The 118,105-nt window shown below is 52.8% G+C and overlaps 9 protein-coding genes and 1 long non-coding RNA gene across 19 annotated transcripts in view; 8 read left to right on the top strand and 2 right to left on the bottom strand.

Annotated features, from left to right (window-relative positions):
• The first annotated feature begins 1,073 nt into the window (after positions 1 to 1,073).
• Positions 1,074 to 7,824, top strand: LRRC23 (leucine rich repeat containing 23). 2 transcript variants are annotated; one of them, XM_082635554.1, is made up of 8 exons: positions 1,074 to 1,116; positions 1,617 to 1,789; positions 1,867 to 1,976; positions 2,429 to 2,682; positions 3,991 to 4,121; positions 4,769 to 4,905; positions 6,802 to 7,087; positions 7,638 to 7,824. In XM_082635554.1, exons 2-7 carry the CDS (start codon positions 1,667 to 1,669, stop codon positions 7,061 to 7,063), a joined length of 1,017 nt encoding a protein of 338 aa, XP_082491680.1. In that variant the 5' UTR covers positions 1,074 to 1,116; positions 1,617 to 1,666; the 3' UTR covers positions 7,064 to 7,087; positions 7,638 to 7,824. The 2 variants fall into 2 exon arrangements, with proteins under 2 accessions (XP_082491680.1, XP_082491681.1); XM_082635555.1 differs by lacking the exon at positions 1,074 to 1,116 and having other exon boundaries at positions 1,500 to 1,789; positions 7,736 to 7,824.
• A 443-nt stretch (positions 7,825 to 8,267) lies between these two features.
• Positions 8,268 to 16,285, top strand: ENO2 (enolase 2). The gene is made up of 12 exons (XM_082635548.1): positions 8,268 to 8,370; positions 9,513 to 9,609; positions 10,128 to 10,223; positions 10,374 to 10,432; positions 10,721 to 10,790; positions 11,377 to 11,510; positions 11,732 to 11,954; positions 12,982 to 13,179; positions 14,274 to 14,475; positions 14,738 to 14,846; positions 15,004 to 15,062; positions 15,368 to 16,285. Exons 2-12 carry the CDS (start codon positions 9,525 to 9,527, stop codon positions 15,435 to 15,437), a joined length of 1,305 nt encoding a protein of 434 aa, XP_082491674.1. The 5' UTR covers positions 8,268 to 8,370; positions 9,513 to 9,524; the 3' UTR covers positions 15,438 to 16,285.
• Positions 16,286 to 20,479: 4,194 nt separating this feature from the next.
• ATN1 (atrophin 1) lies at positions 20,480 to 32,266 on the top strand. Of its 4 annotated transcripts, none has more exons than XM_082635480.1 (10): positions 20,480 to 20,642; positions 24,840 to 25,026; positions 25,301 to 25,489; positions 25,584 to 25,697; positions 26,394 to 28,351; positions 28,499 to 28,721; positions 29,107 to 29,803; positions 30,908 to 31,051; positions 31,368 to 31,548; positions 31,717 to 32,266. In XM_082635480.1, the coding sequence occupies exons 2-10, from the start codon at positions 25,000 to 25,002 to the stop codon at positions 31,748 to 31,750; spliced, it is 3,567 nt and encodes a 1,188-aa protein (XP_082491606.1). In that variant the 5' UTR covers positions 20,480 to 20,642; positions 24,840 to 24,999; the 3' UTR covers positions 31,751 to 32,266. The 4 variants fall into 4 exon arrangements, with proteins under 4 accessions (XP_082491606.1, XP_082491605.1, XP_082491608.1 ...); XM_082635479.1 differs by having other exon boundaries at positions 26,391 to 28,351; XM_082635482.1 differs by having other exon boundaries at positions 20,481 to 20,642; positions 25,301 to 25,438.
• A 1,042-nt stretch (positions 32,267 to 33,308) lies between these two features.
• Positions 33,309 to 34,977, top strand: LOC309812074 (protein C10). Its single transcript, XM_082635574.1, has 3 exons — positions 33,309 to 33,500; positions 33,800 to 33,976; positions 34,749 to 34,977. The coding sequence occupies exons 1-3, from the start codon at positions 33,449 to 33,451 to the stop codon at positions 34,898 to 34,900; spliced, it is 381 nt and encodes a 126-aa protein (XP_082491700.1). The 5' UTR covers positions 33,309 to 33,448; the 3' UTR covers positions 34,901 to 34,977.
• Positions 34,978 to 35,372: 395 nt separating this feature from the next.
• On the top strand, positions 35,373 to 50,695 carry PTPN6 (protein tyrosine phosphatase non-receptor type 6). 3 transcript variants are annotated; one of them, XM_082635534.1, is made up of 16 exons: positions 35,373 to 35,667; positions 40,724 to 40,846; positions 41,046 to 41,240; positions 43,715 to 43,904; positions 44,061 to 44,177; positions 44,264 to 44,377; positions 44,535 to 44,631; positions 45,015 to 45,094; positions 45,269 to 45,418; positions 46,837 to 46,968; positions 47,086 to 47,240; positions 49,338 to 49,405; positions 49,505 to 49,656; positions 49,755 to 49,846; positions 50,203 to 50,343; positions 50,512 to 50,695. In XM_082635534.1, the coding sequence occupies exons 1-15, from the start codon at positions 35,654 to 35,656 to the stop codon at positions 50,315 to 50,317; spliced, it is 1,794 nt and encodes a 597-aa protein (XP_082491660.1). In that variant the 5' UTR covers positions 35,373 to 35,653; the 3' UTR covers positions 50,318 to 50,343; positions 50,512 to 50,695. The 3 variants fall into 3 exon arrangements, with proteins under 3 accessions (XP_082491660.1, XP_082491661.1, XP_082491662.1); XM_082635535.1 differs by having other exon boundaries at positions 50,472 to 50,695; XM_082635536.1 differs by lacking the exon at positions 35,373 to 35,667 and adding an exon at positions 40,304 to 40,645.
• Positions 50,696 to 52,545: 1,850 nt separating this feature from the next.
• On the top strand, positions 52,546 to 54,607 carry LOC309812078. Its single transcript, XR_014295284.1, has 3 exons — positions 52,546 to 52,670; positions 54,193 to 54,300; positions 54,421 to 54,607. It is a non-coding gene; the product is annotated as an uncharacterized lncRNA (long non-coding RNA).
• On the bottom strand, positions 54,577 to 59,242 carry PHB2 (prohibitin 2). The gene is made up of 8 exons (XM_082635556.1): positions 58,979 to 59,242; positions 58,731 to 58,815; positions 58,339 to 58,418; positions 57,280 to 57,464; positions 56,740 to 56,869; positions 56,534 to 56,637; positions 56,043 to 56,120; positions 54,577 to 55,681 (listed from the first exon to the last, which is right to left on the bottom strand). Exons 1-8 carry the CDS (start codon positions 59,103 to 59,105, stop codon positions 55,601 to 55,603), a joined length of 870 nt encoding a protein of 289 aa, XP_082491682.1. The 5' UTR covers positions 59,106 to 59,242; the 3' UTR covers positions 54,577 to 55,600.
• Positions 59,243 to 59,386: 144 nt separating this feature from the next.
• EMG1 (EMG1 N1-specific pseudouridine methyltransferase) lies at positions 59,387 to 65,099 on the top strand. Its single transcript, XM_082635552.1, has 6 exons — positions 59,387 to 59,661; positions 63,515 to 63,616; positions 63,726 to 63,867; positions 64,229 to 64,287; positions 64,365 to 64,514; positions 64,824 to 65,099. The coding sequence occupies exons 1-6, from the start codon at positions 59,494 to 59,496 to the stop codon at positions 64,935 to 64,937; spliced, it is 735 nt and encodes a 244-aa protein (XP_082491678.1). The 5' UTR covers positions 59,387 to 59,493; the 3' UTR covers positions 64,938 to 65,099.
• A 221-nt stretch (positions 65,100 to 65,320) lies between these two features.
• LPCAT3 (lysophosphatidylcholine acyltransferase 3) lies at positions 65,321 to 104,031 on the bottom strand. The gene is made up of 13 exons (XM_082635547.1): positions 103,777 to 104,031; positions 71,566 to 71,673; positions 70,946 to 71,052; positions 70,355 to 70,448; positions 70,171 to 70,208; positions 69,608 to 69,786; positions 68,786 to 68,894; positions 68,053 to 68,139; positions 67,794 to 67,960; positions 66,424 to 66,571; positions 66,190 to 66,348; positions 65,954 to 66,082; positions 65,321 to 65,722 (listed from the first exon to the last, which is right to left on the bottom strand). Exons 1-12 carry the CDS (start codon positions 103,925 to 103,927, stop codon positions 65,966 to 65,968), a joined length of 1,464 nt encoding a protein of 487 aa, XP_082491673.1. The 5' UTR covers positions 103,928 to 104,031; the 3' UTR covers positions 65,321 to 65,722; positions 65,954 to 65,965.
• Positions 104,032 to 115,454: 11,423 nt separating this feature from the next.
• Positions 115,455 to 118,105, top strand: part of C1S (complement C1s) — a 9,709-nt gene continuing 7,058 nt past the window's right edge. Inside the window, exons 1-4 of one of the 4 annotated variants that reach the window (XM_082635514.1) lie at positions 115,455 to 115,615; positions 116,551 to 116,629; positions 116,866 to 117,073; positions 117,271 to 117,448. In XM_082635514.1, the coding sequence (XP_082491640.1) occupies positions 116,589 to 116,629; positions 116,866 to 117,073; positions 117,271 to 117,448 (427 nt within the window). In that variant the 5' untranslated portion in view covers positions 115,455 to 115,615; positions 116,551 to 116,588. Of the gene's footprint in view, positions 115,616 to 116,471; positions 116,630 to 116,865; positions 117,074 to 117,270; positions 117,449 to 118,105 lie in introns of all 4 variants that reach the window. The other 3 variants (XM_082635512.1, XM_082635511.1, XM_082635513.1) reach the window with 3 other exon arrangements.

Genomic DNA, 118,105 nt, shown 5'->3' with positions numbered 1-118,105 from the left:
TAAACTTATTTTATAGATGAGAAAGTGGGGTCTTAGGTAACTTGCTAGTGAATTACAGATCTGTCAGGACTCCAAAACAGGCTTTCTTTTTTTTTTTTTTTTTTTTTTTTTTTCCGGCCTCGCTGCGCAGCTAGTGGGATCTTATTTCCCTGACCAGGGATCGAACCCAGACCATGGCAGTGAAAGCACTGAGTCCTAACCACTGGACTGCCAGGGGATTCCCAACAATCCAGGTCTTAAGATACATCGGGCCTGGGCTCCTTCTACTCCAGGAAGCCACCTGCCAGAGGTCTACCTGAAAATAATTATTGGTGGGGGAACCAGACCAAATACTTCATAAGTTTATTTATTTACTTATTTTGGCTGCATTGGGTCTTCATTGCTGCGCATGGGCTTTCTCTAGTTGTGGTGAGGGGGGCTACTCTTGTTGTGGTGCGTGGGCTTCTCATTGCGGTGGCTTGTCTTGTTGGGAACACAGGCTCTGGGCGCGCAGGCTTCAGTAGTTGTGGTACTTGGGCTTCAGTAGTTGTGGCTCGCGGTCTCTAGAGCGCAGGCTCAGTAGTTGTGGCGCACGGACTTAGTTGCTCCGCGGCACGTAGGATTTTCCTGGACCGGGGCTCGAACCCCTGCCCCCTGCATTGGCAGGTGGATTCTAAACCACTGCGCCACCCACCACTTGGTATTTCTTGCCCTTCTTGCCCACCTTTTACTTCAGGGAATGAGTTTCTTTTGAATTCACAGTACTTCTGCATTGAGGTTGTCCGTTTCCTTTAAGGTCTCGCATGGTGCAATGGCTAGCCCCGCCCCTCAGCTCTACTAAGCCACGCCCACTGGCCTTTTTAGCGGGCCAATTACCGCCCCTCATCCGGGTTCCTAGGACTGGGAAATTGGGCTCCTAACCAGGCAACTACCGGTCCGCTTGCTTCGCGGCGGATTTTCAGTTCGGTTATTCGCAGCTCTTCTCTCAACGGCTGCCAGCTGCGGAAGGCCAGTGCCCGGCCTCCCCGTTGCCATAACAGCAGGACACAACTCCTTCTCCCTTGCCCTCTACCAAACAGTCCTTCCCTCTCGGGGCCAAGCCTTCTCCAGTAGAGCTTCTAGTTGAGCAGAACCAGGGTCTGCGCCCCTTTGCAGAGGAGGATTGACTGAGTGGGAGGGTTGGAGGCTGCGTGTCAGGCTGGTGTCCCAGAGGGGACAGGGAAATGGGTCTACGCGGCGTGGGAGAGTTAGAAGAAAGGAGTAGTGCGGGGGTTATAGAGGTGGGAGGGGATGGGAGGGGGCGGCAGGGAGGTTTGGAGGAGAACGTGGCTTAAGGCAGAAGTGGGAAGAACTAAGGAGAGGGAAGTCCAGGAAGCTGGACACCGAGCTGCTGGAGGAGTGGGAGCCCCTGAGAAGGGCAGGAAATGCCTTGGGGGTCTGGGAAGGCATCCAAGTGAGAGAGGTCCTTGGTGGGAAGTATGAAGTGGAGGTTGGGAGTCCAAATGAGATGTTCACAGGGATGAGGAAAGACGCATCGCTGGCAGGAGGTCTGGGGTGATAGGGTGATGAGAGGGGTACCCGTTCATGGAGGTGAGGGAGGGAGCCTTGGCAGACGCTGAGGAGACCTTCTTTCTCAGGGCCGGGACCTAACTGGATTTGACTCCAGAGCCTTCAGCAGGGAAGAAAAATGTCAGATGAAGATGATCTGGAAGACTTTGAGCCAGACCTGGATGGTCTGGAAAGGGAAGACGACGAGAAGGAGACAGAGGAGTGGGAGGACCACAGGAAAGAGGGAGAAGACCCTGAGGAAGTGAGAGCTTGGAAACAGAGGGGGCCGGGCTTAAGGGCTGGGGTGGAAGGGATGCCTGAGTCCGCTTCCTCCTGCAGTGGATGTCCACGCCCCTCACAGAGGACATGATGAAGGAAGGGCTTTCTGCGCTCTGCAAGACGGGTAATGGACTGGCCCATGCTTACGTCAAGCTGGAGGTTAAAGACAGGTGTGTTCATGGGGGACCAGAAGAGGTCTGAGGATGTGGGACCCAGTGTCCTTTCTCAGCCTCCACCCTGGGTGTTTCGGCTGAGGTTGGATCTCTGGCATCCTGGACCAGTGAGGAGGGAAGGTTAGAGTCTACTTTTCAGGACGCTGTGACTCCCTGTGTCAGAGCTGGCCTGGGCAATTGGAGGCTGTGAGGGTATGGGATGGAGGTGGGGATTCCCGTTGGACTCCCTCACTTGTCTTTCAGAGTGTCGCTTCTCAGCCCTTCACAGACACAAGGTCCCTGCCCACCGTTGAGAACCCACCTACCTTCTCTTCCCCCTCCCCAGCCCTCCCTTCTGTCAGCCACTCTCCTCTCCACTCTAAGCCATCTTCATACTGCCCTCTGCTTTAGTACCTCTGACAGTCCTTGCTGGATTCTTAACCCTGACCCTGGCCTCTACCGTCTCCTAGGGATCTGACAGACATCTACTTGCTGCGTTCCTACATCCATCTGCGCTATGTGGATGTTTCCGAAAACCACTTGACAGACTTGTCCCCACTCAATCACCTCACCCACCTGCTCTGGCTCAGGGCTGATGGCAACCGGCTGCGGAGTGCCCGCTTGAACGAACTGCCCTACCTGCAGATCGCCAGCTTTGCCTATAACCAGATCACCGACACTGAGGGCATCTCTCATCCTCGTCTGGCCAGCCTGGATCTCAAAGGTGGGGCCTTAGGGTGGCCCTCACAAGATTCCTTCCTCGTCTGGGGCCAACAGAAGTGGGCAGTGTGGTCCTTGGCTGTGCCACACAGCAATCTGCATTCGTTCATTCACTCATTCAGACACTCATGATGGTTCACGATGACAGTTCTGTGTGCTGGAGATGTAGCAGTGAACAAAACAAAGAAAACCCCTATTTTCCTGTAGCTTACACTGTAGTCAAGGGAGGCAGGCAATCATCAGTGATCAGTATTTTATTTTTAATCTTTGGCTGCACTGCGTGGCATGCGGTATCTTAGTTCCCCAAGCAGGGATCAAACCCGTATCCCCTGCAGTGGAAGCATGGAGTCTTAGCCACTGGACCACCAGGGAAGTCCCAATGATCACAGTATATAAGTAAATTTAGGGACTTCCCTGGTGGCGCAGTGGTTAAGAATCTGCCTGCCAATGCAGGGGACACAGGTTTGAGCCCTGGTCCAGGAAGATCCCACATGCTGTGGAGCAACTTAGCCCACGAGCCACAACTACTGAGCCCGTGCGCCGCAACTACTGATGCCCGCGCACCTAGAGCCTGTAGTCCGCAACAAGAGAAGCCACCGCAGTGAGAAGCCCATGCACTGCAACTAGAGAAAGCCCGTGAGCAGTATCAAAAGACCCAACACGGCCAAAAATAAATTAAAAATTTAAAAAATAAGTAAATTTATAAAGCATGTTAAAAGGAGATAAGTGCGGGCTTCCCTGGTGGCGCAGTGGTTGAGAGTCCGCATGCCGATGCAGGGAACATGGGTTCGTGTCCCGGTCTGGGAAGATCCCACATGCTGCGGAGCAGCTGGGCCCGTGAGCCATGGCCACTGAGCCTGCATGTCCGGAGCCTGTGCTCCACAACGGGAGAGGCCACAGTAGTGAGAGGCCCGCGTACTGCAAAAAAAAAAAAAAAAAAAGGAGATAAGTGCTATGGAAAAAATCAGGGTAAAGAAAAGGTGGGGGAGCAGGGGTGGCGATTTCAAACAGGTTGGTTAGGACAAGTGTCATTGGGAAGTTGACATTTGAGCAAAGACTTGAAGGAGGAGAGGGAGTTAGCCATACAGATTGCTGGGCACCCCTCATTCACTCCTCAAAGACTTAGGTGGGCACATCCATAGGCCCTTGGACTGCCAGACCACTGTCCAGGGCTCCGCAGCTCTTAAGTCTGGAGCTGTGCCTCCTCGTATCACCTGGCATTAGAGAAGATGACACAGAGGCTCCCCAGATTCAGGCTCTACTGCTGAACATTTGAAGTGGCCCTTTGAACTCTTGACACCCTCCTTCTCAGGGAACAACATCCACATGGTGACAGGTCTGGACCCCCAAAAGCTGATCAGCCTGCACACACTGGAGCTTCGGGGGAACCAGCTGAACAGCACCCTGGGAATCAACCTTCCTAAGCTGAAGAACCTCTTCCTGGTAGCTACTGGGTCAGAGGGTGGTTGGTGCTGGGAAGGGGGCACTGTCCTGGGGGCCAGGATGCCTGGTTCTAGTAGACTTACCTACTAACTTCATCATCATCATAATAGGTATCATTTTCTGAGTGCTTACTTGGTGCCAGATGCTGTGTGGATTCAGAGTCAAAACAGACAAGGTGCTCACCACCTAGCAGGGCTGATAATACACAATGTGTGGATAATATAAAGACAGTTTGCTTTGATACAGGTAGCAGCACCATGTGCATAACTGAGGTTCAGGTCAGGCTAAGGAGGCCCCTTACGTGCCTAGGCTTTTAGACTCTTGAGTTGCCTCATTCCAGGATGGAGCTGAAGCCATTTCTCCTCAGTGGAGCAGTGAGGCTCTTGGCCCGGGCGGTGGGTTGAAGAATCTCCTCCTTAATCAGAGGTGGCTGTGCTGGGATGGGCAGTGAGAGTTACTGCTGAGTTTTCTCTGGGTTGGCAGCTTCTTCTGGATTCTTTACTCTCTACACGGGTCTCTACCCACCTCCACTCCCCTCCTGTACCCTCTCTACCTCTTAGATTTGCTCTTTCGCTGCATCTCTTTCTGATTTCCTTCCCCCTCCCTGCTCCCCTCTCCCAATCTATCTACTGTATCCTGGGGTCTAGGCCCAGAACCTGTTGAAGAAGGTGGAAGGCTTGGAAAACCTATGCAATCTCACTACCTTGCATCTTCGAGACAACCAGATTGAAACTCTGAGTGGCTTCTCCAAGGAAATGAAATCACTGCAGTACCTCAACCTAAGGTATGAACCCCCTCCAGGCCCACCTTGCCTCTACCCCTGACCAGGAGCCACCTTTGACCCTATGTTTCTCCCTGGTCCCAATCCCCCAATTCTAGACCACCCCCAGATTCTCACCTCATCCTCTGTCCTGATCCTCACCCCTCCTGTCCTTACTTTCTTCTGCATCAGTCCTAATTACAGCACTGAGACCTTTGTAGCCTGAGACCCCTGAATCCTATTCATTCAACCCACATATGGAGAACGTACTATGTGCCAGGCCTTGTGCTGTGTTTTGGGAACCATCTGAAGGAATCAGAGATGGTCCCTGTTCTCAGGGACTCACAGTCTGGATCCATCCCGTATAAGTTTCCACTGCCCTTCTCCATCTCCTGGGCCCCAATTCCCCTTCCAGTTTCCTGCCTCTCTTCTCCTGAGCCCCACCTGTAAGGGATGGCCCCATACTGCTATAAAACACAAGACATGCTCAGATTTGTTTTTGTTTTTTTTTCCCATAAATTTATTTATTGATTTATTTATTTTTGGCTGCGTTGGGTCTTCGTTGCTGCACGTGGGCTTTCTCTAGTTGCGGCGAGCGGGGGCTACTCTTCATTGCGGTGCACGGGTTTCTCATTGCGGTGGCTTCTCTTGTTGCGGAGCACAGGCTCTAGGCACGCTGGCTTCAGTAGTTGTGGCACATGGGCTCAGTAGTTGTGGCGCACCGGCTTAGTTGCTCCGCGGCACGTGGGATCTTCCCGGACCAGGGCTCGAACCCGTGTCCCCTGAATTGGCAGACAGATTCTTAACCAGTGCGCCACCAGGGAAGTCCCCGTGTTCAGATTTGAGGTGAGAAGAGTATTTAAAAGAAAATCTCTAGATGGAAAGGCACTGAGGATCAGGGGCAATTTTCTTGCAGCAGCTCTTGTCGGATGGAGGATTTTATGTGTGTATCTTTAAGCAAAGATGTAAGGAAATTGCCTCCTTCGTCAACAAAGACAAATCCTCGAGGCTGGCAGTGGAAAAAGAGTCTCCAAGTAGGGAGTGGTGGTTGTACCTTGAGGCCCGAAGTCCTGCTTTGACTGCTGGAGCGATCTCTTGCTGATTAGCTCTGACCCCTTGGTCTGGTAGGGTGCAGGGGGTATTGTGTTCCTGTTAATGGTCTAGACAGGGATAATGGACCTTCCTCAGTGGCTATTTACCAGGGATGTTTGGAAGTAAGTGTGGGGCGGAGGGGTTGTCTCAGTGACTGGGAGGTGCCCCTGGGGCCAAAGACCTGCAAGCAAGGACAGTCCAGCCCCTAAGAAACACCAGCGTGGTTCAGTGCCTCTCTTGAGATAAGGCTGAAACATTTAAGCCTGATGTCACAAAGGTGTGAGGCAAGAGCCTGAAACCAATACACAGTATCCTACAATGAGGTACTTGAGAGGAGAAAGCTTATTCTTCAGGCTGGGAGGCCCTGACCCATCCCCAGCTCCAGGCTCCTTCCTGTGGGAGCACCAAGACAGCACCGTCTCCATGACCCTAGAGCCCATTTCCTTCTCCACTGGCTCGGGTCCTACCTTCTAACCTTTGATTAGGTGTGATGACACAGAAATCTGTCCCTACAAAGGAGACTCCCCCCGACTCCCCAACTACAAGACAGGGCTGAGACCTAGCTCTGCTGCTCCGAAAAGATAAATATGACACATTACAGAATAGACTGTGGCACCTAGGGATTCCCTGAAGGGCAGAACAGGACAGGAGTAGGGTTACACAGCGTCTCTGCAGCACATCTGGCAGTGCGTGGCAGGCCAATCCACAGAGGCCATGTTTCTAGAGAAACCGGAGCCTGGTGGGAGACTCCCCCTGAGGGCCCAAACCTGGTAGCTGGCCTCCGAAGCCCATTGTTCTCTCGTGAACACCTCCCCACCACACCGGCAGGGGCAACATGGTGGCTGACCTGGGGGAGCTCGCCAAGCTGCGGGACCTGCCCAAGCTGCGAGCCTTGGTGCTGCTGGACAACCCGTGTACGGAGGAGAACAACTACCGCCAGGAGGCCCTGGTGCAGATGGCGCATCTCGAGCGCCTGGACAAGGACTTCTATGAGGAGGAGGAGCGGGCTGAGGCTGATGAGATCCGGCAGAGGGTGAAGGAGGAGGCTGAGCCCGAGCCCGAATGGGAACTGGACCAGTCATCGATCTAGCAGTTCCCCTAGCCTCCAAGGACAGTAAGGAAGGGGGGCAGCGAGGCCACAAGAGGAGGCCAAGGGCCTGGCAGATGGGAAGGGAAGTTGCTGTAGGAGGAGGTGGGTGAGGAAGGCAGAGGCAAGGAAACCCCTTGGGGAGACCTGGGTTAGGTGGGGAGAAAGAACCAGAAGAGCCTGGGAGGAGCTGAGAGGCTTAGGAGATACATGAGGAGGCCTGAGGAGTAAGCAGTATGAATGGGGTGGCAGGCAGAGATGTGGCTGTGGGCTGGGCAGCCACACCTGATGGGAAATGCTGGGTCTGGGGCATGTGGGGGTGCGGGGTTGGGGGCCGTGGTGTATGAGGATGGCAGCTGGGCCTAGAGAAGAAGGCAGGAGAGGAAGATCCTGCACTAAAGAGCCAAAGCTAAAAATAACAGGACACTGGCAGGAGGAAGAAAGGAGGGCAGGATGAGGCAGAAAGAGACTGAGGCTGAGACCAGGGAAGCGTGGCAGCTGGCACTTCAGGTGGGGCAGAGGCGGCCGTGGGAGTGCAGTGGGGCCCAGAGGACTGGCTTCTGTCCTCTTCCTCCAGGAGACCAAAGATGCTGGCCCCAAGACTGAGGAGACTCCCAGCTGGGGGGGCCCACGCCCCCTCTTCCGGAGACAGAGGACACCTTTCTCTTGCCCCAGGCCTAGGAATTCATCACAGCCTGCCTCCCAGACTCTGTGACGGGCACCTGGGCAGCGGTGACTGGGCGGGAGCAGCCCTCAGGCAGGCCTGGTGGGAACCAGGCCTGGGTGGGCCAGGGGATGCTTGAAGAATTGGCTGCGGAGGAGCTGCGGAGGCGGCGGCCTGGAGTGTTAGGAACAGTTGTTCGTTTTTCCAATAAAGAGACATTTTGATACTCTTGTGTCTGACCGGGTTTGTGAGACACTGAGGCTGTCACGGGCTTCACTGGCGTGAGGCTGAGATTGTTACTTTCCACGGGGTCGGGGTGTGGGTATGAGCGCGCGTGGGCGGCGGGGGGCTAGGTCCTGGGTGGCCCCCGGCCCCTCTCACATCGCTCTCCTCCTGCCCTCCCTGCCCCATCCCATCGGTCCCCCCCACCCCCCGCGCTCCTATGTGCGCCTCCGCTGGCGGCTCCTGAATCATCGGGGGCTCCGGGTCACATGCGCCCGCCCGGCCCTATCCGCGCCTCCCCCGCCCGCCGCCCGGGCTCCGCAGCCGCCGCCACCGCCACTCCCGCTCTCTCTGCGCCGCCACCGCCACCACTGCCAGCGCCACCGACAGCGCCACCGCCACAGGCTGGGTCTGCAGCCCCGAGGTGAAGCCCCGGCCGAGCCCCGCGCCCCTCCGGCCCCCTCCCCTCGCCGCCGCGCCCCCGCCCCTCTCCCCGGGCCTCGCGCATCCCTCGCCGCGCGGCGCTGCGCACCTGCTCCGCCACCCGCGCCCCCCAGGCACCTCCTTCCCCAGCCTTCCCGGACCGCTCGTCTCGGCTTCAGGCTGTCGCCCCCTCCTCGTTCGCGCGCCAGGCCTCTCCGCACCTGTGTCTAACTGCGCCTTTCTCCACCCTTGTCTGCCCCCTCCCCATGCCCCTTTTCGCCTCCGGTTCTGTCGACGATAAGGTTTCGCGGTCTCCCCGGGCTGTGCATTTTTCCCCTGGCACGTCCTTTGGCTTTGCATCGGGGAAATGTCTTTCTCACCCTCCCTCGGCATCCGCAGACTTCCTCTAGACGCCCCTCTCCCACTCCTCTCCCGCATCGCCCACTCCGGTTACAGTGTTTCCACTGCACCGGGGAGGGATGGGAAGAAGGGAGAATTTGTCTAGGGGCCGGCGGAGGACCGGCCCAGCTGTGCCTCTCCCCACGGGTCTCTCCTCCTCCCTCCCCACGGCAACCCCCAGAGACTGAGGACCCTCTCGCAGACTTCTCTACTGTACATCTCTCGGGAAGAGGAGGGACATACATTTGGAGGGAGATTGGGACCTTGGAGTGGGGGTTGGAGCGTTAGATTGGGGGGGATGGGGGCTCGGGAGGAGAGGCCTCCCGCTGCCCATACGACCCATGCTCTTCTGGTCTCCAAGGAGAAATGCAAACCTAGCAGTCGGACCGCCCTGAGGAGATCTGGGGGAACCCCACCAGCCGGCTGCTGAGGGGATGAGAGAACCACTGCCGTGCCCCTCCCCTCCTCACTGCGGAGTCCTCCCATCTCGGTTTTGATCCTACCCCGCCCCCCACTGCAGTGACCTCCCCTTCCTCACTGCATTGACCTTCTCCTCTCCCCACGGGCGGGGGGATCCCTTCTACAGCCGACGACTGCAGCCAGCTCCTCGTCACCCCCCCACCCAGTGCAGTAACCTCTTTCCCATCCCTCCCAGCCTCCCAGCCTTTGGCCCCTCCCACTGGTCTCAGGCTCCACCCCTCTGAGCCTCTTACCTTTCTCCTTCCTTCCCTTCCACCCAAGCAGATCCCAGCCATCATGTCCATTGAGAAGATCTGGGCCCGGGAGATCCTGGACTCCCGTGGGAATCCCACGGTGGAGGTGGATGTCTACACTGCCAAAGGTAATGGGCAGGGCCTTCCCACAGCCCCCATGCTGGCTTTGCCCTCGCCTGGCATGGGCGGCTCCCCTGGAATTCCCAGTGGGGATGGGGTGCTGGGCCAGGCTCAGGAGCCTGGAGCGGGGCGGGGTGGATCCTCCTTGTCCAGGGGAACCAGGATAGGCTGGTCTCTGTGTGCTAGTTTAGTGTGTGATACACAGCCTGCCTCTGCCCTCTGTGTTCACCGTGTGTGCATGTGTGTACCGTGTGTGCGTGCTCCACGTGTGCTGCCTGCGTAGCTTCGTTCCTGTGGGTTCCCACTTGCGCACGTGGGACCTCAGTTGGGTGGATGAGGAGGCCACTGCTTGTGCATCCGCCTCCGTGCGTGTGTCCGGGTCGCGGGGCGGGGGGCGGTGGTTTGTTAAGGAGCGCTGTTGGAAGAAGGCTGGATGCGGCTGCAGGGGCGTAGAGCTGGAAGGTGAAGAATCCCTGGTCCCTGTGGTGTCCTCTCTCTCCATCCTCATTCCACGTTCCCCTCCCAGGGCTTTTCCGGGCTGCGGTGCCCAGTGGAGCCTCCACTGGTATCTATGAGGCCCTGGAGCTAAGGGATGGGGACAAACAGCGTTACTTAGGCAAAGGTGAGGCCCTTTGTCTTTTCCCGGCTCTCCCGTCCCTCCACTGGGGACCTCACACCAGTCCCCAGCCCTCTTCCTGCATGCCTTCCCCCCACCTTTTCTCTTCTGGCCCCTCCTGGCCTGAGCCGGCCTGACCTCTCCACCTCTCCCTAGGTGTCCTGAAGGCAGTGGACCACATCAACACCACCATCGCCCCGGCCCTCATCAGCTCAGTGAGGCCCGCTCTTTGCTGGGGGTGGGGACCAGGGTCCTGGAAGGAACCCTGGATTAGGGGAGGATGAAGAAGAGGGAGAAAGGCCCACCTCCTGGGAACCATGGTTACCGGGGAAGGATGCCCCCTGCTCCCATGGAGCTTCAGGTCCCCTAATCCAGACAGGCCGCTGTTGCAGGAACCTGGTTGGACCCTGGCTAGATGTGAGCCTGTGTGTGGATATAGGGGGCCCTCTGGCTTAGGGTCCAGCCTTCATCCTGGCTTTGGGTGATGGAGGCTCTGCTCACAGGGTCTTTCTGTGGTGGAACAAGAGAAGCTGGACAACCTGATGTTGGACTTGGATGGGACTGAGAACAAGTGTAAGCAGGGGCTGGGAGAGAGTGGGGGTGGGGAGGGAACTCATGGAGCAGATGGAGAACTGAGGGGCCAGCGCTGTGGGGGGCTTCTTAGGAAGGATGACCTGGGACTTCCCCGGAGGTCCAGTGGTTAGGACTCCACGCATGAGCTTCCACTGCAGGGGGCACGGGTAGGATCCCTGGTTGGATCCTGCATGCCACGAGGTGTGGCCAAAAAAAAAAAAAAAAAAAAAGAGAAGGATGACCCGAGGAGGACTAGCCCTTCAAGAAACCATGAGTTTAACGCCAGTGGGAGGGGAATGACATTAGACAGAAGGGAGAACTTTGCAGCATAAGGAGGGGGGAGTTGGTGGCAGATAGTCTGTGGTCTCGGGGATGTTTAGCAATAGTGCCGCTCTCTGCCCTTTCCAGTCATCTCCCGTTGCTGCCCCCCCACTATTTTCAGGAGAGGATGGATGAGGTGTTGCAGGAGTGGAGAGGGAGGAGGGGGGTCCCCTTTACTGGCTCCTTTTGGGGAGTATAGGTGGAGGCGAGGCCTGGAAGGGGAAGGGGACGTGCTTGCTCAGTGCCTTCCTCTGTAATCTCCCAGCCAAGTTTGGGGCCAATGCCATCCTGGGTGTGTCCCTGGCCGTGTGTAAGGCAGGGGCAGCCGAGCAGGAATTGCCCCTCTACCGCCACATTGCTCAGCTGGCTGGGAACTCAGACCTCATCCTGCCTGTGCCGGTGAGACTACGACCTGCCCCTCCCAGGGGTGGGTGGGGAGGGAGTATGAAGCCTTGTGAGGACCGATGGGAGGAAAGTGATGGGGCGCAGCTAAAGAGAAAGGATGGGGACGGGGGACTCCGAGTCCAGGAAGCTGGAGGAAGTTTGGGATTTGGGGTTGACGCTCCCAGGGGCGGAGAGGGAAGTGCTCTATGACCTTTCTGTCCTCCTGTGGCTCCCAGGCCTTCAACGTGATCAATGGGGGCTCCCATGCTGGGAACAAGCTGGCCATGCAGGAGTTTATGATCCTCCCAGTGGGCGCTGAGAGCTTTCGGGATGCCATGCGGCTTGGGGCAGAGGTCTATCACACACTCAAGGGCGTCATCAAGGACAAGTATGGCAAGGATGCCACCAACGTGGGAGATGAAGGTGGCTTTGCCCCCAATATCCTGGAGAACAGTGAAGGTGAGGCCAGGATCCCCACTCCTAGCTCTAAGTCTCACTCCATCCCAGGACATCAGGAAGGGCCACACATTTCACCAAGTCCCGAGGAGGCTGCGTGAGGGTCCCTGAGCTAATTCCAAGAGGTTCCATTCCTCGGAGTGGGTGCCAGAGGGCCTAACAAATTCACATGCAGGCCTAAGAGGATATTCTTTATCCACCCAGCCAGATCTGTTAGCATCTGCAAGTTCCCACTGGAGCCCCTGGGGATGCTGGGAGATGGTCTAGGTGACCTGTGGGATCCATCCCCACCTTTAACTCCGATGGATCCTCAGTGTGATGAGATACACCATACTCCAGGGAATCCACTCCAAATCTATCCCATTCCCACTCCAACCTCTTAGACTTCTAGGATTTCTAGTCTTCCTTTGCCCTGGGAGAAACCTTATAGTGAAGAGAAACTATACAGACAGGTAGTGGCTAAGAGTTAACTTTCTGGGGCCAAATTGCCTGGATTTGAACCTTGACTTGAAGAGTTAACTGGCTGGTGATCTTGCTCACTTAACTTCTCTGTGCTTGTCTTTCTCATCTGTAAAATGGGAATAACAACAGTCTCTACCTCTTAGCATAATTGTGACGATTAAATGAGATCATATGTGTAAGTGTTTAGGTGACATAGCCCTCAATCAATTATAGCTATTTAAAACAAAACAAACAAACAAAAAAACAAAACTATGGGACTTCCCTGGTGGTCCAGTGGTTAAGAGTCCACGCTTCCAATGCAGGGGCTGTGGTTCAATCCCTGGTCGGGGAACCAAGATCCCACACACCGTGTGGCGTGGCCAAAACAAAAACAAAAACAAAAAAACTATTATTAACACAGTTCCATTCCTCTGCCTTCCTAAAAGGTGGCCTGCTCGTTGCAGACCTGGGAATAACCCCAAAACAACCTTAACCAGACCCAGACCTCTCCCTAGCAACAACCCTCCACTTCTGTTCTGAATTTCTTTCTTTCCCTCATTCCTCCTTGCCCATTGTATTCCATCCCCAGCCTTGGAGCTGGTGAAGGAAGCCATTGACAAGGCTGGCTACACAGAAAAGATCGTCATTGGCATGGATGTCGCCGCCTCGGAGTTTTATCGTGATGGCAAATACGACTTGGACTTCAAGTCTCCCGCTAATCCTTCCCGATACATCACTGGGGACCAGCTGGGGGCCCTCTACCAGGACTTTGTCAGGGACTATCCTGGTGAGAGCAAGGGCTGTGGCAGGGGGAGGGCAGGGGGCAGGCAGGGATGTGTTGGGGACAACTCTGGACCTTACGGGGGTGCTGACCCTGGTGCCAGGGAGAGATGTCCTGAGAAGAGCCTGAGAACCAGGGGTGGGGTGAAGGAGCCTCCTGCAGAGGTTGGGCTTTGGATGTCGTGTAATTGTGCAGGTGCCTGTGGTGAATCTGTTCCATCTGCTTTGGATCCTGATTAAAATCCTGAACTCTGAAGCTGCTGGGATCAGGGGGCGGGTTTGGGAGGAACCAGGCATGGTGAGAGGGTGACTGGAACTAGCACAGTTCAGGATCTTGGGTTGATAAAACTGGATGCTGGGGAATTCCCTGGCGGTCCAGTAGTTAGGACTCCACACTTTCACTGCCGAGGGCACGGGTTCAATCCCTGGTCAGGGAACTAAGATCCCATAAGCCACCAGTGTGGTGGCTGGATGCTGGATGCTGAATGGAGCTGGACGTCACGTGGATGAGGAGGTGCTGAATCACCCTCTCTAGGTCCCCCAATGGCTTTTACCCCTGGATGGAGGCAATTGGTTTCCAGTTCCTGAGACAGCGAGAGAAAATAGACCTAAATTGCAGAATGACGTTTTTAGAACAGCAACGAGGAAGGGCTTCCTGGTAGAAAATGGGAAAATACAAAGATAGGTTGTGAGGGCTTCCCTGGTGGTGCAGTGGTTGAGAGTCCGCCTGCCGATGCAGGGGGACGTGGGTTCGTGCCCCGGTCCGGGAGGATCCCACATGTCGTGGAGCAGCTGGGCCCGTGAACTATGGCCGCTGAGCCAGCGCGTCCGGAGCCTGCGCTCTGCAACGGGAGAGGCCACGATAGCAAGAGGCCCGCGTACTGCAAAAAAAAAAAAAAAAGATAGGTTGTGTGAAAGTTTCTAAACTCTTGTTTTTTGAAAGGTTTTCTGAAAGAATCAAGAAGCAATCAGGGCAGGCTTGTTTCTGGGGAAGGAGGGGTGAGGAGGCTGAATTGGCCAGGGGGTCTGACCTGTCTATTCAGGGAATCTCAGCGGCGTGTTCCTGCCTGACTCAGAGCCTCCGCATCGCTCTCCCAACAGTGGTCTCCATTGAGGACCCCTTTGACCAGGACGACTGGGCTGCCTGGTCCAAGTTCACAGCCAACGTGGGGATCCAGATTGTGGGTGATGACCTGACAGTGACCAACCCAAAGCGAATCGAGCGGGCCGTGGAGGAGAAGGCCTGCAACTGTCTGCTGCTGAAGGTCAACCAGATCGGTTCGGTCACCGAAGCCATCCAAGCGTGAGTGCCTGCCGTCCCTGACTCAGCCCATTTCTGCAGGATGCCTCTCACCAGTGCTCCCAGCCCAGTCTTGCCCACAAGTGCTGAAGGGGGCAGGGAACCTGGAGTCACTGTCACGGCTCTCCTGGTTCTGCTCCCCCGACCCAGGTTCCCTGCTCCCCTTCCAGACAGCTTCCCTCCAGATGTTTCTTGACCAATACAGGGGATGAGAAGAGGGTGCGGGCGTGAGGGGCTGGGGCTCAGTGCTGCTGTACCGATGCAGGTGCAAGCTGGCCCAGGAGAATGGCTGGGGGGTCATGGTGAGTCACCGCTCGGGAGAGACTGAGGACACGTTCATTGCAGACCTGGTGGTAGGGCTGTGCACAGGCCAGGTGAGCGCCAGGGAGCCCTTTGTGCAATTGGTGGGTTCTGCTCAGGTGGCTCTCTCCCAGGGGTTTGCGGGTGTTGGGGGAATTTCAAGGGAGTATAAGTTTTCTTTCACGGGGAAAAGGGCGGCCACTGAGCTGCTTATGTTTTGTGGTGTTTTAGATCAAGACTGGTGCCCCATGCCGTTCTGAGCGTCTGGCTAAGTACAACCAGCTCATGAGGTGAGGGAACCCGGGGAATAGAAGCCCAGGGCCCAGGGGGTTATAAGCTGTGTTTCTCCACCATTTCATCTCCAGTGCCTGGGGCCTGGAGAACAAACAGTAGGCATCCAGAAAATACTTGTTTTTGATGGATGGGTTTACAGATGGCCTGATTGACAGCCCATGGAAAGCCAGGGAATGCCCTCAGCTCAGGCCAGGACCTGGGAGCAGGTGGTGCGAGGGGCTTGGAGGATGGCAGCCCCATGGGAAGTGGGGGCGGTCCTCCTGCTTCCCTGACTGTTTCCTTTCTGACTCCCCTCTCTCAGAATCGAAGAGGAGCTGGGGGACGAAGCTCGCTTCGCCGGACATAATTTCCGCAATCCCAGCGTGCTGTGATCCCTCTACCTGCCTGGAGACTTGGAGCCCCTTGCCGTCCGCCTGGAACCTCTTCTTTCCGGTCCTGCTCGAAATTTCACCCCAGACACCCCGGCTGACCTGCTGCGCTGCTCCTTGGCTGGTCCAGCCCCTGCTGTCTCCGCTCTCGCCCACTCTGGGTTCCACTCTCCACTCCTTCCTTTCTCTTCTCCCTCCTCAAAAACTGGCCATGGACTGAGGACGTCAGGGCATCCACGGAAGACCGATCAGGGTCTGTGCTGGAGCGTCAGGGTTGGTTGTTGCGGTGTGTAGAGGGGCCATGTGTAGAGGGGCCATGTGTCATGTGTGCTTTGCGCTGGGTCTGTTCGTTTCCAGATTGCATATGAGGCAGGAACTGCGCACTGCTGAGTGGAGGGCAGTGCTGGCTGCATGCTCAGGCCTGGCCTAAGGCACTGATGTATTATTTATTCATTTATTTATTTTTCATTCATCCTGTTAATGATTCACTTCCTCATAACTCCAGGGCCAGAAACTGGCCTGACTGGACGGGACCATGTGTCTGTATTTCACGTGACTATAGATTCTGAGATGGCCTGGGGTGGGGGTCTTGCTGGAACGGGAAGGGTCACAGAAAGGGGCCTCGATGAGGGTTCCTGTGTGTGTGCCAAGCCTTAACCGCAGCCTGGCTCGGTCCAGAGGTGGGGCTGTGTGCCCGGGGCTCCTCCCCTGTCCCTCTCTCCCCAGCCCGCCTCCCCCTCGTTCGTTCTTCCTGCAGCTGCACCTGAGCACCTTCTCACTCCCCCGTGCCGTGTTCCACAGCTGCCAGCACCTCTGTGGCGTTGAAATGAGCACCACCATTAAAGTCTGAGTCACCGTGCATTACTGTGTCTGAGGAGTCTTACTCTCATCCACACGAGGGGAGAGAAGATGGAGCTCCTGGAAGCCGGTGAAACTGGATAGCAGAGCTGGGGAGGGCACAGAAAGAGGAAGAAACCCAGCAAATAGGCCAGGAGGATGGCATTGCCTACCTCACCCTGGCCAGGTAGGGAGCACATTGCCCTGCCTTGTCAGCAGCAAGCCTGGCCCCAGGACCCAGGTGAATTAGGGCTTCTTAACCTGGGGTCCCAGAATTCCTAAAAGTATCAAAAATTGTGTGTGTATATGCGTTTTTGGAGAAAGGGATCCCAAGGGTTTGCAGATTCACCAAAGGTCTTGACCAGAGAAGGGATAAAGCTGTGGGCTAGAGCAGCTCCGGTACTGGGCCTCTCCCAGACCAAGTCCTGGCTGCTTCTGGGATGGACCAGCACTGCCTGGGCAGCACCCCTTGCAAGGTGGGGCCCCGGGGAGGAAAGGATGGTACTTGGGAAGAATGGTACCATGGAGCGAGGGAAGAATGGTACTGGGGGTACAGAAGCCTGAAGAAACAGCCTTCCTGGAGATTCAGGACCTGGGGTGCTCAACGGGCCCCTCCCTGGGTCAGCCTGCGAGAAGGGTGCCAGTGTGTGGCTGGGGAGACGCACTATCACTCTTCAGCTCCAGCGGAGCCCCAGCATTGAGATGGGAACCCAGGAACCACCGGGGAGGAGGGGAAGGGGGGAGGGGGAGGGGGGAGGGGGGAGGGGGCCGGAGGAAGGGGGCGGGGGAGCCACCTCCAGGGCTCGGATACCCGGGCGGAGCCGGCAGGGGCTGTGGAAAGCTGTGGCCACTAGAGCGAATTGCAAGGCTGCTCCCTCTGTGGGCCTCCCACTCTGTTTCTTCTCTGAGTTCTGGTCCTGGGCCCCCTCTGCCATTCCGCCCAGCTCCAGGACTGGAAGAGGATTCCCGTTCTGTATGGGCAGGACCCGTTTCTCTGCTTTTCTCCTCCTGTGTCGCTGACAACTCAGCCCTTTTCAGTCGAAGAGTTTCTCGCCCCGTCCTCTGTGCCTCTTCATTACAGCGCGGGCATCTCAGCTTTCCCTTCTCTGCTGTCTCCTGGTGCCCCTTTCTGTTTCCCTTGGGGGCAAACCGTACTTTTCTCTAGGGTCCATTATATCCATCTTTCTTCAGTAACTCCTGGTCGGAGCCATATTTCCTAACCTCTGCCCTTTCCTCCTTGCTAGGTCGCCTTCTCATGCCCCCCACACCCCAACCCCTCAGGTACTGGCTTGGATTGGGTTACAGCTAGCTCTGCCTGGGCCTCCCAGGCCCCTCTCTCCACTTTCCTTTTGTGTCGTTGCCTGGAGACGGGTGGGTCGTGGGGGACTGGGGCCAGAGAGGGAGCTGGGGTGAGGGATGGTGGTGGGGTGTGTGTGATGCTCCCTGAAGCTGAATTGTGAGCCCTGCCCTCAGGTAGGGGAGGAATTGGAGGGGGTAGGCCCTGGCTTCTCTTCTCACTCTCCTCATCCCGTTTCTACCACTGCCTAAGTTTTTCTTTCAGGCTCAGCTACCATCCTAGCCCATCCCTTAGTGGTTAAAAAAGGAGGGAGAAGAGCTCGGCCTGGAAAGGAGCTGGGAAGAGCCTGGGCCAGGGCCCAGTGGGGGACTGAACTGAACAGTGCAGACAGGGAGGAAATGCAATGGAGGGGGGACCATGGGGAGAGGAGGAGTCTTGGAACAAAGTTGGGGGGTGGGGAGAGGAGCTGGGGTTCTCCTAGGACACAGATGAAGGGAGTGGGCAGTGGGGGGGCGGGTGGGCAGGGTGGAGCTGTCTGGAAAGCCCTGAGGGATAAGGAAGGTGGGACTGGGGTAATAAAGTGAGTGCCAACCAGTTCAAGAGTCTGAAGAGTGGTGATTCATTCCTAGGCCAGGGAAGCCTTCCTGCTCAGGTTCCCCGGTGCCATAGAATCCATTTAGAGCTTCTGGGTATTCCTAGAACTTGGCTGAGCCTGGCCCAGGGAAATATGAGGCAAAATCTACTAGTTGCTACAGAGCCAAGCTTCTTCCCTCTCAGAAGGCTGGTGGGATCCCACCCTCAGGGCCCGCCCTCGGCCTCTAGCTGGTGGGCTCACACACAAACACCACCCCCAGCCCCAGCCCCAGCCCCAATCTGGAGCGCTACTGAGGGCTCCCAATCCAGACTCCGGCTCCAGATCTTCCTGTTTCCCAGCCTCCCTCCCTCCCATTCTCTGGCCTTCCCAATCTCAGCTGCCAAAAATCACCCAGCGTCTTGGTGTCCTTTGTCCTGAGAGATGTTGCTGCTTGGTGTGGGGCAGGGAGAGAGCCCAGGAGACTCTGGGGGGTGGGAACCGGGGGTGCTGGCCTCCTGGCTGAAGACTGGCAGTGGCTGGGGACTGTCAGGGGCAGAGGCTGCCTGGAGAGGGGTCTGCGGTGGAACTGTGTCCACATTAGAATGATGGCGATGGGGGAACCTGGGCACCAGGGGTTGTCTCCACGTGGAGCCTAATCCCCACCCGACCCCTTCCCTGTAGCCCAAAGTACTGTGAGTGATGACTTCGAACAGATTTGAGAAGGAAAATGGAGCTGCTACCAGCCAGAGGGCCTGAGGATGGTGTCCCACTCCCATAAATGAACGCTCATGCGCCCCCATTCCTACCATTTCCTTCTACTGCTTTCCCTTTCCATCTCCCCAGCTTGTCCTCCGTATCACTGAATTTCCCTCCTCCTCCACATGGCCACCAAAGGCCTTGTCTATCTTACATTTCTTTCTCATCTTCATTACCACTCCCTTCCACCCGCACCCCATTCTATCTACCTTGTCTTGCCAAACGAAACCCTCCTCAGCTCTTTTGCAAACCACCCCCCGCCCCGATCCTGGAATCCAGCCATCCCCCCCACCCCCGCCCCATCTTCCACCTTCCTCTCCCACCCAGAACCCAGTCCCCTAGAATCTGCATCTGGTCCCACCGTCTCCATCCTTTCTTAAGGTTCCTCTTGCTTTCCCTTCTCTCTCCACATGACATCTCTAGACTTGTCATTCCCCCAAATTCTTATATTTGCTGTTCTTTCCCCAACACCAATCACCCCCAAACTCTTCACTCTCTTCCAGAAACACCATCTTCCTGGGTATGTCTCCTCCATCTTTTCAATTTCTTCCCCTCCTTATGACCCCAAACTTCCATCCCATTCTCTCTCACAAATGCCCTCCCAAACCTCTTCTGCTACATGTTTGCCAAAGACGCTGTCACCCCAAGGTTCTTTCCCCTCCCCTTGTCACACACCTCACTGCCCCCGTGGCCCCCAAGAAGCTCCATCTCTCCAACCTAACTCCATTACCCCATCTCTGCCACAAACCCACAGGCTCGCCCCCTCACCTCTACCGCACACCCCGTGGCCCCCAAACTTCTCCAGCCTCCCTCATAACTGCCCATACAACCCACGGCCCCTCCTACCTAGCCCTCTCCCGCGCCAGGCCCGCGAGCTCCCCGCATTCCGCCTGAGCGAACCCCTCCCCGCGCCCAGGCCCCCTCGGCCTCGGTCTCTGACAACTCGCCCGGCGCCTCCCCCTCTCCGGATCCCCCTCCCCCCCCTCGCCTCGCCGCTCGCCTCGCGCTCCCTCCCTCCCTAGCGGCTCCCTCCCGGCCCCTCTCTCCTCCGTTCCTCCGCGCTCCCTCCTTCTCCCTCTTCCTCCCTTCTCCCATCCCCCTCTCCCAAGCGCCCTCCCTTCGCCGTCCGCTTTCCTGTGCGAGTCGCCGGACGCGCAGCCCAGCCCGCCCGCCCACAGCCCCGCGTCGGGCCGGGGCCTGGGGCCGGGACCCGTTTCGGGGGGACCGCCGGCCTCCGGGAGGGGCCAGGAAGGGGCGAGGGAGACGACCGCCCGGGAAGGGGCGGGGGCCGCGGGCGGAGGCCGCCTAGGGGGCCGGGGATCGCGCGATTGCGGGCTGCGCGGGGCGGGCGCGGGCGGCGGGCGGCGGGCGGCGGGCGGCGGGTCGGAGCTGAGCGGAGCGCCAGCCGGGCCGCGGGGGCGGGCGGCGGCGCGGCGGGGGCGGGCTGCGCGGCCCGGGCGTTCCGGGTGGCCTGGGGAGGCGGCGGGCCTGGGGAGGGGCCGAGCGAGAGCGGGGATCGGGATTTGCTCCGGAGGCGGGCGGGCGATCCGGGCCAGGTGGGGTAGAAGGGGGGATGGGGGCCGCCCTCCGGGGGGGTCGGGGCCGCCGCCGCCGCGACGGCGGCGGCGACTGAAGCCGGGAGGAGGAGAGGGGGGCGGGGGAGCGGCGACCGCCGCCGCCCCCCGGAGGCGCCGGAGCCCCGAATCCCGCTCGGAGCCATCCAGCCGTCCCGAGCTACAACCAGGTAAGATCTGCCGCGGCCCGGGCCTCGGGCCCGCCCGGGTTCTGGCCCGCGGCTCCCCACCCCCACCCCTCGTAGTTCCCCCTCCCGCCGCCGCCGCCTCCATTTGTTATTTTCCCGATCCGGTCCCCCACTGCGGGCACTGCCTGGCCTGAGGTTGGGGGCTCAGGGGGTGGGGCCGGCCCCCGAGGAGGGATGGGGGCCGGGGCACCCGGAGGATCGGGAAGGTGGGGGGAGGGGGGAGGATCTCAGGAGGAGGGCAGATGGGGCAGGAGGGTAGCCAGGACCCTGGGACCCAAAGAGGAACCCCGAGGTGGAGGGTCGGCGGAGGAAAAATGGGATGCCCGTGAGGGGGCTTCGGGGCGAAGGCAAAAAGGAATGGAGAGATGGCAGCGAGGTGGGGCATGAGGACTCCAGGAAAAGCCCCAAAGGCCCAGAACCCGGGTTTCAGAGCCCGGGGTTCGGGGTGCTAGGTGTAGAAGGGAGTTGGGAAATGGGGAAGGGGTGTGGTAGGTGGGAAGAGAGGGATTGTAGCTGATGAGGGAGGAGAATGGAACCTGGGGAAACGGGGGCTCTGAGAGGGCCACCTTTGAGAAGAAGAACCCGGCGCGTTCCCGGGTGGAAGTGGGAAAGTGATGCCTTTGTGACTCAATTTTTCTCTCCCCTACCCCGGGTCACCTCTGACCTTGTTTTTCCAATCTCAGACACAGGTACTTCTTGGAGAGGGGCACACTGGGGCCCAGTAGTGTGGGTCCTCCTGCAACTGATGAGGAGGAAGACTGGAACCCTGAAGGGAGAGTTAGGGAGCAAGGGTTTCTGGGAGTGTGGAAACAGAGGAGAGAATTGGGCAGTCTTATAGGCACTCCAAACAAGTTGTGACCCCCATCCTCAAATCCCCGGAGCACCCACTGCCCCTCTAGCTGTGGTTTCCTTAAGAGGGGGTGGGTCTTCATTACTGTTTTGTGCTCAGAGATTTCCCTTTGTACATGGACTTATTTCTACTGGGGTAGGTACTCTTAAGCTCCCTTCCCTGAGGGTGCTATAGGAGGACAGGAGTTGCTTTGGCAACTGTAGGGGGCGTTGCTGGCAGATGGACCTCTGGGATGGACTGTTGGGCAGGTTCTGCCATTTTGTTGCCATGGCAATGATCCAGTGGAATGTCTAATAGGTGGGGGTTCAGAATCTTGACTGGGCCTTTGGCTATGCCCTTGGAACTCTTGGCTGGGTTCTGGAGGATGTTTCTGGTGCTGCTCATGGAGAGGAGGTTCCCCAAGGGGTCCACCCCCTTCCATCCAGCTTTCTTTGGGAAAAGGTAGACATATTACTTGCAGGTCATAGTTGTTTCTCTAAGACCCTCCCTTTAGGCATGGTGGGAGGATAGAAATGCTCCTGTTCCAAGTTATACCACCTTTTGGCAGTTCATTATTAGGGACTTTTTGTATAGTCTTTTTGCTTCTTTGCACAGGTATTCTTCCATTTTCTTAAACTTGAGTCTTCCTTCCCAAGTATCCCTTTTCGGCTTTCCCAGACTATCCCCACAGTGACACCTTCCCCCAGCTAACCTTGGACCTTCTGTTTCTCTGACCTTGTAGGAATGGCTGGGCTCTCCATGCCCATCCCAGGTGAGGGTGGCCCAGGGGAGAGGGCTGTGGAACAGCCCGGTGTAGTGGAAATACTCCAGAACAGGAGCCAGGAGACCTGGGTCTAGTCCTGGCTGTACCTCTAACTAACTGTGACCTTGGGCAAGTCACTTCTCTTTCTTTGAGCCTCAGCTTCATTGTCAGATGAAGGGATTATAGATAAGATGATATCTGAGGCCCCTCTGACAACTGTAGACTCTAAGGCTTAGGCCAGTGCCTTGTTATCTGCTGGTCTGGGCTGCACTGTTATCTAGGATTGGTTTGTGAGTCTGGCAGGTCTGGAATGATGGTGGAGGCTGGGCCAAAGATCCTGGAATTCACCCTGCAAGCCCATCCTAGAAAGCCTTGTGCCTCGAGTGTATTTCTTCAGACAGCCTCCTCAGATTTCTCCCTTAATTTCTTTTCTTGTTCTTACTTAGAGACTCTTTCCCTATTCTTCATGTTTTCATCTCCACAATCCAGCCTTTGTCCTTTTGCTTTTGCAGTAAGGTGCTGAAGGTGAAGGTGCTTAGTGTTTTGCAGACACATAGGTGCTTGTAGATAGTTCGGAGTTACAGTGACCGGCTACTAGGACAGGAAGGCGGGTAGCTCAGCTTGTTGGTGCTAAAACATGCTCCAGGTTCAGGAATGTATATATAACCCAACCCTGCCTCCTTCTCTCTCCTGCCACTCCTTCTCCCCAGGGTCACCTACCCTTTTATGACTGCTTTTCTCCTTCAGAGCTACTCATTGCTAATTTTATCAGATTTTAACTGATTAAAGAAAGTTGAGGTGGGGGAGGGCCACGCGAGTCTTGCTCTGTTCTTCAGGTACATCCCTGCCTTTCTCTGACCTTTTGGATCCCCTGACTCTCACCAACCATGAACAGGTTCTGTGATAGGAAGGAGAGATGAGCACCCTCCTTTAAGGCGCTGGCAAAGACACACCAGTCACAGTCATCTCTCTTGTGCTTTTGTTAGGGTTGTTTTCCCCTTTGTTATGTTGGCTTTTGTTCTTTGGGTTTTTGGGGGATTGACAGTATTTGAAAACCAATTCACACAACAACTCAAAAATGTGGTAATAGTTGTAATGGAAGAGAAATGGCTGGTGTACTGGGCAGAGCGTCAGCTGTAAGTTCAGAAGACAGGGGGCTCCATCCCAGCTATTTCGGGACTCTAAGTTAAGTAAATTGTTACTAAGTTTCCTGGAAAGGTTAGGCTCACCCCTCGCTGCATGCCTCAGGAGGGTTCAGTGGAGGTGAGTGAGAGGTATTTACTCTGTATTCCTTGGGGAAAATATGCTACAGAGTGTAGAAAGGCTATTTCCCTAGCCAGGCCTCCTAACTAACTCAGAATAGGTGGCTAAGCCTACTCCATTTCCACTGAGGCCAGCAGCACTTCATTCGAGAAGACCTACTGAAGTTAGTGGGTTTAAAGGTCAGTAGCAAGAACAGACCAGAATATCCATATATACATGACATCTGTGGGGAATACAGAAAGGAAGAAAACAGTAAGAAGATGTCATTTTTGTTCTCAAAAGATCTTACGGTTAGTAATATGGAGAGATGTGACACTTAGCAAGAAATACAAACAAGTGCAAATGGAAATTACTGGCTATGTAGATAGAGATATGTAGATAGGGCGTGAGGAGGTATGAGTCCCTGTCTAAGCCAGGTGGGAAGACAGGCTTACAAATGTGTACATTTGTCTTGTTTACCCACTGTTATTCACTGATTTGGTTGGTAGAGTGAGAGCCCTGACTTCTCCTCTAGCCGTAGGGAACGCAAGCACTGGAGCAGGGGTCTTATGAGACTCTCAGAATTGAAGTTCTGCACTTTGGGGATACCTAGGTTTGGTCTTGGCCTTGGTCGGGCTGTGTGCCTTTGCACTGTAGAATGGGACATTGTTCTCCCACCTACTCTGATGTGAAAAAAGATTCTTTTCATATCTCTGGGACTGATCTAGGCCTTCTGAGAATTCTCCCCACCAACTTCTGATGAGAGTACAGCTAAGTGCTGAAGAGCGAGCATGGGCTTTGAAGTCAGGGAGATGGGGCTTGATCCTGGTGCTGTCACTGGTTCCTCACTGTGTATTTATCACACGAAGTTGGGCAAGTCACAGTCACAATCTTTGAGCCTCGGTTTCTTCACCTATATAATGGGCATAATAAGAATACCTCCTTTTCAGGGTTGGTTGTAAATATTAAATGAAATTGTACATGTAAGGGCTTGACGTAAAGAAGGTACTCCATAAATTAGCTAATACTTCAGCTACATTTCTTTATGCTCCTTTTAAAGGCTCTGGAATTCGTGTGCGTGCATCTATTTCCTAGGGATCATGAAGGGTGAAACGGTGTGATCTCCTGAACTGGGGTACATAGGCACCTCGGCGTTTTCTGCCTTCCCACGAGATGAAAGGGATGCTATTGCCGGCAGAGTTGCCCTCACAGGTGGCTGGGACGACCCATGGGCACGCCAGCAGTGTCTCATGGCTGGGCTGCTTACTCAGCCCCTTGACAGGCATGGTAGTGTCCCCTTCAGACTAGTGTTCCCCAATTTGGAGACTCTATCTTTTTCCAACAGGCTTCACTGAAAACAGACCGTGTGAGTTCCAGGCGCCTGTACTGGAAACTTGGAGATCCTGCTTTCTAGGCCACAGCTGTGGGGAACTTAGGGTGAAGCAGATAAGTTTCTGTATTCAGCTGCCCAGGCGGAGGAGAATGGGGTCTCCACAGCCTGAAGAATGAAGACACGACAGAATAAAGACTCAGTGAGTAGGAGCTAAAATGAGACACACGAAAGATCAAGGGCAGGGAAGCTTCTGGCCTGTCCCAGGGCCCAGCCCGCCCCTGCCATCCAGCTCCACTCCTTCCTCCCTCTCTTCCACCGCCAGGCAGCACCTCCCACCTGCCAGCAGATGAGCCTGGCTTTGAACCCCATCCTTCTGGGACACCCGCTGGAGGGGAAGAATAGAAATAAGGCACATGATAAAGTGAGGTACAGTGTAGAAAACGACCTTATCTGCTTGCTTCCTTCTCCCTCAGATGTCAATGAGGAGTGGACGGAAGAAAGAGGCCCCTGGGCCCCGGGAAGAACTGAGATCGAGGGGCCGGGCCTCCCCTGGAGGGGTCAGCACGTCCAGCAGCGATGGCAAAGCCGAGAAGTCTAGGCAGACGGCCAAGGTATTCTGTCCCCATGTCCTGCAACAGGATGCCCAGGCACCAGGGCTGATGGTGTGTATGTGTGTTGGGGGGAACTTCCTGTCTGGCTGAGGGTACTGGTGGAGCTCGGGAGGTATAGGACAGGAATTTTCTTTCTCTCTAACAGAAGGCCAGAGTAGAGGAAGCCTCCACCCCAAAGGTCAGCAAGCAGGGCCGGAGTGAGGAGATCTCGGAGAGTGAAAGTGAGGAGACCAACGCGCCAAAAAAGACCAAAACTGAGGTGGGAGACCCTTGCGGCCATCCTGGCCCATTTCTGACCCTTCTTTCACCCAAACTTCCTTCTGCTCACAGTTCTTATTTTAGTTTTGCCTGGAATATGAGAGAAAAAAAGTCTTATCCTAGTGCTTCTTAAAGTAGCCTGGCTATGTGTCAGTCAGATCTTTGGGGCTTTGGCCAGACTGTCAGATGATCAGGCAGGGCCAGAAGGGGACGGGAAGTGTGGGGATTCTAGCCTCTCCTTTTCTAGGTGCTGGCTTTCATGCAGGGGCTGGGGAGGAGATCCAGGCTGAGGAGTCTCAGTGGAAGGAACAAATAAATCATAAGGAGCATGCAGAAGGGGTCTTTTTAAGAACCAGTGGTTTCTGGGATGTTTAGTTAAAGGGGTAGGTGAGATGAGAGGATGGCAGATGGGCTGGTGGAAGACAGGGGTTTGGGTTCAGCTGTGGATTGGGAGAAGGTGCTAGAGATGGACACTTGAAGAGGGAACTCAGACGGCTGCTGGGGAGCAGCAGAGGCTGGGGGGAGAGTTGGGGGGATCCCCGGACGGCAGGGAGGTGGGCTCGAGCAGGAGTACTCATGGCATCGTGGTACAGGGGTATGCTGTGAGCAGGTGGTTACTTTGTGCGATGGAGGCCCCAAATCCAGAAGCGAGGAAGGAAAAGGAAAGGGAAAAATGGCCCTCCCTCTTCTACAGCAGGAGCTCCCCCGGCCACAGTCTCCCTCGGATCTGGATAGTTTGGATGGGCGGAGCCTCAATGATGATGGCAGCAGCGACCCCAGGGATATCGACCAGGATAACCGAAGCACGTCCCCCAGCATCTACAGCCCTGGAAGCGTGGAGAATGACTCCGACTCGTCTTCTGGCCTGTCCCAGGGCCCAGCCCGCCCCTACCATCCACCGCCACTCTTTCCTCCCTCCCCTCCCCCTCCAGATAGCACCCCCCGACAGCCAGAGCCTGGCTTTGAATCCCATCCTTCTGGGACACCCACTGGGTATCATGCTCCCATGGAGCCTCCCACATCTCGAATGTTCCAGGCTCCTCCAGGGGCCCCTCCCCCTCATCCACAGCTCTATCCTGGGGGCGCTGGTGGAGGAGTTCTGTCTGGACCCCCCGTGGGCCCCAAGGGAGGAGGGGCTGCCACTTCAGTGGGGGCCCCTAGTGGGGGTAAGCAGCACCCCCAGCCCCCCACCCCCATTTCAATATCAGGCTCTGGGGCTGGTGGTGTTCCCCCAACAAAGCCGCCCAACACTGCAGCTGGTGGTGGGAACCTACCGTCTGCTCCACCACCAGCCACCTTCCCCCATGTGACACCAAACCTGCCTCCCCCGCCTGCCCTGAGACCCCTTAACAATGCCTCCGCCTCTCCTCCTGGCCTGGGGGCCCAGCCGCTAGCTGGGCATCTGCCCTCTCCCCATGCCATGGGGCAGGGTATGGGTGGACTTCCTCCCGGCCCGGAGAAGGGCCCCACTCTTGCTCCCTCCCCCCACCCTTTGCCCCCTGCGTCCACCTCTTCTGCTCCTGCCCCGCCAATGAGGTATCCTTATTCGTCCTCTAGCAGCAGCTCTGCAGCAGCCTCCTCCTCCAGTTCTTCTGCCTCGGCCTCCCAGTACCCAGCTTCCCAGGCACTGCCCAGTTATCCCCACTCCTTCCCTCCCCCCACCAGCCTCTCTGTCTCCAATCAGCCACCCAAGTATACTCAGCCTTCTCTCCCATCCCAAGCTGTGTGGAGCCAGGGTCCCCCCCCACCTCCTCCCTATGGCCGCCTCTTGGCCAACAGCAATGCCCACCCAGGCCCCCTCCCTCCTTCAGCTGGAGGCCAATCCACTGCCCACCCACCAGTCCCGACACATCACCACCAGCAGCAGCAACATCATGGGGGCTCTGGGCCCCCTCCACCTGGGGCATATCCTCACTCCCTGGAGAGCGGCAGCTCCCACCACGCACACCCCTATGCCATGTCTCCCTCACTGGGGTCTCTGAGGCCCTACCCACCAGGGCCCGCACACCTGCCTCCACCTCACAGCCAGGTGGCCTACAGCCAAGCAGGCCCCAGCGGCCCCCCAGCCTCTTCCTCTTCCAATGCCTCTTCCTCCTCTCAAGGGTCCTACCCGTGTTCACACCCCTCTCCTTCCCAGGGCCCCCAAGGGCCGCCCTACCCCTTCCCACCGGTGCCTCCGGTCACCACCTCCTCGTCTACGCTTTCCACGGTCATTGCCACAGTGGCTTCCTCGCCAGCAGGCTACAAGACAGCCTCCCCACCTGGGCCCCCACCGTATGGCAAGCGAGCCCCGTCCCCAGGGGCCTACAAGACAGCCACCCCGCCCGGATACAAGCCGGGGTCCCCGCCCTCCTTCCGAACGGGGACCCCACCGGGCTACCGAGGCGCCTCGCCGCCCGCAGGCCCAGGGACCTTCAAGCCGGGCTCGCCCACGGTGGGGCCCGGGCCGCTGCCGCCTGCAGGGCCCTCGGGCCTGTCATCCCTGCCACCACCGCCGGCGGCCCCCGCCTCAGGGCCGCCCCTGAGCGCCACGCAGATCAAACAGGAGCCGGCTGAGGAATATGAGACCCCCGAGAGCCCGGCGCCCCCGGCCCGCAGCCCCTCGCCCCCTCCCAAGGTGGTAGACGTGCCCAGCCACGCCAGCCAGTCGGCCAGGTGAGAGGCGGGGGGTGGGGGGCGGGCGCGGGATGGGCCTTGCGTTCGTTCGTGTGGTGCTTTTCAAAGTACTCCAGACCCTGGGCTCGGCCGCTGGTGCGGGGCCGCTCGCAGGGGCTGAGCGCGCGCTGCCTCCGCGCCCGGCAGGTTCAACAAACACCTGGACCGAGGCTTTAACTCGTGCGCGCGCAGCGATCTGTACTTCGTGCCGCTGGAGGGCTCCAAGCTGGCCAAGAAGCGAGCCGACCTGGTGGAGAAGGTGCGGCGCGAGGCCGAGCAGCGCGCGCGCGAAGAAAAGGAGCGCGAGCGCGAGCGGGAACGCGAGAAGGAGCGCGAGCGCGAAAAGGAGCGCGAGCTGGAACGCAGCGTGGTGAGTTCACCGCGCGCCGCCTCCCGCCTCTGCCCCGCCCTCTACGCGACTCGGGGAGGCTCGAGGGGTGGGGATGGGGGTCATGCGCCACCTGTCGGAGAGGAGGAGCCACTGCAGCCCAGGAAATGGAGACCAAAGGATTCCAGCGGGAGGAATTGCATCTCTGGGCTGGAGGAAGGCAAGCTCAGGTCAGAGTACCTGTGGATCCCAGGAAGAGCCACTAACCTACATAGGAAGAGAAGGGGCAGGAAAGTCCCTGGCGGGCTGAGTTCCAATAAGTTGAAGCTTTAGGTATTCAATGCTGAGACGTGAGCAGCTGAGGACCAGGACCAGCCACCTCTTTCCAACCTGCCTTTTTGACCCCGCTTCTCCGTGTATCCCACAGAAGTTGGCTCAGGAGGGCCGTGCTCCAGTGGAGTGCCCACCTCTCGGCCCAGTGCCCCATCGCCCTCCATTTGAGCCGGGCAGTGCTGTGGCTACAGTGCCCCCCTACCTGGGTCCCGACACTCCAGCCCTGCGCACCCTCAGTGAATACGCCCGGCCCCACGTCATGTCTCCTGGAAATCGCAACCATCCATTCTACGTGCCCCTGGGGGCAGTGGACCCGGGGCTCCTGGGTTACAATGTCCCGGCCCTGTACAGCAGTGACCCAGCAGCCCGGGAGAGGGAGCGGGAAGCCCGTGAACGAGACCTGCGTGACCGCCTCAAGCCTGGCTTCGAGGTGAAGCCTAGTGAGCTGGAACCCCTACACGGGGTCCCTGGGCCAGGCCTGGATCCCTTCCCCCGACACGGGGGCCTGGCTCTGCAGCCTGGCCCACCTGGCTTGCACCCTTTCCCCTTTCATCCGAGCCTGGGGCCCCTGGAGAGAGAACGTCTAGCGCTGGCAGCTGGGCCAGCCCTGCGGCCCGACATGTCCTATGCGGAGCGTCTGGCAGCTGAGAGGCAGCATGCAGAAAGGGTGGCTGCCCTGGGCAACGACCCGCTGGCCCGGCTGCAGATGCTCAACGTGACCCCCCATCACCACCAGCACTCCCACATCCACTCTCACCTGCACCTCCACCAGCAGGATGCCATCCATGCAGGTGAGACTCCTGCCTCCTTGCCCAGGCCCTTTGAGGCCACCTTGCCCCCCTGGCAAGTGATGGGGTGCTTCTGTTCCTCGGGCCAGGACTTCCCTCCCCATGTCTGGCCTGAGCCTCTCTCCTGAGGTTGCTGCCCTGGTCTTTGCCTTCGCAGCCTGTCTCCTCCTGCCCCAACCTTGCCACGGAGACCCTTCCCCACACCCCAGCCCTCTTCAGGTCTGGTGCCCACCCACGATAGAGGCCCAAGGTGGAAACCTGTGAAGGAGCACGGTCTTCCTCCCCTCACAGCCCCTGTCTCTGAGGCTTCACGTAACTATTTTCTTCTTCCTCTGGATTCAACTCTTGTTTCTTGCCATCTTCTCCCCTTCCTGGCGGACGTGTTTCATGTTCCTCTCTGCCTCTAGATCTGTGACCTTCTGGAAAGAGCCTTGTGGCTCTGGTTGTGGGATCACAGTTGACAACGAGCTTTACTCACTGTCTTTCCACCGCATTTCTTTTTTCTTTTTTCTTTTTTTTTTTTGCGGTACGCGGGCCTCTCACTGTCGTGGCCTCTCCCGTTGCGGAGCACACGCTCCAGACGTGCAGGCTCAGCAGCCATGGCTCACGGGCCCAGCCGCTCTGCGGCATGTGGGATCTTCCCGGACCGGGGCACGAACCTGCGTCCCCTGCATCGGCAGGCAGACTCTCAACCACTGCGCCACCAGGGAAGCCCTTCACCGCATTTCTTATTGTCAGAACACTGCCCCATCTCGCCTCACAGTCACGTTCATTGCAGGCTCCTTGTACTTTCTCTCTTTTAAGCTTCTCCCCGTCTCATTTCCTAAACTTCCTATCCTCTTCCGTCTCCTCTCAGCAGTCCACTCCTCCCTCCCTATTCCTCAACTGTAATCTCCTGTCCTCTGCCATCTGTACATCCCTACTGCAGGAGGGTCTTGCCCTGTGCATCTCCCAGGCCCCTAGTTCCTCCATTGTGCCTCCTTGATCCACTGGATCTCCCAGTGTGTGATTGTCCACCTTTCATCCCAGGCATGGATGCCTTCACTCAAATGCATGGCTTTCCTCAAACCTCCCTCTGGTGACACCTTCCTCTTCTCTACCCTCCAGCCTCTGCCTCGGTGCACCCTCTCATTGACCCCCTGGCCTCAGGGTCTCACCTTACCCGGATCCCCTACCCAGCTGGGACCCTCCCCAACCCCCTTCTTCCTCACCCTCTGCACGAGAACGAAGTTCTTCGTCACCAGCTCTTTGGTAAGGATGGAGGTCTCGGGGTTGGGGAAGGTCTGAAAGGAGGAAGTTAGGTGGTGGGGTTGGCCTGGTTGGGCTTCGGGAGAGACGAGGAGGTGCCCAGAGGAGCTGGGCATGGGAGTAGGAGGGGCTGAGGCCCTGCCCAAGAGAGGCACAGGTTTTAGGGCCAGGCTAAGAGGCCTGAATCCTAACCACCCCTGGCAACTTGCGGGACTGGCTGTCACCCCAGTTGACTAGTGTGGCAGCTCCTCTGTATGTAAAGCGGCCGGCTGCCTCCGTATGCCATCGGTCTCGTGGCCCCTGCCCTTCCCGCCCACAGCTGCTCCTTACCGGGACCTGCCAGCCTCCCTCTCTGCCCCGATGTCAGCAGCTCACCAGCTGCAGGCCATGCACGCGCAGTCCGCTGAGCTGCAGCGCTTGGCGCTGGAGCAGCAGCAGTGGCTGCATGCCCATCACCCGCTGCACAGCGTGCCGCTCCCTGCCCAGGAGGACTACTACAGGTACCGCGTGCGCCCTAGGCCAGCCGGAGGGGACGCAGCTCAGCCCGCCTGGGATGGGGTGTGGCTCCCGTGGGAGGGGAACCCCTTCCCCACCATCCTCTGTGAGAGGGGCCGGGTCAGGACGGACCTCAGTCTCTCAGTCCCTGCTCCGCCCCCCTCTTCCCCCAGTCACCTGAAGAAGGAAAGCGACAAGCCGCTGTAGAACCTGCGATCAAGAGAGCACCCGTGGCCCCTGCATCTGGACCCAGGAGGCCTCCGTCCCCGCCTGCCACTCAGAGCGGAGGGGGTGCCACGCAGTCCCAGGGCCTGGGCCTCTGGGCAGAAGGAAGGAGGAAGGGACAGGTGGAAGGCCAAGCCTCCTGTGGCGTGCGGAGGTGGGGAGGGGCGGGGGTGAGGGCGGAAAGCGCACAGCATCTTGGACCAGGTCCCTCTCCCTTGGCCCCCGCCTTTCTCCCTCCCCCGCGCCCCACCCCCGTGGCCACCGCCTCTCCCCCACCCCTTGGTGTGATTATTTCATCTGTTAGATGTGGCTGTTTTGCGTAGCATCGTGTGCTGCCCCTGCCCCTCCCCAGCCCCCGTGTGCGCGCCCCCCACTGCGATGTATGCCCCTTGCCCTTCCCCCACATTAATAATTTATATATATAAATATCTATATGACGCTCTTTAAAAAACATCCCAAACAAAACCAACCAAACAAAAACATCCTCACGACTCCCCAGGAAGATGTCTGTGGCTGTTTCTTTGTGGGCTACCGGGCGTGGGTTGGGGGCGTGGGTCTCTGCGCGGCGACGCCTCGAGAGAAAGCTGTGGGATCACCGGAGACTAGCCCGGAGGTGGGTGGGGCCCCTGGAGAGTTGGAGAGGGGACCTCGAAGAGCCCGGGGTCCTGGAGCCCTGGCTCTGCCCTAACGGGGTCCGTTATGGCAGAGTCTTGGCCTTCCTCCCAAGGCCGGCAAGTCAGGATGCTGGCGGCCTGGGACAGCTCTAGGGAACTACGCAGAGTTGGGAGGCACTTCTGCCACTGGCCCCACAGCTAGGGGCCACCAGAGACTTGCATCCTTTCCGTAGGATAGTTAGAAATGGTGTTGAAGCGGAGGTGCAGGGGGCGTGGCTGCAATAAGTTAAAGCGTTCAGAACCCAGGAGTCTTAACCACCCTATAGTTTGAGGAGGGAGTGGGTGACAATTTCAAACGCCCAGAAGGGAAAGGAAATTAGAGGGCGTTAGCTTCCCCCCACCCCGCCCCGACACAAGGCCATTTTCGGAAAGCGCGGAAGCTGCTTTAACGCCAAGCTTTTACCGCTGCGAATCCTTGTCTACGTTCTTGAAAACTAAAGGGGAGTGACTGGCTTCTTCCTGAGCCAATCGGCATAGAGTTATTTGCATACGCCTGTACCAAACGTTCACAAACTCTAGAAACGAATGATTTAAGAGAGTTCTTTTGAATACTGTTTTCCCTTCTGAAAGTTGCAGTGTGCCCTGTTGCTTGTATAGCAGTAAAGATTAGGAAATGCCATGGGAGCTCACCCTCACCAATAGTGGAGTTGGTGGACATGCCACCTTCTCTCCAGGGTGTGTTCCGGCAGTGTTACAGCTCTTTTAGAATTTGTCTAGTAGGTTTTCTGGTTTTCACCGGAAAACCCCCACCTTACAGGTTGTTTTTAACGGCAGAATGGTTTTGAATGAGCTGCGAGAAATTTAGATTGTAGGTTAGCTTACTGTTCTCATGACAATACGCGTTATCGGTTGTTAAAATTGGAGAAATGGAAGCTGTACCGGGAGGTTTCCGGCTTAAGCTGATGCAATTTCCCTACCGCCCCACCCGCGGGGAGAGCCGCTCTAGGATATTGCTTGTTTCTCCTGGGCGTTTCTCGAGCGCCGTTGCACGTGCATCTTTTGTTCTATGGCGTCCGCTTCTGCTCAAACTGCAGCGTTGAGCGCTGAGCAGGCCAAGGGTGAGAAACCTTTTAGTTGTCGGGTGGGCTTCTTGCTAAAGAATAGTGCGGGAGGAAGATCCGGGGCGAGAGAAATGACTGTGTTCGCTGGGAAATGCAGGTTCCCGGTACCATACTCTGTCACTTAGGAAGGGTTCTTGTTTCTAAAGCGAGAGATTCGGAGGCCGAGTCTCTCGGGTTACTATGGTTTCAGTCCGCTAAATAATTCCCTGCCCTCTTTCTTGTGTTCTCGGCTGGGCCCGCCGGCCGTGTGCCGATGCGTACCCGGCACTCCTTCCGGGGATGCGTTTGTTGCCCAGTGGTCTTGGCCGAGGTGATCCAGGCGTTCTCGGCGCCGGAGAACGCCGTGCGCATGGACGAGGCTCGGGACAACGCGTGTAACGACATGGGCAAGATGTTGCAATTCGTGCTGCCCGTGGCCACGCAGATTCAGCAGGAGGTTATCAAAGCTTATGGCTTCAGCTGCGACGGGGAAGGTGGGTCGGACGGGGATGGAGAAGAGAGCGATGGATCCCTTGGGTCTGTGAGCTGTAGTCCCTTTTCTCGCCACACGGCGGCAGCCACACTCTAACAGTATTGGTACTCTGAGACCAGGGTCTGTCTATTCGTGAACTTGAGCCAAGCGAAGTCTGAAGTGTGTTTTCTAGTTACCATTAATTATACTGCTATCCTATTTTAAGATGAGGAAACAGACTCTAGAAATAAAAGAAGTGCCGGAGGTCACAGCCGAGTTGGACCTGAAACCCGTTCTGATGGTTTGTAGTGAGGTGTCCGCATGAGAGCACAGTTCTGCAGCCCCTCCAAGGTGTTTCAGCTCCTCTCTGTTTGAGGGTTGGCAGTTCAGTTTCTTTGGTGAGGTCAGGGTCTTTCCCCAAGCGTGTTTATTGATTCAGCCCAGCTGCCCCATGGCCCTCCTGTGTCCTGGTTCTAGACTGGTGATCTTGTGGGTGTGCATCCTTTGGGGTCTTGTGACTAAAGTGCCAAAATAGTTCACCTGATGGTGGGAAGCACACTGCTTCGCGGTATTTTCATTCACTGCATCACATCCACTTGTGCCCCAGTGTAGACCAGGAAGTAGTTGATCCAAACCACAAAGGGCAGAGGCCTACATATGTCTTGTTTTGCAGACAGCTACCTGGGGCCAGGGCCAGAGTAGCCAGCGACTCGGGCTTAAGCTGCCCCCTCCTGCCACCTTGGGCACATCCGTCCGCTGGGGGTGTGGATTGATGCTCCTGTTTCCCTTTGCAGGTGTCCTTAAGTTTGCCCGCTTGGTCAAGTCTTACGAAGCCCAGGATCCCGAGATTGCCAGCCTGTCGGGCAAGCTGAAGGCGCTGTTCCTGCCACCCATGACCCTGCCGCCCCACGGGCCTGCTTCGGGTGGCAGTGTGGCCGCCTCCTGAGGCTTGGCCCTCCCGTGGCACTGCTGGGGAAGGGAAGACCTTGGTGTTCCGGAGGATATAAATGTGCCTATGACTTAGCCTTGCCGTCTGTCTTTTGTGACCCTGACAACCTCTCGGTCTTGGCCTGATGCGCTCTGCCTTTCAGGCTGCTCCATCTTCCGGTCCAGATCCTCCCTGTGCTCCTGCTGGGCCCAACCAGCTCCAGGGCAGAGTGGGAGGGGCCGGCTCCTCAACACCCTGGGTTGGGGGGCCTGCACAGGCAGCCCCGCCTCTGAGGAGTGGGGCTTCCTGGGCTTTTCCTGAGGCCCCTTGGCTTCTGTGTGCTGGGAGGCTCTCCCATTGGTTGGTGCTCCCTTGGCCAGGGTTACTTCCTGGTCTCTGCCCGCAGCACCCATCCTCCCTCAGCTCCGTTGGCCGGAGCACCAGGTGGAGCTCCAGGTGGCTCCTCCCTTCCCCAGGGAAGGAGGCGGGGGACAGGCAGGCGGCGCAGTCCAGCGCCGCGGGGCTAGATAGAGAGAGAAGCCAGCTGCTGTGGGCGGTCTAAGGCCAGCCCCTCCCCACCTGTCCCTTTTCCGGGTTTATTAAGTCCAGGGGCTTGTCCCTGTGGTATCTTGGCCTGGCGGGCAGCATCGAGAGGAAAGTGGCTTGAGTTCTCAGTGTTCTTCCTCACCTTGGGCCACCGCACAGCTGCGCCTGGGGCTCAGCCCCGCCCCCTGTGGCCATCTGCCTGTGACTCCCTACCCCTCTCGGGAAATGCTGTCCCATGGGTAAGTCCCCTGCTCCGCTTGCGTATCATGGTCTCCTGTTCATTTGGGAGGGAGGAGCAGTGTTCCTGCTCACTCCTGACAGGTGTGTGACCACGAGTGCGACCTGCCCCTGCCCCCTGCCCTGGGTCTGCTTCCCCGAAAGATGTCAGGAACTCCGGGCCCATTCGTAGCCCTCCGCACCCCCCACCCCACCCCCGCTTCTCTAGTACTTCCTCCCTGATAGATGCATATTTCTTCTCACCATTGCATTTCTCCCTTCACCCTCTGGTCCCCTGCTTCTGCCATCTGCTTAGGATCTGTCCCCCTGGGGAGCCCATGTCACCTGAAACATTACACGTCTGAAAGGCAAATCTGAGAAGGCTCCCCTGTTCCCACTCAACGTCCCAGTATCCTTCATTCAGATTTCCTTCAGTTTCCCTTCACTCCTCCGCGTCAGTTCATTCAGCAGATACCTGTTGAGCGTCTATTATACGCCAGGTGCTTTTTAAAGTGCTGCCAATACTGTAGCAAACGAGAGACACGGTCCCTGCCCTCACGGAGCTTCACTCACTCCAGTGGAAGGTGACAGGCTGCCCAAGGAACCCACTAAATAGGATAATTGCGGGTTCTCAGAAGTGTTACCCAGAAAATGAGACAGCTTCGCGTGCTAGTAAGTGACTGGGGTGCCAGTGGTGTCACTGGCTGGAGGGCTTTCCTGAGGAGGTGACACAGGAGCTGTGACCTGGAGGGGGAGCCGGGCTCCAGTGCCCCTGGGCGGAGGGAACGGCCAGTGCAAAGGCCCTGCTGTGAGAACAAACTAAATGACGGTGCCTGTAGCAGAGTAGGCCAGTGGGGAGGGCCGGGAGAGACCGGGCCTTGCTGGAGTTTGGATGCTACAGTGAGGACCTGCTCGGTGTGTTGGTGAGTTGATGGGTTGGTCACCCCCGAGTCCTGCAGGTTCTTGCTTCTCACACTGACATCTGCCCTGGGGTGTGGCCTGCCTCCCCCAGTGCACACCTTGTCTCCTTCAGCCCTGATGTCAAGGTTCTGACTGAGTTGTCTGGTCCCTGACCACTTCTGCACTCCCGCCTCGGTTGTTTTCCTACCAGGTGGTTGGCAAGGCCTCTCCTGGGACAGAATCCTTCCTTGGGTCCCCAGCCTGGCCCTGTGAGGCCCTCTGCCATGGGTCCCAGCCTCTGAGAGCAGCTCAGCTCAGCCACAGTGCCCTGCTCACACCCAGCGCTGCTCCAGTGGGTCCTGTGCCTGCCATCCGGGGGGCCTTTCCAGATCCTGCCTTGCAGGAGCGCCGGCCCCTGTGGCCTCACCATGGGCTGTGCCAGTGCCCTGGCTCCTCCAGCAGTGGTTGGTGTGGTGGGATGGGCAGTGGCCTCACGTCAGTCAGCCTTGGTTTGTTGCCTTCCCCTTACTAGCTTGTGACCTTGGGCAAGTTACTTCTCTGAGGCTTAGTTTTTGTTTCTAAAATTGGGCTAACAAGACCTACTAAATAACGTTGGCATGTGGATTAATAATGTCACATAGAAGCTGTTTGTGCCAAAAACTTACTTCATATTGGTCTTTTGTATCAGTATTTGGGAAATATTGTTAAGCTCATTTATCAGGTCAGGGGTACTGAGGCTCAGGGAACTTCAAGAACTTTCTAGATATTATTTCACCTTCTTTGCTCTTCCAGACTGCCTGTCTTTCTGCATCCCCCTTGATCTTCATCTCTACCTTTATTTCCTTGCTTTCCAAGTGAAGAATTTTCTCTTTGGAATTAGTAGGCCCTTACTTTTGTAACTCTCAGCTTTCTGGAGCCTGTTTTCCTCCCTTAAAAAAAAATTCAGAAAAATAATTCCTACATCACGGGGATGTCTGAGGCCCAAATGGGATTGTGTGTGTGTGCAAGTGCTCTGTGAACTCCAGAGCACTTATGTCAAGGGAAGGGAGGTGCTTCTTATTTATTTTCCTGCCAGAGGACAGCAGAGACAGTACATCTCATCCTGGTGTCTGTCTGTCTTCTGGCTTGACCCCCTTCAAAGAAATTCCTGCTTCTTCCATGGTCAGGAGTTTCTGGGTTCCTAGTTAGTTTCTCTCCACCAAGTGGTGTAAGCTCCAGAAGGAGAGTGGCTTGTGGCCAGGGTGCAGGGAGTGTTTAGTGTCAAGCATGGACCTGCAGCTTCGTGTGTGGTCAGGATGCGGTGTCCACAGGTGGGTGTTTGCACCCAACCAGGTATGTGCGTAGGTGGACGTGGATGGTGAGGTGCATGTAGTGGGACTCCGTGTGCATAAGTGGATGCTTGTGTGGTGTGTGCGTGTGTGTGTATACTCATCTGTATATGACAAGCAGGGTGTGCATGTGTAGGACCGGACCTGGGCTTGTGACCATGTATGTGCACGGGTCCAGATGAGCTTGGTTATCGGACACATACTCTGTGCGAGGCATGGTGCTAAGTTTTGACCACTTGGAGGTGAGCCAGACTGGCAGAGGACCCTCTGTGGTGGAGAAGCCAATGTCCACCTCCTTCCTGCCCCCTGCTGTGGGGGTGAGTTCATGGTCTTTCAGGGCGGCTGTCCAAGGCTGGAGGTAGTCAGTGTTAGACCATGCAATAAACAGACCAAGCAAGGCTCCCAGGGCCCCAGAAAGAGGCGGAAAAAAGAAGCCCTTTTTGGGGTGGGGGGAAATTGATGTTCAAAAAATGATAAAGTAGCCAACATAAGAAAATAGACTTTTGTTGGGCTTGAGCACTTTGTTATTTATTTTCCTTATTTTTTGAGGCACAGCATACATCATGTGCGTGAATATTAAATATCACATTTATTCCGTCCATGTGTACACCACTCAGATCGCGATGTAGAGCATTCCCAGTACCCCAGAAGTGTCCCAGGAATTGCCATCTCCCAGTCAGTTTACTTATTTTTATAAAGGTGATACATGCCCATGATATAACCTTCACAAAGGTGGAAGGGAGAAGGAGAGGTCCCTCCCAGCCCTCTCCTCCAGCCACCTGGTCCCCCTCCCTAGGGAAGCCACCAACAAGAGTTTCTTGCGTCTGTTTCGTTGGGCTTCTTTCCTCTTGCTTTGGTTTGGGGATGTTTGTGTTTGTGTTTGGAATTACAGGGAGCATGACAAGCTTTTAGTGTTTAGGGCCTCTCCGGGTCAACCGGCCCTGAGAATAAGCCCTGGCAGGCCCTGCGCCCCCAGCCCCAGTCCCAGGAGACAGGCCTCTGGTCAGAGTCCCGAACTCCAGCGGACTCAGATCAGACCCCCTTGTCAAGAACCTACGGCTCAGGCATAGGGTGGACGCACCCATGGGGTCTGGTGGCTCCGCCCACACCTGCTTCCCTAGGTGTGCTCCTTACCTGAATGCAGGGTTGGGGCCAGATGGATGGGCCAAAGCCTGAGGACAAGAAGCAGAGAAAGTGCAAGTTGGACAGGGCATAGGGGTCATTCTGTCTATCCCTTTGCCCCAGGGCACCTCTTCAGCTATGTGTGTCAAGGGAGGGGAGGGCATCCCTCTGTAGGCATCTTCCCGGCCTTGGCAATTATGGAGTCTCCCCCTCCCACTGCGACCTTAATGGAAGAGTCTCCCAACCTCTGTTCTTCTTTTTTTAGCTTTTTATTTTTATTTTACTTTTTAAAATATTTATTTATTTTTTGGCTGCGTCAGGATTTAGTTGGGGCGTGCAGGCTCTTCGCTTAAGTTGTGGTGCATGTGTGGGCTTCTGTCTAGTTGTGGCAGGCATGGCATGTGGGATCTTAGTTCCCCAACCAGGGATCGAACTGGCGTCCCCTGCATTGCAAGATGGAGTCTTTTTTTTTTAAATTTATTTTTAATTATGTTATTTTATTTATTTGTTTTTGGCTGCATTGGGTCTTCATTGCTGCACGCGGGCTTTCTCTAGTCGCGGCGAGCGGGGCTACTCTTTGTTGTGGTGCGCGGGGTTCTCACAGCGGTGTCTTCTCTTGTTGCAGAGCACGGGCTCTAGGTGCGTGGGCTCAGTAGTTGTGGCTCGTGGGCTCAGCAGTTGTGGCTCGCAGGCTCTAGAGAGCAGGCTCAGTAGTTGTGGCACACGGGCTTAGTTGCTCCGCAGCATGCGGGATCTTCCCGGACCAGGGCTCGAACCCGTGTCCCCTGCATTGGCAGGCGGATTCTTAACCACTGCGCCACCAGGGAAGCCCCAGCTCTTTATTTTTTTATTGGAGTACAATTCCAACCTCTGTTCAAACTTTGAAGCCCTGAGGCCTGGCATACAGTAGCTAAAATCACCGGCTTTGGAACCAGGCCGTCTGGTTTGCATCCTGGCACCGCCACTTACTGACTGTGTGACCCTGGGTGAGCTCCCTACACTCCCCGAGCCCCAGGTTCCTTGTCTGGAAAATGGGGATAACGAAGGTACCTGCTTCATGGGGCTATGGTGATGACACATCCGATAAGGCATGTAAATATCATACAGTACAGTGCCTGGCATACAGACTCCACTAGTGACAGTTGCCATCATCACCATCATCAGTGGCGTGGACCAGGGAAGGCTGCGTGGAAGTGGCTGGCGGAGCAGGAGTAGACGGCGCGTGACTGGGCGGCTTCCCACATGCCGAGCGTGATCTGCGCCCGGAGTGCGCCAGGCGCACGTGTGTCCTTACTCGGGTGTCCCCCCATGTGTGGAGGGCCACGCTCCCGAGGCCTTTGATGGCAGGCGTGTGGGAAGTGGGCCCCCCTGCGCCCACTGCCACCCTGCGCAGCTTCTCCCCACTCTGCTCTAAAACGAGAAGTAGAGTGAGTTCCCCCAAGGGGTCGGCCGCGCCCCTTCCTGTCCCCGCCCTGCCGGCTGCCCCAGGCCAGTGGAGTGGCAGCCCCAGAACCAGGACCGCGGTGGTGAGGTGACCTGGGCGCTGAGAGGCTCGGGAGGTTTAGCCCCAGCGTTCTCCGCCTGCCCGGACTCAGCAGCTCCACCCTGTTGCCTGCACCCCCTTCCCCCCGGGCGCCCCCAGGATGGTGAGGTAAGGGCCGGGGACCCTGAGTAGGCAGGAGGTGGGGTGCCCCAGGGCCCTCTCCTCACTGCCCTCCCGGCCTCCCAGGTGGTTTCACCGAGACCTCAGTGGGCTGGATGCCGAGACCCTGCTCAAGGGCCGAGGGGTCAACGGGAGCTTCCTGGCTCGGCCCAGTCGCAAGAACCAGGGCGACTTCTCCCTCTCCGTCAGGTGGGTGGCCCGAGGCTCTAGCGGGGGCCAGGACTTGGCCCCTCACTCTGGTTGCCCAGGCCCCAGCACGCCCCGGCCCTGTGTGTGTCCACCCCGCCCCCGTGTGCGCTCCCTGCCCAGGACCCCCGCCCATCCCCCACGCCATCCCCACCTCCACTCTCGCATCCACCGGCCTCACCGCTGCCCCGGTGCCCTGCAGGGTGGGGGATCAGGTGACCCACATTCGGATCCAGAACTCGGGGGATTTCTACGACCTGTATGGAGGGGAGAAGTTCGCGACGCTGACAGAGCTGGTGGAATACTACACGCAGCAGCAGGGCGTCCTGCAGGACCGCGATGGCACCGTCATCCACCTCAAGTACCCGCTGAACTGCTCAGACCCTACCAGTGAGAGGTGAGGGGCTTCGCGCCCTGGCCCAGCCCACGGAGAGGTGGGCTGGCCTCCACCCCAAGTGCCCCTCCCCCCCCCGCCCCCCGCTCCTTCTCAGGGCTCTGTGGGCCTCTTCCCTCCATGTGATCCTGGGGCCCCTTTCCATCAACCCCTGAGGAAGCCAGAGAAGGTCACCTCGCCCTTCTCTAGGGTCGCTGTCTGCCAGCAGCCCAGACTCTACTAGTGCCCGAGAGGCCACTCGTCGTGGCTGTGTTCCCAGCAGTCTGGCTCTGTTGTTAGAAAGAACTTCTTACCTGGAACAGAATCTGCCCTCCTCTTCCCTCCCCAGCGGGGGTTACTACAGGGACAGGCTGATGTTGAGGAAGAGCATAGGGACCAGCGTTTCTGAGGACACTTGGTGCCTCATCCCAGCAACCCCGTGAGGACGGGTCTGCCCTCTTGGGCTGGGTGGAGCTGGACGAGTCCCTTGACCAGAACCCAGATCATTGAAAACTGTGTGATGGGTGTGTAAGGGGCCTAGTACCTGGGCACAGGGTAATACTCCAGGCATCTTTTTAGCTCCAAAGATGTGGTCCCCCAAACTGGGCTGGCTGCTTCCCATGCAGTCTCCGAGTGCACGGGTGGAGGGTGGTGGGACCCTAACGCTCAGCAGGACGTGGTGGCTCATTTTATAGCTTCATCTCCATGACAGCTCCTATTAAGGGGAAGGCAGCTGAACAGCTCTGGATTTTTTTTTTTCACACTCCTGGGGCCAAGTCAACTTGCCCTTGTCCTGTATTTGTGTATCGATTGTTGAAATGATTCTGCACTTTGATTCTGTCTGCTTTCAGTCTCTCTGACATGCATGCGTCCCAATGTGCATTCATATTTTTTTCAAGTCAGTGATTGAAACTTAGCCCTGGATGAGGCTGAGATAAAGGCCCTGGGGCCCAGCCCTGGAGACCTCTTTCCCGTGAACATGGAGCCACTGATCCCCTTCCTGTGAAGTTACCTCTTCTAGGAGGGAAGCCACAGTGATGACCTTGCTGGTGGCTGCCCTACCTTGGTGTCTGCCTCCTCTTGCCCTTTTCCTGCACCCCACCTGCAACATTTCATGGGGATTTTCCACCCAGACTCTCTTGAGCTCTTCATGTCCTGGCTTCCTCCTTGTCCTGGCCAGGATCTGCCCTGCTGGCTGCTGCAGGAAGAGGGTGGAGCTGGAAGAGGGATGGAGCTGAGCAGACCCCCTGGGAGGGGCCCGAGGCCTGGGTTCCAACTGGGGCTGGGCGAAGTGGAGGACCGAGGACCGAGGGAATCAGGACCAGGGTAGCTGACTCGAAGAGGCCCCTTTGGTTACCCGGGCCAGGAGGCCTCGGCTCACCCTTGACCCTGGGAGTGTGCGGAGGAGGCTCTTTCTCCAAAGCTCCACTTGTGTTCTCGCAGCTGCCGCACCCCCTCTGCGGGAATTTGCATTTGTCCTCTCACTGGCTAGCTCTCCCCTGTGGTCAGCCTGACATTTGCATGGAAACTTCCTCATCCTGGGGCCTGGGGGAAGCGGGTTAGCCCCCTCTCCATAGCCCTGGGGACCTGGCCTATCCCCGAGTGATGGGATGGGGTGGCCCAGGGGGTCCTGGACAGGGCAGGAGACTCTGGAAGTCTCTGAGCTGCAGTCTCCTTGGGGCAGGAGTGAGATGGGGCGGGACAGACGGCCCCCTCCCTCCTTCTCCCCATTCCTGCGGTTGGAAAATGCCCCCCCTCCCCTGGTCCCTGGGCTGAGGAAACCTCACAACCTCACTTCTCACTCTCTCCCCAGAAGGAGTTTTGTGTTTTTTCCATCACGTGGTTTCCTGTGGGGCTGGGCATTGCGGGGCTACAGTTTCCTCCTGGGAAGGGGGTGTGCTGTGGGGAAAGGTCCTAGTTCTGCTTTCTGCCCCTCTGAGCCCCTCTGAGCCCCTCTAACAGCTCGTTCAGTGACATCATCCCAGGCACCCCAGAGCCCCCAAACCACTCTTACGCAGCGGGGTTGTCTGCCTTCCTGGCCCCCCTGGGGGACTTCTCCCCATCATGCCTCCCTTGTGACTTCCGTCTCTCCCATCCCCAGCACTCTCTGTGGTTTGGCCTCTGCATTTGTTCCCCTAGCCCAGCCCTGTCTTTCATGGAGACCCTTCCTGGGTTTCTCCCCTCCAAATATTCTGGATATGGCCTGCCTGTCTGCCTTTGTCTTAAACTTTCAGAGGTGGGCCTGCTTAGAAGTCCTGAGGCTCGCCTCTTATCAGCAAGGGCCTTGGGCCAGTGTGCAATCACCCAGCCTCAGTTTCTTCATCTGCAGAATGGGTAGTATCTACCTCTCAGCATTTTTGTGATGGTGGTGGATTTGAAAGCATATAGCAGAGTGCCTGCACGTGGCAGGTGCCTGGTTTCCCTGCCCCCTCCGTGAATGTCTGCCCAGCACCTGCCCCTGGCCTCGGTCTCACCTCCCCGGATGCTGTCTTCTCTAGGTGGTACCATGGCCACATGTCTGGAGGGCAGGCAGAGACACTGCTGCAGGCCAAGGGTGAGCCCTGGACTTTTCTCGTGCGTGAAAGTCTCAGCCAGCCTGGAGATTTTGTGCTGTCCGTGCTCAGCGACCAGCCCAAGGCTGGGCCGGGCTCCCCGCTCAGAGTCACCCATATCAAGGTCATGTGTGAGGTAAGGCATCTGGGTAGTGGGGCGGCATCCTGCTTGGGGTCCATCTGTGCTCCAGCGCTGCCCGTGGGGAGGGTTAGCCCAGGCTTCGGTCTGAGGCTGGGGGTCCAGGGAGGGAGACTCGGGTCCTGAGAGGTGGCCTGACTCGGCCCCCCTCAGGGTGGACGCTACACAGTGGGCGGTTCGGAGACCTTCGACAGCCTCACGGACCTGGTGGAGCATTTCAAGAGGACGGGGATCGAGGAGGCCTCAGGCGCCTTCGTCTACCTGCGGCAGGTGAGGGGTGGGCCTGGCTGCCTCCTTCCTTCCCCTGAGCTTCTGAGCTCTAGAAGCGGCTGACTTCTCGCCCTCCCTCACCCCAGCCATACTACGCCACGAGGGTGAACGCAGCTGACATTGAGAACCGGGTCTTGGAACTGAACAAGAAGAAGGAGTCGGAGGACACAGCCAAGGCTGGCTTCTGGGAGGAGTTTGAGGTGCGTGATGGGACCAGCAGGGCAAAGGGCCTGGGGTCCCAGGCAGACCCTGTCCCCTCTCTCCCCGCCCCTTACACTGATCTGCCCCACGTCCTCGCCACCCGTGGACGGCCCTTCTCCAGGGCCTGGGGCTCCATTTCCCCCTCTTGCCCCACAGAGTCTGCAGAAGCAGGAGGTGAAGAACTTGCACCAGCGGCTGGAAGGGCAGCGGCCAGAAAACAAGAGCAAGAACCGCTACAAGAACATCCTTCCGTGTGAGTGCCCTGTCCCTGGGCAGCCTCCAGCCCTCCCCCATCCATTCACCCAGGAGGCTCCTCTTCCGCCTGCCGACCTCGCCCCATCTCAGGGGGTCTCTTCCCCCAGCTCAAGGGGGGACCCCTCTCCACCCGCAGTAGAGCCTCCCCTCCTCCAAAAAGCCTCCGCTCCTCCCAGAGGGGCCTCCGGCACCCCACCCCCACCCCCTTCCTCCTCTGAAGCCTCCAGCCCCACCCCACACAGATCCCTCCCCCCATACAGATCCCCCATCCCCGCCTGCCCGCAGGGCTCTGAGAGCTCGTGGCTTCTGGGCAAGAAAGGCCTGGAAACTCAGGAAGGGTCTGACCCACGCCTTTCTTGCTTCCTCTCTGCCCGCTCCCAGTCGACCACAGCCGAGTGGTCTTACAGGGACGCGACAGTAACGTCCCTGGGTCTGACTACATTAACGCCAACTACGTCAAGGTGGGTGTGCCCGCCGGTCATGGGGGAGGGGGGACTGGGCCCTGGGGACCCCCATTCATGGGGGGGCTGTGTCCAAAGATGCACAGGCGAAGCCAGAGCTGTGGCCTTGGGTGGCTGAGGGTGGCAGGGGTGCGAGGGGCTCATAGCCCTGCGTGTCTCTGCACCCGCGTCCAGAACCAGCTGCTAGGCCCTGATGAGAATGCTAAGACCTACATCGCCAGCCAGGGCTGCCTGGAGGCCACGGTCAACGACTTCTGGCAGATGGTGTGGCAGGAGAACACCCGTGTCGTCGTCATGACCACCCGGGAGGTGGAGAAGGGCCGGGTAAGCCGAGCCCCCCAGTAGTCGTCCACCACCATTAAGCCAAAGAGACTTGGGGCACCTCGGAGGGCAAGGGTCCTACCTTGTTGGGAAACTGAGGCACGAGGTCTGGGTACACGCTGACTCCCGGACCCCTGCGTCCCACCCTGGGCTCCCCTGACCACCAGACCCAGATTTCCAGTGGCCTCTTTCCTTAAAGTGTCCCTCCGTCCCGCTCTGGGCAGCAGCCCTTCCTGTCCCCTCGGCCTCATAATACTCTCTGGAGTCAGCCCCCAACCCTCACGCCACGGGCAAGCTACCTCCCTGCCTGCAGGCTGCCCCCTTCCCACGGCACCGTCTGCAGTGGAGTGGCTGTGACCCGTGCAGAGCACACACTGCACCAGGCTGCTCCCTCTGAGAACCCTGCCACGGCTCCCAGCTGCCTTCAGAGCAGTCGCACTGCCGGACCTGGCGCTCAGGCTTGGTGGCTGCCCTCCAGCCCTCGCCGCCTCTGACCGGCCAGGGTCCCTAAGGTTTCCATGCCTCTGCACGAGCTCATTTCCGCTAGGGACCGACTTCCTGGCTCTGGGCTCTCTCTGCCTCACTGACTCCTCACCTTTTTTTCTTTTCTTTTTCTTTCTTTCTTTCTTCTTTTCTTCCTTCCTTCCTTCCTTTCTTTTTGGCTGTGTTGGGTCTTCGTTGCTGCGTGTGGGCTTCCTCTAGTTGCAGTGAGCGGGGGCTACTCTTCGTTGCAGTGTGAGGGCTTCTCATTGTGGTGGCTTCTCTTTGTTGCGGAGCACGGGTTCTAGGCACGCGGGCTGCAGTAGTTGTGGCATGTGGACTCAGTAGTTGTGGTTCGCGGGCTCTAGAGCGCAGGCTCAGTAGTTGTGGCGCACAGGCTTAGTTGCTCCGAGGCATGTGGGATCTTCCCGGACCAGGGCTCGAACCCGGGTTCCCTGCATTGGCAGGCGGATTCTTAACCACTGTGCCACCAGGGAAGCCCGACTCCTCGTTTTTTGAAGACCCAGCTCAAATGCTCCCTCCTCTGTGAAGCCGTCCCTGCTTTCCCCCGTTCCCGAGAGGGAGGATTAGTCTCTCCCTCCCCCTTGCTCCTCAGCGGCTCTGGTTCCCCGCTCACCTATCTCTCTGTGAGCTCCTGCAGGCACAGGGGCATAGGCTGCGTCTTACTTGTGTCTGTAACTCCAGCCCGGTTTGCACAGCTTCAGGTTCAGTGCGTGTGCCAGCCAACGTGCACTGAATGACTTGTCAAGTGACTGGCGAGGTCTCACCACCTGTAAGAGGCCGAGCCAGGCCCTATGTCTCTGACTCTCGGCCACTTCATCTGTTCATCCAGTGGATGCTGACAGGGCCATCACCAGGGACTCAGGCCCTGCTCGAGGTGGGCACAGGCCTCAGTCCCCACCTTCACCCTCCCTTTTCAGAACAAATGTGTCCCATACTGGCCAGAGATGGGCACTCAGTGCGTTTATGGACTCTACGCTGTAACCAACTGCGGGGAACACGACACAGCTGAGTACAAACTCCGCACCTTACAGGTCTCCCCGCTGGACAATGTGAGTGGCCCCTGCCCCTGCCCCATGCCCGGGGCCCTCCTCACACCTGTCCTCTTTGGTTGGGTTGGATGAGGCCATGCGCGGGAGCAGGGGGCACTGACTATGTCCTTGACCCAGGGGGACCTGGTTCGGGAGATCTGGCACTACCAGTACCTGAGCTGGCCTGACCACGGGGTCCCCAGCGAGCCTGGGGGTGTCCTCAGCTTCCTGGACCAGATCAACCAGCGGCAGGAAAGTCTGCCTCACGCAGGGCCCATCATCGTGCACTGCAGGTGAGAAGAAGAATAACGACGGTGTTAGTAATAATAATCAAAGTAGTAGCTGGCAAGTGAGTACTGCTAAGTGCCATGCGCTCTTGTAAGCAATTTATATATTAACTCATTTAACGCCTCCCCTGGCCTCCACCTCTTCTGGGTTCCCTGATACTGTTTTTTGTTTTGTTTTGTTTTGGCCATGCCATGTGGCGTGTGGGGTCTCAGTTCCCCCACCAGGGATGGAACCCGCGCCCCCTGCATTGGGAGTGAGGAGTCTTAACCTCTGGACCTTCAGGGAAGTCTCTGGGTTCCCTGATGACTCCAGACCCATGGGTGGAACTTAAGCTTCAACCAAGCCCATTGTTTGATCCTGTGCCTGGTGGGGTGGGCTTCCTCAGAGACTTCCCTGGATGTAGCATCTAGTCCAACCCTGCCACATACAGATGAGGAAACAGGCCCAGCCTCTTGCCAGGTCACTGCTGGTCAAGGGGGGAGCCTGGAGCAGGGCTCACGGTAGACCCAGGTCCTGGTCACTCCTGTTTTCTCAGACGCGCCTACCCAGCCGGTGTTTCTGGTGTTTCTCCTTGGGGTTGGTGTAGCTCCCCATCCCTTCTCTTTTCCATCTGCAGCCCTGGCGGCAGGCTGAGGCGTCTTCATGGCTGCAACCTATCTTTCCCTTCCCGCCAGTGCCCCCAACTCAGCCCTTGGGCTCATGCACCATGCTGGCTCCACTGGAGACCCTCATGTTCATGATCAGGAGACCCCGTTCCTGCTAAGGTGGGAAGCTGAGGGGTCAGCGAGGAGGAGCAGGTGTCCCATCAGGCCTGAGAGGCAGCGTCCCGCAGACGGGCCTGCTCAGCCGGCCTGGCCTGGGGGGATGGGATGGAGGCCCAGGGTCCTGGACAGACGCTGCTGCTCAAAATTCCAGCTCCTGCACTCCCTGGCTGTGCGATCTTGGGCAAAGGACTTCCCTTCTCTGACCCCCGGGTTCCTTGTCCGTAAAATCAGGGTCTTACAGGGTTGTTGTGAGTGTGAGACCCTCTCACTGTGTCTGGAATACAGTAAATGCCCAAGAATGGTAGCTGTTAATGCTTTCATAACTCACGTCAGGCAGGGAACGGGGACATGGGAATCTGCTCTGCCCTCTTCCCTCCCAGCTCCCTCCACGTGACCCCGGGGCCGTGAGGGCTGGGGCTCCCTCCATCTGCCCCACCAGCAATTGTGCGTCCTGGGGCGGGGCCGGGGGGCTGCGTCTGGAGGTGCCCCCCACGTGCTGCCTCAGGGACTGTGCCTCCAGGCCGTGCCCCCCTCCCTTCTTGAAATCCCCATGGCCTTAATTTAGACGTTACAGGAAGGAAGTGGGTGAGGGGGTGTTATTTTTGACAATCTGGGTTTGAAATTAGACAGTGCAACTCGGGGCATTGGCCCGACTGGCCTAGCCGAGGGGGTGGGACTGGGGTCTGGGTGCCGTCCTGAGGCTCCTGGGGTCTGTTTGCCCAGGGGTGGCGGCAGAGGGTGGGGAGAAGGCAGACTTCCTGCTGCGATGCTCCCCCACGTTTCCTGAGCCCGGTGGCTCCCGAGGCCTGCTGTCTTGGACACTGCCCTTGCCCTGCCATCAGGATCTGAAGAAAAAGGGAGACGGAGCCTTGCCGAAAGATGCTCCCGAGGCGAGGAGGGCAGCCTCTCTGGGGCCAAGGCTGTGGGAGAGGGCCGGGGAGGCCCGGAGTACCAGGGGAGCAGGCGGGCTGTAGTCGGGGAACGGGGTCCCAGATCTCCTGGGGTGGGGGGCAGAGTGAAGCGTGGAAGCAGGCGGTGGAGCGCGGTGCTGGGAAGAAGGAAAGTGATGGGTGTCCGGGGAGCAGCGTCCTAGCGCCTGAGAGCCAGGTTCTGTCCCCAGACCCCTTGGCTGCAGTGATGAGCACGGGTGCAGAGCTGGACAGACTTCTACCCTGCCTACCCTCGCAATGACCCTGCCTGGTGCCTGCGTCTCCCGTCTCGGCCTGTTCCCTAAGCCCCGCCCCTGCCGGTGCTGTGCTGACACCCCGCCCCGCTGCCCTGCCGCCGCTTCCCGGCTCGTGCAGGCTGGGCCTCTGATGGTTCCCCTTCTCTCCCCAGCGCCGGCATTGGCCGCACCGGCACCATCATTGTCATCGACATGCTTATGGAGAGTATCTCCACCAAGGGTGAGGGTGACCTGTGGGAGACGCGGGGCGGGTGGGGGAGCGGCCCCCGTGTTCACCACCTCTGTCCAGGGCCTGACGTCCAGCTGCCCTCCCTGCTAGGCCTAGACTGTGACATCGACATCCAGAAGACGATCCAGATGGTACGGGCCCAGCGCTCGGGCATGGTGCAGACGGAGGCGCAATACAAGTTCATCTACGTGGCCATCGCCCAGTTCATCGAAACCACCAAGAAGAAGCTGGAGGTCATGCAGGTGCGGGCAGAGCATGGCCTGGAGGGGCCGAGGGGGGGCAGTGGGCATTGTCTGGTGCTGCTGGGACCACCGGCCTCCCACCACACTTCTTCCCACAGTCCCAGAAGGGCTGGGAGTCGGAGTACGGGAACATTACCTACCCCCCAGCCATGAAGAATGCCCATGCCAAGGCCGCCCGCACCTCTTCCAAGTGAGTGGCCCCACCTCCCACCTCCCAGCGTCTGCCCCTTTCTCTTCTCCAGCCCGACCCGTCCTTTCCAGGGAGGTTCGGGTTAAAGTTCAAGCTTGGTTCTTACAACCTGTGTTCACGAGTGTCTCCTGAGTGCCCTCCACGTGGGGCCTGTGCTAGGCACTGATGTGTGAGATGGAGCCTCTGCCCTCAAAGGAGCTTCTAGTCTAGTGTAAGGACACTGTCAGGACTGGTCTCCTCGCTCTCCTGGCCTCAGTTTGCTCACCTGTGAGATGGGGGTGGCCCCGAAGGGCTGCTGGTGCTGGAGGCCCCTGCCCTGTCTCCTGACTGCCCGCACCTGCCTGCCCCGCCTGCAGACACAAGGAGGACGTGTATGAGAACGTGCACAGTAAGAACAAGAAGGACGAGAAGGTGAAGAAGCAGCGGTCGGCGGACAAGGAGAAGAGCAAGGGTTCCCTGAAGAGGAAGTGAGCTGGGCCTGTCCTGGGGCGGCCATGGTACGGCCCCTCCCTGGCCTGCCCTCAGGGGCCCCCAGGCTCGGTGCTCTCCCTGGGATGGACGGGGCGGCCGTGGCCTCACCCTGTCTTCCCAACCCAACCAGACCTGTGTCTTGTCCCCCCTCCAGGTCCAACCCCCTCTGATCCCTTCCTTCCCTGTCTCTGCAGCCTCAGCCCCGTCCCTGCAGAGGCCTCCAGTGGAAGACCCAGAGCCTGAACCTCGGAGCCTGGCCCCCCATTCCATTGTAATTTAAATGGCCATGTCCCCAGCTCCCTCTCCCAGCCCCTGTATATAGCCCAGCAAGGCCCCTGGCAGGGCCAGGCCCTTCTCTTGTAAATAAAGCCTCTAGGTCACTGTGTGTGGGTCTCTAACTCCGTGTGCCTGGGCGGGAGGGGGAGGCGGGCAGGGAGTGCTACATGTGGACACAGAAAGCTGGGCCTTCACAGTCTGACACACTAGTGTGAGTGTGGGTCACGTTCCGCCGTCTCGTCCCTTTAAAGTGGAGGATGATCCTGCCAGGGTGGTTGTGAAGATCACGGAGATCAGGGATGATGAAATTCGTTACACTCTTGCTATGTGTCAGGCGCTGTTGAAAAGACTAAAAGTGGTTATGGAACCGAGGTACCTGTATCATTCCTATTTTACAGTGGGAGAAACTGACACACAGATTAAATAACTTGCTCAAGGCCACAGGACTGTTGAGCAGTGAAGCTAAGATTTTATTTTAACTCAGGCCTTCTGGCCCTAGAGCCTGCATTCCTGGAGACGCAGCCAGGGTCACCCCGAGGGGGACATAACCACATTCTCCGGCCTGACTTCTACATCGGGGAGCTAAGAAGATCGATAACAACAACGGCCAGTTCACACAGGCCCAGGGCCAACCTCCCTCCCCCGGGCACCTGGTGTGCAAAGGAGTGCCACGCTCCTCCCTTTCTGGGGCTACTGAGAGCCCGTAGGCTCTTGGTCAGAGTTTCAGTTTTTTTTTTTGTTCGCTCTTCCTTCCCCTGGGTCCAGAGTGGACAACAGCGATGATTCCTTCTTTGCGTTAAGGCTTTATGTGGATTGATAATGCTAGTCTCCTGGGGAGCTGAGCCTGAGAGAGTCTGACTTGGGAAGGCCCGGTTCCCTGCTGCTGGGCCGGCTGAGGCTGGGTGGTCATTCACTCAGCATACACTTTGTTTATTGAGCGTCCCTGTGTCCCAGGCACTGGAGCAGTGCTGGGGCGTGATGGGGAACCCGACATTTCCTGTCCTGGTGGGAAGGCAGACCCAGAAACAGTCCACAAACATTGAATAAGTACAGACAAGAATTAAGAAGGACGCAAACAAAGGTGTGGGGGGGTGGTTAGGGAGCGAGAGGGCAGAGCTGGGATTGGACGACACAGCTCAGCTCCCAGGAGCTCTCGCCCTCCAGGGGGTGCGTGGGTGGAGCATCACCTGTGGGCCTCAGGGCCCCTCTCCCAGCAACGCCCTTTCTATCCCAGCTTGAGCCACACAAAAGAAAGGCTGGTCCCATCCCCTCTCACCGCCCAGCCCGGAGGCTGGGACTTGGACTCTCCAGGGCTGTGAGGTGGGTCCAAGGGCAGCTGTGCCCGGCGGGGTACCCTGGCCCCTCTGGAGAGCAGAGCCAGGGCTGCAGGAGGGCAGCTCAGAACTTGAATCGGCCGGGTCGGTGCCGACACTCCTGGCCAGCTTGGGACTCTTGGCAGGGGTGGGCACCCCAGTACTAAGGGTGAGGACAGGGAGGCGTCCCTGGGGGACCCGCGTGCCCTCCACAGGCCGGGATGTCCGGCACAGGTGGGCACGGGCAGGGGCACAACCCAATCCCTGCTGAGCGGAGCCCTCTCTGCCTTCAGGCTCTCTGGCAGGGGCCTGGGGGAAGGGGCTAGCCGGGGGTGGGAGTGGCCGTGGGGCGAGGCCAAGGAGGAAGGCAAAGGGGTCGAAGACAACCCGTCTCTCTGTCCCTCCGACACCAGGCTCCCAGGTCTGGGCCCCGGGGCAGAGGAGGCAGGTAGGAGAGGAGAGACCACGGCCGAGGGTCCGAGGGTCGGGGCCTGCCGGGGTGACCAGGCCTCAGAGGAGGCGCCTGCGGCTGGCGCTGGGAGGGAAGGGGTTAAGGCAGCGGGGGGTGCAGCCTATGGCTGGAGGACACACCTGTGCGCAGGGGCGGCGGGCGGGGCCCAGGTAGGAGCCTGCGCTGCCCGGCAGGCGAGAAGGAAGGAGGAAGAGTGGAGGCCAGGGCGGCTTCTGGGCCTTGAATCCCGAGCCTCGATTCCTCCTCCTCTCCGCGGCCCTCAATCCCTGGGGGGCAGGCGGCCTGGTGACAGGTAAAGGCCGGTGGGAGAGGGGTCCTGGGGCTGAGCGAGGGACTGCCGGGGTGGGGGGGGGTGCTGAGGGCGGTGAGCTGGTGCCTGGGGGGCAGGGAGAGGCTGGTGGGGCGGGGAGGGGGCTCAGGGCGGGGAAGAGATGGGCGGGGGGCTTCCGAAGACTTGACCCGGCCTCAGTGGATCAGCAACCCGGGGTGGGCCTGGTGGCGGCTGCCGGGCTCACCCGGAAGTGTCCCCGGGGACACGGGCGGTGGGGGAGGGGAGCCAGGGCTTCGCAGCTCCACCGGGCGACTGGGCGAGGACTGACGGCCCGGCCGGGCGGTGGGGTGGGGGCCCCCGTCTTACCCAGTAGTGTTTGGGTGCTGGTTGAGAGTCTCTAATACTGCCGGGTAATGATGGAGGCCCCTGCCCCGTGCCAGCGACGCCCACCGCCCCGGGCCCCCAGCACCCAGGCTGGCCGTGACGCCCACTCCCGAGCCTCCCCCAGCCCTGGAGGCCCCTTCCTCTTGAGCAGAAGGTGCTGAGAAAGAGGTGGCCCTCGGTTGGCTGTTGGCTGGTTGCCCACGGAAGGGACACAATGGCCCCAGCCCCTCCCCCAACCCAGTGTGATTTGTCATCTGGAGGATCCAGAACCCACAGCTTGACCCTGAGCTGGGGATTGGCTCGCAGACTTTCAATAGACCTCAGCTGGCCTGCGGCCAGGGTCCTTGGAGTGACCGGCCAGCTTCAGCCCGGACGCCTGTGGCCGGCTCTGGGTCCATCTTCCAGCACAGTGTTGGATGGTCTAATGGTGAAGCTCCTAACACTGTCTGGTAAAGATGGCCCCCGGCCGGTGCCCTCGGCAATGACCTTCAGGGAGCCCTGAAGACCACGGAGGCCTCCAGACCAGCAACCTCCGACCTTTACCCCTGGGGAGGGCGGGGGTAAGTCTCTAGGAAAGGGAAACAATGGGAGGAGACAAAATGGCTGCCTCAGAGACACAGCGGGACTTGGAAACACGCTGGTTCTCTGGGCACCTCCATCCTCTTCCTGCCTCGGGAATGCGAAGGAAATAAAATGTGGATGGGACTTGGGCGGACTCGTTCTGCTCATTCACCTCTCACCTCGGGCTTCCAGTTCCTCAGGGCTGGGGCGGCCACATCTGCTTGGTCTCCCAGTCCCTTTCATGACAGTCAACCTGCAGAGCAGGGGACAGTTAACCTACTTTCTTCAAAAACCGAAGCAGCTGAAGGTGAACCCAGGCCCTCTGCCCTCTAACCCCGCCACTAAGAATTCCAGGATTCCCGCCTACACTTTCGCCCCAGCACGGCTGGGGTGGCACGTGGGCACAGCCAGCGGCCTCGCCGGGAAGGGAGGAGGCGCCTGTCCTGTTGGGGGCCCAGGGCTGTGGGAGTGAAGAGCCCACCTCCAGAGTTCGAGCCCTGATTGAGACTGAAGTGTGGGCAGCCTGCAGCAGGCGACACGGTCCGCCAGCCCTCTGAACATGTAAAGCCCCTGATGAGCACAAGTGGTCTCCCCACAGCTGCATGGAGCCCTGTTACCAAGGAAGCAGCTCCTGTTGGGGTCATCAGATTTTTGGTCTAGCTCAGCAAAGCCACAGCTGCTCCAGCCTTTAAAAAAGGAGATGTTGGTAAGCAAAGGGGTGATGCGGTTTAGGAGGGTGGGGTGGGGAGTGCAGCTGGCCTCGGACGCCAGGACTCGCAGTTCCTACCCTGGGTCCTGTTCTGGATCTGGCTCTGCTGGCTTCCAGGGTGAGTGAGAGCAGCAGGCCCCGGCTCTCCCTACCTGCCCTGGCCGGTGTCCTCGCGCCCCCTGCTGGAAGAGACGAAGAAGGACCCAGGAGTGCGCGGTGTGAGCGTGCGCATGCGTGCCTCCCCAGCCCAGTTCAGACACCAGAGGCTTTGACTTCAGCTTAAGTAATAAACATTTATTGAGAATCTCTGGGGTGGTCGTTGTTGCTTCTGACCACGAGGGAGGAACCAACCCTGCAGGAAATCACACACTGTCCCAACGCCCCTGGCCGACACAGGGAGGAAAGTCACTCCCCTGAAAATGGTCAGTCTTTGTTCATCTGAGAAGGGCTGGGAGGACAGATGCAGAGGGACCATCACTTGACAGTGGCGGCGGGGTAGGGCCCCAAGCTGGCTCCTCAAAAACCGGGGAAGAAAAAGATCCACTTCCTCCCTGGGGGTGGAGTTCTTGTTCAGCGGTTCATTTCTTACTCTTGATGAGGCTGTCACTGTGGAAATGAGACAGACGGTGACATTATTAGGGGACGTACCTGTGACAGGCAGGGCACCTTGGGCCACTCCCTCCTCAACTGCCCTCCTCCCTGAATGTGTGGGTAGGGAGGTGAGAAAGGTGATGTGGTGGAGAAAAGGCAGGACCCCACAGAAACAAGGATGCGCCATCAACTTACCTTCCCCTGTGGACACCAGGTCACCAGATGAACAGGGAACATAGAACGACAAGAGAGAGGTACATGTGATTTGACAGTTTCATGCCCCACCCAACTCCAAACCCTCCTTCGCTCCCAAGAGAAAAAGACAAGCATGTTGGAAGCCGGGAATCTCAGGCTCTGGAAAGAAGACTTGCTCCCTGGCCACCGCCATTTCTCACCCCTGCTTTCCTAGCATCCTTCCGTGCCCCAGAGCGGCTCCCGAGGAAGACCAGCCAATATCATCTTTCACCACTTTTCACTTAAAACTTTACAATTAAAGTGCTTTTTACATGAATAATCCCATCGGATCGCATAAAATCAATCCTGTGAGATTCAAGTTAGGAATTGTCAACCCCCCACTTTTCTAACTGGTTCAGAGACGTGGTGTTTTCAAGGGTCACACGAGTAGGCTGGTAACAGGCTCCAGAGCCCAAGCGGCCAGACTCCGGCCCTTGTTCTGTGTCAACACCCCACCTGAAGGCCATGTCTCTCACCGGGTGAAACTTTCATCCTGTAGGTTCAGCACGAGGTTGTCAGCAGTGAGATAGATACGATTCTGTGATGTGGCGATCTACAGGGCAGAAAGTAAGATGGATGTTGGTACCAAGCAAAAAAGACCTTGATTCCTACCCTTGCAATTCAGTAACCACTGGTGCAACACGTGCGGGTTACGAACAGGGATGTGGCGGCGTGAGGGCCGCGGTTTCTGGGCTTACACAAGGATCCAGAGCAGCGAGCAACTGTGGTGTGTTAGGTCCACAAGAGTCATGAACAAAAGGTCAGGGGCGCCCAGGGGACATCATTTTTGATGGGAGGAGGAGTGTCAGAGAAGCCAGTTTGAATAGAACTCCGAACAAGCAAGATCCTAATTCCCTCATTTCAACGTGTAGAAACACTTTCCCCCCTCAAGGCGGCCTTGAGCTCACACTCACCGTCTTGGAGATGTTCTGGGCTGCCCGGATCTTGCGCAGCTTGATGTAGCCTGGGTTCTTGCCCAGAGCTTCTCCCAGGTGAGCAGGGTGGGGTTAAGGGTTCACAAAAGGGCAGATCTCAGCTGGGGCAGCACCCTGTGACTCCACTCACTCAGCCGTCCTCTGGGCTGTCAGATCCAAGGTTGCGCTCAGGTGGCTCGTGCCCAGCCCTACTTTCCCCCCACCTGTAGGCCTCCCCGCAGGCAGCTGCCGGGAACTGGAGGCAACAACACAGATGCAGGCAAGGCCATCAGTGCTATTGATCTGCCTTACAGTGAGGAGCCAGGCCTCAGGGGCCCCACTAAGACTTCAGATCCCACCCGGCACCCCAACCCCCAGGGGTCAGAGAGCACGGTTCGCATTCGCCTTAGTCTCATCAGCCAGCCCACAGGGCCGGATGGGAAGCAGAGTGTTCCAGGGGCTGGGCTGAGAGCTCTGCGGCAGAAGGATATCATCTTGGCGGCCTCAGCCTCACCCTCGGCCTGCACGATCTTCTGCCGCTGTTCCTGCTTCGCTTTTTCCACCAAGAACTGGGCCCGCTGGGCCTCCTGCTGGGCTGTGGCGGGAGAGAACCAGGGTCACAGATGTAAGGTGTCAGGAACCCCATCCCTCCCCCTGCTTCCTCAGAAGCCCTTGCCTGACTCCTCTTCTGACTCACCCACTTGTTTAGCTTCTACAGCAGCCGTGTATTCTCGGCTAAAGCTCAGCTCAGTGATGGCTACATCATCCAGTATGAGGCTGAAGTCCTTGGCCCTCTCTGTCAGCTCCCGTCGGATCAACAAGGACACCTGGGGGCCGGGGGGAGGAGAGAGGGGCGTTGAGGGGACTGGAGAACTGAAAGGAAGGCGTGCTGCTGTGATCATCAGAATCCCAGATCTCCGGAGAACCACAGAAAGCGCGCTATCCCTTTCTTAGTTCCTCACTAGGCCAGCTGAGCTGGGAAGGGCTTGGATCACGCTGACCCCTCCATGCCGTACCAACCCCACACGCACGCCTGGACCACTTTTCTCCCACGCCGCCCGACACTAACTGCTATCGAGCTCCAATCTTGGCTCTCCTTGTTTCCCACGGTGGCCATCTGCACAGCTTTTGGGGGGCAACGGACCTCGGGTCACTACCCTTTCCTAACACCCAGTGTGCTGGGCCTAGGAGGGAAATGCTGATGCTACGCAGATGGTGATGGGAGCCAGAGTCAGACCTGGGCCCGCTGGGTGATCAGCTGGGAGGCGTTGAACTTGGCCACCACGCTCTTGAGCACCTCGTTGACAATGGACGGCAACACGCGCTCCTCGTAATCCAGCCCCAGGCGCTGGTACATGCTGGGAAGCTCCGCGGCGTTGGGTCTGGACAGCACCCGCAGGGAGATGTTCACCATCTGCAGGTCTAAGCGTGAGGTCAGCAGTGGCTGGGCAAGGCCACGGGGGCCTCACCTGGCTTCCGATCAAACCCTCCCTCCCCAAGCATTTTCTCCTCTGGCTTCTCTCTTTACCCAAGGCAATGCCCTGTGGTCTGGAACTGCCCCGCGGGGAGGAGAGTGACTCGGCACAGACCAGATGCGTCCTTGTCCGCTGTCAAGTCTTCTCTACCCACAACCCTCCTCCAGTAAAGCTGACCTTTCTTTTCGCTACTCTACTTTAGGCTCTGTTACACTGTACCATAATCCTGAACTAGACTGTAAGGACTTGAGAACAAAGATGGTGTTTTGTGAATCCTTGATTTCCTAGAGCCTAGGGTTTCGGGAATATTAAGCAACCTGCACTAAAAATCGTGCAAAACGGTACGTTACAGGTGAGCTACTTGCCTCATTGTGTACCTGTGTGTGTGTGTGTGTATGTGTGTAAGGGTTGGTCTGGGGAAGCTCAAAGGCACTGCTTCTGTGAACAGTCTAGGAGGGAACAGGTGCACCAGTGAAGAGTGCGGCCAAGTTTCCCCAGGACAGAGCGTACCAGTAGATTAATGAGTCAAAGAATTAAAAGAAAGGTTTTAAAACAAGGCTTTGATCTAGGCAGCGACTAAGACAAAGGACAAACAATGCTCTCACCGAGTTTACATTGGGGGTGGGAGGAACAGTTGAAAAATACACAAACGCACAGCGTGTCCAGAACGTACTGCTTGAACTCCAGAAGCAGGTACCTTTATTTTAGCTTGTTTGCAAAGGTGGAAACGAAGGCCCAAGAGATCTGACACTCCCATCTTGCCTAGTCTCTGGCCAGGCTCCCTTGTTTACTGCCAGTGACACCCCAGTGCCCAGACCTACCTTTGGAGCCTGTGGGGGAGGAAATTTTTCGGGGTCTGGCGCGAATGTCATAGATGATGGGGTACTGGAACCAGGGGATCCTGGAGGGGAGGGAACAGGGACAGGGATTAGGAGACTACCGCTTCCCTAGTTTTGTCCGCTTTTCCTTCACCACGTGTTTCTTGGCCTGCTCCTCCTCTTAATGACCACGGTCAAAAAGAAATTCTCTTCGCCCTCCGGAGAACAACAATATGTGCTCCTGAAGATGTGGCCGGCACGCACTGTTCTGGGAGATGGGGTGAGGAGGGTAAAGAGCGGCGTGGAATCCCGCCGCTCCTCCCACAGCCATAGGTGGGTCGGCGTTCAAGGCTGAAGGGTCAGGGTCAGGGTCAGTCCGCTCTGCCCGCCATTACCTGAAGTGAAGGCCCTCGGCCAGAATGGTGTCCTGCTGCACGCCTCCGATCCGATTAAAGAAAATGGCTCTGTGCCCTCCTTCCACTGCAGGGAGAGGGGTAGGGGTCAGCCCAGGCCGGGCTCAGAGTACGTGCCAGCCTCTGGTGGGGCGGGGTGAGGGGCTGGGTGAGCGCGGGGACCTGGCGGGGCTGGGCAGGGGTCCGGGAAGGGTCGGGCGGAGTCCGGAGGGCAGGCTGAGGTTGCTCACCCGTGAACACCGACTCGCGGACGCCGTACGCCACGGCGCCGGCCCCCAGCAGCAGCTTCAGCGCCGTGCCCATGCCTCGGGGCCCGGAGGGCAGCCGTCCCGCCAAGTCCTTCAAGTTCTGGGCCATGTTCGGTCCTGAGGCCGGCGGCACCAGTGGTCCGAAGGGGCTGCCGGCCCGCCTCTACAGCTCTCCAGTTTACGGATCGCACCCTCCAACACGAGGGTCCGGACCCCAGGTGCTCGCGGGAGAAAGGGCACCGGAAGTGCGCTCCCTTCTAAACTCTCCCCCCAGCCTACGGCGGACCCGAGCTTGCGGCACAGGAAGCACGCCTCTGGAAGTTCCCTCCCCTTTCTGGAGCCCTGCCCTCCCAGAGCGGCTTCGGGAGCGCCTGCAGCCAGCCGTCGCCATTTCCGAGCGCCCACTTTCAAAATGGCAGACGGAAGGAAGCTTGCATTTGGGGCGAGAGCGAGGCCCTAGTTTAAGGACGTTACACAATTTCCGGTCCGGTTGCAAGATGGCAGCGCCCGGTGGTGGGTTCCAGCCTCGTGAGCGGCGCGTCGTGGAGCAGGAAGAGGACTGGGATGCTGTGACGCCCAAGCGGCCCCGACTCGTGGCGGGAAGCAAGATCGGAGGCCGTAGGCTCATTGTGGTGCTGGAAGGGGCCAGTCTGGAGACAGTCAAGGTAGTTTCGGACTAGGGGGTGAAGAGCTAGTAGATGGATAGGATGGGACCAGGTTGGGTGAGGGTGATGGGCTCAAAGTGGATGGAGAACGCGGAGACAGGTGAAACATGCTTTGGAGAAAGAGTGGCCTAGTCGACTGTCTCTTCCTTTAACATGGGTCGGCAGTGCTCGTTTTCTTTGCCCTTGAATCCCATTGCAGCCGTCACATGCTTGCTTCCGATTGATTTACTAGGATTCTGTGGTAACCCTAACCCCATCCCCAACCCCAGAGTCGTCTAAGGGGAAGGGGTTTCGTCCATCGCGTCGTCCCGCTTCATCCCAAGACAAGCTTACTAGGTAGAGGGGAAAGGTAGTTACTGCAGCTCAGTCTTCCCACCCTTTTATTTGTAAGGACTTAATGTTTTAATACGTTGAAAGGTGTCTGTCGCTCTCCTTTATATTACTGTACACTTCAAAACACTGCCTGGACCAGATTATCATGAAAACTTTCACATCTTTATTTTTACTTAGCATTTGGCTCTTCTTCCGAACAAATCCGGCACTTCCCTGTCTTAAAAATGTCTGCAGTGTTCTCATTCTTTCTGATATTGTTTCTCATACTGTTTAGAACTAAACTTGTTCAGTGAGTAGGGCCAGAAGAAATAGCACTGGTTTAGAAGCCAGACCCGGATTTTAATCTTGGTTCTTACACTTATTTCAAGCGTGTGATTTTGAGAAAACAAGTTTGTCCTTAGTTTGTAAAGTGGGGGTTAATACTTTGCAGGGGGATTGTAATGAAAGTGCTTTAAAAGTAGTACATTGCCATCGTAATCAGAGTGCAATTCATTTCCATCTTTTCTTCCTCAACCACTGTGGCACTTTATTAAGCTTGCAGTTTAGAAAACTTTTTTTTTTTTTTTTTCTTTTTGCGGTATGCGGGCCTCTCACTGTTGTGGCCTCTCCCGTTGCGGAGCACAGGCTCCGGATGCGCAGGCCCAGCGGCCGTGGCTCACGGGCCCAGCCGCTCTGCGGCATATGGGATCCTCCCAGACCGGGGCACGAACCCGTATCCCCTGCATCGGCAGGCGGACTCTCAACCACTGCGCCACCAGGGAGGCCCTTTTTTCTTTTTTTAAATGACCAGCTAATCAGGTTTTCTTTCATTTTCTTCTATAATTGATATTTCTAACCTAATTATAGGTTCACATATTCATCTCTCACTTCACTGCCGCCGTCTTCCCGGGCTGTTAATTCTGAGTGTCACTTAACCACTTCATTTCTTCATATCTGTGGGGATGAAAGTAGTACCTATTTTACTGGGTTGTTGGATTAAAGGAGTTAATGTGTGGAAAGGGTTTAGAATAATTTCTGTCACTTGGAAATAGTTGTTATTATTATTCTCGATTCAGGTTACTTCTTAGGAAGTTGAAAAGGTTGTGAGCAAATTAAAGTTCCTAGAGCATGCTCTGGAATAAAGTAGGCCAGTTGTCATTAATGGTACTCCAACGGTGATGGACTCCATAGCTGGTTGAAATCTTCCACACTGTTAGCTTTTGTCTTCCTTGTGCTGATACCTCTTGCTTCTGCAAGCCTCACCTGGGCCTGCACTACTCTCCATTTATTCGTTTTCAATTTTTAAAAATTGTTTATTTTTTATTAGAGTGTAATTGCTTTACAATGTTGTGTTAGTTTCTGCTGTACAATGAAGTGAATCAGCTGTATGTATACGTATATCCCACCCTTTAAAAAAATTAATTAATTTGGTTGTGCTGGGTCTTAGTTGGGGCAGGCGGGCTCCTTAGTTGTGGCTCGCTGGCTCCTTAGTTGTGGCTCGCTGGCTCCTTAGTTGTGGCATGCGAACTCTTAGTTGCGGCACGCATGTGGGATCTAGTTCCCTGACCAGGGATCGAACCCGGGCCCCCTGTGTTGGGAGCACAGGGTCTTATCCACTGCACCACCAGGGAAGTCCCTCCATTTATTCTTTGTACTCCAGCCTCACTGGCCTTCTTTAAGCTCTTTGAAAGCACTACGTTCTCTTATACCTTAAGGTCATTGCAGATAATGTTGTTTAACTGCAAGCACCCTTTACTCAACTCTTTGCTTTATTAATTCCTACTTAATGTTTATTCATTTAACAATTATTGAGTCTATTAGGCTACTCATTCTTCAGTTATTAGGTTAAATGTTACTTTCCCATAGAAATGACTCCCTTCCTGGTATAAATCAGGTCCTCATAATCCCTTAGTGAACCGTTTAGTTTTCCTTCGTAATGTTTATCACAATTCGAATTAAATACTCATGTGCTTGTTTAGTTTGTCTCTTCCACTAGAAGGCTATAATGAGGACAGAGAATAAGGTTTTAAAAGTTCTTGTATCTCCGGTGCCTATTACAGAATACACGTGGTATTCATTCTCTGATCATTCTAGTTAGTGGTTTTCAAGCTTATTAATAACCACAGCCCACAATAAAAAAATTACATCGTGAGCCAGTACGCGCACTCAGCTATATGAAGCCGGAAGTTCCATAAGCCTTTACTTACCATGACTACATTTGAAATACTCTGATGTTGTCTATTCTGTTCCATTAAGAGAACGAAACCCTGGTTGTAACTTACGAATGGGTCAAAACTAGATTCTTCTATTCAAGGGGTTCTTTTTCTTCTATAACTAAGAGTGTCCCATGGACTTAGTTCTTGGTCCTTTGTTTTACTCTCTGTGACATTCTTGTTATTTCAGTTACTCAGTTAATTTCAAAATCTATATGCCTCTTCCCCCGAACTTTTTGGAGTCATATCTCAAGATGTTGCCAGCCATACAAATGTTGTGTTGATACATAAAAACTTGGCCTTTTCAAAACCTGTGTTTGTACTTACTGGTATGTTTTTAAACTTTTTATTGACCACCCTATAATGCTCCTCAGGGCTCTGATTTGCAATTGTTTCTTCTGGCGGTTGCTCACATGCCTTAAAACTGGAACCACCCCTCTTTGTTTTACTTATGAGAACGTTCCTTGATTAAACTACCTCTTGCCTCATTAGAATTTTCACATTTCTTCCTGCTCAGATTTGCAGCTCTTTGTGCATGTTTGTTATAAGCAAACTGAGGGTAGTGACCGTGTATGTTTTGCCCACTGTATACATAATGCTTTTGTGATAAACAAGCATTCAGTCTTGCTCATTAACCTCACTTCTGCCTGGTTCCAGAATCCCTCACTGGCTTTGCCTAATACCCATAGGTTTTAAAATTAAATCCAGTTTAGGGACTTCCCTGGTGGCACAGTGGTTAAGAATCCGCCTGCCAATGCAGGGGACACGGGTTCCAGCCCTGGTCCGGGAAGATCCCATGTGCCACGGAGCAACTAAGCCCATGCACCACAACTACTGAGCCTGCGCTCCAGAGCCTGCGAGCCACAACTACTGAAGCCCACGCGCCTAGAGCCCGTGCTCCGCAACAAGAGAAGCCACCGCAATGAGAAGCTGGCACACCGCAATGAAGAGCAGCCCCCGCTTGCCACAAGTAGAGGACACCTGTGCGCAGCAACGAAGACCCAGCGCAGCCAAAAATAAACAAATAAATTAAAAAAAAATTCAATCCCGTTTAGATCGTGTGGAATCACAGGCTGCACTCTTCCTCCCTTTTCCAAGACCAGTTATGGGATGGGGGTGAGGGGGGGAGGACGTGGCCACACAGTAATCCCCTGGAGGGTTTTCAGGGCCGCATACTGTGTGTCTGATTTAGTAGATCTGGAGTGGACCTGAGGATGTGACTGTCTACCAAGTTTCCAGATGTTGCTGGTTTGGGGACCACCTTTGAGAACCACTGTTCCAGGTAAAAGCAGCTTATGTTGCTCTTGACCTCGTTCCCTGTTCTTCAGGCGGGGAAGACGTATGAGCTGCTCAACTGTGACAAGCACAAGTCCATGTTGTTGAAGAACGGACGGGACCCTGGGGAAGTGAGACCAGACATAGCTCACCAGGTAACTCCAGGGACAGAGCTCAGGCCCCCGTGCCTCTGTACGGAAGGTAAGGCGGCTGCGTGCGACTTCTCTTCAGTCTTAACCGTGCCTTGGTCTCTGCCTCCCTCAGAGTTTACTGATGCTGATGGACAGTCCCCTGAACCGGGCTGGCTTGCTGCAGGTTTATATCCACACGCAGAAGAATGTGCTGATTGAAGTAAACCCCCAGACTCGAATTCCCAGAACCTTTGACCGCTTTTGTGGCCTCATGGGTGAGAGAGAAGCCTTAGAACTTAAACTTGGTAGTGATGAAGGAAGAGGCAAAGGGATAAATTAAGTGTGGAATTTTTAAGTGGGGGAGGGGCACATGTGGCTGATTCCAGAACAGGGGGTCTGCGCTTTCTTCCCACGCACAGTGGGTACAGCCTGCGTGGGTTCCTGGCTGAGGAGCAGGGAGGGGGCCTGTCACCACACAACCAGTGATGTGCCGGACAGCTGCTCGTTCGTGACATTTCAGTCGTGTAGACACGCAGGGCGCGTGGAGCTCAGCCCACCTAAGGTTTTCCTGGTTAAATGACTGGGCATAGAGGCAGGCGCTCTGGCCACAGCTCTGAACTGTCTTTTCTGCCCTAGTTCAGCTTTTACACAAACTCAGCGTTCGAGCAGCTGATGGCCCCCAGAAGCTCTTGAAGGTGAGGTGTTGACAGCTACTGGTTGGAGGTAGTGCTCTGGGAATGTGTCTGGGGCTGACTTTTCTGTTTTTCTTTAGGTGATTAAGAATCCAGTGTCACATCACTTCCCAGTTGGGTGTATGAAAATCGGCACTTCTTTTTCCGCCCCGGTCATCGGCGATGTGCGTGAGCTGGTGCCCAGCGGCGACCCCGTTGTCTTCGTGGTGGGGGCCTTTGCCCACGGCAGGGTAAGGCCTGGGCTCAGCTCTTAGATTCTTCCCGGAGGTGAAGCTCAGGACAGAATCCCAGGAGCACTTAGCGTTTTGACGATCCTTGTCCTTATAAGTTGGGGACAGATGAAGCTTCCATTTCCTGCCCCCAGGGTGCATCCTTTGAGGAACGCTGGCATGTGTGTCGTGGTCAATGCCAGGGCCATCTCTGTCCTTTGCCCACACTGGTATTAAACAGCACTGGGAAATGGTAGTTTTCCTGCCCTAGACAAGGGCTGAACCTGTGACGGAATGACAGAGCCGGCTGACAGACTGCTCTCTCCCCAGGTGGATGTGGAGTACACGGAGAAGATGGTGTCCATCAGCAACTACCCCCTCTCTGCTGCCCTCACCTGTGCAAAGCTCACCACAGCCTTTGAAGAAGCGTGGGGGGTCATTTGACAGAAGCGCCCTGCCCTGACACAGAGACTGTGGACATTGCCTCCCCGCCCCGGTGCTCAGCTGACGGCCGCAAGACCCCCTTCCTGCACCGAGACCGGGGTTTGCGCGGGTCCAGGCTATACACCTGCTATTTGTTTATCTTATAAACATTGTTCTTGCAAACCCGGTTGTCCTTTGGGGATTCCTAAGCTCAGCAGCCTCTGATGGTGTGACCTGGCGTAACCCCTCAGACCTCAGGAAGACACATGAGGTTACAGTGTTTGCAGTGTGGCCCTGGGCTTCGCAGGTGGGCTTTGTGCCCTGAAGGAGGGAGCCCTGATTATTTCAGCCATGGCAGGTGTGGAGGGCTGTGTCTGAAAGAAAGCAGCCAGGAGCGCTAGCAGTGAAAAACAACACGCTGAGGTGACTTTATCTGGTACAATCCTAGGTAGAAAAGTGGAGCAGGTGGGGCCGGGCCCCTCCCCTCCCCCCATGGGGGGGCGGAGGTAGCGGCACATATACAATCATAGTAACTTGGCAGAAGAAAACCACAACAGATTCCTGGCTGAAGGGGGAGAGATAAGGCAACGCGCATGGGGGAGCCCAGGGGGGGACCGTGGGTCCCTCTGCTCCTCCCACGAGAGTCTCCCCTTTGGCCCCAGATGGAGACGTGGCCGGCAGCAGAGGCACAGCTGCGGGAGCCCCGTCTTCCCGCACCCCGGCTTCTGGTTCTCTGTGCTCTGGGACGAAGGAGTGCTGTGGAAAGGGAGGCGAGTCGTTTCTGCACCAGTCCTGCTCTGGGCCACCTACAAGGGGAGAGGGCGGGCGGGCAGGTTGGTCTCGCCCTCGTCCCGGGTCTGCAGCCCTTCCAGCTCCCTCCGGGCGCGCCTCAGGGTAGTCAGTGCCCCATGCTGTGCTTCCTGGAAGCCAGGCCCCGTGAGGTTCCCCCCCCACCGCATCTCCAGTACTACCCCCCGCCCCGGTGTGTTGCTCTCTTCTGTAACCCGGCAGTTGCAGCTCAGCTGGAGGGATCTTACCAGGGAAACAGATTATTCCATTTTCTTTAACTTCTCTTTCCTCGGCACCATTGCTTTGCGAACATAAGGCAATGTGAATAGTAGACTCAAGAAGAAGACGTGGCCAAGGAAATAGACGGATTTATACACCTGTGGAGAGAGACAGGCCACCGCGGTCGACAGAGGGCCTGGATTCAGCCCCACTGCCTGAGCTTTCGGTGGCTCCCTGCCCTCCTGGCAGGCAGGCCCCCGTGTACCTTCAGCCATTTGTCCCACGTGAAGAGGCAGAAGGCAGTCATCGAGTAACCCATGAAGAGCCAGTGGATGGTCTGCTGCACCAGATAGCAGAGTGGCTGCAGGACCCTGACGGAGGCCAGGCTGCTCAGGGCTGGGCTGTCTTGAATCAGGCTGGCAGCCTGTGGAGGAACAGGAGAGGGCTCAGCGTCTTACCCCTCCTCAGGCCCCTTTCATCCACCACCCTTAAGGCTCACCTGTCTTTCCACAATAACAATGAGGAATTCCATCTGAAAGCAGACCAGGTACCCTGAGTGGAGGCCGTGCCAGAGGGACAGGAATAGCAATGAGAGGCCCTGGGATAGTTGTTTATTTCCAAGGAACTTGAGTCGTTTGAAGAAGTAACTAGAGAGAAGGGTCAGAAGGGATGAGACTCAGATCCATCCTGCCTCTGGGTTCTTGGAGCCCTTAGGGGTGCAGGGGTGGCGGCTGCTCCCACCCAGCCCCCTTAGGGAGGGGAGGCAGTGCCCTCCGATCACTTTATTTATGGCTGCAGTGGGCCTTCGTTGCTGCGCACGAGCTTTCTCTAGTTGCGGCGAGCGGGGGCTACTCTGTTGCGGTGCGCGGGCTTCTCATTGCGGTGGCTTCTCTTGTTGCGGAGCACGGGCTCTAGGTGCGCGGGCTTCAGAGTTGTGGCTCGCGGGCTCTAGAGTGCAGGCTCAGTAGTTGTGGCGCATGGGCTTAGCTGCTCTGCGGCATGTGGGATCTTCCCGGACCAGGGCTGGAACCCGTGTCCCCGGCATTGGCAGGCGGATTCTTAACCACTGCGCCACCAGGGAAGCCCCTCCGATCACTTTAGAATGAAAGGCAGTGAAGCTGACGAGTCATGGTTTAGACAGAAAATAGACGTAAGGCTCAGCTGGGGCCCTGCCTGCTACAATGGGTAATGACGGAGGGCCTGCCAGGCGCCTGGTGCTGAGGCTGCAGCTGTGAGCGGGGCAGGCCCTGCACCCACGCTGCTGACAGTGCCCCCACTCGTGGGACTGAGGAAGTATTTGTGAACATAAGGCCAGCAGCAGAAGTGGGGTGAAAACCCAGCACTTAAGGCCATGTATGCCTTGTTTCTGTCTTTCAAAAATGACAGGGATGGGACTTCCCTGTGGTACAGTGGTTAAGGATCCGCCTACCAATGCAGGGGACGCGGGTTCTAGCCCTGGTCCGGGAAGATCCCACATGCCGTGGAGCAACTAAGCCCATGCGCCACAACTACTGAGCCTGAGCTCTAGAGCCCGCGAGCCACAAATACTGAGCCCACGTGTCACAGCTACCAAAGCCTGCACGCCTAGAGCCCGTGCTCTGCAACAGGAGAAGCCACCGCAGTGAGAAGCCCGCGCACTGCAATGAAGAGTAGCCCCTGCTTGCCGCAACTGGAGAAAGCCCGTGTGCAGCAACGAAGACCCAACGCAGCCAAATATAAAAAAAAAGAAAAAGACAGGGACGGTTTGGGGGGGTTGGGTTGGGGACAAACGTGGGTGTGGCTGGGGGGTGTGAGAGTGACTGACGGGGGCCCCTCGAAGTGGGGAAAGCTGGAGGAAGTGACGTGCGACCTCCCTGGCTGGGTGCTTACCGGGCCACCCAGGCGTTGGTGTTGATGTTGAAAGAGGCGATGGTGCCCGTGAAGCGGGGGTCTGTCTCAAAGAGCCACACCTTCATGTTGGCGCAGGTGTCCCACTTGGCCCTCCCGAGCTCGTCAAGGCCGTGGAAGCCCAGCCCCGTCAGGATGCACACGCCTTCCTGAGGGAGCCACGGCGTAAGGGACCCAGCCCCTCTGCGCCGCACCCAGCCTGTAGCTCGACTCGCTGCGGCCCCGGGCCCTCTCTCCTTACCGTGACCAGCCAACAGGCGACGTATTTGTACAGCACAACCTTGCCCCAGACCAGCATGTACATGCAGCGGAACCAGAAGCTGCGGTTCTTGACAGGAGAGAAGGCATGAGCATTAGGGACCCCGCCAGGCCAGGAAGGGCCCCCCGTGCTCCCCGTCCTCACACGTGTGGCTGACTACTACTCTGTCCCCCCGACGGTCTGCCTGACTACTTTGCAACAGGCCAAGGGGACCCAGCAGGGAGCCCCCTCGGAGAGGCCCTCAAACAGTGCTGTCCTCAACTCCTCTCCTAAAGAGCCGGGCACCTGGGACACTAGTGCTGGGGGACTTTTACATCCACGTTCGACGTCAGCTGAAGGAGACCAACCTCCCCAGAGCTGGGACGGAGCCCGAGCCAGCACTCCCCCTCCCTGGGTCCTGCGCTCCTAGAGCCCTGGTCTGCCTGGGCCGGAGGGGGCTCGAGCCGCCTGGCTGTAAGAGGGCGAGCTCGAGCCGCTGGGGGAAGGTCAGGGGTGCTGAAGTGCACCTGGCACAGCCCTGTGCCCGCGAAGGTCGTTCAGTGCTGGCTGATGAACGGGTCCCGCCCGGCTGGCACTGACACCAACTCTCAGATCTGGAGCAAAACCAACACGCGTTTGTAGGTGGTGTTACCCACTTCCCGGCTATACGGGCTCCTGGCCTGGCCACTGTCTATCTCTGGCGCAGTCGCACTGCCGCTGTTCAGGAAGCACTCACTTCGTAGTCGTCAGTGAGGAGATAGTCTTCTGTGATGTGCTGGCTGAGCAGGGTGTAGCCCACTAGGTAGACAAGGCCCAGACTCAGGCGCCTGAGAGCAGGTACGGTGCTGGAAAGGAACAAGCGGGGTCACCACGGGCGGAGGCCCCTCCCTTCGCCCTCCGACCTTCACGAGGGAGCAGCTTCCCAGAGTGAGCGCAGCCTTAGGGCCGGACATGAGGATGGAGTGTGCAGACCCTGCGAGTTCTGGGGTGGGGGTGGGCCGGGGGATCTGGGGGGCTCGCCCTCAGGGGTCCCATGGTCCTCGAGGGCTCCCCCATGTGCTCGGGCCACATCGGGACTGAAAGCCCGACGCAGAGACGGGGAAGGACTGGTTTTCGATCTGTTCCTCCTCTCCTGGCTGGATCGATGCTCAAACGCAGGCTGGACACGTTCTCCGCAAAGGGATTTTCCTGGTAACTTATCAATCTTCTACTGTAAGATATATTTTTATATATATAGATTTTGATATATTTAACAGTATTTTTTAAACTGGGAAAGTGCGTGTTAAAGGCAGGGACATGACTGGTTCAGGCAGAATCCTATGGCATAAAAGTGAATTTTTAATGTTTGTACTACAGGGTCGGGAGGGATGGCGGGAAGTGACCCGAGCAGAAAAGGGCCCCCTTCCTGCAGTGAGCAAGCACGGGGCGCCCATCACAGGCCGTGAGCCAGGGCCAGGCCAGAGAAGGCAGCCGGCCGGCCTTCAGGAAGTTACTTCAGAAGTGGCTTTGGGTCGGGTGAGACGCCTACGCAGATGTCCTGACTGAAGGGGGCCGTTACCTGTTAGGTATCTTGCCTGGTACGTCAGTCAGCTGTCCCTGCACCAGCTTCATGTAGTGGTTCATTGAGAACTGGGGCCCCACCAAGAAGGCCCCATAGAAGTAGGAGAAGCCAGCAACCTCCAGCAGGGAAGGGACACCTCGTATGGCGTATTTCTGTTGCTCAGAGGACAGGGATTTCTATGCCGGGAAGAGAACGAATGGTTCAGGACCCCAAGAGCCAGTCTGAGGGCTCCCCACCCTTGTCCCCACTGATCCAGGTTCTTCCAATAGAGCCTCTCTGAGGGGATGACAGTGCGAGGAGAGTTGGGGCTTCAGGGGGTAAGGGGCATGCGCAGGCGTAGCTCGGCCTAGGCCGGCCGCTGCTGCTCGTCCCACTGCCTTGCTGGCCCTGATCTCCGGACCCTGAGCTAGAGCTGGACCCGGGCAATTAGACTTGTCGGTCCTTGATCAGTGCGCCCGGGCATGAGGGCGGGCGGGCGTGAGGGCGTGGGGATAACAACAGCCGTCCTCCTTCCCTCTGGTTAAACTCCTCCCCGTCTCTGCGGAGGGAGGGGGACTTACTTGATCTTTCCCTCCGTCATAGTAGTCGATGGCGAGACCTGAGCAGAGAGAGAAGGTGTGGGTGGAGAGGAGGGAGGGGACCCGGGACGTGGCCAGGAGCGCACGGGGCAGGGCCTGGGGTGAGCCTAGGGTCTGATGAGAGGAGCCTGGGTGTCAACGGGGAAGGCAGGGCCCCACCACTCACCGATGAGCTTCAAGGTCAGGACACAATGTGGCATTGTCCACTTGATATCGTAGTTGCCAGTGGCTGTGTAATAGTATCCGGCAAGAAGGTAGGCCTAGGAGAGGGGCAAATATTTATTCTACCATTGCTATGATTTATTTTCTCCCTGCTGTGAAATCCAATGTATTCTTTTCACTTTTCCTTTCTCCTGGTCTAGAAACTGAACCTGTAAAGGGGAAGAGACATCCTCAATGCTTTTACACTCTGTGGCTCATTCTACGTGGATTTTCTGCCTTGCCTTTAAGTGACTCCCCTCAGGGACGGCTGGGCTAATCTGGTCAGACTCAAAGAACCCCAATGGCACAGTCCTATGCACAAAGGACTGCCGGCACCCCGTCCTTGAGGCGGGTGAAGCATTGTCACTGCAGCCTGCAGATGAAACACCTGGGGCTTCTGCAAAGTGACCCAGAGCCACACTGCCAAGTGTTGTGGGGAGAAAGGATTAGAAACTGGATCTCCCAGTCCACGGCTTCCTCTACACCACAGTCCCCATCCTCCCCGCCCGCAACTGCTGTCAGCTGTGACCTGAGCTGCCCAGGGAAAGACGTTTACCATCTGGAAGCAAAAGGTAGTGAGGACGGCAGTGATGGTGCGGCCCATCAGCCGGAGGATGAGGAACTGAAGCATGACGCATAGCAGGGAGTGGTAGAGCTGGATTCCTGGATGCGGAGGAGAGAGCAAAGTTTTGCCTGTTTTTTCTGCATTCCCACCCTTCCTGAGTCTTCTAAACACAAAGAGAATATATACATATAAAAAAAACTTTGGTACTAGGATTTTTCTTCTTTTTTAATAGCCTCATGTTTTGGAGGAAGGGAAGGAAATTAACTGTATAAATATAAAGGACTGCCAGGGAGTTGCTGTATTTCTGAACTTTGGGCCTACGGGATGCTCCTGAGGGGACTGCTTGGGTCTGTCGGCCAGTTCCAGCCACAGCAGAGACAAACTGGTGCTTCTCTGTTGATGGTGTCTGGTAAGGGCAACCATTCTCAACATGCTTTTACCGGGGAGAGGAATGTATGTGAAGGGAGAAGTTAAGCTTGTGTCCCTGCCCATACAAACCCTCTGCTACCAGAGCATCACAACTTCCCTCTCCATCAAATTCTCTCCAGGAAATTTTGTTCAGGTCTGTTCCTTCCGAGGTTCCCTGTGATCACAGTGCTCAGTTCACTCACCAAAGTTATAATAAGCAATTGAGAGGCCTGTAAAGGTGTGGAAGAGATGGATGAGGTAGCTGTCCTTGTAGAAAAGGTAATGCCGATAAAACGAAGCCAAGGGGTAACCTGGAGGGGAAGGAAGAGCAGGAGAGGGTTAGTCATGCCTGGAGTCCTCCCAGGTTTGTTTTGCAAGTTGATCTGGCATGAAACTCAGCCCAGAGAGGAAAAAACACGCATTATATGGATGTCTACAAAGACAATAACAGCATCCCCAATTATCAAAAGAAGTCTCTTTGTAAATACAAATTTAAAACGGAAGATATTTTATTAACAGTCTTTGTTTTTTGTGGGTTTTTTTTGAGTTACACGGGCCTCTCACTGCTGTGGCCTCTCCCGCTGCGGAGCACACGCTCCGGACGCGCAGGCAGCCATGGCTCGCGGGCCCAGCCGCTCCGCGGCACGCGGGATCCTCCCGGACCGGGGCACGAACCCGCGTCCCCTGCATCGGCAGGCAGACTCTCAACCACTGCGCCACCAGGGAAGCCCCGGAAGATATTTTATATTGAGGCAATACAAACTGGGTCTGAAGACTAGGTTTCATTTTTGGCTTATTAAATATTGCTAGGAATTTTCTCTTGCATTTTCCTTAAATGATACAAGGGATTCAGGGTGCCCAGAAACACCATTTTACACCTTTATGATCTATAATAATTTCATCACTAGCAGAGTATTATCAGTCGGATTATTTTTTCTTTCCTTCTTTTTTTTTTTTTTTTGGCCGCCCGGCATGTGGGATCTTAGTCCCCTGACCAGGGATTGAACCCACGCCCCCTGCAGTGGAAGCGTGGAGTCCTAACCACTGGACCCCTGGGGAAGTCCCTCAGTCAGATTGTTAAGAGGATAAATATAAATTATTCCCGGCTACAAACTGAGGTTGCTGACGGCATATACAGTTGCGTGGTAGTTAACAGGATACATGTAGATAGATACTCCTTACACAATGGGCATCGACCAAGTTATAAATCCATCTAGGTATACTGGGAAATGTCTTCTCAAGCCGTGATTTAGACTATGGTCCCGGGGCTTGACTGAACTACAGGGGATCTCCTGATGGGCCATGAACTGATGATGCACGGCCAAGGGTTGCTTACTGAATTAAAAAGGGCCAACAACATTTGTTATTCCTAGACTAAAATTAGCATGTTCCCTGGTTTTACTACAGACTCACATTCAGCGTTCCATCAAGAAGTCTGGCTGATGTGCTTGGCAACCTTCCTACTGCAGTAACGCATGTGCGAAGAGTTGGGACCCCTACTGTTTTTTTGGAAGGACAGTTTACCCAGTCTATCATTGCATAATCAGTGTTCTGAGTTGGTCATGGTTTACAGCTGCTGCAATTCTTACTTTTTTTTTTCTTTTTTTGGCCACGTGGCTCGCGGGAATCTTAGTTCCCTGACCAGGGATCGAAACTGTGCCCTCGGCAGTGAAAGCCTTGGAGTCCTAACCACTGGACCCCCTGGGAATTTCCCTTACTTTTCAATCATAAGTTGCAGTTAGTTTATCATTGGCGATATAGTTGTGAGTTTGGTTAACTCTACAAGGCTTAGATGAGTGTCATACATAAAGTGCTCATTTAAGTGAATAAGTAAATGGATAATCATGTTATATATTAGCTTATGTCCTTTTAGTCTTTTTTTCCCATAACTTTTTTTTTTAACTTATGATCACAACCTGTGTACTCATGTATCCTAGTTTTTTCACACAACAGTGTATCAACCATTTATCTTCTTGGTGCCAGGATTTGCTGGTGTTGTTTTTTAAAAAAATTTATTTATTTATTTATTTATGGCTGCATTGGGTCTTCATTGCTGTGCGCGGGCTTTCTCTAGTTGTGGCGAGCGGGGGCTACTCTTGGTTGCGGTGCGCGGGCTTCTCACTGCGGTGGCTTCTCTTGTTGCGGAGCACGGGCTCTAGGTGCGTGGGCTTCGGTAGTTGTGGCTCGCGGGCTCTAGAGCGCAGGCTCAGTAGTTGTGGCACACCAGCATAGTTGCTCCGCGGCATGTGGGATCTTCCTGGACCAGGGCTCGAACCCATGTCCCCTGCATTGGCAGGCGGATTCTTAACCACTACACCACTAGGGGAGCCCTGCTGGTGTTCTTTGAAAGCTGTTTTCACAATGGGCTACGCTCTTTACCAAATTTACAGCTTCATGCGAATAGCTGATTTTGTAGATATTCTGTGGATCACTGACTCATTTGCTCACTCATTCATCTGACAGATGTTTATTACGTGCCTATTATATGCCAGGCATTCTGTTTATGTAGCACAGAATGAGGGACAAGGTGGCATGGAATGGTTTATTTTCTAGCAATCTGAGATGAAGTGATATAGGGCTGCTAGCCAAAGAGAGGGAGGAAACTGTGACCCTTTCAGTCAGATGAACGAGTAAAGAAATAGGACAAGTCTCACACATACCACGTGGGCAGACGTCTGGCAGGATTAGCAGCCAGTATTGCTAAGAACCAGAGCCAGGTGATAGAGAGTATACAGAATAACAGCCAAGTGTCTTAAATCTTTTGCTTTTTATGTATAATGTTTTAGGAATAGGGGTATAAAGGACCAGAAAGAACAAACAGGGTAGATCTTAATCACCTAGAGTACTCATAAATAAGCTCTGGACAGCTAAGAGTTTACCACTGAAAGGGTTAAAAGCCTTTAACCAAGTGAAATCACTAAAACCCTTTATCATTTGGGATGCTGGAAATGAAAACACACAACACACAACACTCTGCCTCCTTACATTGAATATAACTGGACATTTTCTTGGTAATCTGGGTCATAACTACTCTAGAGGCACGCGGGCTTTATGAGCTCTTGGGATGTAGAGAACCCTGACAGGGCCCGCACTGTCCTGCATTCTGAGTCCTTGTATCCATTTTTCACACTTTTCCGCCCCTTTCCTTGCTATCCAGGGATCTACAGTCACTTCTTGAGCTTTCAGTGCCAAGAAGAGCCCCTTTCCCTCCTTCCAATTTACTGCAGGCCTTAGAAGCCTTAACTTTGTTTTAAAGGTGTAAAACAAACAAACAAACAAACAAAGATCTAAGACAAGAGCAAGGGCCTTGGTGTCTTGCTTGCAGACTTAGTGCCAGGCCTGGTAACAGCTGTTCTGGCCACTCAAGGCCCTTTTGCTCTCTCCTGTTTTCAGGTGTATTTTGTGGGGAGTGGAGGTGGGTGAGTTCCACACGGGTGAAGTCTAGTTGCGCACCAGAAAACGCACGATAAAGAGATGGAGCAACTGGCAGAAAAAGAAGAAGAATGCAGCAAGCTGGGTTACCAAGAACGTTAAGATCATAACAGAGAACAGCAGAGCCTGGAGCGAAGCTGCAAAGGGGAGGAAGGAGCTGTGCTGGGTGAGTTGCTGTGACAACCCGCAGCTGGTTTCCAGAGTGCCAGCACCGAACCCTGCTCCCGGCTGACGCTCTGCTCGGCAAGCTTCGGAGCCCGGAGGCCCAGTCACCCCTTCAGGGGTGTGCTGTCTGGGGGGAGAGTGTCGGCCTAAGAGCTTCTTCTGAGTCTCAGTGCTTCTTCGTGGGAGCCAGTGCTTGATACAGTGGCTACAGTCACCTGAATAATCTCTAAAAAAACGACAAGAGCAGCTCCTTACCCGCCCACCCACGCAGCGTCTGATCCAGTAGGTCTGAGTGGTTCTGATGTGCAGCCAGGGCTAAGAAGCTCTGCCTTCCTAGACCCTTGGGCAGGGCAGCAGTATTACTGGTCCTGAAGATAAACTCCTGAGCTCCATGACTGGGGGTTTTTCTTTTAATGGCACCAAACAGGCCATTGGCTTTATAAACCTGGTCTGGAGTTTTTTTTTTTTTTTTTACGTTACGCGGGCCTCTCACTGTTGTGGCCTCTCCCGTTGCGGAGCACAGGCTCCGGACGCACGGGCTCAGCGGCCATGGCTCACGGGCCCAGCTGCTCCGCGGCATGTGGGATCCTCCCGGACCGGGGCACGAACCCGTGTCCCCTGCATCGGCAGGCGGACTCTCAACCACTGCACCACCAGGGAAGCCCTGGTCTGGAGGTTTTTAAGAGCTTGTTTAGCCGCCACACTGTAACTGTTCCTTCTATTTGATTGTTTGTTTACAGGAGGGCCCTGCAGAAACTTATTAGCCGGTGAAGGATGAAGACCCAACCTGCACCCTAAACCCAGGGATCCCTGACTAGAATGGGAACATTCCAAGAACAGAATCAAGGGCACTCACAACGCTGAGACCCTAAAGCAGATTGCTGGGATGCACTGAACTTGGTCCCTTCAGGGGTTCCGGTAGTCACAACATGGAGCCTGTTTATCCAGCTGATTTCCCCAGCCTGTCTCTGCGTGTTTACTGAAGCCCAAGTGCCATCTGAGTCAGAAACTCGGATCTATCGACTGACATTGCTAGTGGAACTGCTCCTTCTCTGTACTGTGATAGTTGTGAAATTGCTCGTTAACCCTAAAGGTTCTGAAGTTCCATCTGAAGAAACATTAACGGGCTGTTTTCACTGAAGTCTGATGAATTTCTTTGCCTCTTATCCCGCATCGCTATTTCTGGGCTCTGTGGGAATACGATACGACCCCGATTGATCAGGCAGCGGTTTGTGGGACCCTGATGAAAAGAAAGCAGAGCATGTTTTGGCAGGTGTGAGGGAGAAGACGGAAGTAGACAGAAGTGCTGCGTGTTGGCTTAGCCAGGTATTGATACTGGTTCACACCACGCCAAGACCGGCAGAACACCCTTAGCACACGGTAACGGCTGTCAGACCTTCCGGTCTCAGCACCACTTTTTTAAAACCATTTTTTAAAAATTGAAATACAGTTAATTTACAATGTGTTGATAGTTTCAGGTATACAGCAAAGTGATTCACTTTTATGTATACACACACACACGTGTATACATATGTATATAGATTCTTTTTCAGATTCTTTTCCATGACAGGTGATTACAAGATATTAAATATAGTTCCCTGTGCTCTACAGTACATCCTTGTTTATCAGCATCACTTTATATTCTTTTTTTGAAAATTTTTATTTTATTTATTTATTTTTGGCTGCGTTGGGTCTTCGTTGCTGCATGCGGGCTTTCTCTAGTTGAGGTAGGCGGGGGCTACTTTTCATTGCAGCGCACAGGCTTCTCATTGCGGTGGCTTCTCATGTTGTGGAGCTCGGGCTCTAGGCACACGGGCTTCAGTAGTTGTGGCTCGCGGGCTCTAGGGCACAGGCTCAGTAGTTGTGGCTTGCGGGCTCTAGAGCGCAGGCTCAGGAGCTGTGGTGCACAGGCCTAGTTGCTCCGCGGCATGTGGGATCTTCCTGGACCAGGGCTCGAACCTGTGTCCCCTGCATCGGCAGGCAGACTCCTATCCACTGCGCCACCAGGGAAGCCCTAGATTCTTAAAAATTACTGAGGACCTCAAACCACGTTTGTTAGTGTGGATACTATCTATCAACATCTACTGTATAAGGAAACTCTTAAGTGCACCTGCCCTTTTTTGACTGGTGGTGACAAGTGCAGGGAGTGCTGGTTCAGCTTGGTGCCCTTGCCTTCATTCGTACTAAGGGAACAACAGAGCTTTACCCATCGCTGCTTTTGCACCGTCAGCGCAAATGTCAACGCTGTGACAAATAACATCTTAATTTTATTCTGAAAATGAGTTTAAGGTTCTCAGGGACCCCTAGGAGCTCATGGACTACATACACTTTGAGAACTGCTGACATGGAATAACGTTTCGGCTTAATCTTCCTGGTTAAAATGCCCCAAATCCAACTGCCTTTTCTTCCTCCCTACTTTCCTCAACTGCTCCTTCTGTATTTTTCTTTTTTTTGAAAGCTTCTCTGGTGTTGGTTTTGAGATATCAGTTTCCCTGCTTTTTTTCTTATTCGATTGAGATGTATTTCACATACCATCAAATTCATCAAACTCAAAGTGTAGAATGGGGACTTCCCTGGTGGCGCAGTGGTTAAGAATCTGCCTGCCAATGCAGGGGACACGGGTTCGAGCCCTGGTCCGGGAAGATCCCACATGCTGCGGAGCAACTAAGCCCGTGCGCCACAACTACTGAGCCTGCGCTCTAGAGCCCATGAGCCACAACTACTGAAGCCCGTGTGCCTAGAGCCCATGGTTCGCAACAAGAGAAGCCACTGCAGTGAGAAGCCCGAGCACTGCAACGAAGAGTAGCCCCCGCTCGCCACAACTACAGAAAGCCCACACGCAGCAACGAAGACCCAATGCAGCCATAAATAAATAAAAAGTAAAATAAAATAAAATTAAAATTAAAAAGAAAGTGTAGAACAGAGTGGTTTTTAGTACATTCACAAGGTTGTGCAACGTCCCCACCAACTAATTCCAGCCACGTTTTCGCCCCCCAGAAGAAACCCCATCCCTGTTAGCATTCACTTTCCAGGCCCTGGTGACCACCCAGTCACTTACTGTCTACAAATTTGCCTATTCTGGGTATTTCATATAAATGGAGTCATATTATATGTGGCCTTTTGTGTCTGGCTTCTTTTATACAGCATAATGTTTTCAAGGTGCATTTATGTTGTAGCATGTATCAGTAATTCATTATTTTTTTAATATAAATTTATTTATTAAAAAATTTTTTTTTGGCTGTGTTGTGTCTTCATTGCTGTGCACGTGCTTTCTCTCTAGTTGTGGCGAGCAGGGGCTACTCTTCGTTGCGGTGCGCGGGCTTCAGTAGTTGTGGTGCACAGGCTCAGTAGTTGTGGCTCGCGGGCTCTAGAGCACAGGCCCAGTAGTTGTGGCGCATGGGCTTAGTTGCTCCGTGGCATGTGGGATCTTCCAGGACCAGGGCTTGAACCCGCATTCCCTGCATTGGTAGGCGATTCTTAACCACTGCACCACCGGGGAAGTCCTAGTACGTCGTTATTTTTTATGGCTGAATAATATTCTTTTGTTTGGACAGACCATACTTCATTTATCCAATCATCAGTTGATGGACATTTGGGTTGTTTCCACTTTTGGGGTATTACGAATAAGGCTGCTATGAACATTCCTGTATGACTTTTGGTGTGGTGTATGTTTTCAGTTCTCTCGGGTATATACTTAGGAGTGGGCCTCTTGGCTCTTTTATCCTCTGACTAGCCCTTCTCGGTCAGTGGTATAGACCAGTTTTCAAAGTTTCCCATGCGTTGCGGACCAATACTTTTGTAAAAAAAGCCCACCGTCCATGGGCTTGGATGATGTGGCACTATGGAATGGCTACAAAAGTTGCTAAATGTTTACTTTTCACTCATTGTGCTTGCTTTGAGCTTTGCCTTGGCCAAGGGTGGTGACGCAATTCAAGTAGATCGTGCCAACCTCTCTTTCTTTGTCTCTTTCACCCAAGGCTTTTCTCTGGCTTCTAAATACAGCTGACCTCCAGGAGTCAGCCCTGGTCCTCTGCTATTCCTGCTATACTGTCCTCTGGAAACTCCATCCACTGTCAGGTAACTTATTGTGATCTTTACGCCAAAGACAGGTCCACATCTTTAATCCTGACTTCTCAAGTTTCAGTTCCACGTTTCCTACTTCCTGGCTGGGCATTTTCAGTTTGATATCACATACCATCTCAAACTCTGTGTGACTACAACATGGACTTTCCCCCGAATCCGTCTTCTCTTGGCTTCTTCTGTTTGTTAATGGTTCTCCAGGCCACACAACTACAGTCAAAGGCTTGAAGCTGTCTTTGCCTCCTCCCTCTCCTTGGTTCCCTGTACCTAGCCACCAAATCCTGTCAATTCCTCCTTCCCAGTGTTTCTCACCACCGTCACATCCCCTTCCTTTCCTGTGCTACATCTGCAGTGAAGGCCCTCCAGCACTCCCCCTTCAACCCTTGCCGTGACCTCATCTCTGGCTGCAGCCGCATCCTCCAACAATCCTCCAGCAGAGGGCTCTTCCTGTAGCCCCTGCTCAGAAAACATCAACGACTCCAGCTGACTGCTCAACACAGTACCAGTTCCCAAGCCGAAGATTCAAGGTCTATCTGCTAAACTACATTTCCGGTTAAAGCCTCTATCTCCCTGCTCCAGCTGACTGATATGCTAGTTTTTGCTCAAATATATCTTGTGTCTTTCATCTCTAGACCTTCGCTTGTGCCAATGCCTTTGGGTGGGACACCTTCTCCAACCACTCCTCTACCCAACAGAGTCCTACCCATTCTTGGAAACCCAGTTCAAGTGTCTCCTCCTTTAAGGCTACCGCAGACCATGATGAACTCATGGCCCTGTGCGTTATGGGCTCATGCCTTAAATGCATGGCACTTAGGGCAAAGACTCTCACTTGGCAAATCATTGTATACAACAAATTGCCATTCCTTACATTCTTGTTTTATCTTAAAATAAACACATGTTCACAATCTCTTTTTCTAAAGTCCTCCTATACCTTTGGATCTCCCATAGCATACTATCCTGTGTACTTCATTCTTTGATTGGTTGACCAACAGTAATTGACACTTAATAGCCATTTGATGTTGAGCGTCAGTTTCCTCATCTGTAAAATGGGGACAGTACCTGCCTCAATGAGTTGTAAGGACTAAAGGAGATAATGCATATAAAGTAGTTAGCACAGCCTAAAATATTGTGTGGTCACAAAAATTATACACACACACACACACACACACATTCACTTAAAGTTACAGGGAGTCTGTAAAGCAGGCCTTAACTGAGAAATTCTGGTGAAAGTGGGTATCAGGGCTTCTGAATCTAATCTCCATTCCATGTGACAAATGACTAAGGGATTTCCTTCCCATCTTCATTTCAAAAGAAGAGTCATAGCATACTTATCTTATAAGGATACTGATTATGGTTTGCCAAGAGCATTTTTTCTAAAATACAACGTACTATTAAATTAAGGCACTGTATGGTTAGAAGAACACAAACTCTGGAGCTGAGACAGATCTCAGTTTGAATCCCGGTTCTGCTACTTACTAGCTGCTCCCTCAGGCTGGCTGATGAGTTAATTTTTTTTGGTCCTCAGTTTCATCAGTAAAATGAGTATCTAGGTTTGGGTTCATGTATTAAGCCTGGTACATATTAGATACTCAATAACTGTGAGACTGCTTCAACCTCTGCTTTAACAGCGAAGTGCCCGGCGATCTCATCCAGCCACATGGCTTTAAATACCACCTGTTTGCTGATGGCTCCCAAATTTGTTCTTCACACTCGTGTACAACGTGGACTGGGTGCGCGCCTAACGGATATCTCAAGTTTAACAGGCGTCACACTGGACTGCCGATACACCTCCCTCACAAAGCCTGCTCTTCCCCTGGCTTCCTCATGTCCGCAAACGCCAGCTCACCTTTCTGCTCCCTCGAGGCTGACGCTCTGCGGCCTTCTCATCCTTCCTGAGCACCCCCCCCGCCCCCTGCAACCAGTCGGTCAGCAAACTCTGTCTGTTCTACCTTCACAGTGAACCCGGAGTTTGACCACTTCTTCCCCTGGTCCAGGTCAACGCCATCTCTGGCCTGTACCATTTAAAAAAATTTTTATAGTATTTTCTGAAAATTTTATTTATTTATTTTTGGCTGCGTTGGGTTGGCTGCATTGGGTCTTTGTTGCTGCACGCAGGCTTTCTCTAGTTGCGGCGAGCGGGGGGCTGCTCTTCGTTGTGGTGCGCGGGCTTCTCCTTGCAGTGGCTTCTCTTGTTGCGGAGCACGGGCTCTAGGCGCTCAGGCTGCAGTAGTTGTGGCACGTGGGCTCTAGAGTGCAGGCTCAGTAGTTGTGGCTCGTGGGCTCTAGAGCACAGGCTCAGTAGTTGTGGTGCATGGGCTTAGTTGCTCTGCAGTATGTGGGATCTTCCTGGACCAGGGCTCGAACCCGTGTCCCCTGCACTGGCAGACGGATTCTTAACCACTGCGCCACCAGGGAAGTCCCTCTGGCCTGTACTATTACAGTCGCCTCCTGACTAATCTCCCCATACGCCTTCAGTCTCACTCAGCAAAAGCCGCACGTCCAACCAGAACCTACCAGACTGATCTGTTCATCCCTCCCCCACCTTTCTCTGACCCATCTCTTACTCTCCACTGCCCTTCCTGGAATGCCAGGCAGGTGCAGCCTTAGAGCCTTCACATTAATAGGTTCCTTGCCTGGGATGCTCTTTCACAGATAAGCTCAAGTCCCTCCAGCCCTTCAGATTTTTACTAAAATGTCACCTTATCAGTGAGGCCTTCATCGTATCTAAAATTGCACACACTCACCCCACCCGCTATGCCACCAACACACACTTCCTGTTCTTCTTTCTTACTTCATTTTTCTATTTCCCCTCAACACTTATTACTCTTTCACATACAATGTATTCTACTTGTTTATCCGTCTTTGAAGGCAAGGATTTTTGTCTCTTTTTTTCCCCCTGCTGTACCACAAGTGCCCTGTACAAAAAAGGTCTTTTCCTGGTAAAGAAACGGTCTTTTCCTGGTACAAAAAAGGTCTCAAAAATATTTGTTGAATGGAGGAAAGAATAAAAGAATGAATGAACAAATACTGTATTCTAGGCAGTCAATAAAATATTTATAGAGCATCCATTACGTGGTCAGCAATGCATTAGGCAAAAGGAGAATATGGTAGAGTGTAAGAGATGCTTTTAGACTCTTAAGGAGCTTTTTAGAGAGAAAAGAACATCAAGCAACGATGTTCTATAAATGCTAATTGCATGGAATAGCCAATGTTGTAGAGGTTAGAGGAGAGGTCAATAATGAACACAGCAGTTAGGATGAAAAGAGAAGAAATAAGGAATGGGCAGGAGAATTATGTACTAAAGACACGGAGGTAGGAAACAGCATGGAACAGTCACTTCACAAGACCAGGTTGACCACAAGAAGGGATAGGAAGGTTTGGAAAACCAGGCAGAGTCTGAAATTGATATAATAGGAAAAAAATCAAGAGGAATGACTGGAATGGGGGGTATGATGGAAAGGGATAAATTAAAGGTGGCTAAGCCCCTATAATGGTTTTCAAACTTTTTTTTTTTTTGCGGTACGTGGGCCTCTCACTGTTGTGGCCTCTCCCGTTGCAGAGCACAGGCTCCGGACGCGCAGGCTCAGCGGCCATGGCTCACGGGCCCAGCCTCTCTGCGGCATGTGGGATCTTCTCGGACCGGGGCACGAACCCGTGTCCCCTGCATCGGCAGGCGGACTCTCAACCACTGCGCCACCAGGGAAGCCCCTTCAAACTTTTTTGATGGAATAGCCCCTGAAAGAATTCTGAAAAATTACAGATGCCTTCTCACATTTGTAAGTTGCCATCTAACATTTGTAAGGTTTTTTTTTGCTTTTAATTAATTTTTATTGGAGTACAGTTGCTTTACAATGTTGTGTTAGTTTCTACTGTACAGCAAAGTGAATCAGCAGTACATATACATATACCCCCTCTTATTTGGATTTCCCTCCCATTTAGGTCACCACAGAGCATTGAGTAGAGTTCCCTGTGCTGTACAGTAAGTTCTCTTTAGTTGTCTATTTTATACATGGTATCAATAGTGTATACGTGTCAATCCCAATCTCCCAATTCCTCCCACCCCCCAACCTTCCCCCTTGGTATCTGTACGTTCGTTCTCTGCATCTGTGTCTGTAAGTTTAAACAACAGCAAATGATGTGTTTTTAAAAATGTATATTGAAGATGTGCTTTAAGTACACATGGAAAACGTCTGCCTTGTAATCTAAATGGCAATCAGCTTGATCACTTTCTGTCAAAAGAGGTCTAACCTCATTTTTTAATTCAAATAAACAAGTTAATACTTCTCCCCCATGACAACCACCTTGTTTCTGAATTCTACTCTTAAGATGGAACGATAAGGCAGAGGGTTGTCATGAGTTTGTCGCCTGGATAAAATAAGGGGCTGCTCCTCTTTGCTTCACTTTCGTGGCTCCTGTGAAATGTTTCCCTGGGGCACCCCTTACCCCCGGGCCTTTCTCCTTTTTTTTTTTTTTGCCACGGTGTGCGGCATGCAGAACTTCCCCGACCAGGGATCGAACCCGCATCCCCTGCAGTGGAAGCACAGGGTCTAAACCACTGGACCACCGGGGAAGTCCCCCTTCTAAAGGCTGGTGAAGAGTGACTGTAAGAGAACTTTCAGAGCAGACACTGTCTCAAGCACGTCAATTTTAGAAAAGAATACATATGGAAGCTGAAAATCTGAAAGTGGATTCCCTTATCTGTGCCCACGTATTCCCTGGAAAGTCTTCATGTACCCCTAGGGTACACGGACCCCAATGGGAAGACCACTGGCCTCAAGGTTCCATGTCAGAAGGTGGTGCCACTGACAGAGACACACAGATCGGAGGAGACAGCTGGCTCTGCTGGCAACAACTGAAGCCAGATAAAACTCTCACAGGGAGAGGCCGCAAAGGGAGGGCTGAGTCCTGGAAAATGCCTGCACGTAAGGGAGCGCAAGCAAAAGAAACGGAGACAAAACAGAGAACAAGAGGTAAACGAGGACAGTACCCATGTGAGAAAGGAAGATGACTTCTGCGGTAGGAAAGGAGTTTAAAAACATCGAATGTGCCGGAAGTCTAAGGAGGGTGAGGAAGACGTTCTCAATGAGGTCGTTAGTCACCGGGAAACAGAGCAGCACAAGGGACCCGGGGGCCGGGACCTGGGGGCCAGCTAAGAAGCGGGGGCTGGACCAAGAGGAAATGCAGGCTGGATGTGGAGGCCAGGCAGTAGGCGGTAAAAGACTCTGGCCAGAGAGCATGGCCACTGAGTGAAGGCAAGCATTTCTAAGACAGAGAAGTTCTATCTATATGTGGGTTTTTTTTTGGTGGGGGAGGGATGTCTCTGGATTCTTTCTGCTTGTGTATTCTTAGGAGATGGCATGCTGCTTTGTTTTTTTTAAAACATAAATTTATTTATTTATTTTTGGCGACGTTGGGTCTTCGTTGCTGCGCGCGGGCTTTCTCTAGTTGTGGCGAGCGGGGGCTACTCTTCGTTGGGGTGCACGGGCTTCTCAATGTGGTGGCTTCTCTCGTTCTGGAGCACGGGCTCTAGGCGCACGGGCTTCAGTAGTTGTGGCATGCGGGCTCAGTAGTTGTGGCTTGCGGGCTCTAGAGTGCAGGCTCAGTAGTTGTGGCGCACGGGCTTAGTTGCTCCGCGGCATGTGGGATCTTCCCGGACCAGAGTTCGAACCCATGTCCCCTGCATTGGCAGGAGGATTCTTAACCACTGTGCCACCAGGGACATTCCCATATGTATTTTAAGGAAGAAGAAAAGCAGTATAGTGGGTGAGGACAGTATCTGTGGGAGAGCAACCAGCGTTTACCGCAGAAAGAGGGAAAAAGCCCTGGCCCTTCCCCTGAGAGTGGAGGGCGAGGCAAGGAGACTGGCAGAGAAACCTGGGAGGCGGGTGAGCAAGTTCAGGAAAAGAACCTTCCTCTCCTCAGTGAGATGGGGGGTGAGGGCTGTCCCTCGGGAAGAATGGCCGTGTAGGAGCAGCTGGATGAGACTGAAGGCTGCAGGGACCCCAGCCCACACCCAGGGAATCAGTCAACCCGACTGATTCTCTTTGGAAAGGTTATAGAAAACAGGAGTGGGCAATTGCTCAGCTGTGGAACACGCTTCTTTCTTCAGAAGCTGGGACTGCGTAGGAGCATGGCAGAGAGCTCCCAAGTTCTGACTTAGAACATCGCCGCCCATGTCCGTGTCTCATTGTCTAAACCTAAGCAACTGAGGGGAGCTGGGAGACAGGTGTGGCATGCCCACTTTACTAGAAGTTCTGCAGGAAAAATTCTCAAGTAATTTAACTGGTAAAACAAATCCATTGTACAAAATGGAATGCCAAGTTGCCCTATATTTTAAAGATACAACACGAGCCTTCAGTGACGCTTCTGTCTTTCAACAGCTGCTTTAGGCTGAGTCCCTGAGCACTGGAGAGGATACCTTTGTTTAGTTTTCCACCCTGGCCTTCAGGGAGCTGTCCGCGGGAAAACTGAAGAAGCTCTGCTTGAAATCCAAGCTTTTCTCCTTCTCTCCAGACTCAGAGGAAGATGTCCCTCCCTTCTCTTCAAACACCCTCCCCTCCTTCCCTTTGGTCCCAATCCTCTGAATTCTATCTACCCCAACCACTCTTAGGTGGGAACTTCGTCTGTGATCTTTCTCGCCAGCTTCCTCAGTCTCTTCTTCCCAATAATAACAAGTATTATCATCAATACTGGCAACTAACCTTTATCAAGCACTTACCATGTGTCATGTATTGAGTTTTACACGAAATTTAGGCACATTACCCCAGTTAGTCCTCACAACAACTATATGAGGTAAGTAATCATTTATGGTCTGCGTTTTACGAATACAGTGACATCAAACACATCAAAGCAGTTATCTAACCTGAACTGACTGCTTGTGACTGATGAAGCTGGATCCACACATGACTGGGTCGCTCCGCACATTCCCTCCGCCCCCTTCCAAAGGCACAGCCCCACCCCTCTAGCCCCCGCCCCTTGGCCCTGTGCTGCTCCTTCCAGCTACTGCCCTTTGGCAGTCAACCTCCTAGAGTTGTGGTCTAGCTCACCGCCTGTTTCCTGTCTACCCATTTCTTCCTTGGCCTGCAGGAACGTGGTAACATACCCCCAGCCCGGGGCAACTTGCCCTCACCTCCTGTGAGAAGATCTGGTTCAGAGTGTCGATGGGCTCCTTAGAGTAAAGTGACGAAAAGTCATCTCAAACTCAAAATTCATGCTTATGGTCAGAGATAAAGGGATGGGGGAGAGAGGATCTCAAAAGAAGGCTATGTCTGTCCATCACTGCTCTTAGGGATCGTTTACTGACAAGGTTATGGTGACTCTGGAAGTTCTAGTGAAAGGAGATGGTTGGAAAAACCTCTTTCAGCCTTGCATCATCTGGATGTTGAAAGTTTTCTAGACTATGTAATGTTCCCATAGATAATAGGTATTTTGCTTTGGGCAACTGGAAGGCCACTTTCAGGATCGAATTTCAGTTCAATTTTCCCAAGAATCACAGACTAGAATATAAAACAGGACTGCTTCTGAATATGGCTTATTTGTAGATTATTTTTACCAAATATTTTCACATGATAATTTTATCATTCTTATTTCTACTGGGAAGATCTGCCACTCAAATTTCTTTTCTTTTCTTTCACCACAGTGGAAATTCCTTGTGCTGAAGAACTATACAGAGAAAAGGAAGACAAGTAGAAACAGGAAAGAGAGTGACGCCCTGCGTGACACTGTCTCTTCTCGGTGATAGGTAACTGACTAGGCGCTTAATGCTTCGAGCTTAGTTACTGATCACTCTGCCAGCTGGAAGAACACTGGGAGGTTATGGACATTGAGGTGGGGATGAAGCTCGCCTTTGGAAGTTGTTCACGATGGCCCTGTTTCTGTTCTGCAGATTAGCCCTTGTTGATAGTACGGCCAAGGTGCCAACACACCTTCCCCACTCTGACAGTCTGTATGGCTCGGGCTGAATCATATGCTGAATGGTTATTCATGAGATCCAGATTCTTCGAACCCACGAAACATTAGGAATCACTGACTCCAAACCCTGCATTAGATAAGAAATTAAGGCCCAAAGGGGATAACTGGCATGCCTCAGGTTAACAGAGCAGAGCTCCAATTAGAACCCACATCACTTGATTTCCATGCTGAAACCCTGCCGCGTGCCTTGACACCTGGCAGTGGCCTGCGAGTGCATCTCTAACAACCAGCTGCGTGCTTTTAAAGCTACAGCTGTATTATTCTCTGATTCTCTGTTCACAGACACATACAGGCCCATGTTTATGTCTGCTTATCTTCCTATCTAACACCACTCAAAAGCTTCATTTCAGTGATAAATTTAGGTGATCTTCCCTACTTTCTTTCTTTTTTTTTTTGCGGTACGCGGGCCTCTCACTGTTGTGGCCTCTCTCGTTGCGGAGCACAGGCTCCGGACGCACAGGCTCAGTGGCCATGGCTCACAGGCCCAGCCGCTCCGCGGCATGTGGGATCCTCCCGGACCGGGGCGCGAACCTGTGTCCCCCGCATCAGCAGGTGGATTCTCAACCACTGCGCCACCAGGGAAGCCCCCCTACTTTCTTTCTTCATCAATTCTTGGGGACTCCCTGTCCCTACCCTCGTACTGTGCAGTTTATTTCTTTTTTTTTCTCCTTTTTTTTTTTTTTTGGCCATGCCACGTGGCTTGCAGAATCTTAGTTCCCCAACCAGGGACTGAACCCAGGCCCACAGTGGTGCAGGCGCCAGGTCCTAACCCCTGGACCACCAGGGAATTCCCTGTGCAGTTCATTTCTGAAAGTGACCTCCAGCTGAGTATCTCAAACGTTTTGACAACTGTAGTACAGGATTCAGGGAAACTGGGAGAAATGATCAAAATGTCCTGGGAATAAGTGAACAGAGGGGACATTTTAAGGGTAAACTAGTAAACGGCTGTTACTTGTGAGAAAGAAAGGAAAAGTGTTCTTATGAAGATTAAGAAATATTAGTTATTTTAGTCACTGAGCCCAAATAAACCACCTAAACCTGAACTGCCCCAAAGTCCCACCAAAATTCAGTCTTTAATTGCTCCACTCAAACCACATGCTCTTGGTAATTAATAAGCAAGGACTTCTTAAGCTTAGTGTCAATGACACATGCCGGCGGGCTGGTGGAACCTGCTGCCAAAGCTGAAAAGTTATAATACTACAACAGACCAGCCCTGAAGCCGCCAATCCCCTCTGGGTGACCCTACGGGGAGCAGACGCTCACAGGCGCTCACTGGCTTCTGAGCCCAGGAAAAGTCAGTCACCCGGCGGTGGCCAGGCCTCAGGAGTATCTCAAGCCTGATCAAATGGCAAAAGGGACGCTCGGAACACCGTCCTCATCTGTGAACATCTGGATTACAGCCTTTTCTGTACTACTACAGATTGTTCAGATGGTCACGTAGTTATTTTGTTACGACAAAAATTTATAGACCGAAAGAATGTTAAGGCTGTTGACTAGCAGTTCTTCCTTTTAGTGGAAACGGGGACAACAGATGTTGACTGACTTTGACGCACTTGAAGACACTGAAATGCCTGTTCTAGCAAAGATAAAGGGCACTCCTGTTGCTTATATTCAGTGCATTTTATCACATTTTAATTCTTTGCAAGTTAGCGAACCACATGGTGGCAACTTCTAGACAGATTATCTGATTCTAGCTAGAATCTCCCCGGACTCAGGAATCAGAGTAAACTGGTTTAGAAATTCAGCTTGGCCACTTGGGCGAATCACTTAGATTCTTTGCACCTTAATTGCTTCATCTCTGAAACAGGGATGTAAAGAAAAGAATGTTGCCCCCCATTCCAGTTCTACAGGGACCAAGCCATCAGGCACTGCAGTCACCCACTGACAATGCACCCAGAGGGGAATTCAGGACGGAGAAAAACTGGAAGGATTCTGGGCTTTGGATACGGGCCCTAGATAGTTAAGATGTATATCTAAGGAATAGTTTCAATCAGCCCAGATTCTTGCATCTTCCCATACACAGAAAAGCACTAAAATCATTAATTTGAGATGTCTGTTCTTTGTGATTAGTAGTAATCTTTTGGTGCTTGACTACATGTTTTTCCCAGCAAAAAATTCCTATATATCCTGGCTCCTCCCTTGCCTCTTCGGGGCAGTTCCTCAAAGCTATCTGAGAGGCTGACTCCCGGGCTATAGTCCTCAGTAAGGTCCCCGAATAAAACTTAACTTGCAGCTTTTAGGTTGTGCGTTTTTCTTTCAGCCGACAGGGAAAATATTAGCCATCTTGCAGGCTGCTGTGCAGATTAAAAGAGAAAATATCTGTAAAAGCATTATACATGTACTTCCTTGAGGCCACTTAAAAAATATTTATGGGTCTTCCCTGGTGGCGCAGTGGTTGAGAGTCCGCCTGCTGATGCAGAGGACGCGGGTTCGTGCCCCGGTCTGGGAAAGTCCCACATGCCGCGACGCGGCTGGGCCATGGCCGCTGAGCCTGCGCGTCCGGAGCCTGTGCTCTGCAACGGGAGAGGCCACAGCAGTGAGGGGCCCGTGTACCGCAAAAAAAAAAAAATGTACGTATGGACAAATATTTAAAAAAAAGTTTTTTATCACAGTGTTGTTCTTTTTTTATATAAATTTACTTTATTTATTTACTTTTGGCTGTGTTGGGTCTTCCTTGCTGCGTGTGGGCTTTCTCTAGCTGAGGCGAGCGGAGCTACTCTTCGTCGCAGTGCGTGGGCTTCTCATTGTGGTGGCTTCTCTTGTTGTGGAGCACGAGCTCTAGGCGCACAGGCTTCAGTAGCTGTGGCGTGTGGGCTTCTGTAGTTGTGGCAGGCAGGCTCAGTAGTTGTGGCGCACGGGCCCAGATGCTCCGTGGCACGTGTGATCTTCCCGGACCAGGGCTCGAACCCGTGTCCCCTGCATTGGCAGGCGGATTCTTAACTACTGTGCCACCAGGAAAGACCCCTGGACAAATATTTTATGTAAGCATATCTATAGCTAATTTCATAAAATTTGAGTATTCATTTAACCAGTTTTAAGATATAAAATCTCAGGCTCAAGCCTCTAACCTAGAGGCGGGAAATTTTGGCCTATGCCCACCTCAATCTGATTTAAAGTAAGCCTATAGCAAATTTCAAAAATAAAGGTCTCAGCTGCACCCAGTACTCCCAGAAGAAGCCACTTTGCCAGGAAGTTTAATCAGGCTTCAGGCTGAGGCCCTTCATCTGCACGGGCCCCTTTAAGACCGGGGGTGGGGGGTTGGGGGGGGTGGACATAGGAGCTAGCGATGTGTTCCCAAGGTCCTATGTTTTTATAAAAACATGCAAGATATTTTTGTATTCTTTTTCTTAAAGAAGTTCACCAAGATTATAGAAGCTTCAGGTCCCACAAACACTGGATTATTTATATATATATAAAAAAAGTCAACCACCACAACAAAACTAGATATACACCAGAAACTTCTGCCACTCCCAAAATTCCGTGGACACAGGGCTTCATCCAAGGTCCTCCAAATAATAGGCATATTCCCCAAAGAAGTTCTGGTGGGCACTTGAGGTGGGGGCTGGGGGCAGGAGTGTTGGTGGCAGCAGGATCCTGGCTCTCAGGCCTGGGAGGGGTGAGGCTGAGAAGGCTTGGGCAGGATTGGGGCTGGTAGCAGGCAGGGTGGGCCAACTGGGATGCAAGGGCTGGGAAGCAAATTGTGAAGAGAAGGGCCGGTAAGGCTGTCAGTCTGGACTCTGGGGTACCTCGTCGCCCCTAGCTCAGTACGTGGAGTAAGGTACCACCACGTAGCATGGAACTCCTCTTCCGGGTTTGTTCACCTTTTTACATACAGCGGCGGAAACGGGTACCTCAAGGAGAGTAACTAACTTCCGGGACGGGAATTCAGGCAGACGGGAAGGGAAGGGAGTTGGGCCCTGAGGGTGGGAAGGGAGTAGAAGGATCCTGTGATTATCCTCTAAGGCTAAGTATTTCAGACCCGGGGCACCTACTTAAGTCCAGGAGTGGGAAGGGGTGCACAAGTCAACTGGCAGAGATGCTTCTCATCTGGGAGCACAGGCTCATCAGAGGTAAGGGGGGGTGGGGGGGAGGGCTGGCCAGGCCTGCAGAGCCCCCAGCCTCATCTTCTCTGCTCTCTGACCTGTCTGCCCTTCCTCTCGCTTCTTATCTTGAAAAAACAATACTTTTTTCAGCAAGTATTCCAGCAAGTGAAACAATAAACTCTTTCTGAACCAGCTAAGATTCTAAGTTTCTAACAGGAGAAAAGATAACAGCATCACATCCTCTGACTGTCCGTATGAATCTGAATTATTTGTTGGGTTCTCTTTCTCTACCTTTGTGCTCATACATAGTCATTCTTTATTCTTCAAGTGTGCAATTCGGTGAATTTTAGTATATTTACAGTTTTGTGCAACCATCCCCACTACCTCATGCCCGAATCCTTCCATTACCCTAACAAGAAACCCCACACCTCTCAGCAGTCACCCCCAATTCAACCCTCCTCTCACCCCCTGGCAACCACTGATCAATACTTTCTGTCTTTATGGATTTGCTTATTCTGGGCATCTCACATAAGCGGAATGGGACATTATGTGGTCATTTGTGTATGGCTTCTTTCACTTAGCACCATGTTTTCAAAGTTCATCCATGTTGTAGGAGGTTTCAGCACTTCATTCCTTTTTATGGTTGAATATCCCATTTTATGAATATAACATTTTGTTTATCCATTCATCAGTTGGGTCATTTCCACTTTTTGGTTATTATAATAATGCTATGAACATGTGTGTACAAGTTTTTGTGTGAACATATGCTTTCAATTCTTTTGAGTACATAACTAGGAGTGGAACTTCTGGGTCATACTGTAACCGTTTAACTTTGAGAAACGGCCAAACTGCTTTCCACAGTGCCTGAGCTGTTTGACATTCCCACCAGCAATGCATGAGGATTCCAGTTTCTCCACATCTTCACCAACACTTGTTTATTCTTCTTTTTTTTTTTGATTATAGCCATGCTGGTGGGTGTGAAGTGGTAGGTCATTATGACCTTGACCTGCATTTCCCTAATGACTAATGATGTTGAGCATCTTTCCATGTGCTCATTGGCCATTTGTATGTCTTCTTTAGACAAATGTCTATTCGTATACTTTGCCCATTTTTTAATTGGGTTATTTGTCTTTTTATTGTTGAGTTATAAGCATTCTTTATATATTCTGGATACGGGACCCTGATCAGACATATGACTTACAAATATTTTCTCATTCTCCTTTTTTTTTTTTCCTGTTTCTCATTCTTTTCACTTTCTTTATGGTATCCTTTGATGCACAAAAGTTTTTCTGTTTGTTTGTTTGCTTTTTTTGGCCACACCACAAGGCATGTGGGATCTTAGTTCTCCAACCAGGGATTGAACCTATGCCCCCTGCATTGGGAGCACGGAGTCTTAACCACTAGGACCGCGAGGGAAGTCCCAATGCACAAAAGTTTTTAATTTTGATGAAGTTCACTTTATCCCTGACCGTCCATACTGGAAGTAATTTTCTTTCTATATCAGCACCTCAACATTACTTGAAGGTTTGGGAAGAATTTTCAAAAATATTGAAAAATTATGTATTTTAGAATGTAATAAAAACATACATACCTTAAAAATATAAAACAAGAGGTTAAGACTTGATGAAGTTTGGAGCTTCTGGTGAGATGATGACCAGGTCCCCCTAATTACTCTGTTAGGCTCAGTATAAATAATACAAATGCACGCTATATAGGAGTTCATATGTTTTGCTTTTGTTTCCTACTCTTTCAGAAGAACTAAAGAAGTATTAAAGAGTGGAATCAAATTATCCTTTAGCTAAAGAATGAGGATTTCTAGGGCTTCCCTGGTGGCGCAGTGGTTGAGAGTCCGCCTGCTGATGCAGGGGGCACGGGTTCGTGCCCCGGTCCGGGAAGATCCCACATGCCGCAGAGTGGCTGGGCCCGTGAGCCATGGCTGCTGAGCCTCCACGTCCGGAGCCTGTGCTCTGCAACGGGAGAGGCCACAACAGTGAGAGGCCCGCGTACAGGAAAAAAAAAAAAAAAGAATGAGGATTTCTAGTAGCCCTTATGGGTCAACATTTTTAACCAGGGCCTTGTATGCTGTCCTCCAACTGTAATCAGTCTGTTCTACTTTTGTCTGAGGTATAAGCTATAGGAGCCTTAAAGGGCACCATTCCAGTTGGCTTCTGCTTGCTGGCTTGCAAACAGAAGTTTTATATTTATGGACAGTAACCCAGAGTGGTGTCCATCTGAGTTTAGAATTGCTATCACAGCAGAAACTGGAAACCTCAAGAGCTATAAGCCACTTAGCATGTCTACATGGAAGCCACTTCTCATTAGAGCACATACAAATATACAGTGACCAGAACTTAGCCTCCTGGGCTCTCATATCCTCCTCAGATTTGCATACAACATATGCACAAGAGTCCTCTATTTTTTGTTTATAGTGAATTCTTAATTGCCTGCAAAATTACTATCTCACCACTTATAATTTCATGTAGCAGGTATGACTATGTATACTTTTTTAAACATCTTTATTGGAGTATAATTGCTTTACAATGTTGTGTTAGTTTCTGCTGTATAACAAAGTGAATCAGCTGTATGCATACGTATATCCCCATATCCCCTCCCTCTTGTGTCTCCCTCCCACCCTCCCTATCCCACACCTCTAGGTGGTCACAAAGCACCGAGCTGATCTCCCTGTGATATGCAGCTGCTTCCCACTAGCTATCTATTTTATATTTGGTAGTGTATATATGTCAGTGTTACTCTCTCACTTCGTCCCAGCTTACCCTTCCCCCTCCCCGTGTCCTCAAGTCCATTCTCTACATCTGTGTCTTTATTCATGTCTGACTATGTATACTTTTCTTATCAAAATGCCATAGCAACATGATAGCTACTTGATACTGAAAAGTATCTTTAATTGACAAAGATTTTTAATTTAAACTTAGCCTATGGTTAGCGTGAGGCATTTAAACCATCTACTTGACTTCATGTGAATCAAGAACAAAACCTGAGTCTGATCATTTCTGGCTTGACCCGCTTTCTGGCCAACTGTCTCTAAAATTCGAACGCAATAACATTTCCATCAGAAGCCTCTGATGTTACTCACAATTATAGTACACATGGTTCTCAGACAGAATCCTTCATTCAGGGTGTCCAGAGTTTCATGAATCTCACTTATCTTCAAAGCCACTGATTGAATAGGGAGGAACTTAGATTTAAAAAGCAGTCCATTTTAAACCAAAAGGAAATTCTTATCCAGAAATTACTTATCCTTATTTTTAGTGTCTTACTCGCCCCCCTCTTCCCCTTCTTGTTTTGAAAATAGAGGTAAATAAAGATGCATACAACATCTTTTGGGCTACACAAATCTTAGGCTTTAAGGTCTCTAGGAAGCTATTATTGCTTCATCAAGAGAACTCCAATTGTGCCCTAAATCTCCTTACCCTTGACTTCAGCAACTGCTGGGAAAATGTCAACACACACACCCCTACCTTAAAAACTCTCTGCTTGGGCTTCCCTGGTGGCACAGTGGTTGAGAGTCTGCCTGCCGATGCAGGGGACAAGGGTTCGTGCCCCAGTCCGGGAAGATCCCACATGCCGCGGAGCGGCTGGGCCCGTGAGCCATGGCCGCTGAGCCTGCACATCCGGAGCCTGTGCTCCGCAACGGGAGAGGCCACAGCAGTGAGGGGCCCGCGTACTGCAAAAAAAAACCCCAAAAAACAAAAAACAACTCTCTGCTTGAGAAGGACAGTTCACTTAGAACATCTTTCCCCGGCAGCTGCAATGAGGGCACCTAATTTTTGTTAAAGCTCCAAGTCACAACAGACGGTGTGGGTAATGATGATAGTTCTGATAATAAAGATAATGATATAATAACGTCATTGTTATAATGACATTAATCATATGATTCAAGAATGATAATAAGATTTGGAGAATAACAAGAGATGTTAGCAAACGGGGAAAACTAAGCCATAAAGAACCTGAGAGCATTTTGTTTATCCCAAAGATCATAGGATACAATGACATTTCAAAAAGTTTAAGGTACTATCAGGACATCAAGTATTACAAAACAGATACTTGAAGCCACACACTAAACCCGTGATCCTCAAACATCAGGGGAACCGGTATAACCTGGAGGGCTTGTTAAACCACAGATCACTGGGCCCCATCCTCAGCTTCTCATTTAGTCGGGTGGGGGTGGACCTGAGAATCTGCGTGTCTAACGAGTTTCTAGGAGAGCTGAGGCTGCTGGTCCCAAGACCACACTTGGAGTCTCCTGGGAAAGGAAGGAGATGAAGATCTATTGAGGGAAGGGAGAGAACGGTTACTTAAAACTACCCTGGGTCAGGCTTGCTCAGGTGTTTATACAGTTCATCTCACTTAGTCCTCAGAGCTTCCCAAGGAGCAATGCTTCTCACGCTTTGCCAGAGCAGAATAAGAGTGAACACACGTATGCGAAGGATCCGCTTAGGTAGTTCTCTAGAAATAAAAAAGCTCTTTGGGGGCTTCCCTGGTGGCGCAGTGGTTGAGAATCTGCCCGCCGATGAAGGGGACACGGGTTCGAGTCCTGGTCTGGGAGGATCCCACATGCCGCGGAGCAACTAGGCCCGTGAACCACAACTACTGAGCCTGCACGTCTGGAGCCTGTGCTCCGCAACAAGAGAGGCCGCGACAGTGAGGGGCCCGCGCACCGCGATGAAGAGTGGCCCCTGCTTACCACAACTAGAGAAAGCCCTCGCACAGAAACGAAGACCCAACACAGCAAAAATAAAAAAAAAAAAGCTATTTGACGACTATATTATCTTTGAAAATGCAGGTCACTTTTGCATTCTGTTTCAAAGTATTGCTGCTTGTTATGAATTAAACATAATTAAAAAATTATTTATCAGATACACTGCTTAACTCTTAACCTCAATTTCTTTAGTAAAATTGGCCTTTGGGAACATGAGGAAAAGGATGGCTGAAGTTTAGTAACTGGTCGATGGTGAAAGAGCTGGTACATATTTAATCTTTTTTTTTTTTTTGGGCCGTGCCGCGCAGCATGCGGGATCCTAGTCCCCCCGACCAGGAATCAAACCCGTGCCCGCTGCAGGGCAGGCACGGAGCCTTAAGCACTGGACCGCCAGGGAAGTCCCAGTACATATTTAATCTTAATTAGTTTTAGAGACGTGCACCTAGGCCCGCAGGTCTCCGAAGATGATGTAAGCTGCATCCTGCCAGCTTACTCAACCTACTCAGACACCTGCACCTCCCACACACCTGAACGCTCCATCAGGCTCTTCTCTGCTCCTCCCTTATGGAGCCTCTGTTGTTCCGGCCAAACTGGATTACCTGCTGTTCCTCAGAATTTTCTCACTTTTCCTGCTCTCTACATACGTGCTCATTATTCTTTGCCGCTGGAAAGCTCTCCTTTTTATTTCCACCTGACTAGAACCTTCCACACCTTTGAAGGTCCAGCTGAAATGCCATTTCCTTTTTGAAGACCAAATCCCATTTTTAAAAGGCTGCTGGACGGAACTCCTTCAGTGAGTTCCCATGGCTGCCCAGACAGATTTAATGTCAGTGGGCACATGCCCACAATGGCTTTTGTTAAATTACTCTGTGTGTATAATCTCATGGGCCCTGATTTACACATGCCTCTGCAAAGAAATGGTTCTGTTTGACATTAAAGTTATGCTGGCATTCAAACATGAAGTTTTGTGCAATGTAAGATATTGCAGTGTAGATAAAAAGTAGTTGGAAAGAGGGAAGAGATATGGGGATATATGTATATGTATAACTGATTCACTTTGTTATAAAGCAGAAACTAACACACCATTGTAAAGCAATTATACTCCAATAAAGATGTTAAAAAAAAAAGAAAATGAGTAAAATTCTAATTAATTGCTTTAAAGTCATGAATGTGTCAAACTGGTTTGTTGGAGCATTTATTTTCAAAAAAAAAAAAAAAGTAGTTGGAGGAATATATTTAAAAGAAATCCCCAACAGGAAGCTTTAGGTTATGATGAAATTTGTGGCTATGAATTAGAATAAAGTCTAAAATGTAGAATGTACCTAGCCTTTTAGGATATCAGAAGAGGCTTTGAAAGTCATTTAGGACAACTCCCTTATTTCACAATCATAGAATTTTTGGAACCCGCTTTGTATTATGGTCCGAAGTCCCATTTGTCTAGTTAATGCAGTGCAATTTCCATCTTGCTTACCTTTGGTTTTCTTCATATTGCTACCCGAAGAAAGCTTTTTGCCCTGAATGATGATTTAGTTCTGAAGGGCCAGACCTGACTTTGGTCCAAAGGGAGTTTAACTGCAGGACCTCCTTTGATTTTAAAGGTTGCTAACCGTAGTGGTGCTAATTCGGAACCTCCAAGGAATGAGCCCTTAACCCCAAGTGCCATTTTTGATGAGTCCACCAGCCAAGCCACAGCTGCGGCCAAGCTTGGGGAGGAAGCTTGCGCTGGGCGGGGTGGCCATCGGCTTCATTTGGCTGGCGCCAGCTTTGGCCTCAGAGAGGTATCTCACATGCTGATTACTTCTTGGCTCAATCCCGTAGAATGAAAAGAGTGAAGGCCGCCGAGGGCCTTTGCCTTTCCCACCTCTGCGTGCTCCTCCCAACCCCAAGGTGGTGGAGCAGGGATTTCAGAGGTGGGCAGAAACAGGTGTGACCTTAGGAAAGCTATTCAACCTTTGGAGGCCCCAGTTCCCTATCTACACAAAGGAGGTGATAAGAGTACTGTAAATATCTTAGGGGTAATTGGCAAGCTTAGGTGGGGTATTGTTGAGCACTTTATAAATGTCAGTGACTGTCATTATCAGCAAAGGGCAGCAACGTCAACACACTCTAGATTCTCTTCTGTGTAAGCTTCAGTCCCTCCCTGACTCAATTGTGATATCACTATTGACTCCTAAAACTATATATTTATTTATTTATTTGTTTGTTTATTTATTTATTTTTGGCTGCATTGGGTCTTCGTTGCTTCGTGCGGGCTTTCTCTAGTTGTGGCGAGCAGCCTTCTCATTGCGGTGGCTTCTCTTGTTGCGGAGTACGGGCTCTAGGCATGTGGGCTTCAGTAGTTGTGGCTCGCGGGCTCAGTAGTTGTGGCTTGAGGGCTCTAGAGCGCAGGCTCAGTAGTTGTGGCACATGGGCTTCGCTGCTCTGCAGCGTGTGGGATCTTCCCGGACCAGGGCTCGAACCCGTGTCCCCTGCATGGGTAGGCGGATTCTTAAGCACTGCGCCACAGGGAAGTCCCTAAAACTATATCTTTAGTCCAACTTTTTTCCTGAACTGAACACTAGGCTTCACAAGACAACCTGGAGGTGCCCTTGGAACCTAAAGCAAGTCCAAAACTAGATCATTCCCTGGCACTGAGCACCATCTCCTCTTGACCTCTCATTTGTGAAAGACACTGTCACCTTTCCAGCTACGCTGGCAGAAGGACTGAGTTTGGTTTTTTTTTTCAACTACTTCTTTATCTTCCATGTAATCAGTTGCCAAGTCATTCATTCACACATTCACTTATTCAACAAATATTTATTGGGCCTTTTCCATAAGCTAGGTGCTGTACTAAACTCTGGGTACACAGTGACGAACAAAACTTACATGATTTCTGCCCTCATCTGCAAATATATAATTACACATTGGCATATATACCTAGAAAGAGATTTCAGTCCATAGGAGAAAGTACAGCAGGGGACTTAATTTAAAATGAGAGGCAGGAAAGAACTCTTGGAGGAAGTGAAAATTTGAACTGAGGCCTGCAAGACGAAAAGGCTCTGTCAGGTGGGTAATGAGTGCAGCGTGTTGCTGGCAATGGGATCAGCAGGTACAAAGGCTCGAGGTTGGAAAGGACCTGATGCATTTTCTGAGGAACTGGGGGAAGGCCACGTGGCTACGAGGCTGTGAACTTGCTTGAGTCAAGGCTGGAGCAGGAGACTCCCAGGGGTGTATGAGAGCCCCTGAAGGGGTCTGAGCAGGAAAGGCGCAGGGTCGGACCACCCTGGGTGCTCTCAGAGAACGGACTGGGTGGGCAGGAAGAAATCAGAGACCCATCTGGGGGCTGCTCCGGTGTTTCTGGTGACAGATGGTCAGTGGCCGTGGTGACGGAGGAAAGTGGTGTATCTGACACACAATTTGGAGGTGGTGTTGATCGGACTTGGTGATGGGGGTGAGGGGAGAGAGAGAAAGAAAGGGAGGTGGCAAGGCCGCTTCTTAGGCTTCTGGCTCGAGCAGCTGTGCAGGTGAAAGTGGCCATGGAACCTACCTTCCAAAAGAGCCTCTACTGCTGTATCAGCTCCCAGTACAGGGCCAGCCACATTGCTCCCCTTTCAGGTATCTGGGATGGCTCCCTATCACCTGCTTAAGCACACACTCCTTGCCTTGGCTTTCAAGGCTCCACGACCCACGTTTCCAGTCTTATTTCCCACCACTTGTCTACTTAGGTTCTGCTTCGGTCCAACTGGACCACTTCCTATTCCTTGAATGTGTAACCACACGTCCCTGCCTCGGTGCCCCTGGCTCATCCTATTCCTCTGTCTCACCATCTCCGTCTGCTGAAAGCTTATTCAACGACTTTCAAAGTTCATTAAAGGTCCAGTGTTTAAATCTCACAAAGCCCTGTAAGTCTCTGATGGCACTTAGACTTCTGCCTGTTACTGTGGTTATGACAGTACTTATCTTGTGCCCATTCCCTGCCCCCAACAGACGGTATGTCATACCTTTGGGTGCCCGGCCCTATTACTCATCCTGCACCACCGCCCTTGCCCTTGCAAGGGTCAAGTACAGGGCTTCACCCACAGTAGGTACATTTTACTGAATTCGTTTGGGACAATTCATGTTATTAATTATGCTAGGAACGATGAGACCCAAGTTTTTGAGGCCGAGATGTTTTCCAGCAGCATCTGCCAGCACCAGAGCTCACAGCAGAATTTATCTTCCACCAAAACTCCTGGCAAATCATATGCAACACAAACCATGCCTCCCACAACAGTCCCCTGCCTGTTCAAAATACTCCAGTGCAGCAGTGCTCGTAAGCTTACCCTTTCCTCGAAGTACGGAATATTAAAAATTACAGGCTCTAACTCAGGATTTTTCAAACTGCTTGTTGTAACCCACTAATGGGTCATGAAATCAATTTAGCAGGTCATCAACAATACTAAAAAATAAAATAGAAAATAGCCAAACACACTGCCTTTACTCAGGATGAGTAATGTTTCCTGAAACTTTTACTTCCAATGCAAGTATTCACCTATGTGTATAATGGGTCATGATGTATTTCTTTTTTTTTTTCTTTTTTTTATTTTATTTTATTTTATTTTATTTTTTTTTTTTATAACAAATTTAATCAGTTATACATATACATATGTTTCCATATCCCCTCCCTTTTTGCGTCTCCCTCTCACCCCATGATGTATTTCTTATCATGGGTCTCAGTTAAAAAGGTTTAAAGGCTAATGCTGGGTGGCCCACCTCAAGATCAGCACACTAGAACTCAAGTAGGGAGAGTAAGATGCTAAGGAAAAAGTAATGAGACTATCTAATTAAAATAGTAATGAAGGGGTAATCATATGATTCAGTAATGATGATAATATTTGGAGAATAACAAGAGATGTTAGCAAATGGGGAAAACTAAGCCATAAAGAACCTGAGAGCATTTTGTTTATTCCAAAGATCATAGGATACAATGATGTTTCAAAAAGCTTAGGTATTGGGGCTTCCTTGGTGGCGCAGTGGTTGAGAGTCTGCATGCCGATGCAGGGGACACGGGTTCGTGCCCCGGTCCAGGAAGATCCCACATGCTGCGGAGCGGCTGGGCCCGTGAGCCATGGCCGCTGAGCCTGCGCGTCCGGAGCCTGTGCTCCACAACGGGAGAGGCCACAACGGTGAGAGGCCTGCGTACCGCAAAAAAAAAAAAAAAAAAAAAAAAAAAGTTTAGGTATTGGGACTTCCCTGGTGGTGCAGTGGTTAAGAATCCACCTGCCAATGCACGGGACATGGGTTCGAGCCCTGGTCCGGGAAGATCCCACATGCTGCGGAGCAACTAAGCCCGTGTGCCACAACCACTCAGCCTTTGCTCCAGAGCCCGCGAGCCACAACGACTGAGCCCGTGTGCTGCAACTACTAAAGCCTGAGCACCTAGAGCCCGCGCTCCGCACCAGGAGAAGCCACCGCAAGGACAAGCCTGAGCACTGCAACAAAGAGTAGCCCCCGCTCGCCGCAACTAGAGAAAGCCTGGGCGCAGCAATGAAGACCCAACGCAGCCAAAAATAAATAAATAAATAAAATTTAAATAAATAAAGTTCCCTTAAAAAAAGAAAAGTCGAGTACAATTTAAAAAAAAGTAATGAGACTATCCCTTTAAAATGTGAATGTCTGATATCAATATATAATACCTAACCCTTCCCTCAGGGTACCTGCATTTAGGTGCTTTTAACCCAAATTAACCTCATTAGTAGAAAGTGAAGAAAGTGAGTCAGAAATCATTTCAGACTACAGGCCTTCTTGGTACCTCAAGCAAGGATTTCCTCCAGTATCCCAGCTCCCCAAGAGAGCTGGTTCAGGAACTCCATTGCTGAAAAGCTACTGGTTTCTAGGTTGCAATACACAGAAGTGATAATACCTTTGTAAGAGAAACATATTTACAACCAGAATGCACCCTTTCTTCCACACACTTGTCAACAAGCTTATCAATTTATGTTTCTATGTATATATTTAACATAAACCTAGAAAATACAGTCCTATACATCCATGTACAAGACCTATGCCTGATCTGAGGTAACGTGAACCCCAAGTTGATCTAAACGTGAGATATACTGTGAGGTACTGAAGGTGATAGCACATGTGGGATAGGAAGGGGGGATGTGGGAAATGGTACAATGGACAAGGGGGTTCAGGAGTGTGGTAGATGTATTATGCCAAGTGTTTATTACTTTGATGCTTGGTGGTAATGAGAGGATGAGGTTAGAGGGGTGGGATACGGAGAAAACAATTTTCTAGACAGCTGTATGCACCATGATAGTATATAGTAGTCCACCAGGAGTGCACAGGCTGTATTTGATTATGTCAGCACTAAAAGGACAGATTCCAAGTCCTAATTCCAGCCCCAGCTCCATTTAACAGGTTGCCCCTTATAATTTGTTGCTTCTTGTGTTACATTCTCAATTTATAGTTGAGACATCAAAAGTGAGCTTCCTAAGGAATGAAATGTAAACACTCTTAATTGCCAATTAGAATCCCAACAAATAACTGGGCCAGAGACAAGGATGAAGAAGTAGGAAGTTCAAAGTTGGTGTGGTGCAGACGACCTTAGATTGAGGTACTGATAAACTTGGGTTAGATCTGGGTGACGTGACATGAAGCAAGTCACACAACCAAACGTCCGTCCGCCTCTAAAATTTTACAGTTCTACAAGGGAGGGAAAAGGTGACCTTCATCTGGAAGAGAATCTTGGTTTGGTGTGTAATAGGCAAGTGACAATGACATTACCCAAGGTTGTTTAAATATGAATTAATGCCTCTCCCATTATCTAGATCGGGTTAGGTGATATATGTCAGTGTCTCTACTGACTACTGGATAACTTCCAAATTTCTTTCCCGGCATTTAAGGCTTTCCACATCTACCCAATTTATCTCAAATTTCTTGTGGTTCAGACCCACTCTTGCCCCCCAGTCATGTGTGCTTAGTTCTCCCCCGCCACCACTCTCCTAGCTAATGTCCCATAACCTTCCTAAAACCTTCCAGCTACTCAAATATTTATGTATCAGCTCTTCACCTTTGAATTCCTACAAGACTTTACAGCAGTCCTATCAGATAGGCGTTATCATCCTCATTTCATAAATAAGAAAATTGAGGCTCAGAGAGGTTAAGTAGTTTGCCCAGGGTCCCACAGTTTGTAAGCAGCAGCAGGGCTGGGTCTGATTTGTTTGCCTTCCAAGTCCACACACTTTTTTTTTTTTTCTCTCATTGTGTCATGCTGCTTCCGTGTATTAAAAAACCACGGAAGAAGGATGCAGTAAAAAAAGCCTATAAACCAGTTATAATACAGTTTGTTGTGACATAAATGCAGACACAAAACATCCTTTGAACCACGTGTGCAATAAACGCTTGGGGTAGCATGGATAGTTTTTAAGAAGTTGCCACTCTTGTTTCCCAAGCCCAGTATTAAAGCGATATTCCAGGGTAAATGACAGGTGTATGGCTAAGTAAGAGAAAAGGCAATATGGTATAGGAAGAAAATATTAGAAGCGGGACAAAAAGATGAAGGTGTAATGCAAGCTGGGAATGCACAAGAGACACTCAGAATATGCAAGCATGGAGTATGGGGCTGAGGGGGCCCATAGGACTAAAATATCTAAGTTAGGGGGCCTATACCTGCCAATAAGAAGCGCACGTGTGTGACGGTTGATATTAATAACAGCAGTACACATGGACAGAGAGTAGAACTCCAGAGAGAGACAAATAAGGACGGGTCGCCGGGACACAGGGTAGAGCATGGCAGGATGAGAGAGAGGGTGGTGGCGCCTAATGAGGGGCCAGAAGGGTACAGCAGGGGTCGAAGGGAAAGGTGAAGAGGTTCAGAGGGCACGGCGCCCCCAGACTCGGGACTAGACTTGTCTTCCTCTCCACAGCTGGTTGGTGTGTTCTAGGATTCGCATCTGCACCCCACAAAGCCCTCCCGGTGGCTCCGGGAAGAGGGGGCGGTCACTTCCCCGTTCCTTGGGGACTCCACGAGGGGTCCTTACCTAGGAAGATGGAGATGATGAGCCGCAGCGCCTGTTCTGACGCGCCCAGGGACGTCGCCAACTTGTTAAGGCTCAGGTTCTGGAAACCCCACCGCAGCACCGTCGCCAGCTCCGCCACCGCTCCCACGTCCCCTTCGGCTGCGGACGCCATCTTAGCTCCGGGCGCCCCCCGGGCACCCCTCAGCTCTGCGCGCCCCGAATGTGGGCACAACGCTGGAGCTTCACCCCCAATTCCGGCCCGGAGCCCGCCCACGGCGTGCGCATTGGTTGCAGGACCGCCCAGCGGCTCCGGGATCAGCCGATCATTGGTCGGCCCGGGAAGGGGCGGGGCCTCACGCCGCAAGGTAGGCAGGGGGCGGGGCCGAACGTTTGTAAGGCAAAGGTGACTCGGGCCGAGAATGAACGCGGGGCCGGCAGGGGGCGGGGCTCGGAATCGGGAACTAGACCCGTGATTGGAAAAGTCAGAAGCCGGCGGCGCGGCGACGGTACAACTCAGTTCTAACAGCTCGGGGGAGGAGTCGGGGCGGGCGAGAGTCCGGCCGGCTCGAGCGCTGCCTCCCCATTGGCTGAGACGGAGCAGGCGAGAGTCAGGACGGGGGGGCCGTCACCCGACCGCGAGGTTACTCTCGGTCGCCGGCGCGCCGGGGTTACTGGGGCATGTAACGGGAGGGCGGGAATTCCTGCCTCGGCCTCGCGAGCGCCTCCTAACGGCGCCTCGGCCGTTTCTGAACCGTTAGACACGCCGCCTTCCCTCCCCGAGGGTGGGGAGAGCCCGGCGTCCCCAGCACTCTTTGCCTGCTCCTTTGATTTCATGTAACTGCCTGTATTAAAACTTTACCTCCCCCCGAGAGGCGATGAAGTTAAGATATGCTGATTTAGTCCTTATGATTTTCATTAAAAATTAAACTAGTTTGTCACTATTCAGGTAATACAGGTTCAAGATCAAAGTGCAAAGAGGATAGAGACTGAAGACAAAATAAAAGTCCTTTCTTCCCACCTTGCTTCCCATTCTTACTTCCACTGTTCAGATTAGGCTAACGAAAATGTGCCAGGGCCTGTGCTGGGCTCTGAGCCCAAAGCTGTAGAGTAGGGATGGTGCACGGTCATATAAAGCGTGTAAGTGCAAGAGAAAGGAACAAGCTTCCGTGAGAATACTTAACAAAGGAACACTAAGAGTTTCCAGTAACCACTGGAATTCGTGGAGCATTCTTGTACAATTACAGCTAATACTTCTATAGCACTTCGTGCTTTATGCAGCTCTGATATCCATATTATTTCACTTAATTGATTATGAAACAGGATATTTATTATTATGATGTCCTCTTACTGACACAGAGGCTTGGAGAAATTAAGGAACTCGCTAAGTTCCTTCCTTAGTAAGTGGCAGAGACAGAATTGAAACCTTAAATTTCACCTCCCTCCTCTTTTTGGGGGGGACAAAATTTAAAAAAAATCAGAGAAGTCAAGAATAATATAACATCCCCCAGATTAAGAAACAAACATCACATGTACAGCTGAAGAGCCTGGTGTATCCCTTCCACAGGGCATTTCCCTCCTTGCCTTCTCAGAGGTCACCTCCTTTCTGACTTTGGTACTTATCAACTCCATGCCTATTTTTATACTTTACACTCTGTATATATCCAGAAACAATTATAATATAATTTTGCATGCTTTTTTTTTTTTTTTTTTTTTTTTGCGGTATGTGGGCCTCTCACTGTTGTGGCCTCTCCCGTTGCGGAGCACAGGCTCTGGACGCGCAGGCTCAGCGGCCATGGCTCACAGACCCAGCCACTCCGCGGCATGTGGGATCTTCCCGGACCAGGGCACGAACCCACGTCCCCTGCATCGGCAGGCGGACTCTCAACCCCTGCGCCACCAGGGAAGCCCTTGCATGCTTTTAAAGTTTATATTTATGGTTACAGTGAATGTATCATTTTGCAACTTGTTTTTATGCTTAACATCTTTATTGAGACATTCATGTTTCTACATGTAGCTGTAATACAGTCGTTTTAACTGTGAAGTAATGTCACACTGTATGATTATACCACAATTATTTTTCATGATTATGTTGAGGAATACTTGGATCACTTCCTATTCATGTATTTCTTTTATTACAAACATGGCTGCTGTGGACATTCTCCTTTAAGCAACAGTGAAAGTTTCTCTAGGGCTGTAACTCCAAACGTTTTTTTTTCTTTTTAAATTAACTGGGGCCTATTGTAGGAAACACATTGCTATCCAGTATACACACATGCTCATACACTATGCAACTAATACATACACGCATGCGTGCAGCATGTGTATGTGATGTGTTCTCATATTTTCTATTCTATTTTACTTCATTAAAAAAATTGCTCATCAGGATCCACTAACTTGATATCACTACTTGCTCAGTGTAGAAAACACCCCTCTAGGGTTTATAACGAGGAAGGGAATCATGAGTTGTAAGGTTTGCACACCTTCAATTGAAGTGTTTGGCTAAATGTTATTTAAGACCCTTAAAATCTTTGATTTGCTGAATAAGTAAAATATATTTATTAAAGCATCTAGTTAGTTAGACCCTATTTAAAAATAGAGGAAGTCGGTTTCTTTTCGTTTTGTGCAATTAGGTAATATGTCTGCCCCTTCTTACACCTCTGGTTTTCCAAGACAAGGGTCTGTGTGGCAAGAGGCTGTGTCTCCGTTGACACAACAGGTTCCTGTTTGCCTTTCCCCTCAGGTGTTTGATCAGCTACATTCCCTTCATTCTTCCTACTGTTCCGACGCAGCACCTGTTTCTCCAGTTACACTAGCTGCTGAGCTGGTGAGTGGGAGAAGATTAAGATTATATGGCCTCTTACTTTATAATGAAGCACATTCATGGAGGGCTTAGTAAGTCAGGTTCTGTGCTGGTCCCTCGGTGCAAAGATCGATAAGAGACAGTCCCTGCCCACAGGAAGCTCTGTGTACGGGGGAAGAGAGACATGAAAAGATAATTATAAACCAAAGTGGATGTGTCTGTATAGAAGTAAGCATAAGGTATTAGTGAAATCCCTCCTCTCTCATTACTGCTTTTCCCTGCCCTGCCCTTCCTTCTTTAGCAAGTTCAGTATTTCCTTCTACTCCCTTTCCTCTGGCTCATTGACCTCTACTATCTGTTACTATCTGCAGGGCTTCCCACCTTAAAACGTCTTCCCTTTCTCTGAGGTTACTGCCCTCTTTTCCCTCCCTACCGTACTTGTGGAGAAACAGTCTGGTCAGAGTTCACTCAATATCCAGGTATGGGTTTACAACTTCTCAACCCCCTTGCAGTAAGCTTGAGAGCACATGACTAGTTATGGCCGATGGACTGTAAGCAGAAATGAAGTGTCATCTCCTGGCCCAGGAGGTGCACAGCTAGTATGACTCCCAAATTTCTCTCTTCCCTAGATAGTAACACATACAGAGGCCATGCGTCCTGTCTGGTATAGTATGAGATGGAGGAAGCCGCCCAACTGGCATTTTGCTCAACACTTAGCTTAAGCTAAAAATAAACATTTGTGGTATTAAACCCCAAGATTTAAGGTTACTGCTTTAACTTACCCTAAGACACTTACCCACCAGTCTTTATACCCATTAGAACTTGGTACTCATTTTCACCACTTATGAAACTATTCACACAAAGGCCACCAACTATTCCTTAATAGTTACATGTACTCTTCCTTCTCCATCTCATTTTTAATAACCTTTTTTTTTTGGCCTGTGCTGCCCAGCTTGCAGAATCTTAGTTCCCCCACTAGGGATCGAATCCACACCCCTGCAGTGGAAATGCAGAGTCCTAACCACGGACCTCCAGGGAATTAATTCCCTCCATCTCATATTCTTTTTTTTTTTTTTTGCGGTACGCGGGCCTCTCACTGTTGTAGCCTCTCCCGTTGCGGAGCACAGGCTCCGGACGCGCAGGCTCAGCGGCCATGGCTCACGGGCCCAGCTGCTCCACGGCATGTGGGATCTTCCCGGACCGGGACACGAACCTGTGTCCCCTGCATCGGCAGGTGGACTCTCAACCACTGCGCCACCAGGGAAGCCCCATCTCATATTCTTAATTTTCAAGAACTCTTTATGCTGAGATAGCATCTTTTTTTTCCCCACAGCATTCTCGTATTATGGATGAACTTTGCTATACTAGCCTTCTGAGAAGATTAATTAGGGATTTTGGGGGATTTTTTATTTGTTTATTTATATTTCTTCTTTATTCCCTGCATTTTTCCTTTTCCCTAAGGATTTCTGCTTTCCTTTTGTTTCTTTTATCTCTTTTAAGATGCCGAATGTCCTTTCTAATACAAACAAGGCATTACAGAGTTGATTGGATATATGGGCCCTGAGTAGGGCTTGTTGACTGGTGAATTTCCCTGAAGGGGATTGGGCTGGGGGCTCCCCTTTTGACCTAGAAACTTCCAAATGTCTGTATGTGGAGGGTTTATTTATTTTTTATTTATTAAAAAAATTTTAATTCTATTTTAGGGCTGCATTGGGTTTTCGTTGCTGCACTCTTTGTTGCAGTGGGCAGGCTCAGTAGTTGTGGCACCCAGGCCGTGGAGTGCACAGGCTTCAGCAGTTGTGGCTCACGGGCTCTAGAGCGCAGGCTCGGTAGTTGTGGCACACGGGCTTAGTTGCTCCGCGGCATGTGGGATCTTCCCCAACCAGGGATCGAACCTGTGTCCCCTGCATTGGCAGGCAGATTCTCAACGATTGTGCCACCAGGGAAGTCTGGCATGTGGGATCTTAGTTCCCCGACCCTGTGCCCTGTGCAGTGGAAGCGCAGAGTCTTAACCACTGGACCGCCAGGGAAGTCCCTAAAAGTATTTTTCTAATAGTCTGCTTAAAAAAGTACTTTTAGGGAATGCCCAGGCGGTCCAGTGGTTAGGACTCTGTGCTCTCACTGCCGAGGGCCCGGATTCAATCCCTGGTTGGGGAACTAAGATACCACATCTCACAAGCCACCTGACACCGCCAAGAAAAAAAACACACAAAACTCTTAGATAATCTATATTTTGAATAGTTTTATGTCTTTAAAGAACATGCTTAAGCTTCTGTATTAGTCTGGATTCTGCAGAGAAACAGAGCCAGTAGGATAAATGTATATAGTTGACCATTGAACAACAGAGGCTTGAACTGTGTGGGTCCACTTATACGCAGATTTTGTTTTACTATATGCATATTGTAGTGCCACATGATCCACAGTTGGTTGAATCAGCAGATGCAGAATCACTGATACGGAGGGTCGACTGTATAGTTATACGCAGATTTTCAACCGTGTAACCGTGCATCCCTGACCCCCATGTTGTTCAAGGGTCAACTACATATATATAGGTACATATATATAAAATAAGGAATTGGCCCATGTGAATATGGAGGCTGAGAAGTCCCAAGATTCACAGTCAGCAAACTAGAGATGCAGGAGAGACAATGGTCCAGTTCCAGTCCAATTCTGAAGGCCTGACAACTAGGAGAGCCGAAGGTGTTATTTTCAGGCCGAGTCTGAGTCTGAAGGCAGGAGGAGACCAATATTCTAGCTCAAAGGCAGGCAGAGAGAGCAAATTCTCCTTTGCTCAGCCTTTTATTCTATCAGGCCTTCAAAGGACTGGATTAGGCCCACTCACGTTGGGGAGGATGATCTGCTTTACTCAAATGTATTGCGTATTCAAATGTTTATCTCATCCAGGAACACTCTTACAGACACACCCAGAATAATGTTTAACCAAATATCTGGGCACCTCATGGCCCAGTCAATTGACGCATAAAATTAATCATCACGAGTCTACCCCCTGTCAATTTGGCACTCATATGCGTGTCCTTAAGCCATACTTATTCTCCAAATAAAGACAACAAGGTCATCATTCCACCTAACGTGATACAACCATCCTGTGTGCAACTGAAAATGCACCAACTCCTTCCCCAGAAGGTGAGATAAAGTCCTTGCGTGATGTTTACTCTTCTCCTTGATCTCTTATAACTTCAATACTATGATGTAAAATTAAAAACACTTAAATTCGGGACTTCCCTGGTGGTCCAATGGTTAAGGATCCACCTTCCAATGCAGAGGATGTGGGTTCGATCCCTGGTCGGGGAACTAAGATCCCACATGCTGCAGTGCAACTAAGCCCGCAATCTCTAGAGCCCGTGTGCCACAACTACTGAGCCCACATGCAGCCACGACTACTGAGCTTGCACACAGCAACAAAAACTCCCACATGCTGCAACTAAGACCCGACGCAGCCAAAGAAAGAAAGAAAGAAAGAATGCAAGGGGTGGTATAAATAACATGGTGTATGGATGTCATGAGGCTAGTGAGGAGCAGGGGATTCATTCTAATGAGGGGAAATCCCTGAGCCTAAGTTAAAAAAACTACAATTCTATGAAAGAAAGTCAATATATATTATGGTACATGATAAGGGAATAAGAGGGAAAAAACCATAATATGTATATATATATAAATTCATAACAAAGTAAGGAGGAATACTTTTTTTTTGATAGGCAAGAAGTAGATTTATTAATATAGGACGCTTGTAAGAGATGCACGCGGGCAGGCGAGGACACTCTGCCCTGTGGATTAAGTGGGCTACAGTTTTTTTTTTTTTTTTTGTGGTACGCGGGCCTCTCACTGCTGTGGCCTCTCCCGTTGTGGAGCACAGTCTCCGGACGCGCAGGCTCAGCAGCCATGGCTCACGGGCCCAGCCGCTCCGTGGCACATGGGATCTTCCCGGACCGGGACACAAACCCGTGTCCCCTGCATCGGCAGGCGGACTCTCAACCACTGTGCCACCAGGGAAGCCCAGGCTACAGTTTTATAGTCAAAGGAAAGGGGGAAGGGAAAAGACCGCCTTCTTCGAGTAGACATGAGGCTTACATCACTCGTTCCAAGGAGGAATACTTTTGATAATTACAGTCTTTATGTAACTGGTCACATGGCCATAGGTGGTATTTATAACTACCTTCTTTTACTACCCGTTCTATAATTCCTTTGCCTTCAGCAAGCACCTCAGTTGGTTGTGGTTCTTTACTTGGTGGAGTGACTCACACCTTCATTCCCGAGAGGTCTGGGTCATTAATAGTCCTGCCTGGATTGGATTGTCAGTTTTCCATTGACCTTCATCACAGGGCATGGTAATGGGAAGAGAAGCCCTAAGGGATCTCTTGTATGGTAGACTTACTCTCCCTTATGCCCATTGTGGAGAAACAGTCCAGTTTCCCCGTGGAAGTCAGGGTCAGTCAGCCCAGCCAGCACAGTAACTCCCTTCTTTGAGTTCCTCATGCCTCTAAATCAACAGGTAAAGTGGCCGGGCAGCAGACTTAACTTCCAGTTCAATGGAATCATTGTTGTGTCCCCTAGTGGAAGCATTCCTTCCTCTGAACCAAGACCTCCAGGCCAGCAGAGCATAAGGACACAGGGACAGGAAGCAAAAATTTTGCTAGTGGGTTCCTAGGATTAGTAGCGATCACTGCCACTCCCATTTCCACCCCTTGATTCCTGGACCCATGAATCTTGGCTGTGGGTGAAATATTTTAGATGCTGATTCAGAGCATATACAGCCTTCTGGAGGACCTTGCCCCAGTCTTGCCAGGTATGACCACTGTAGGGGAGCAAAATGTGTCATCCCAAAATGTCTCTTTGGTATGTAGATTATTTTGAGCTGAAAATAATCAAGACCTAAAAGACTCAGGAAGAACATTTGACCTTCTCCCTAACTGCCTGAAACAATTCAGATAGAGGGTTTGTTCCTAGAATAGACCTATCACCAGAGATATTTGCAAAGAATATGGGCTGAATGTGGTGGGGGAAACTCGACAGGGCCTGAGATCAGAGTCCACTCTGCGTCCAGTAACTGTGCAGCCCAGAAAACATTTGTTTACCAAACATTTTCTTTTTCGCCTCCATATGAATTTCTTTCCTCCCCTTGGACGTCCCATCCATTGTCCCCACCATTTTCTTTTGTCTTTAGCTGAAGATGGTATTTAAGGTGAGGATTTTGGCCATTTTGTTGCTCAGTTTTCCTGGGTCTCTCCCATGTAAACATGTTATTAAACTTTTGTTTGATTTTCTCCTGTAACTCTGTCTCAAGTCAATTTGATTCTTAGACCAACCAGAAGGACCTAGAAGGGTAGAGGACAATTTCTTCTCCCCCAAAACCACAGTGGGGGAGGGGAATTTCCTCCTCTTTCCCCTCTTAGTTCTTTTTGGCTGTCAATTGAAATGACATAAGGCAGACTAACAGGAGAAAGTCAAATTTATTACATGCTCATGGCGAATCCACATAAGCATGAAGAAGTCCAAAGACAGCAAGGCAAGATGAAGGATATATGTTATTCTAGACGAAGGACAAGGAGTCTGACATTTCAAAGGGACGTAAGGTAATTCACAGGAAGATAAAAAGAGTTAATATTTGGCAAACAGATCCAAAGACAATGGCACACAGAGAGGACTTTGATCAAATGGGCCTTGCTAGGTTTCTCCCTGTCTACCAACCTAATTTATACTTTACTATAGTTATCTATAATTCCTTCCTGGCACAGCCCTCCTATCTTAAATTCTTCTGGGCAATAAGAGTGGGGAGTTGTTCAAAGGTTCTTCCTGAGTCTTTTAGGTCTTGCTGTTTTCAGCTCAAAATAATCTGCATGTCAGCCTGACACATCTTGGGGTGACCTGCCCTGAGCCCCATCATCACCTAGCTGGCACTGTAACTGAGTCTTCAAAAGTCTACAAAAGCTATGAAGCCAGCTGCTTCAGGATGGTGAGGAACAAGATAAAACCAGTGAATTCCATGAACATGGACCTGTTGCTGTCCTTCTTTTGCTGTGAAGTGAGTTCTTTGATAAGAAGCAATGCTATCCATCCATGATGGTGGATAAGGCTTTCTGTAAGTCCACAGATGGTAGGTTTGGCAGAAGCATTGCACGCGGGAAGGCGAATCCATATCCGAAGTGTCTAATTGCAGTAAGAACAAAATGCTGGCCTTCCATGATGGAAGTGAAACAGGAGGGAAGAGGGCAGAGCATAACCTTTAAAAGAAGGACGTAGCCACTGAGGACAGGACAAAAACTGGTCAGAACCAGCTAGGTCCATGATGGCAGAAGATTCGACTTCCAGTAGACCGTGAGCCTCATTATACGCTCATTGTAATGCATTAGCGTATGCTAAAGGACACACCCACCCGCACCATGGCTGTTCTGAGGCTGACAATAAAAGGCTGAAAAGTAGGCAGTGGCCCAATTCCAGGAAATCTCCACCCCTTCTCCAAAATAGTTGGAATAATCCTCCCACTCATTAGCCTTTGAAATTACCCAACCCATAAATACAAAATACCCCATATTTTAGGGCCTCTCACCTTCTGAGATAGCCCACACTCTGTCTATGGAATATGTATCTCTTTAAATAAATCCACTTCTTACCTATCACTTTGTTTCTCGCTGAATTCTTTCTGCGATGAGACATAAAGACTCTGAGTTTCATCAAGTCCTGAGACCACATGTGTGGTGTGACCTCAATTAAAAGACAGTGGGCTCACGTCCCAGTTTGGGTTTTGGTTGGGTTTGAGTCCTGGCCTGTGGATTCAAGTCCCAATCTGAGTTGTGTGGTTTCAGAAGTAATTCAGTGTAATCAACTTGCCACCATGTTGATCACCCCTGGGGAATGTTGCCATATTGGAGACAGTGTTTGTTTCCACTGTTGGCAGATTGGGCATTGAGCAGTGACCATAGCCAAGTTGGCCTCGGTGAATGGAAGTTCATGTTGCTGAGGCCATGCATAATCTCCATCCCAACCACCATGACCACTTTGTTCATAAGCTCATTAAGCAATGATATGTGGCTGGGAAGAGGCTGACTGGTATCCACAGACTGGGTCATCTTTTCCATGTGATTCTCTTTTTTTTTTTTTTTTGCGGTATGCGAGCCTCTCATTGTTGTGGCCTCTCCCCGTTGCGGAGCACAGGCTCCGGACACGCAGCCTCATCGGCCATGGCTCACGGGCCTAGCCACTCCATGGCATGTGGGATCTTCCCAGACCGGGGCACGAACCCATGTCCCCTGCATTGGCAGGCGGACTCTCAACCACTGCGCCACCAGGGAAGCCCCCATGTGATTCTTAAAATCCTCCTCTGCTGGGGTCACCCTTTGGTGAACATTCACATGGGACAAAAATATATTCATGCTCTTTGCCCATTCAGAGAGGCCTACTATATACCTTTTCCTCAAATTTCCTTGTCATCTATTTTCCAACCGTGTTCCTCCCAAGTGTTCGACTATCCAACTAAACCACTGGCTACAGCCCATGAATTGATATGTACTTGCACATCTGACCATTTCTCCTCCAAGCAAACTAAACAGCCAGTTGCACTAATCTATGTTTTGCCCACTGGGGTTTCCCTTCACCGCTTCTCTTCAGAGATGTCCCAGAAAGGGACATCTGTCCACATTCAAATGCTACCTGTGTATCCTTCAACGCCATCTGTAAACCAGTCCTTCGCTTTCTCTTCCTCTGTCAACTGATTGTAAGGACTCCCCATGAGGCCATAGGTACAGGCTTGGAGAGAGGAGGCAGTGTAGCAGGAGTGTGGGCCATGGACATTTGAGCCACTTCTTCATGTAACTTTTTTTGTGCATTCACAGCCTGCTTGGACCACTTCCATTTGGTGATGGAATGCTGCTGTGCACACCCAACTTTATGGGTGGGTCATGTGACACCTAGTTCATGATGGGCAGCTCAGGTTGCATGGTAATTGGGTGGCCCAGTGTTAAGCGTTCAGTCTCTACTAAGGCCCAGTAGCCGGCCAAGAGCTGTTTCTCAAAAGAAGAGTAGTTACCTGCAGAGGATGGCAGGGCTTTGCTTCAAAATCCTAAGAGCCTGCCCTGCGATTCACCTATAGGGGCCTGCTGAAGGCTCCAAATGAAACCGAACAAAGGGATCATGTGCCCACAGCACAAAAAGCCAAATTCTGAGAGTGGGTATTTTTTTTTTTTTGCGGTACGCAGGCCTCTCACTGTTGTGGCCTCTCCCGTTGCGGAGCACAGGCTCCAGACGCGCAGGCTCAGCGGCCATGGCTCACGGGCCCAGCCGCTCGGCAGCATGTGGGATCTTCCTGGACCAGGGCACGAACCCTTGTTCCCTGCATCGGCAGGCGGACGCTCAACCACTGCGCCACCAGGGAAGCCCTGAACTGCAGGTTTATGCGTGGATATCATTTAGATGTGTGAAGATGTGGAGGGGATTTTAGGAAGAGGAAAAAGCATCATCCCCCAGCATCTGGGATCTAGGTATAAGTCGTTATCCAACCATTACGTTTGCTTTAAAGGCAGAGATGACCTGCATTTCTGATAACTCCTCTCCCTTAATTCATGATTCATATGCAGTTGGAGGGCTGGACTTTCTGGGTTTGGTTTTTCCCTACAGTATTAATGCCTTCCTTTTCCCACAAATCACCTGACTTCCCCGAAAACTCTGTAACACACCCTTTGGCTAAAAAGGAGCATTAGGCAATTGGTGAAATTCCCCAATCCCTCCTTTCTCCCCCTGTGGGCTGGGAAAGAGGAATCTCAGACCTCAGTATGCAGTTCTTGTTTCAAAGGCAGAGGGAGCTCCAAGATCAAGGCTGAGTTCCCCTTTCCCTAAGTCATGGTCTCCCAGCCCCCTCTTTGTTTGGATCAGGGAATTTCAGACATGCACACTGGCGTAGAGAATCACAGGAACGGAACCAGGACAGGGAGGTGGAGGTTCCTGCACCCAGGCCCTGTGCTGCTCTTCCTGGGAGCCGGCAGGGCTGCCCGGCACGCCCACTGGCAAGAGAGACGGGACTGACCCACTTGTTCCCATCAACTTCTGAAGGTAAAAACTTAAAATCAAAGAGCAGAGCTTTGATGGAGGAAAAAGGAAGGCAGAAAACTTTACATAGGAAGGTTTTGGGCAAAGATGGAGGGCTGGAAAGGGCAGAACCCAGTGGGAGAATATAGACCACTTATTTCTCTTAGGTTGACCCCATCCACCCCCATGTCACCCCACCACCTACCACTGTTTTCAGGGTTAGAAGCATATTTGGCAACACTTTTCTAAGAACTATGGGGAGATGGGTTGTCTTTTTAGTAAAGGTTAAAAAAAAAACTGGAAAATTAAGGTAGGAAATTGAGGGAATACCTTTCCTTTCCTTTCCTGTTTCTTGTCATTCAGCTGTCCCTTTTCTCCTTCCACATCCAACCCTGTCTCAGACCACTTCTCCCAAGGTCACTGTCTTCCCCTAGGAAAAGAAGCTCATTCCTCCATCAGTGGTCCTTGGGAGAAATACATGCAGTAATACACAGTCAGGAGAGCTGGTTCGAGGTGATAAGGGTGATCCTTGTCAAAAGAAGAGGGAGACATGTCATAGGTGGATAGTCATGATGGGGAAAGACTCCTGAAATCCTGAGCGGAAAAGGGGATATTTATTGTTCTGTTAGGGCAGGAGGGAGACTGACCCAGTCGGGGCTGGGGTGGGTGTTGAGGGTGAGGGAGGAGAACAGAGGAAGCAGAAAACTGGCAGAAATTACTCATTATTTTGGAGAAAAACTGGGAGAAGGTCCTGAGAAGCCAGAGGAGAAGGATAAGATGTAGTTTCAGTCTAGAACCAGGGCGAGTGTGAGAGGATGGGTGTCGTCCAGTGATGATTAATGATATGGCTCTGTTGAACCTCTGTGTTATTCTTACCAAGGTGACATTGGCCCCTTACCACCCAAGCAGGTGCCTGTGTGCTTGTTAGACAAATACAACCAGGTCTGCCACCGCTTTAGATCCAAAGTCCAGAGGTGCAGAGAGCCAGGACCAAGAGATGAGCTGCTCACCAGGGATGGACAAATTGCCAGAGATGTGGTGAGTGATCACCGGTCTACAGAGAAGTATATGGACCCCATTCCCTTCATCATCTCAAGAAAATGGCTCAGATCTGAAGCCTGGGTTTTGCTTTGACCTGGGCCTTTTTGCTTCATTCCAACCCAAGATCCTCCTGCATGTGCGGGTGCCCTTCGCCTTTCCCATCCCTTCTCCCTGCACTTGTCTGCTGGCACCTGGGTCACCCACCTCTCCATATGCCTTTTTTATTTTTTCAGGTGCATTGTCCTGTTTTCCCTTTTGGCATGGGTTTATGCTGAGCCTACTATGTATGGGGAGATCCTGTCCCCCAACTATCCTCAGGCATACCCCAATGATGTAGAGAAGTCTTGGGATATAGAAGTTCCTGAAGGGTACGGGATCCACCTTTACTTTACCCACCTGGACATAGAGCTGTCCGAGAACTGCGCATATGACTCAGTGCAGGTATACTGTAATAAGCACATAAAGGATGGGGCTGGGCTGGTGGGCTGAGAGGATGCAGGAGGGGGTGCCACCGGCATACAGTGAGCTGTGCTCACATAGTCCTAAGATGGGAAATGGTCCAGTCTCTCTGTCCCTTTTTCTCTGACCTCCATACCAAAATATTACCCTTTCCTAGCTTCTTTTGACTCTTCTCTTAGATAATGTCAGGAGGCCTTGAAGAAGGGAAACTCTGTGGACAGAGGACCGGCAAGAATCCCAACTCCCCCGTGGTGGAAGAGTTCCAAGTCCCATACAATAAACTCCAGGTGATCTTCAAGTCAGACTTCTCCAACGAAGAGCGTTTCACTGGGTTTTCTGCGTACTACGTTGCTGTAGGTAAGGCTCACCCCTCTGTGTGCCTCATTGATCCAACCACGTGATTAGAAGCCGGACAAACATTGAGCAATGCAGGGAGTGAGGGTTCTGTTTATAACTCTTATGAAGTGTTGACTTGGCTTGGATTCTTCCATGAATTGCTTTTGTGAAATTCAAATGCATAATCGTATTCTGGTGATGATGATAGTAATGATAAAAAAGAGATAATAAGCAGTAATTTATTGAAAACCACTATGAACTGGGCACTGTGTTAAGAACTTTACCTATATTAATTTAATCTTCACCTCAATTCTTAAACTAGGTGTTATTATATCCACTTAAAGATAGGGAAAGTAAGGACTAAGGAAGTTAAATAACTTGCCAAGACTCACACAAGGAATGTATGGTATTCAAACCCATTTAACATACGGTAAACAAACAAACTTTCAAGTTCTGTGTGAGTCTCCCGCTATCTCCAGGGTGAAATGAAGTCAGGACATCTCATAAAGCCAAAGTATTGTTTAGACTTGACAGAAGTGCCAACATCCTATAAAGTAATACATGTACCAATTGTTCCTCCCTGCAGAAGACATTATCAAGTTCAACTTGCAGAGTGTTGTCTCTGGAGCTGAAATGCTCTGTTTGTGAGAAAGGTCAAGGGTCTCTGGCATTGAGAGC

This window comes from Mesoplodon mirus (assembly GCF_964341445.2).
Source record: "Mesoplodon mirus genome assembly, chromosome: 11".
Taxonomy (NCBI): Eukaryota; Metazoa; Chordata; class Mammalia; order Artiodactyla; family Ziphiidae; genus Mesoplodon; species Mesoplodon mirus.
This window is presented reverse-complemented; position numbering and strand designations above follow the sequence as displayed.

Coding starts and splice junctions, on each gene's coding strand:
- LRRC23 (XM_082635554.1), top strand. CDS start 1,667: ATGTCAGATGAAGATGATCTGGAAGACTTTGAGCCAGACCTGGATGGT. Junction 4,122..4,768: donor AGCTGAAGAACCTCTTCCTG/GTAGCTACTGGG, acceptor CCTGGGGTCTAG/GCCCAGAACCTGTTGAAGAA. Junction 4,906..6,801: donor CTGCAGTACCTCAACCTAAG/GTATGAACCCCC, acceptor CCACACCGGCAG/GGGCAACATGGTGGCTGACC.
- ENO2 (XM_082635548.1), top strand. CDS start 9,525: ATGTCCATTGAGAAGATCTGGGCCCGGGAGATCCTGGACTCCCGTGGG. Junction 9,610..10,127: donor GGATGTCTACACTGCCAAAG/GTAATGGGCAGG, acceptor TTCCCCTCCCAG/GGCTTTTCCGGGCTGCGGTG. Junction 14,476..14,737: donor GTCACCGAAGCCATCCAAGC/GTGAGTGCCTGC, acceptor GTACCGATGCAG/GTGCAAGCTGGCCCAGGAGA.
- ATN1 (XM_082635479.1), top strand. CDS start 25,000: ATGAAGACACGACAGAATAAAGACTCA. Junction 25,027..25,300: donor CACGACAGAATAAAGACTCA/GTGAGTAGGAGC, acceptor CTTCTCCCTCAG/ATGTCAATGAGGAGTGGACG. Junction 25,490..25,583: donor CCCAGGCACCAGGGCTGATG/GTGTGTATGTGT, acceptor TCTCTCTAACAG/AAGGCCAGAGTAGAGGAAGC.
- LOC309812074 (XM_082635574.1), top strand. CDS start 33,449: ATGGCGTCCGCTTCTGCTCAAACTGCAGCGTTGAGCGCTGAGCAGGCC. Junction 33,501..33,799: donor GAGCGCTGAGCAGGCCAAGG/GTGAGAAACCTT, acceptor TTTGTTGCCCAG/TGGTCTTGGCCGAGGTGATC. Junction 33,977..34,748: donor CTTCAGCTGCGACGGGGAAG/GTGGGTCGGACG, acceptor TTCCCTTTGCAG/GTGTCCTTAAGTTTGCCCGC.
- PTPN6 (XM_082635534.1), top strand. Junction 40,847..41,045: donor GACTTCTCCCTCTCCGTCAG/GTGGGTGGCCCG, acceptor GGTGCCCTGCAG/GGTGGGGGATCAGGTGACCC. Junction 44,378..44,534: donor GCTTCTGGGAGGAGTTTGAG/GTGCGTGATGGG, acceptor CTTGCCCCACAG/AGTCTGCAGAAGCAGGAGGT.
- PHB2 (XM_082635556.1), bottom strand. CDS start 59,105: ATGGCCCAGAACTTGAAGGACTTGGCGGGACGGCTGCCCTCCGGGCCC. Junction 56,870..57,279: donor TGATCACCCAGCGGGCCCAG/GTCTGACTCTGG, acceptor CCCGGCCCCCAG/GTGTCCTTGTTGATCCGACG. Junction 55,682..56,042: donor CCCAGAACATCTCCAAGACG/GTGAGTGTGAGC, acceptor TCTGCCCTGTAG/ATCGCCACATCACAGAATCG.
- EMG1 (XM_082635552.1), top strand. CDS start 59,494: ATGGCAGCGCCCGGTGGTGGGTTCCAGCCTCGTGAGCGGCGCGTCGTG. Junction 59,662..63,514: donor CCAGTCTGGAGACAGTCAAG/GTAGTTTCGGAC, acceptor CCTGTTCTTCAG/GCGGGGAAGACGTATGAGCT. Junction 64,515..64,823: donor GGGCCTTTGCCCACGGCAGG/GTAAGGCCTGGG, acceptor CTCTCTCCCCAG/GTGGATGTGGAGTACACGGA.
- LPCAT3 (XM_082635547.1), bottom strand. CDS start 103,927: ATGGCGTCCGCAGCCGAAGGGGACGTGGGAGCGGTGGCGGAGCTGGCG. Junction 70,449..70,945: donor CTACCTTTTGCTTCCAGATG/GTAAACGTCTTT, acceptor CCCCTCTCCTAG/GCCTACCTTCTTGCCGGATA. Junction 68,895..69,607: donor CCAGGCAAGATACCTAACAG/GTAACGGCCCCC, acceptor GTTCCTTTCCAG/CACCGTACCTGCTCTCAGGC.